The sequence below is a fragment of the Hypanus sabinus genome, chromosome 21 (genome assembly GCF_030144855.1).
Source record: "Hypanus sabinus isolate sHypSab1 chromosome 21, sHypSab1.hap1, whole genome shotgun sequence".
Lineage (NCBI taxonomy): Eukaryota > Metazoa > Chordata > Chondrichthyes > Myliobatiformes > Dasyatidae > Hypanus > Hypanus sabinus.
Genome location: NC_082726.1, coordinates 51855372 through 51999550, shown reverse-complemented (window position 1 = coordinate 51999550; position 144179 = coordinate 51855372). Strand labels below are relative to the sequence as shown.

Here is a 144179-nt window from a genome sequence, read left to right as displayed (position 1 = left end):
TCTTTTGTCACAGGTACATTGAAATATCAAAACAGATAGTGAAATACTTCATTGGAGTTGATTGCAAACCAGACAATAGTGATTAACATTCATTTTGGGGGTCTGGAGTGTGGGTGTGAAGAAGGACATGTGTGAAAACTGTATTTAATTGAAAGGAAGCATTGTAGATACATTGAAAATATAGAATTGTCCAGCCATTACCTTTGATCTTTAGTATATAAACATGTCATGTAATACTGGGTTGGGAGGACTCCAAGACGGTTTCAATATAATGCCTGCTGCTTGTTTTTGTTGAATAAAACACTTTGATATGTATTAGCTTCAGTGTCTCTCTGGTGACTTTGTTCACGTTCCAACATCAATCCGAGGATGTGCTGGGGGCAGCCCACAAGAGTTGCCATGCTTCTGATGCCAACGTAGTATTCCCATAACATAGCATGTTGCGGTAAAGAGAAAGTGTCTTAATCCAGAATGGTAAAAGTATTAAAAAAAACTTACCACAGTCTACTGATATAGGCTGGCTTCTTTGTTATTAATGCCATATTGGAAAAAATAATCCATTGGAACACATATGTACTACAAAATGACATTTTATTCGAAGTATGAAAAGCAATCTGATGAAAAGTGCAGTCACAATCTGATGATGTCATGCACATTGAGATGATTGGAAACAAGATTCTCAAATGGATTTTTTTGTATTAATCCACAATACAATTCCATCTCATAAAATCTGAATAACAGTACGTTTCTTCCCCTTGCCAAAACTTAAATAAAACTCTGCAGAGAAATCTTTAATAGTTGATTTCTTTATGAGTGATATTTGGCAAAATGTAATCAGGTCCAAGAAACAGTAACTTGCATTGTCTGAGAGCAGAGAGTGGAATGTGATGATATCATAATGTGCAAATTAAATCATATGATTTATTTCCTAACACATGAAAGCATTTGCCAAACATTTTTTAACCAGGAGGAAAATACCCCTTTTGCAATTATTTTTGGTCATTTCAAAATGTCAGCGGGCCAGTATTTGGGATTTTACATTGGGATTTGTAAGACATGCATGAAAGTTCCTGTTGTTACAAGATGTAATGGAATTAGCTTGGTGCTAAGAGGGCTCAAGTTTGTGCCAAGTTGTTACACATATAATTGAAACCACAAGACATCCTAACTTTGACTTAGTAACTAGCTGCTGAAATGAAGCTGAAAAAGAGAGTGAGTGTCAAAAATGTCACAGTTTGGAAGGCAGACAGAGAAATGGAGTGAAAACAGAAATGGTGGAAGAGCTCAGCCAGTCAAGCAGCATCTGCGGGAAGTGAAAATAGTTAACACTCTGAGTCATGGAGCTTTTGAGCAACACTGTGTTGTGAAACAACTGAGGAGGTAAATTGGGTAGCAGTCTCTACCAAAGGAGGTGTAAGGCACTCCTTCCCTCCACTAGCCTGAGGCCACCCTTGGACAAGGTGTAGCATCTGCTTAGACCCCCAGATCAAGGTCACATGAAACCATGGGAGCAGGTGGTGGATGGTCGTACGAGCAGCTGGTGCATATCATGAGCCCTGGTTATGCGACCACTGACACAGACTATCCCTGAAGAGTGTTGATAATGGCTGGGATCTCCTGCCTTGTAAAGTCACTGCCCAGAAGAAGGCAATGGCAAACACCTTCTGCAGAAACATTTGCCAAGAACAATCATGGCTACAGATAGAGAAAATAATAAGAACAACAGAGTGGAGGGGGTATTCCCCACAGACAACAAAAGCAGATGAAAGCCCATGACCATCCATGTTGTACGACGTGGCACATAATGATGATGATGACGATGAGCAAGTAAATCCTCCTCTGGAAAAGTGGGCACCAAAACGTCTCCCACTAAGCTACAAAGAACAGAAGATGGATGCTGTCCATTGATGCTATAGTATCAATGTCAATTTGGACAATATTATTCTCTCAAAATTTACACAATCTCTAAATATTTCAACAGTGGCTACTCAGCTGTCTTGCAATCAAGTGCAGCAATGTGAACATTCTTAACATATTTTGGCTATTAAGATCTCTACAATTAGATGATGTTGAAAGGTTTCTTTTGCAACCTTATTAATGATTGCAACTAGATTGAACATAACTTTTTATCTTTCTTTTAATTCATCCCCTGTATTAAATTGGTGCTCAATTTAAATACAAGTGAAATATTAACTATATATTGTCCATTTATATATTTATTTAGATAGATAGATACTTTATTCATCCCCAAGGGGAAATTCAACATTTTTCCAGTGTCCCATACACTTATTGTAGCAAAACTAATTACATGCAGTATTTTATTTATTTAGTGATACAGGCCATTCTGTCCCTTCGAGCCATGCCACTTCAGCAACTCCGCAATCCCCATTAATCCTAACCTAATCAGTGGACAACCTACAATGACCAATTGACCTGCCCACTACATCTTTAGATTGTGGGAGGAAACCTGAGGACCTGAGGAAAATGCATGCATTCCGTGGGGAGGACATATAGAGACGGCTTCAGGAACGGGACCAGAATTGAACTCCAAGCTCTGGAAGGCCTCAAGTTGTAACAGCGTTGCACTAACTGCAATGCTACACTCAATTTTGCAACTGAATTGGGATGTTAAGTCTTCTTAATACACTCTATAACTAATCATTTATTTCATAAAGAGACATAAAGGAGAGGCTAAACCTGAGGTGGGAGTGCCAGATCTCATCTCAAGATCTGCGGCGATGAAAAATTTGGAGCAAGAAGTACAAGAAATCACATTGTGAGTGATTTCCCAAGGAATAGGATTGGTAGTAAGTCACATTTTTAAAAATTCATGTTTGGCATCTGTATGTTGATGCAAAGGTCAGCACTTATAGCTCATACTTAAATACCCTTGAGAAGGTGGTGGTGAGATCTTTTATTGAACTGTTGCAGTCCCTCTGGTAAAGAGGCTCCCAATGCACTGTGGTTAGAGAGTTCGAGGATATAGATGCCACAACAACAAAGGGCTGGTGATACGTTTCCAAGGCAGAGTACTGTCACATCAGGGGGATGGTGTGGAAACTGAAAATGGTGAGCTTAGTAGGAGAGGCTGTAGATTTCGGACATACTGTCAGATGACTTAGAGAGTACATTTTGTAGGTTGTACACACTGATGTTCTATGTGATGGGGTGCTTAGTTGCAAGACCCTGTTGGACATTGGGTATATAAATATTGCAAGCCTGGTTCATTGGTTCATTGGAAAGACCGACAGTGGGGAGGCTGCCCACTTGGCTAATGCACGGACCATGTCCTAATGCCATGTCTTTGTCTATTACAGGCTCCTAAGGGAGAAGGCACTGGAGACAGTGTGGGAGACTACAGAGGCATGGCAAGTGTGCTGGAATCCATGCTAGGTTGGAGGCAATGTTCCCTCTAATTTGTAATGACCAGTGTGTCTAAAAGGCTTGTGCTGTATAATTTTTGTCTAGTGACAAAAATTTCCAGTGCACACTGTAAATTTTCTTCAATAAAAACAGCATAAATAAGGCTACTCTAAAATCTGCAGACAAGTCATCATATCTCCACATTGTCAAAACCAGAAAAGGAAATGTGATTGTGTACAATTGTGAAATATAATTAACATGCCAACAAGGTAGAGGGTGACAATCTATTGTGCACAGTTTAAATTCCTTTGTGCCTTAGTGGCAAAAGATGTATGCATGCACACAAGCACACCTTAGGAGGAACATGAGTTGAGGGTTGATCTCTTCCATTGGTGCTGCTCTCCAGTGTTCACACCCAGAAGACAAGCTGGATTGCCTGCTGCTGACCCAGTGCAGGACAAGCTGAGTTCCGCCTGCTGAACCAGCGCAAGATGAGGAACTGCTACGTACTTGTTCTTGCAGAAACATGGCTCCAGGACAATATCCCATGCACCATCAATCTTCAGGCCATATTACTCAGGGGCTTGTGCAAATATTATTTCTTGTGACGGTATGTGATCTCATCACCATATGTGTTGTGTATGACAATATGTACTGTGTTTTGCACCTTGGCCCGAGAGGAATGTTGTTTCATTTAGCTGTATAAGTGTATGCGTTTGAGTCAAAATTAAACTTGAACTTGATTTCAAACTTGTGCTTCTGGAAAAAGGAGTGAACAAGTTACAGGACAGAGAGCTACCAAAAGCAGGTAAAGTAATAAGACTGTAAGGAACCCACTTTGAAGTCTATACCTAGTATTGTGGCCTATATTTGGAAAAAATATATACATATATAACTATCCTTAGGATAAGTGAAATCTTCAAAGACCATGGATTTACTAAACATAGACACTGTTACTTCAGGCAAAAGTGCAGTAATTAAATATCTGACAAATATCTGTGAGTTACAATTTAATTAAATGTCTTGTGGTGTTGATTGAAGGGGTAAAGTCTAGACAACATACCTATTGACCTCACCAATAAATCTATAAGGATTCAGGTTTAATGGCCCAACTGAAGCCTTGATTGGGGAAAAGAAGAGATTAAACAGAGAGAACAGCCCTCTCCAGCTCTTCAATTAAAACAAATGATAATTGTTACTGGGATTTTGGTAAGTGGGTTGTAGTTGGCAGACTCCCCCTGCACTTGCCCATCCCCTGCTTACATTAATGTCAAATTTATCCATCCATGAGATAACTGGTAACATAACGGTTAGTGTAATACTATTACATCTTGGGGCATTCCAGACTCCAGAGTTTAATTCCCGTGCTGTTCTATAAGGAGTGTCTGTATGTTCCTCCCCGTGGAATGTATGGGTTTCTTCCAGGATCTCTGGTTTCCTCACACAGTCCAAAGATGTACCAGGTAGGTTAATTGGTCATTGTTTATTGTCCCCTGCATAGGTCAAGGTTAATGGGGTTTGTCAGGGGTCGCTGGGGTGGTGTAAGTTGAAGGGCCGGAAAAGCCCACTCCGTACTGTATCACTAAATAATAAATAAGTAAATAAATAATGAGGATGTCAATTAAGGTTTGTAACACCTGAAAAGATTTGTGATTTGGCAATTTTGTCATTTTCCTCTCTAAACATGTTCATGTTGAATTATTTCTCGGTTACTATGATCACGTCCACAACTGTTTGAAGGGTGGCCATGTAATCACTCACACATCCAATCCATCTATGATATTAATGATAAACAGAAGTAGAGGTCAAATGACAATTTCTGGATTCCACTCACATCACAGCATCATTTTTGACATTTCTGTAGGTCAGTTCCAGTAAGATTTATTGTTCATTTTCCACCAGCTTTTACAAAAAGGCTTGGCATTTTGATCTGTAAATATATTGTCCAATTGATTTAACAGAAGAATATTGGGGCTAGTTTTCTTCAGCTTTGCTCTCTCTTCCACTCTCCCTTTCTTTAACCCTGACCTCCAGTGCTGTCTGTGTGGACTTTGCATATTCTCCCTGCATCTCGCTCAGATGCTCTGCTTTTCTCCCACATCCCAAAGTTAGTGCAGATGATTGTCTGATAGACAGCTCAGACTTGATGACTAAAGGACCTGTTTCTGTGCCGAATGCCCCTAAGACTCATGGAGAACTTCCTGCTGGTGGCTGTCAGTTGTAAAAGAAGTTGGGCCACATTTGCATATGGGCACATGGGATCCCATTCTCAACTATAGATTCTTCCTGAACAAAAAGGATTAGAACCAATGGACCAACACCTTTCTGAACATCAGAGCTTTATCTAAGTGAGAGTCCAACCTTAGGACACCTACGGTATCAGTGGAAGGAATGCAAAGACTTATGTTATTGAGATACAGACAGACAGACATACTTTATTGATCCCGAGGGAAATTGGGTTTTGTTACAGCCGCACCAACCAAGTATAGTGTAGAAATATAGCAATATAGAACCATAAATAATTAAATAATAATAGGTTAATCATGCCAAGTGGAAATAAGTCCAGGACCAACCTATTGGCTCAGGGTGTCTGACACTCTGAGGAAGGAGTTGTAAAATTTGATGGCCATAGGCAGGAATGACTTCCTATGACACTTAGTGTTACATCTCGGTGGAATGAGTCTCTGGCTGAATGTACTCCTGTGCCTAACCAGAATACTATGGAGTGGATGAGAGTCATTGTCCAAGATGGCATGCAACTTGGCCTTACATCGCTGGCCTTACGAATGAGTTTGTTGATTCTGTTGGTATCTGCTACCCTCAGCCCCAGCACACAACAGCAAACATGATAGCACTGGCCACCACAGCCTCATAGAACTTGTTAAAAAGATGGATTTGTTTTCACTTATCTGTGAAGCTATTTAACAAAGGTAATAAGAATGTTATTTTCATGCATTTTTGTTAATTAAGGAGTGTGAAAGAACAGGTGTTGGCATGGAGAAACATCTTTACCAAAGGAGGTATAAGGTGCCCCTTCCCTCCGCTAGCCTATAGGTCACCCTTGGGCAAGGTGTAGTACCTGCTTAGCCCTCACCAATCAGGGTCACATAAAGCCATGAGAGCAGGTAGTGGATGGATATATGAGCAGCTGGTGCACACCACAAGTCCTGGCTATGCGACCACTAACACCAGGCAGAATATCTCTGAGATTGATAATGGTTGGAGGGACCCATCTTGTAGCGGCACTGCCCAAAAGAAGGCAATGACAAACCACTTCTGGAGAAAAATTTGCCAAGAACAATCATGGACAAGGATAGGAAAGATCTCCTACATCATACAACATGGCACATAATATGATGATGAAATACAATATGAATTTGAGGAAAATTTGTATGCAGCTGTTGGTGTAGGGGTGGGACAGTTGAGTAGTGACTAGTATGGTGAGAGCAGGCAGCATCACCATGGGCCAAATGGTCTCCTTCTGTGCCATAAGATTTTATAGTATGTCATAACAACACAACTTTCACTCAGTCCCACAAGCCTTCCAATTTTGGATCACACTTTCTTCTGACATGGAAGTGAGTATGATCACTGTACTAAATAGGCTTAAAATACAACATTAATTTCTACAAGTAAATGGAAACATGATAAGAAAACTTGTCATGGATTACGCTCCCCATCCAGGACTGAAGGAAAAGCGTAGACAAGTGACCACTGAGACAAATAAAAGGTAAATATTGTAGGTAGAGTACTAAGAAATAAAGGTTATAATTTTGATTCAAGAATTTCCTCTGTAGAGGATAAACAAGAGCCACCCTAGGGTGCAAAGAGAAATCCTTTGTCTTTTTCTTTCAAAATAGGGTTGAAATATATTTACCAAGCCGTTTTCATTTAATCATCATTCCAGGGGTTGTGGACACAAGATAGAAAGCAGAACAGTAAAAAAAATCATTGTTTCTTTTGAAGCAGCTAGTAAGAAGGCTGTTTTGTAGCTAAACAGAGGTCCCTCATCTGTCACAGCTGGACAAGGCCCATAATTCATTCATTATTGACTATGAAAGGTAATCTTACAAGTTTGAAGTCTATCCTGAATGAGAAAACACTTTTCTTAAAATGTCGTGCGCGGAACTGACTGCATGGAGTTCACATGATTAATGACTTGCGAACTCATTGTGTGGAGCACCACTAATTAGCTGCAGACTGATTAAAGACATTGCATACAAACTTCTGCTGATAAGCTGAACTTTTTCCCTACAAGAAGTGAAGCATGTGGAAACATTTATAGTCTAATTTTTAAGTTGAAATGGTTCGAGTATGAAGCCTGTAATTTCAAACACATATACAGAAATATTTCAAAGCTATGCTCTGAGGATTATAAAAATTACCCATATCCATTTGAGCAATTAGAAAAGGTTTGAATATTTATATTCTTTGCAATGAATTATGTAGGGTATTGAATGTCTACTACATTAATCAATTTTACATTGGGCATCTTTATAAGCTTCCATTTTGTGTCTACCCATGACAACATGATGATAACCTAATTTGCCGTTATGTGCATTCATTCAACGAAGTCCTATTGGAGCAGTGAAGATACTTAAAATTTAGTTATGGATAGACACCCCATCCACAACTGTTCACTCAATTCCTCGGAGTTTGGCTGTAGCAGTCGGTACTACCAAAAGGACACACTGCATCAACCCACCAAAACAACCCCTTCCAAAAGGTCAACCAGCCAGAGGGACTAGGGTAGAAAAAAAGCAAAGGAACACCCCCAGCTGGATGTTGGTCTCCATGCCACCCACCATCCAGCACTGTCAACACCTCCGCCCACTAACACACACCACCACCACTATTTTATCATTTCCTGTCAGAGTCACCTTACGTACAGACACTCCTGTACCTAGTGGCACTTTATGTACGTACAATCAATGTAAGTATGTAAGTCTTTTGGTACTTATATTTATTGTATTCTTTAAAAATTATAGTGTTCTTTATCTTGGTATATGTTTTAATGCTGCATTGGATCCAGAGTAATAATTAGTTAGTTTTTCTTTACACAAATGTACTGGAAATTATGTTAAATAATCTTGAATCTGTTCTTTCACCATCAAAATCATAGAACTTTCTTCCTAATGTGATTGTGCACACACACACACATATATATGTTTGTGTGTGTGTGTGTATATATATATATATATATATATATATATATATATATATATATATATATACTTGGATACAATAGGGTCTTTTAACATAGGTACATGGAGCTTAGAAAAATAGAGGGCTATGGGTAACCCTAGGTAATTTCTAAAGTACAAGGGTAAGTACATGTTGGACACAGCATTGTGGGCCAAAGGGCCTGTATTGTGCTGTAGGTTTTCTATGTTTCTATATACCCACATCTGAAGGACTGTAACAGTTCATCACCTCTTTCTCCAGGGCAATTAAACACTGGCTCAGCCTAAGAAGCTCACACCGCTTGGCTGGATATTTAACAAAAATGCATATATGATCTTAGACTCATGGATTACAACATGGGAGAAGGCCATGTGGTCCTTGAGTGTATACTGGCTCTGTGTCAAAGCAAAACCCAGTCTCGCCCCATAGCCCTGCACATTCTTTCCTTTTAGACACTTATTCAGCTCCCTTCTGAACGTGACACTCCATGACTACCCCTGGTGATGCATTCCAGACGCGATCCATATATTGCATATAAAAAAAGTATTCTTCCTATAAACCTTTCGTTCCTTTGCCAACAGCCTTCATTTGACACCCTCCGGTTCTTCACCCCACCAACAGGACTAATTTCTCTCTTTCTGTTCTCTGTATCCATTCACAATTTTAAATACCTGTGTTGGATCCTGTCACAAACACCTCAACTCTGGAGGGAACCACCCGGATTCCTCCAGACCATCCACATATCTAAAGTCCTGCATCACTGAAATCGTTTTGGTTAAGCCCTGTGCACGTTCTCCTAAAAACTTGCAACTGTCCTGATCTTTCCATATGGGGCTTAGTCAGTGCCTCATGTATTCATCATAACTTATTTATTTGCGTAGTACACACCCTAAAGCCCAGAATCTCAAATGTTTTTTTAATCAAGTTTCAATTTTCCCTTTCAACCAGTTGTGTGCAGTTATTCCCCAGTCATTCTTTGCTCTATTCCTTCAACATTTGGGCATTCTCACAGACATTTGTTTTCCTTGTTCTTCATACCAAAAAATAACATTTACCATTTCTCAGCAACAACTTTATCTGCTCATCATACCAGCTGCCCTACATACACTCAGTGGTCACTTTATTAGGTACACCCGTACACCTGCTCATTAATGCAAATATCTAATTAGCCAATCATATGGCAGCAACCCAATGCATAAAAGCTTGTTGACATGGTCAAGAAATCCAGTTTTTATTCAGACCAAACATCAGAATTGGGAAGAAAAGTGATCTAAGTGTTTGTTGGTGCCAGATGGGGTGGTTTGTGTACCTCAGAAAATGTTTTCTGGAATTTTTATGCACAATGGTCTCTAGAGTTTACAGAGAACAGTGCAAAAAACAAAGAAAGCACCAGAGAGTGGTAGTTCTGTGAGTTAAAATGCCATGTTAATGAGAGAGGTCAAAGGAGAATGACCAGACTGGTTCATGCTGGCAGGAAGGCGACAGTAACTCAAATAACTGCATGTTACAATAGCAGTGTGCAGAAAAATATCTCTGAATGCAGAACATGTTAAAACATGAAGTGGACAGGATTCAATAGCAAAAGACAACACACAAGCTCTCAGTGAGCATTTTATTCAATTCAGGAGATTCAGGAGATACCTGATAAAGTGGCCATTGAGTGAATAGCTGAATAAAATATGGCTAGAAACATTCAGTGATTCAAGCAGCATCTGTGGAAAGAGGAATAGTTAGCTTTTCAGGTCTGAGTTCCATTGTCAATAATGTCTTCACTGAAAAAGTTAAAGTGCTGTCTCTTTCACAAATACTGCCTTTTCCAGCATTTTTCTGCTCTTATTTCATATTCCAACACCTGCAGTTTAGTTTTGATTTTCATATCTTCATGAAGTCTCTCATTCTATTCACACTTTGGTATTCTTTCAAATCTAAAAGTTGATAAAATCTATTATGTGTGAAAGTTCGAGGTATTAATATGAATTAAGAAAATCAAAGGTTCTACTGCCAGCCCTTACGAATCTCCCCTATACACTTCTCCCCAGCCTGAGAAACTATCCCCACATTTAGTTTCCTGTCCCTTAGTTAACCATCTATCCATTCATCTGCAGTTCCATTTATTTAATGGTGATTACCTTGGATGACAAGCTGATTATGTGACCCCTTATTGAAAGTCTTTTGGAAGCCCTTATATACTACATCAACTACACCATCCTCATCAACCCTCTCTATCACATAATGGAACTTTTCTACCATTAACTAGAATCATACCAACTGGAGGACCACAATTTTGTTGTGCTTTAGTGTCTTGCGTGCCTCACTGACCTGGAGAGCTATGTTCGCTGGAGTAAAGGCTTTATGCTTTGGTTCTTGGTAGGGTTACCCATGCCAAACAGGTCAAAGGGTAGAGGCCAGACTAAGAGTGGTCCACCAGTCCTCCAGGTTCAGGGGTTCAGCTCAGGGCTGACAACCCTGACTGGTAAGACAAAATTGTTATGGATGCAGCAATGAAGAATTCTTCTCCATTCCTGAATCTCGAGCAGCAACTTTCATGACTGACAGTAATGAAATCCACAAGGAAGCTACTGACACAATGAAAGAAGCTCTGAACACCACCAGGGATGAAGGTCCTTCAGTGCTACCCTAAACACCAGTGGAGCAACAGTTAGTAAGTAAGCTAGAATCATAGAATGGTTCCAGGACACATGAGGGACAAAGGGAGTGTAAACAGTCATAGGGAAAGGGCCCATCTAAAACAAGAGAGCACCAGTTTAAGGTGAAAGGGGAAAGGAGACTTGAGGAGCAAGTTTGTCCACACATTGTGGAAGACAAGCTGCCAGAGGACGTGGAAGAGTAAGGTACGATTACAATATTTCAAAGGCATTTGGACAGATACATGGGTAGGAAAGGTTTAGAGGGATCTGGGTCGTTGTCGGGGAAAGAATAGGGAGTGTTAATAACTAGTAAATGTGGATATGAATTATGCTAATATGGTAACAGGGAACCACAAAGCCTAGAAGTAGAAATGTGGAATGTAGCAGTGACAATATCCAAGTTTTAGGAACTTCATTAATTATGCTATAGCGTGCACTGGTTGTTGTAATAGAAAATTGGATTTACTGTTAGACCCGTGGATAATCATTTTATTCTGTAATTAGGTCCAAGTATGTTACTTAATTAAGTTTTATTCCAGCTGGTATTCTGTTATCAAAATGTAGTTTTACCAGCACTCTCTTCAACTGAGATTGTAAGAAGCTGTACCGATTCAAGTTCAGGTAGATCAGCTTTGGTCTCCTGATGTGCACAGGTTTTTAATAAATTGCCCGATATTTTGAACAACAACTCTGTGTGATCTTCAAGTTGCTCCGACACTGTGAGTCAAATGTGGGCAAACAGGATTAGCTTAGACGGTCTTTTTGGATGAGTTGGACAGAGAGCCTCTTTCTGTGCTCTATAATCTGTGAATGTGAATGGAGACCATGCCATCCATTGGCACCATATGTTGGAGCAGTACAGGTGATCCCAGTCCACTGCTCACTTCCCACAGCCCTGCACATTCTTACTTTTTACATATTTATTCAGCTACAATTGAATCTGACTTCTTTACAACCCCACAATGTACTCTTGATCCCAAACATCTACTGTGTAAAAAAAATTTTCCTTCTATCACTTGCATTTTTGCCCACAACTTCATGCTATATCCTCAAGAGGCAAGTCAAGTCAAATCAAGTTTATTGTCATTTAACTATATACATGTATATTGGCAAACGAGACAACATTTCTCTGGACCAGGGTGCAAAGCACAGTAGTACACATAACACGCATATAGCACACAATAACTTAGGATAGTTTAAGAATTAAATCTACAACTGAATTAAACATAGATAAACAAAATGAAGTGCATAAATTAAACATTAGAAACATAGAAAACCTACAGTGCAATACAGGCCCTTCGGCCCACAAAGTTGTGCTAAACATGTCCCCTCCTTAGAAATTACTAGGCTTACCTATAGCCCTCTATTTTACTAAGCTCCATGTACCTATCTAAAAGTCTCTTAAAAGACCCTATTGTATCCGTTTCCACCACCATTGCCGGCATCCCATTCCACACACATTCTCTGAGTAAAAAACTTACCCCTGACATCTCCTCTGTACCTACTCCCCAGCACCTTAAACCTGTGTCCTCTTGTGGCAACCATTTCAGCCCTGGGAAAAAGCCTCTGACTATCCACACAATCAAAGTCTCTCATCACCTTATACTCCTCTATCAGGTCACCTCTCATCCTCCTCCGCTCCAAGGAGAAAAGGCTGAGTTCACTCAACCTATTCTCATAAGGCATGCTCCCCAATCCAGGCAACATCCTTGTAAATTGTAAGGTACAGTGCAAGTTATCCAGTGCACATCAAATACAGTGTGGCAGGGAGTTCAGAAGCCTAATGGCCTGAGCTGAGAAACTGGTTCCCATCCTGATCATTCTTGTCTTTTTGCATCTGAGTCTCCTACCGAATGGTACTCTGTCAAAGAGAATGCTGGATAGAAGGGTGGGATCCTTGATAATACAAAAACCTCTATAGTTGTACTGTGGAGAGCATTCCGACAGGCTGCACTACTGTCTGGTATGGAGGGGCACAGGACTGAAAGAAGCTGAAAAAGGTTATAAATCTAGTTAGCTCCATCTTGGGTACTAGCCTACAAAGTACCCAGGACATCTTCAGGGAGCGGTGTCTCAGAAAGACACCGTCCATTATTAAAGAAGCCTGAAGGCACATACTCAGCGATTCAGGAACAGCTTCTTCCCCTCTGCCATCTGAATGGACATTGAATCTTTGGACACTACCTCACTTTTTATTAATATACAGTATTTCTGTTTTTGCACTTTTTAAAATCTATTCAATATATGGAACTTTCTTGTTTATATATTATTATTATCATTGTATTTATTATTATATTTACTTATTATTATTATTATTATTATTTTATTTATTATTATTGTTGTTATTTTTTTTCTCCGCTAGATTATGTATTGCATTGAACTGTTGCTGCTAAATTAACACATTTCACATCACATGCCAATGATAATAAACCTGATTCTGATTTGGATTCTGACTAAGGCCCTGCATACGCAGCTCTCCTGATAAATGTCCTTGATGAATGGTAGGGAGTCTGCTATGATCCTCTCGGCAGTTCTCACAGTCCTTTGTAGGGACCCATTCCAATACCCGACTGCTCCAATATCAGATGTAGATGCAGTTTGTCAGGACACTCTCAATGGCGCTCCTGTAAAATTCAGTTAAGATGGGGGGGGAGTGGGAGCCTTGCTTGCCTCAATCTCCTCAAGGCACTGCTTTACCTTCTTAGTCAGGGAAGTGATATTGAGGAACCAGATGATATTGCGTTAAATTATCGCCACAGTGAAGAGGGAAGTGATGGTGAGGCGAGTTTGGGGAAACGAGCTGAGATGGTGTGTTGCGGAATTATAGCAGATGGATTTCCGACACCCCAGGAGTAAGGTTGGATCACTCTGGCCATGGAAAGGAGGAGTCGGGGCACAGGCAGAGAAGTTCCAATGCTCATTCAACTGGCCCAGGTGCGAGGTTGGATTGCTTTGGGTGCAAGCTGATTTAAAGAGCCTGAGAGCAGTTTCGGGTTGGGCGACAGAACCTGGGCCCGGAGTAAGTCACTGGGTGGCTCAGAGCCTTTCGCAGTAGCTGGGTCCTAGTATAAGGTACCTTACGCTGTGTAGACAATTTAAACACTGGCCCAGATGGGTGTTGAGAGCTGATTTCCCTCGCTCTATGCGATAATCACTCCTCTCTGCAGGGCGCAGAGCCTTTCTCTGTTCTGTTGTTGAGTTAGTTTAAACGCTGGCCCAGATGGACTGAAAAGACAAGGTGCCAGTCGGGATGAGAGCGGACTTTGCTTGCCCTTCGCAATGGACATATTCTTGTCTCTAAAGCTATGAAGACTGCCCCTGCTGCTGTGCTCTGTTGCCACTACTATGATGAACTGATAAGTGTGGCTTTGGGCCTACTCTGGGCTGCTCTATGGTTCGGATCTGAGGACTCATTTTTGGCTCGGAATGCCATTGTTCAAATATTTGCATGATCTTTATTTACTTTTCTTGCGCATCAAATGTTAGTTGTTTATTTTTATTCCCTTTTTTCTTTAACTGAGTTCTTTCAGGTTTCTTGCTTCGTGGCTACCGGTGAGCAAGCAAATCTCAGGGCTGTATGATTTATACATATTTTCATAATAAATGAATCTTGAATCTTGAGGTGAGGTTATCCGTGACATGAATTCCCAGGAAAATGGTGCACCCAAATCTGTCTATGGAGTAGGAGCCATTTAATTGCAGAGGGAGACCATTCATCTGCACCTTCCTAAAGTCTACAAACATTTTCTTGGTGTACTTCACATTCCGACTTTACTTATTGCTCTCTCACCAGTCCACCAGCTACTCCACTTCCTCCCTGTACTCCAACTCATCGTCGCCATTGATGAGGCCAGCCACTGTGGTGTCATCCGCAAACTTGGATATACATTTTGAGCTGAGTTCTGCGATAGTCATTCATCAGCTGTCTGAATAGCAGCGAGCTCACAGAGTCACAGAGTGTGGAAACCAGGCCATTTGGCCCAACTGGTCCATGCCAACCAAGATTCCCATCTAAGCTTGTCCCATTTACCTGCATTTGTCCTTGTCCCTTTAAACCTTTCCTGTCCATGTATTAGTCCAAGTGCTTTCTGAATGCTATTAATGTACCTGTCTCAACCATCTCCTCTAGCAGCTCATCCTGTATATGGACTATCTCCTGCATGAAAAAGTTGCACCTTAGGTTTCTATTAAATCTCTCCTCTCCCTCCTTAAATCTATACCTTCTAACTCTTGATACCCCAACCTGGAAAAAAAAAGACTGCACACTCATCCTGTCAATTACACTCATGATTTTATACACCTCAGTGAGTTTAGCCCTAGTTATTGACCCCTTCCACCAATGCAACCAATTTATTTCACACTTCTCTGTGCCACCTCATGATTTGAAATACTCTATTAGATCCCTTTGCAGTCTCTTCTTTTCCAAGAAGAGCATCTCCAGCCTCTCTGGTCTTTCCTGAAAACCAAAGTCTATTATGTATTCTGGATTTAATTAGCAAATTTATTTTAAATCCTCCAAAGCCAGTTCTCAAGAAATAGAATCAATACTCCTCCTTTCCCTTCCACTGGCTCTCGTTCCTACCTCCCGCCCTTTCTCCCATGCTCCATCACCGTATCCAATCAAATTCCAACATCTTCAGCCCTTAGTCACTTCTGCCAATCATCTCCCAGATTCTGACTGCGTTCTCACTCTCCCTGCTCCCTCACCACCAACCTTTCAGACCCTCACTTGGACACACTGATCATCTACCAGCTCCTGCTTCACCCTCACTCTCGACCTGTTTCGACTAGACATTTGCCCTCTTACTTTCCAATCAAGATGAAGGGTCTTGACCAGAAACGTCGATTGTCTATTTCCCTCCATAGATGCTGCTCGACACCCGGAGTTCCTCCAGCTCCTTTGTGCGTTGTTTAGAGCTACGGCTCAGAATAGCTCCTACAAACCCAATGAGCTGCATCGACCAGAAGCAAAACTATTTAACCCTCACCTAATCAGAGGACAATTTACAATGACCAATTAACCTACTAACCAGTACATTTTTGGATTGCAGGAGGACCCTGGGACACCTGGAGGAAATCCTCATCTTTCATGTGGCAAATGTAGAAACTAGTTACAAATGGCGCTGAAATTGAACTCTGAATTCCAGAAGCCTCGAGCTGTATTAATGTCACGCCAACCACTATGCTACTGTGGCACTTTATAACCACCTGCTACTCTCGCTCTCTCCTGCTGCTTTGTTCTGCTGTGTCTCATGTGCACTAGCCTCCTCACCATCGAGGACAACTTCCAACGGCAGTGTCTGAAGAAGGTAGCATCCACCATTAAGGACCGTGACCATCCGCTTCATGCTTTGTTCTCATTACTACTGTCAGGGAGGTCATACAGGAGACCGATGACTCACACTCAACATCTTAGGAACAGCTTCTTCCCCTCTGTTGTAAGATTTATGAATGGTCCATAAATCCATGAACATTATATAGTGATTCCTCGTTTGTGCTATTTATTTATTTATTTATTTGTTTGTTTATTTTATTGTACTTTTGAGCCATAGAACACTACAACACAGAAGCAGGCCCTTCAGCCCATCTAGTCCATGCTGAACTATGAATCTTCCAGACCCATAAAACTGCACCTGGAGTATAGCCTTCCATACCCCTCCCCACCATGTACTTACTCAACATTTGCTTAAATCTTGCAATTGACCTTGCAACCACCACTCCTGCTGGCTGCTCATTCCACACTGTCACCACCTTGTGTAATTTGTTATGTACTGCTGTCTCAAAACAGCAAGATTCATGACTTATGTCAGTGAAAGTAAACCTGATTCTGATTCTGATTCTGATTTTGTGTGACCCTTTTAGAAATCTGCCCTCTGGTTTTCATTTGATTATTTGTCTTTTGCAATCCATTCTAACTTTCTCTAATCAATATAATACAAATTTTATACTTCAAATTAGCCATAGTTTTCTGAGTTTCACATCCTTGTTCGTGTGCACTGACACTTAATGGAACACACCAGGTTACTTGTGTCTATTTAATTCTTACATCTGTGGCACAGTTTGCAGATGTCAGAAAATAAACCAAAAGGGGTGGACAATACTATCCATTATCTCTTAAAGCAACATGATTTGTTTAATTGATAAACAATGTGACCTCATGCGTTTAAAGTGTTAGGAACTGTACTAGTTAGTTAGAGGCAATCACCACAATGCAGCACAGTTCCAGGTATTGTATTGGCTTATTATTTTCACATGTACCAAGATACAGTGAGGCATTTGCCTTGGATATTGTCATACAAATTAAATCATTGCACAGAGCACTGAAGGAGAACAACTAAGACACTTTTTAAGTGTAAAAACCACCAAGAAAGTGCAGTGTAGGTAAACAATTATGTGCAAGATCATAGGTAGATATTGAGGCTGAGCCGATCTTATTGTACCAAAGGTCTGCCAAAGAGTCTGAAAACAGTGGGACAGAAACTGTTTTTGCAGATGTCTTTTGTTTGATTTTATGGTATAAGTCAACCTATGACCAGGAAAGTGATTACCCTACCCCCACCCCCCCCCCCCCCCCGTTAGACCATTTGAGGTAACTTACTTTTTACTCTTTCTTACTTCTCTTCTAATATTTGTGTATCGGTGCACTTATAATGCTACTGTGACACTGTAATTTCCTTTGGGATCAGTAAAATATCTATCTATATCTCCACAGTATTATAATAAATGGCATCACAAACTCATAAGTCTGGTAAACACAATAGTAGCACGAAAGAGATGGTTACATAGACATATGAACAGGTAGGGATTGAAGGGATATAGACCATTGCAGGCAGGTAGGCAGTTTAAAAAGGCGCAATTCTCAGCTCAGACTTTGTGGGTCAAAGGACTATTCCTGTGCTGTACCATAAAGGCTTATCATATGAGGGGCGTTTGATGGCCCTGGGCCACTACTCACTAGGATTAAGAAATATAAGGTGTAAAATGTGACATCTGTAAATGGGTGCTCATTTGACAGCATAGGCTTGTGTAGGCAGAAGAGCCTGTTTCTGGGTTTTATTACTCATAACTGGTAATTGATTTAGTATTGTCAAAGTGAAATGAAAAGCTTTGCTTTTCAAGTCATCCATCCAGATCATTTTATCAAATCAGTACATCAAGGCAGTATGAGGGAAAGCAGTAGAATATAACCATATGGTGGCAGAAAACATACAGGCACAAGGGCCATGACAAGATAGACTGTGAGGTCAAAAGTCCTTCTTAATGTGCAAGAGGTCTTTTCTATGGACTTACAGCCATGCGATAAAGGGTTAAAAGTTGTCCTTCAGCAAAGCGGCACATGCTTTCAACCTTTTGCATCTTCTGTTCATTGGGGGAGAAGGGAGAATGTCCTGGGTGGTTGGGGTCTTTGATAACGCTGGCTGTTTTACTGAGGCATTGAGAAGTGCAGAGTCTATGGAGGGGGTGGGATGTGCCCTGTTTCCATAATGTGCTGAGCTGTGTCCACAACCCTCTGCAGTTCAATCAAGGTTTTTAATCTGAGACCAAAGCAAAGCAGGGAAATTCCAATGTTTTAGAAGTAATGTTATTTGACAGGATAAAAAATAACATTTAAAAAGAATGTATTGATTTGATAGTAAATGATGAACTCCAACCAGGAGCTCATAAGCAGTGGAAGCACTCAGAAGTATTGAGACACAGATGTAGCTATGGACAAAGGACAGACAGACAGGATGAATTGTCTGCTTTGATGATCTGCTGTCTGGAACATGTCCAAGAGCTGACCCACAAAGTGCCCCTTTAATGTACTCCAGTCTCAGCCCTCTGGAGAAGTTTCCAACTGAAGCATCCAGAAATTATGAAGGACTCATTTCAAATAAGATATCATATCCACATGCAACTTCTCAACCTGCATATAGACCTGAATCCGAGTCTCAGAAGCACACAAGAGGCCATGAATCACCACTACCCTGTAGACTGTGTGTTTGTGCCCGGTCCAGCTACAGTAATTACCCCTCTAGTATCAGGCTCTTGAACTTGGGGAACAGCTTCACTCAACTTCACTTGATCCAACATTGAACAGTTCCCGTAGAACTGGACTCACTTTCAAAGTCTCTTCATCTCATGTTCTTGATTTTTATTGCTTATTTATTTTTTTTCTCATTCTTTTTGTTTTGCTCAGTTTGTCATGTTTTTTTTTGCACATTGGTTGTTGTCCACTGTGTTAGGTGCAGTCTTTCATTGACTCTATTGTTTTTCTTGTATTTACTGTGATTACCTGCAAGAAAATGAATCTCAGGGGTTGTATATGGTGAGATATATATGTATACACTTCGATAATAAATTTACTTTTAACTTAAAACTTTGAACTTTGGTGGAAACTTTCTTCCGGCAGAAAGCCTGCAACTCCTACATTAGCCTCATCAACCACCTCAGAACCCACAACAAAGCAGAACAGATTCAATTCGACCTCAGCTCTGAGAGAATGCCCAAGGAGACATATGATCTCATCCAAATCACTTACCCATACAGTATACTGGCAATTTCTGAAGTTGTATATTGGTGAGAAAAAAAATATTGTACAGTGGATTCTGGTTAATTGGGCCATTGGATAATTAGGGTAACTGCTAAGTTGGGACAATTCTTAAAGAGAAGTCGGGATAGAGGAGTTCCAATGCCCAACCAACTGGCCCAAGTGCAAGTTTGTATTGCGATGGGTGCTGAGCCAACTCAAAGAAATTAAGAGCAATTTCGGGCTTGGAGGCAAAAACTGGTCCCATCGCTGGGTGACGTGTTCTAAGCCCGGAGCCTTTCACTGCAGCAGAGTCCGGGTCCGAGTGCAAGGTACGATAAGCTGTTTGGACAATTCAAACAATATGTTGGAATGACAGGGCATTGGGATCGGAGGTGAGAGCCGATGTCACTTGCTCTCCCGTGGCGTTCACCCCTCTCTCATGGTGCTGAGCTAATAAGGTCTGCCCCTGGCTGCTGTGCTCCATGCCCACTAATATGATGGACCGATGGTCCTACTCTGGGCTGCTCATTTTGGTTCAGAATGGTGTTGCACTCTTCTACTGTTTACACGATTTGTGTTTTTATCCCCTTTCTTTGCGAATCGGGTGTTGGTTTTTTTTTGGGGGGTTCTTTCTGGTTTCTTGCTTTCTGGCTGCTTGTAAGCAAATCTCAAGGTTGTATAATTTATACATTCTTTGATAATAAATATACTTTGAATTTTGAGCAAAAACTAATTGAGAAAATTGCCAGGATTCCCCTTGTTTACTTAGGACACTATACTGCTTAATAGGGGCAAGAGGCTATTGCCGAACTGGTTCAAAATGGAGTCAGTATCGCACATATGTGGTCATTACACGATACATCATGCATAGAGCAAACAGTTTTTAATAGCATCAGTTCCATGTGCCTTATCTTATATTGCAAACACAAGGAAATCTGCAGATGCTGGAAATTCAAGCAACACACACAAAATGCTGGTGGAACACAGCAGGCCAGGCAGCATCTATAGGAAGAAGTGCTGTTGATGTTTCAGGCCGAGACCCTTCGTCAGGATATTATCCGTTTTGGCCAATGGACGCTGATGAATCTGTGGAATTCATTGTCACAAATGGCTGTGAAGGCCAAGTCAGTGGGTATACATAAAGTAAAAGTTGACAGGTTCTTGATTAATAAGGGTGTTCAAGATTACAGGAAGAAAGCAGGAGAATGGGTTGAGAGGGATAATAAATCAGCTATGCTGGAATGGTGGAGCAGACTCGATGGGCCAAATGGCCTAATTTTTGCTCCTATGTCTTCTAATCTTGTGGTCTAATACTGTTCCTTATTTGATCACTCTTCCAATTGGGCATTAGCTCTATAATCAGCTATTAAATGATGAAATCTAAATTATTGACTTTTGACTCATCACAAAATAATTAAGAAATAAATTAATTATCTTTTAAGATTAAATTTCAAAGAAATCTGAACACCTGTAACATCTGGGATGGGAAATTCTGCAGTTGTGAAGGAATTTATGTTTAACAACAAGATTTTAAGAAATCCTTTGATGTCAAGCTCAGACATCAGTTGAGTGAACATCTGTTCAAAACGTCCATCACTGCAGTCTCAAATGTAAGAGGAATTATCCTGTCATTTTGGGCTGCAAGCAAGATAAGTAGTTTCCCTGAGAAGTAGCTCCTTGAGTATGTTGATTTGTCAATTTAAGTAAGCGAATGAGAAAAAAAAGAACTTGTATATGTGTGTTGTCCATGACTTCTCAATCACTTTACGGAGAGTGAGAGTGAAGAGCTTTCAGTTTCTATTGGAAAAGTAGGAAAAACAGAGGTAGAATACTTTTATATGCACATAAATAACCAGGGAAGAGGAGGACAGCTTAAAGAGAAATAAGGAAAGTAAATTTAAATGCTTGAAACATAAGCAAGTACTTCAGCCCACAGTAGGAGCAAATTGACAGAAAAAAATTAACAACCAAGAAAAGGAGATTTTGGTCAACGGTTAAAAAAAAAGGCCTTTTAAATTACTTAATTGGAAATAATAGTATCCAAATGCTTAAAATGTTGGCCTGAAACCCCTCTTGCTATTTTTGCTGGGGATTTCACCCACTTTCAATAATTTGATAACCCAGCACAATTTTGGTTCTGGGGTTCCTTTGTATTTTAAACAAGTCTTTAAGGAAACAAATCAAAATTATGAATACCATGAAGTCCTGTAGTTTTCTTTGCAGTAAAACATGTAAATTACGTACTCTATCTTTGTCAATGAACATGAGCGGCAGAAAGACTACTACACTTACATAAGCCAGCATCAATACAAATAAAACATCAGTATGAAAGGAATGGATACAGCACATTCCATCATGGATAAAGCCCTCCCCAGCAATGAGCAGATCTACATTTAGTGCTCTTGCAGAAAAGCACCATCCATCATCAAGGACCCCACCATCCAGGCCATCCTCTCTTCTAATTGCTGTCATCAGGAAGAGGGTAAAGGAGCCTTAGGTCCCACACCATGAGGTTCAGCAATAGTTATTACCCCTCAAGCAACAGGCTCTTGAACCAGAGGTGATAACTTCACTCACCCCAACACTGAACTGATTCCACAACCTTTGGACTGGCTTTCAATGACTCTTCGTCTCATGTTCTTGATAATTATTGTTTGTTTATTTTTTTTTAATCTCTTTTTGTATTTGCTCATTAGTTGCTTGTCGGCCTATGTTTCTTTGTAATTACTATGAACGCACACAAGAAAATGAATCTCAGAATTGTATATGGTGATATATAGGTACTTTGATGATAAATTTACTTTGAATTTTGAACTTTGATTTCTCAAGCACCAACAAACTTGAGATGCCTTTAATGGCATGAGAAATATTGAAAAGGGGACTTTAACCAAAACAGTGAGAGTTACACTTCTTTGCTTTTTTATATATTGGGCAATAATTTACTTGTCATTTTTATTATCCTCTTGTCATTTCAATTTTGTATATTTTACATTAAAAGCCGAGCATAACATGAAATAATTTTTTGTGGTCATGTTATGAAATGAAATATCAGCAGTTGGATTACATAGAGTGTATGCCTGCCACAATGTAAAAATTGCACTCCATCTATCTTCATTTCTCATACTTTATTAAAACTTCAACCGTTCCATATCTAGCTTTCCTTCAACATGATTTCTTTTCTACACCACAGGCTCAAATAGGACCCAGACATGCTGAAGAAAAACATTACTAGTTCCTTCTAATTGTCAGTAATGTTACTCCATATTTTTCCAACCACACAATGTGTGAAAATATGGAGAGTGCTTGGCAGGTCAGGCAGCATCTGATGAGAAAGAACAGAATTAATCGTTCATGTCAAGGACCATCCTTCCAAATGCTTCAGTGTACACAGTGATGGGATCAAAGTTGATATAAGGATTTGTTTGTTCAAACGCACTGACTTTATGGAACACAGACAAAATGCTGGAGGAACTCAGCAGGCCAGGCAGCATCTAAGGAAAAACAACACAGTCAACATTTTGGGCCGGAACCCTTCGGCAGGGCTGAAGAAAGCAAGCTGAGGAGTAGATTTAAAAGGTGAGGTGGGTGGGAGGGAGAACCACCAGGTGACAGGTGAAACCTGGAGGTGGAGAGATGAAGTAAAGAGCTGGGAATTTGATTGGTGAAAGAGACAGAAGGCCATGGAAGGATGCAAAAGGGGGAAGGAGCACCAGAGAGAGGTGATGAGCGGGCAAGGAAATGAGGTGAGACAGGGAAAAGGGGATGGGAAATGGAGGGGACGGGGTGTTAGGATTTCTCCCATATTGAAGGTTAGTTGCTATGCGCAGTAAGGTGCAAGCTAAATTCATGATTCTATGAGTGGATGGCTTATATAGAGTGGTGTCTCTCACAGAAACATTTTTCAGATGGCCAAAAGGCCAAGGAGCTGTATTCTGGTTGTAGGGTCTACTGGAGGTGTGGGTTTGAATCCTATTCCTGACAGTTAAGTATTTAGGGTGGCATGCTTGCGTAGTAATTAATTAAAATGCTTTACAGTTTCAGAGATCATCAATCAGGGTTTGATTCCCTCCATTGTCTGTAAGGAGTTTGCGTGTTTTCCCTACAGCTGCATGGGTTTCCCCCTGCTGTTCTGGTTTGCTCCCAAAGACATATGGTTAGGTTAGTGAGTCGTGGGCATGCTATGTTGGTGTTGGAAGTGTGACAACACTTGAGGGCTGGCACCACCACAATCCATGGACTGAATTGGTCGTTGTTGTAAAATGTTGTGTTTTACTCTATGTCTCAACGTTTCAATGTATATGTGACAACTAGCGCAAAACTTTGTCTTTTAGAACAATCAGTAATCCTACTGGAAATTGGTGAGGTACATATAAAATCAATTATATGTAGACTGTCACATAGACTGTCAGGATAAGAGAATCCACAGTGTTTTTGTACCTGGAGAGCAGGAATCTTCTCTAGGGCCCACCAAGAAATCTGGGAGTCTACTCTTTCGAATATCTTTCAACTCACGTGCAAAAAACTCCCCAAGCAAATGACCACCATCTTTCAAGTAACTGAGGTATTCTTTGTGGGCCCTAGGCAGCTCGAGTTCCCAGTGAACCTACTTAAGAGCTGATGGGATTCTTCTGAAACCAACCTCCCCTTGCGCTGAATGGGCTGACAAGAATCAAATTTACTCTGATATCTGACAAGTCTTATTCTGCTCTCAACATTGGTTTCTTTGACAGCGCTAAATTCAAAAATCGGTCTTACCAATTTGTCAGGTATATTGCTCCTGTAGTTCTTTTCGCACACCCCCCCCCCCACCAAAAAAAATAAGCATGTCTTGAAAATTAACCTTGACTGTGGCAACAATTTGTTCATCATAAAATTGTGAATTTAAACTACCTGCAGCTATAATTTGGTTCCAACCGACTGTGTTGGAACCGAAACATACTGTACATCCATAACTGTCAAGATAAGAAAAACCTCAATTGACTATAATCTACATAAATTAGAACCATTTTGCCGCAGTTGTACTTTCCCCTTCCAAATATCCTCAATCAATTGACTGTCAGGTTAAAATAAAGCCTATCACATTGCTCTTAAAGAGCTATACATTTGATGTACTAAGGGATGGATTGCATTAATTTAAAATTAGTTACATACTCAGATGGACTTCTGATTGCCAACATTATATTACTTTGTCACAGAAACCCCTATATCTAACACACAACAGCATGGTTTGTAACCAGTTCTCTTGAAGAAACTAGTGTAAGTACAGCTATAAGCAGATTTGAATGTGTTATCGATGTGTATTGCAGATTAGCTTGCTTTTAAATTGGCCAGATTTTATTTGCAAGCATGCACATCAAAGCAAATAAAGATCAGGCATCTCCTTAAAGAGGCAATTGGCCTGCAATGCCTATTTCACATGAATAGTATCATCTGCCAGTTTTATGTTTTGTTATGTTGAGATCAGACAAATATTTCACATCAGATGCAGATGGTTATGTACTAACGTCAATTTCCATTGGACAACAAATGGTCAGATACATTTAAATTAGATAATGCTAATAAATCAACACATTCATACTTTATTAATGTGTAGAACAAGCCTATCATTAAACAGACACAGCATTGGTAGGCGATGTGCATCTAATATGCAGTGGGCACTTATTAGGTTCACATGAACACCTGCCCGTTAATGCTAATATCTAATCAGCCAATCATGTGGCAGCAACTAAATGCATAAAAGCATGCTGACATGGTCAAGAGGTTTAGTTGTTATTCAGACTAAACATCAGCATGGGGAAGAAATGTGGTCTAAGTGACTTTGACCGTGGAATGATTTTTGGTGCCCAATGAGGTGGTTTGAGTTTCTCAGAAACTGCTGGTCTCCTAGGATTTTCACACACAACAGTCACAGGGAGAATGTTGTGAAGACCAAAAGAACATGCAGTGACTGGCAATTCCATGGGTAAAAATGCCTTGTTAATGAGAGAGGTCAGGGGAGAATGGCCTTATTGGTTCAAACTGACAGGAAGGCAACAGTGACTCAAATAACCACACATTACAACAGTGGTGTGCAGAAGAGTATCTCTGAATGCACAACATGTCGGACCTTGAAGTGGATGGGCTACAGCAGCAGAAGGCCACAAACACACACTCAGTGGCCACTTTATTAGATATGGGAGGTACCTAATATAGTTGCCACCAAGAGCACGTAATAGGCAATACAATAAAGACAATGTAAGATTAGACAATGGGTTGGAGTTCAACCTTGGTAGAATTTCACATTCATAGTAAATTCATTTGTGAGCTTGAAGAGTGTTTGTCCCCTCTGACTGTAGCAGATATTCAAAGAATCAACGTACATTTATTATTACAGTATGGATACAGCATACACCCTTGAGATTTGTCTTCCCACAGGCACCCACTGAACAAAGGAACAACATGGAACCTGCTCAAAGAAAACATCAAACATCCAACACACAAAAAAAAAGTACAATCATGCAAATACCAAAAAAAATTGAGCGAATAACACACAGAATCGTCCAAGATGACCACAAACTCCTCATGGCTTGGAGGCGTGCGTGCCTCAGTGACCTAGGTGCTATTTTGGCTGGAGTCAGGGCTTCATGCTTTGGCTCTTGGTCAGGTCTCCCGTACCAAACAGGTCAAAGGGTAGAGGCCAGACTAAGAGTGGTCTACTGGTCCTCCAGATTCAGGGATTCAGCTCCAGGGCTAACAATCCCGACTGGTCAAAAAAATTCCAGAGTTCAGAGTCCCCACCTAGGAAACTGAGAGGAGGTTACTGATACCTTGAAGGAAGCCATGAACACTGCAAAAAGTGGTGTAATAGGAAAAAGTAGAACATACAGAATATTAAACTTTAAATCACAGAGTCCTTGAAACAGTTTAGGAATGCTCAGTGTAGTTCAGTTCATTTCAATTTAGTGCTGTGTTATTCGTTGGGCCAATCCGCAAATCAAAATCGGGCAAAATAGCAATAGAAAAAGTAATTAGAAACCAGAAACACATATAACATGAACTGTAGAGTCCTCTGATCTATCATTCCTCACCTCCCTCTACTACTCCATCAGTAAACTGCACTGCAAACACTTTAAACCACTTTTTATTATGCTGCTTATGTTGTAAATAAATGATAGTATTTATGTATTTATGCACATCTTATTCCATATCCATAGTTTAATCTATAACTTTTTAAATAGAATTTCTTCATTCTTATAATTGTTGAATGTTGTTTTCTCCCCTTTGCATGTCACGCACTGACCAGCATGCCACAGCAAATTCCTAATACGTGTAAATGTATATGGCGAATAACTTTGCTCCTTGATCCTCATTTCTCCAATGCAGTCAGGAATGCTGCTTGCTCCAAACAATTACAGCAGTCTACTCGTGGGATGCTCACCAAGACTTGCTCATCAAAGTGCCAAACTCTATACCAGCAAACCTGCCAAGAAGGACACATAGTGTTAGAAAATATCAGGTGCCAGTTTATGCATCAAAATGGTCTGAGCTGCGCTGAAGCAGATGTACCCTTCCCCCCCCCACCCCATCTCTCACCCTCAGAAAGGATCAGGTCATTCCTGATCAGTGAAATAGTGTGATTCCTCTGGGAAAAAAAGAGGAAAAGGGAACAAGAAAATGGAGAACATTGGTGCAACAGGATATTGACACTCTATTCTGACTGATGTGTACCCGCAATGTTGTTGGGATTAAGGAGTCCTTTCAGAAATGACTTGGAAGGAATTTTTTTAAATAATCTATGGGTTGAATACTATTTGTTCCTGCTTGGGTTGTTTTTGCAATTCTAGCAGCCCTGGTTCTATTCTTCCACTGCATGTAAGGAGTTTGTTCGTTCTCCTTGTGACCACATGGGTTTTCTCCAGGTGCTCGGCTTCTTCCCACAGTGCAAAGACAAATGGGTTAATAGGTTAATTAGACACATGGAAGTGCAATTGGACGGCATGGGCTCATTGGGCCAGAAGGATCTGTTATCTCTAAATAAAAATAAGTAAATAAATAAAAATACATGTTTCCTTCAAATATTTTAAGGTGGTTTATAAAGTTTCTGCTCAAATTAACATTTCTACACCTGTAATAGAGCATTTTTGTTGCTTCAGTGCACTGCTTTAAGGAACAGGATTGAGTTCACATCACAATTGTACCTTCAGGGAGAGCTGAAGAACGTAGGCTAATTGTTCCTCTCAGTGAAAAGGGGAAAAAAATTAGCTGATAGGTAGTGTGGGTTGTTCCTACATGCCTTTTAGGAGTCAGATCAACAAGGTTAGCTGAGTGGAATAGCCAGGTTAAGTATCATAGCATTACACTGCACAAGCTTATAACAGAGATAGTCATATAAAGAACTAAAGCAGCTTTTTCCTCTCTGCTGTCAGGTTCCTGAACTAACCTGAAAAGCGTCAACACTACCTCAGATTGTATCTGTTTATTTTCTCTCAACCTGCACAGATGTTATGTTTATCTTGCTTATTTTTGTTGTGAAATTTCGTATAACTTATTGTACTTACCTACTGTCCATTACGCTGCTGGCTTTTAGGACAGCAATGAAGGTCTTATTTCTCTGGCCATCCTTGGCCATCTATACCATTGCACTCAGATATAGAAGGATTCTTCATTGATGTTAAATGTATTTAATTGCTTGAATTTTAAAGCTTCGGGAACTGGGATGCAATTGAAACCCATTATCTGCATGGTCTTTATTGCAGGGGCTCCAGAATAATGATCAAGTAACATAATGAATATGTCAGAAAATTAACTGTAAGTTAGAAAAAAATGCAGATGAAGGCTTTGTGAAAGAACACACACATAAAATCCTGAAAATACTCAGCATGTCAGGCAGCATCTATGGAGAACAGGACAGAGATAACGGTAAAGATTACCAGAATTCTTAAGGTTCAGATAAACATCATTGGTCTGTTGTCTCTTTTGCTCTTTCCACAGATGTTTCTCATCCTGCTGAGTGTTTCTAGTATTTTAGACCATAAGACATAGGAACAGAATTGGGCCATTCAGCCCATTGAGTCTGCTCCGCTATTCAGTCATAGCCGATTTATTATCCTCCTCAACCCCATACTCCTGACTTCTCCCCATAACTTTTGATGCCCTTACTAACCAAGAACTTATCAACCTTTGTTTTAAATATACCCAGTGATTTGGCCTTCACAGCTGTGTGTGGCAGTGAATTGCACAGATTCACTACCAGCTGGTTAAATAAATTCCTACTCATTACTGTCCTAAAAGGACATCCTATTCTGCGGGCATGCCCTCTGATCCTAGACTCCCGCACTACAGGAAACATCCTTTCCACTTTTTCTAGGACCTTCAATAGTTGATAGGTTTCAATGAGATCCCTCTCTCATTCTTCTAAACTCCAGTGAGTACAGGCTCAAAGTCATCTTGGTTCTGATGTAAATGTTATATCTTGATAGAAAATTAACAGGGATTCCCTCTCAGAAGGTCAAGGTTTGGCTGCTGATAAAGAGGACACATTGCATGTCAGATCACAAGTTGATAGAGTCATAAAGAACACTTTCAGAACATTGCCCTTCATAAGTCAAATTTTTGAATACAGGAGATCAGATGTTATGTTGAAGTTGTATAAGATGTTGGTGAGGCCTAATCTGAAGTATTGTGTTCAGTTTTGGTCACCTACCTACAGGAAAAATGTAAATAAGGTTGAAAGAATACAGAGAAAATTTATAAGGATGTTGCTGGGATGGGAGGACCTGAGTTATATGGAAAGATTGACCAGGTTAGGGCTTTATTTCTTGGAATATAGAAGATTGAAAGGAGATTTGAGAGAGGTATACAAAATTATGAGGAGTATAGATAGGGTAAATGCGAGCAGGCTTTTTCCACTGAGCTTGTGTGGGACTACAAGTAGAGGTCATGGGTTAAGGGTGAAAGGGGAAAAGCTTAAGGGGAACAAGAGAAGAAACTTCTTCACTCAGAGGGTTATCAGAGCATTTGGAAGGTACTGCCAGCACAAGTGGTTCATGCGAGTTCGATTACAACATTTAGGAGAGGTTTGGATAGGTGGGGTATGGAGAGCTATGGTCCCGGTGTAGGTCAATGGAAGTAGGTAGTTTAGATGGTACATCATGGACTAGATGGGCTGAAGGGCCTGCTTATATAGCAGTACTTTTCTATAACTCTATAACATTGCAGAGGAAGAGTATTGACCATGTCAGCTGAGACTATACAGTTAGGCTCACAAATAAGGAGAGGCTCAGATGTGGCACTGTATTGTGGAAATACCCATTAGTTAAGAGACAATGCCTTCAACATATGTTGCAAATTTGCGGATAAAAACATCTCAGTGTAAAAACTTATACAAGTGACAACATAAAATCAATATAATTAGTGGACCAGTCCACCCAATTGCATTTTCTGCAGGAGACATGTTATTCCAAGTAGTTGTGAGTGCTGTTTTCTCTCACAGGGCATCATTAGTCACAGTTAGTCCAAAGACATGTCACATTTTCAGTGTCAGGGGCTCTCTGGTTCTGATTGTTCTGATAAGATTTCAAAGCATGTCAGCGAAGTAACGGAAGGATATGTACAGATAAAGAAAGACCTGTATTTAAATAAACCTTTCATGATCTCAGGAGATGCCAAAGTGTCTTTCAACCAATCGAATGCATAGCTGTTGGTTTCATGTGGTGAATGCAGCAACCAATTTACCCACAATAAGCTCTCACTAAAGGCAAACTGACAATGATCAGATAACTAGTTTCAGTCATGCTTATTAAGGGACAGATTGCTGAGCTCCCTGTGGATGTCAGGGGCAAGTTTTTTACGCAGAGAGTGGTGAATACATGGAACAGGCTGCCGGCAACGGTGGTGGAGGCGGATACAATAGGGTGCTTTAAGAGACTCCTGGATAGGTACATGGAGCTTAGAAAAATACAGGGTTATGGGTAACCCTAGGTAATTTCTAAAATAAGTACATAATCGGCACAGCATCGTGGGCCGAAGGGCCTGTATTGTGCTGTAGGTTTTTAATGTTTCGATTATTCCTTCCTGGCAATCATGGCTTGAAATCCACAGAATGCTCGGTTTAACGGGTCATCCAAAGGACATGTTGCATTCTCTCTACACGGTGCGGGATTTAGATCTTCCTCTCTCTTAAGCAGAGTTTAACCCCCAAACATTCAAGAAAGTTATCAAACTAACAATTAGAATAGTGAGAACATCTTAGACAAAAGATTCAATCATATTTAAATACAGTCGACTGGAAAATCATTGCCGTTCAATCATGGCAGATAAGTAGGAGTTTAAAAGAATGAGGAGGATCTCGTGGAATCGTATCGAACACTGAAAGTTCTAACCAGAGTGGATGTGGAGAGGATGCTTCTTCTAGTGCTGGAGTCTCGAGCCGGAGGGCATAGCCTCAAAATTGAAGGATGCCCCTTTAGAACAGGATTGAGGAGGAATTTCTTTTTAGCCAGAGGTGAATCTATGAAATTCATTGCTACAGATGGCAGTGAAGGTCAAGTTATTGTATTTATTTAAAGCGTACATTGATTAGTTCTTGATTAGTAAGGGTGTCATAGGTTGCGGGGAGAAGATAGGAGAATAAGACTGAGAGGAATCATAAATCAGTCATGATAGAATGGCTGAGCAGACTCGATGGGATGAATGGCCTAATTCTGCTTCTATAGCATATTGTCATATGGTTATATAAGAGCACAATGTATTCTACTTCCTTCATTCAGTCTTCGGAAGTCAAAGGATTTGACAATAGCTCACCAGAGTCCTCTGCAGTGGGTCAGTCCTTCAACCTTTCCTCAGGTATAGCCCATCTTCTTGGTATATCCCTCCTCTCCCAAGGGTGAGGTCTTCGGGGCTTCTGTTGGCATTTTTGTAGCACTGGGATTTTATGGGATTCGTCAGCTAGCCACATGCTCAACCCTCCTTCTCTTGCATAGCCAGGCTTGAGATGGTCCATGGCAGAATTTATGGATTTATCGGGGTGTTTTTTTGTCTTTCAGATGAGATATCAGAAAACACACCTCTCCTGTGTTGGATAAGATAGGCATGAACATCCACTGCCTTCGGTCGAGCTGCATCTCAGCAGGAAATGTTTGTCACAGATGCAAGTATGTAGCTAGATTTGTTCTCAATCTGGCCACCTTCCATCATCATCCAGACAATGAAAAATTAATACTGTCTACAAACAAAATGAACAACAAAAATCACAAAGAAGATGTAGAAAGAAGACCAAATATATATTTTATATCCTTCATGCCAAAGGTGGGCTTTAATTCTTTGAGGCTTTAAGTTAAATACAATGTTTTGCAGTATAAAACCAGTGTAAGACTTGCATTTCTCCTTTCTAACATTATCTATCTAACTTAAGAGAAAATGCTCTACCATGTCAATACAATTCATTTCTATTTAACACATAAGAAATCTTGACTGAGGGAGCAGCCATTTTAGTGTCAATAGCCATTTCCCTCCAAAGATCAACTAAACTCTAAGTATGGGTCCATGTTGTCCAGACTCATTCACATAAAAATCCTTCCAGTTGGCCAAGGAAGCAAACATAATCCCTTTATTATAATCTTTTGGAAAGTAGGTCCAAGATGCAGAAGGACGCTGTTGGAAAAGAAATTACAATATTCAGTGCTCCAGGGTACTTTTTCTTAAATGTCCATAAACTTAAATAGCTGCCTTTCTTTTATCTTGAGCAGAATCAAATCTTCTACAATCAATCTCAACCACTGCAATGCACATTTATTAAAAAGTACAAGGAGGATATGATTTTATTGTTTTTATCTTAGTCGTTTCCACTGAAGTTGCTTAACCACATCACCATTTTAAAATACTCAATAAAGAGCATATCATGAAAATCCTGTGTATTTGGTAACTAAAACTATGAGCAATCAAAATTTACTGCGATCCACTTTACCATCATCGTGAAAGCTGTTCCCTATGCAAAACCCACTGCACTGGGGAAAGAACTAAGAGACTAATAAAGTGACTTAAGCTTGCTGAGTTCCCACAATGCTTCAAAGGGAGGCTGGGGTGTGCATGTTTATAACTGAGCCATAAGTGGTCACAGCTGCACCAACGAGAGGACCTAGGGGAATGACATTAGATGAGGACCCGCAAGTTTTACAACACTTTTAACAAGAGTGGGACTCTCTTAAGACAGGCAGCTTTCAAAGCATTCGTTGAAGGGAATAATGAGTGGCAGGAAAGCGCTCATAAAATAAGGTAGCATTATCCTTTACATAAACACAGGAGACTCTGCGGATACTGGAAATCCAGAGCAACATACACAAAATGTGGAGGAACTCAGCGCATCAGGCAGCATCTATGAAAATGAATAAACGTTTTGGGCCGAGACCCCATAGTCCTGATGAAGGGTCTCATCTTGCACCCTGCGGTCCTGATGAAGCCTCGGCCTGAAACGACAACTGTTTATTCATTTCCACAGATGCTGCCTGACCTGCTGAGTTCCTCCGGCATTTTGTGTGTGTAGCTTTGTCCTTTTTGCACTTCTCTGCACCAAAATATCAGGGTCCACGAAAATCAATTGAATTAACATTTGTTACAGAGCTGGCTTATACCCAGTCATGTTGACTGCGAAGTTAATCAAGTTACTACCGTGTTCTTGTTCTGATGGCCCGGGGTGACTGTTTTAGTTGCAGAGTTATAGCCATGACCTACGTGGGAAAATTGAAACTATATGCAAGTTTTACTTTTCCTCTGTGTGAAGAAAAGATTTAGGAAACATTGACAATGATGGAAAACAGTGGGAAATAAAAAGGTCTACATTAGTATAATACATGAAAAATGCATCAAAGATGTGAATGGTACAACATGTGTTATGCTAGCTGGCAGTCCATTAGGCTTGATAGACATTTCACTTACCTAAGTCAAATGTAACAGTATAATATTCATTAATATAAGAAGGGGCTGTGGAATCAAGCCTACCATCTGGTTACAGCGACATTATAATCTACAACCCATGATTAGGTCTGAGGAGTGGAATTTCACTTTAATCTTTTCAGTACTCGAAATTTCCATCTGCGCGTACAACACATCATTCCTCTTCAAGATAAATGTGGTGTTTTTTATGTTCCAAAATTAGATCTGAAGAAAACGATTAATCATGTCAGTGGTTGGGAAAGGAAACAAAGCCCTTATATTTTGTCACAAGTGCTCACACAGTCTTGCTTCTCTCTCGCTCTCTCTCTCTCTCTCTCTCTCTCTCTCACACACACACACACAAACACTCGTCTCACTCTTTTAAACATTACTTCAAAAATGAGATTTAACCAGGGGTGTTAAATATGAAACGAATATGTGACTCCAATTAGCATATCCATTTTTCTTGTGTACTGTGCCTATGGCAGCAAATAACAGATGGTGACCTGGCACCGTAACTGAAACTAAACTCAAGGAAACAGTCACTGGGCTGAAAATTAGTGAGACCACACAACTGTCAGGTGGCGGTCTCCTCTGGCAGTTGTAGGCCATTATGGGAACATTGATGTTTTCACAGTGTGACAAAAAGGAATTCTTTTTACAGAAGACCTGTCTGTCAGATGGGTCTCAAGTCATAACAAATCACTCACACTCAGCTGAGGTTGAACATTCAGAGAGTCAGGAGGATGATAAATGACCTGCAGGACTTTGAAGTGCTTTCCAGTTCAGATGGGTCTGCTATGCTGACAGGGAAATATACACAACAGCGTAACCAATAATGAGAACATTAAACATTCCTGCCTAGTGACAGGCTGACAGGAAAACCAGTCGAACATCAATCATTTTCTGAGATGTAACCTTGACAATTAGCCCCTTTCTGATACTTAAAGTAGCCTCTTTCCGCTTTTTTTCAACCAGCATGATTTTGTTTTTAGTGCATCCCGCAGAAATGAACACCGACAAATTATTTTGGGGGGTTTTCTTTAAACCTTTGTAGCCTTGCTGTAAACCTGAAAAAACAACAGGTGGACCACTTTAAGGTAGTCCCATGCCATTGAATTCAGTGAATTGCCAACACAACCTTTTCTGTTTGTGGGCAAGGCCTTAAAATTGCTAAAGTTAATCAGCAGAGACAAAATGACCCCCAAAATGTTCGAGCTCTCAGGTTTCAAGCTTTTGCTCTCTACCAGCTGAATGTTTAGTTATAGAATGAAAAATGAGTTCTATGGAATGAAGACATTTCCCCCTTGACTAACACATTTGCAAAAGGTATGTCAAGGATGTATTGCAGGGGTATGGGCAACCTTTCAAGAAAGTATTTTTGCTTGCTTATTGGAAGAGCAATAAATATCTTGCAGACAGGCCTTCTCAGAGTTACAAAGCCTACCTGTAACTGAGCTGGATAATTAGCAGCTTTGAAGATGATATATGACTTTCATTACCCCTTGGGACTAAAGACTAAATGAGGACAGAGCTAATTGCCGTGCAAAGCAGTTTGGCATGAATCAGAAAAATGCAGGCACTGTCTCCAGCCAAAAAAGGCCCTGTTGCCGCTGTGATCTCATTGCTGGCTTGCCGCAGGAGTTCACTTGGTGTCCATAAATCACAGACTGCTTACAGCTGAAACTGCACTGAGTCATCAACTTGCAATAAGCTGAGTGACAGATTCCATCCTGTCTGCGTTAGAACTTCAAGCATAAGGTTTTTTTTTAAACACAGCATGTATTAACAGAAAATTAAACACAGACCATCCAGAATTCACTACAACGAAACACAAGTCTCGTTCACATGACAGTCAGTTCTGGGATTAACTTAGCGGATGGGTCCCACAAGAATTGGTTTGAGGCCTGTTAACCTCCACACAACATTGCTTAACAAAAATCAGTTGGAAATCATTTAAAATCAAATTGGTTTTGGCTTTCACGTTCAGTCACATCTGAGCTTTCCATTTACCAATACTTATGGGTAATATCCTCAGTCTACAACAGTTTGAAATTGGTTCAAAATCAGTTCACTTGTTCACATGGTTAGTGGAATTTTCTCATTTCCATTTCATTCAGGGGCAATAAAACTCAGATTAGCTTTCTCAGGAATGTTTCCCAGGCAAATTTCCTGTGCACGTTAACAAAGAAATTGTTTTTTTTTAATCATGTTGCAGGCAGTTTCAAAATACATGGTTGTTTTTTATGAAGTCTGTGAAGCTTAATGACCATTCTCACCTACATCAAAGGGACTGTAACCCAGTCACATCCGCCTATTCAAGGGTTTGCAGCGTTTCACAGTTTTGTCTAATACAGGGCTTGACAACGTTTCTGGAAAGAAAACAGAAGTCAGACATGCTGCCACGCAATAGAGTTGTTCAGATAAAATTGGAGCCTAAAATACAAAAACTTTAGAACAAAACGCCATGGAACTTAAATATAAAAATACTCTAGTTATCCAACTCTAGAGTATAAATTCTAAGAAGGAAGATTTACAAGCTGAAGCAAAGCAGAGGTATTTCCTAAACCCTGTAGCTCGTGCCATTGCAGTGCAGGGGAGGGAGTGCAGTCTGGGGTGGACTTCCGACTATATCGTATATTGGGCTGAAAAGCTTCGAATGGCACCAATTCATGTTGGCTGCTTTAACAGCACAACTGGGAATACAGAGCTTTTTTTTTTCTTTATAAGGGAGCTGCTACCTTTGTGAAGAAGAATACAGTGTTCTCATTCAAGGACAGACTACTGAAACAAGTCGATTTAAAATACATACTTTCGTATCTATTCAAAGAGGAATTATCATCGCCAACTCTTAGATATGGCTTCCTTCTTCTGGACGGGTTGCTCAGTGTCATCCCTGTAAAAACAAAATGTCCTTTTGATATTAACTTGACGTAGTCCTAAAAGCCATTGATCACTTCTTTAACCATGTGCTAAAAGTGAGCCTAAGGAAATGGTATATACCATCTCCTTCACCTGGTAGATAAATAAACAAGAAATGAAGGAGAGGAGGAAGATTATCTTTAGTTATCACATGTACATCGAAACATACAGTAACATGCATGGCTTTCCGGTGCCAACATAGCACAACCTCAAAAAACTAACCCTAACTGGACATCTTTAGAATGTGGGAGGAAACCAGAGAACAGAAGGAAATCCAAGTGGTCATGGGGAGAACCTATAGACTCCTTACAGACAGCAGCAGGAATTGAATGTGAATCTTACAGCAGAGGCTCTAAAGCAATTGCATTAATACTCTGTTACCATGCTAAGTCTACAGCTTAACTTTGATGGTGCAAACTAGTGTTATATTATTTTCTTTTTACAATATGAGTTAACACTTTATCCAAGTTTTCTTTGCCTGCTGTACTTTCTCTTTACAAACATTGCTGTGATCTGTAAGAAAAATTACAGTTCTATTATTATATACACAAGAGATTCTGCAGATGCTGGAAATCCAGAGCAACACACAAGATGCTGGAGGAACTCAGTCAGTCAAGAAGCATCAATGGAAATGAGTGAACAGTTGATGTTACAGGGGAAGGTGCCAGTATGAAAAGTGGGGGGAAGGGGAAGGGGATGGAGGGGAAACTAGAAGGTGATAGGTGAAGCCAGGCAGACAGGGATGGGCTACAACGTGAGAAGCTGGGAGGTGAAAAGGCCTTCCCAGTCCCGATGAAGAATCTCGGCTTGAAACGTCCACTGTTTAGTCATTTCCATCACTGCTGCCTGACCTGCTGAGTTCCTCCAGCATTTTGTGTCTATTATTATATGTCCAGTTTCTTATTGAATGGTGATTTGGTTAAATAGAGAAACTGCTTATAAGCCATGCCGTTCAGATCAGTATGAACAGTGGCATAGAGGCACTGACTACCGGAAGAATAATAGTGCCCAAGAACGAATAAAGCTTTGATTCCTTTTCTATTCATAACATGCCCAAGCTGTGGTGAGGACGGGAGGGTGGAACTCACTTAATAACTTTGGGACTTCTTTGTAGTGGAAAAGTCAGGCAGAAGAATCATTACTGGGCAGTGGGTAGCACCCTACAGAGCGGAAAGCATAATATATGGGAGGCAACAGTGGTGTTCTGGACCAGACCAGGAACCTCACCACATAAAGATGACATCCAAACCAGATGAATTTTAAGCATCAGCAAAGGCTTAAACTAACATTGGCAGAATGGAAGGGGAAAATTTAGTTTGAAGATGAGAATAGAAAACAGCATTAATAAAGTACTAAATTCACTGTTAGAAAATAACTTCATAGAGCTGTACAGCCTTCCTTTAGCCCGACTTGTCTGATCATGTTGTTTGCCTGTGGTTAGCCCTTATCCCCCTAAAACTTGCCTATCCACGTACCTGTTTAAATATTGTGTTTGAACAATCTTCTCTGGTGGCTCTTCAACATGCCCATCATACTCTGTATGAAACAACTGCCCCGGGTCATCTGCCCCTCTCACCTCTCACCTGATTTTTAGTTTTAGACTCCCCTGCTCTGCTGGGAAGACTAGGACCATCCACCTCATCTATGGCCCTCATGATATTATAGATCTCTATAAGGGTCACCTCTCAGCCTCCTGCATCCCAGGGAGAACAGCCCCAGCTTATATAGTCTTTCCTTCAAAATCAAGCCATCCGTCCTGGTAAAATCCTTATGAATCTTTTTCCATCAGAGGGAAAGGACCAGAGAAATACCAGAACTTAGGATGTTACACTTATCCCATGAAACAGCAACTTCACATGGTTGTACAAAGCAATTCCACTTTGGAAGAAGTCATGCAGTCAACATTCAATATGAAACAAATACAACCTGGCGGATTCACCGTCCCAGAGGCATGATAGGTTTCCCCCATGTTCTCACCATCCAGCCTTCTAGCCTCTGCATTCAAGAGGATATCCGACACCATGCTTCACACCTTCAGAGTAATACCATCACCAAATGCACCACTGAATCTTCAATGCTCTTTTCCATCTCCCATCGAATTCCTAACAAAACATGCGATGGATCTGGCTTGGCCTCCATTCAAGGAATAAGCAGAACCCCCCCGGACCATCTTAGTGAGGGATGAGCGTCCAGAGGGGCTGGACACCCACAATGAGAAATAGGACAGTTAAGATCAGGAAAATGAAGACCGGTGATGTAGTGGAGTCAGTAGAAGATCACAGATGTAGGTGGGATGAAACAGATCAAGGAGAAGGCAAGTAGTCATTAGGAAACAATGAAGTCTGTGGGATACGAATAAGCTGAAGAATGTTCCACCTGGAAAGTGATTAGGAGCTGAACCCACATGGTGGGAGACTGAGATTGGAAACCACAGAGTGGAAGTCTCTTGAGGAGGAGAAAGCGGTAGAAGCCCAGGTTTCCAATTTTCCCTCTGCATGTGCATACTCCAATCTACTTCATCATCGACTGGAGTACAGAAAGCTTGTGCTGTGTGTGGCTCCTCAGTATGTGGGAGCAGTGAAAACTGTTAGCTCCACAAAGTGTGTTCCCTACTCAACCATGATGTGAACAAAAGTGGGGAGAGGAAGACAGAATTCCCCCTTTGAGGAAAGAAACAATTCAAGAGTCAGTCTCCTCGTCTTTGCTTGCTTCAAAGCAATCAGTACCATTAATTAAATTCTTAGAATAATGGAGTCATTGAGAGATAAAGAAATGTAGTTCAGAAACAGACCCTTTAGTCCACTAAGTCCATGCTAAGTAGTAAGTTGAGTTTGAGTTGAGACTATAGCAATGGAAGAGGTGGTCCAGACTGTTCCATTGCCGGGGTAGGGTTAGGGTTGTGTAGGTTGGTTCAAGAACCTGATTGCTGAATCTGGTGGTGTAGAGTTTTAGGCTTCCATATCTACTGACTGATGGTGGGGATCTTTGATGATAGATGCTGCCTTCTTGAGGCAGTATCTCCTGTAGGAATGAACAATAGTGGAATGGGCTATGCCTGGAATAGACAGCCCAACCATCAAAGAACAATGAATCCCACAAACCAGTGATTTCCCAGCAGGGCAGTTAGGAGAAATAGAAGTCGTCAGGGTGGGGAGGGAGCGAGCAGTAAGTGGCACTCTAACTTAAGGCACGAGACCTAACCAACCATGTCAACTCACTGCCATCATCAACATTCAATAGGCATCCCCAGTTTGTGTTAATCTTTTGCATTTTAATTTAGCCCTGTTAATGATGGATAAATACATATAGTGCCACCTTTATGAACCTGAGGGTGGTGAAGCCTTCAATTCTAATCATGTTCCAAAACAGAAACTACAAAAAATGTGACAATACAATGCTACATACCTGCAGAATGGTTTTATTCCATTCCCATCAGATCAGTGACAGCCCATATGTCTTAATGTAACACCGTACTGTCTAATGCAGCCATGAAACTATCAAGATTGCAGGAACATTTCTGAAAAAGAGACCCTGAAAAGGCTACTTATGGTATTACTCAGTTCCAGAAGATGAAAGAAGCATTTGAAAAGCACTGCAGACTCGAGCCATTTGCCAAGAAAACTAAAAATGACCTTGATAGTGGTCTCATTGCTTCCAGTAACATTTCCAAAATGATAGTAAAATGTGGAAAATCTCATGGAATTGGTGAAAGGTTAATAATGCCTGCTGTATCATTAATGTTCACCACTGTTCACAAAATGGATGCCAGGATTTGAAAATCAATTCCTCTGAGCAATAACTCAATAGCTTGTTGTATTGACGAAATGAGTGAAGACATTGAGTATCAACGAAGCACAGAGCTACAAAAAGTAGAATTTGAGATACAATTGGATGAGTCAACTGTGTGAGACAATGAGGCATTGCTAATGGCATATGTAGTTTATCAAAAATGGAAAAGTTTATGAAGAGATTCTGTCTTGTAAAAAGTTAAAAACAAGTATCAATGGAGAATCAATCTATGATGAGCTCAAAGTGTATATTGAGGATAAAAGTATTCCGATTAGAGAAATGATTTTTCTGCACCAGATGGAGCACAGGTCGCCATGCTGGTTTTGTGGCATTTGTGAAAAAGAAATTCCAAGTCTGTTTGCAGTCCATTGTGTAATTCATCATCAACAGCTCACAGCCAAAAACCTCAGCCAATAACTTTTTTCAAGCTTATCAACTATCAACAAAATTAAAACTCGTCCATTAAATAGCAAAGTATTTTGCCAGTTATGCTAATATAACGATGAAGAGTTGAATGCTTGCTTCTTCCCACTGAAGTGCGTTGGCTGTCAAAAGGCTGCTGTTTAAAACGTTTCTTTGATCTTTTTGACACTGTGGTTTATTTTTGCTCAAAATCGGCAAGACCTTGGGAAACAACGTGGAGATGTGGCATACATAGCTAAACTGTATGACAAAATGACCATTCTAAATATGAAACTGCAGGTTAAGAATTTCAACTTAATCCAGGCAAAAAGTGCAGTGTCCACTTTTAATGGAAAATTGGAATTATATAATCAAATCAATGGGAGAAGAATGTTTTCACACTTTCCCTGCATGGAAAGTATGGCACTCTCTTTCACAGATGTTGATTTGCAAGAGTACTGCTTACACTTACAGTCACTGAAGAAGGATTTTCACAATCAATTCGTTGATTTGAACGATCTGGAAATTCCATTCTGGGTTATCAACATATTTCTTTGCAAGATGGAAGAACAGAAAGAGAGCTTGCAAGAAGAAATCATCAAATTTCAGAATGATGAAGAAACAAAAATGCTTTTCACAATTGTCAGCCTTTGTGGTATGTGTCATATGAAGTTTCATGCTCTTTGGAGAAGAGCCAAACTGGTCTTCTTTGCACTTCCATGCCCCTACCTTGTTGAAAAAGGTTTCAGTGCACAAAAAACAGAAACTGTTTCGACATTGTTACGCATTGGAACTTAACTTTGCCAGGATTAAAGGCAAAGTTAGCAGGCATAGGGAACCTTGGTTTTCAAGGGATATTGGTGATCTGGTTAAGAAAAAGAGAGAGGTGTATAGCAGGTATAGGCAACAAGGAACAAATGAGGTAGTTGAAGAGTATAAAAAATGTAAGAAAATACTAAAGAAAGAAATCAGGAAAGCAAAAAGAAGACATGAGGTTGCTTTGGCAAATAATGTGAAGGTAAACCTGAAGGGTTTCTATAAGTACATTATAAGTAAAAGAATAGTAAGGGACAAAATTGGTCCCCTAGAAGATCAGAGTGGTCGTCTATGTGTGGAGCCTCATGAGATGGGGGAGATCATAAACAGTTTTTTTGCATCTGTATTTACTCAGGAAACTGGCATAGCATATATGGAAGGAAAGCAAACAAGCAGCAGTGTCATGGAACATGTAGAGATTAAAGAGGAGGAGGTGCTTACTGCCTTACAGCAAATAAAGGTAGATAAATCCCTTGGCCTGACATGATATTTCCTTGGACCTTGAGAGAAACTAGTGTAGAAATTGTAGGGGCCCTGGCAGAAATACTTAAAATGTCCTTAGCCATGGGTGCGGTGCCAGAGGATTGGAGGGTAGCTCATGTTGTTCCCTTGTTTAAAAAAGGCTCCAAAAGTGAACCAGGTAATTACAGGCCAGTGAGCCTGACATCAGTAGTAGGTAAATTATTGGAAGGTGTTCTGAGAGATTGGATATACTAGTATTTGGACAGCCAAGGGCTGGTTAAGGATAGTCAGCATGGCTTTGTGCATGGTAAATAGTGTTTAACAAATCTCATAGAGTTTTTTGAGGAGGTTACCAAGAAATTAAATGAAGGAAAGGCTGTGGATGTTGTCTACATGGACTTTAGTAAGGCCTTTGACAAGGTCCCACATGGGAGGTTAGTTCAGAAGGTTCAGACACTAGGTATCCATGGAGAGGTTGTAAACTGGATTCAAAATTGGCTGTGTGGGAGAAGACAGAGAGTGGTAGTGGATGATTGCTTCTCAGACTGGAACCCTGTGACTAGTGGTGTGCCTCAGGGATCTGTGCTGGAATTTGTTGTCTATATAAATGATCTAGATGATAATGTGGTAAACTGGATCAGCAGGTTTCCTGATGACACTAAGATTGGAGGCATTGTGGACAGCGAGAAAAGCTTTCAAAGCTTGCAGAGGGATCTGGACCAACTGGAAAAATAGGCCAGAAAATGGTAGATGGAATTTAATGTAGACAAGTGTGAGGTGTTGCATTTTGGAAGGACTAATCAAGGTAGGACATACACAGTAAATGGTAGGGCACTGAGGAGTGCGGAAGAACAAAAGGATCTGGGAGTTCAGATATATAATTTCCTGAAAGTGGCGTCACAGGTAGATAGAGTTGTAACGAAGGCTTTTGGCATCCTGGCATTCATAAATCAAAGTATTCAGTATAGGAGTTGGGATGTTATGATGAGGTTGTATAAGACATTGGTGAGGCTATATTTGGAGTATTGTGTGCATTTCTGGTCACCTAACTATAGGAGGGATATCAGTAAGATTGAAAAAATGCAGAGAAGATTTACTAGGATGTTGCCGGGTCTTCAGGAGTTAAGCTACAGGGAAAGATTGAACAAGATAGGACTTTATCCCTTGGAGCGTAGAAGAATGAGGGGGGATTTGATAGAGGTTTACAAAATTATGAGGGATACGGACAGAGTAAATGCAAGTAGGCTCTTTACACTTAGAAAATGAGAGGACATGGACATGGCTTTAGGGTGAAAGGGGAAAGGTTTAGGGGGAACTTCTTCACTCAGAGAGTGGTGGGAGTGTGCAACGAGCTGCCATCTGACGTAATAAATGCGGGTTCACTCTTAAGTTTTAAGAGTAAATTGGATAGATACGTGGATGGGAGAGGTCTGGAGGGTTATGGACTGGGTGCAGGTGAATGGGACTAGCAGAATAAAGTTTTGGCACAGACTGGAAGGGCTAAATGGCCTGTTTTCTGTGCTGTAGTGTTCTATGGTTCTTTTGCTGTCACAACTTGAACCTGATATTTCAACTCTTGTTAAAAACAATCAAGCTCAAGGATCATATTGATATCAAAATTGGTTTACAGCTCACAGGTACTGTGTAAGCTATGTTTAAAAGCAAATAAAAATTCAGAGCAGAATTATTTTTCTCATGTTAGCATATGGTGGACATGGTTTTTACACTATAGGTCACTGGAAAATATATTGTGCATAAAAGGGCCATTGGCAAATATGAAAGTGCTTTAGGGTGACATTGAGCTAAAAAGGGTTGGGAAACAACTTTTGTGTTGATGAATGATGATTGTGGGATGCTCTTCAAAATGTGTGGGAAGATATGATAAGGACTACCTCTCGAACAAGTTGAATTCCCTTTCAAATTTGATCAAAACATTAACCTACACTGGTACTCTGATCGTTCACAAATGGCTGCCTTGGTTCCACTTGACCCTACAATTCATTCAAATTGCTCTCAACTCATCTAATTTTCTCCACTTCCCAATTTTCTTGTAGAATGTGATTTGATGTCCTGTGAATTCCTGAAGAAAATTAGCCCATGCAATGAAGATTGTTTTATTGCTGTGCTGAATATGGTTTGCAGTTTATGAATCTGGCATAGAAATAATTCCTGTTTTGATTACTCACTTTCTTCAAGGGTGTTCCTTACTGTTTAGTAGACATTCTAAAGTTAAACAACAAATCCACTTGATTGCAACATCTAATTTTAAACAGTGGTGCTGTGAATGTTCAACAAAAAAAATGTTGCTTCACAGAATCATCATTACCAGGATCCCACATCTCCTGCCAGTGTCCATCTGCCATCAGTTTCAGGAACCCTTACTACCCTTCAACCATTACATTCCTGAACCAGTCTGGATAACTTCACAAACCACAGATCAGTGAACACAACCTGTGGATACACTTTCAAGGACTGTACAGCTCACGTTCTTGGTATTATTTAATTAATCAATTAATCAATCGATCAATTATTTATTTATTTATTTATTTTTTATTATTATTATTATTATTATTATTATTATTATTAGGTGTTTTGATATTGCACGGTTTGTCTTATTTTGCACATTAGTTGCTTGTCAGTCTTTGTGTAGTCTTTCACTGATTTGTATTCCTCGTTCCATTGTGAATGCCTGCAAGAAAATAAATCTCAGGGTAGTATATATACTTTGATAATAGTTTTACTTTGAACCTTGAACTTTAATCTATAGAAGGTAAATCCAGTGAGAGTTCGACTGAAAGTATTGCCTTGGTAGTTGTTCGGTTAGTTCTCCTGAGCTGGTGGGAAAGAGTTTGAAATGGGCTGCTGGGTGCAGTAGATGAAGATGGATGGAAACTGCCAAAAATAATGTTGGCAACAAAACATTTCAAATTTATGTGGGAAAACCCATGAGGATGCTTGCTTTCTGATTTTCCGTCCCTTGTGAGGTGTAGACTTACATCCTGTCACTTACTCTTAAATACTTGACCAGCATGCAAACCATACATCATTGGTGTGTGTGTGTGTGTGTGTGTGTGTGTGTGTGTGTGTACATGCTTCCATGCTTCTGGCAGGTCAATGTGGTACTCTTCTCATATCAAGAAATATCGAAGACCAAATTTCATAAAAGCCCTGCAGAAAAGTTTCACTGAGAGGTGTTCTTGACTGCAAGAAGATTAGTAGCCTGAAGACCCCTTTTGAGTGGAAAGCTGTTTCTGAAGGATAGGGTCTGTTTCACTCTATTGGAAATGGATTGTAAATATAGATGAGTTTTCAGATGATGGAATGAAGATACTAATCATGGGGCAGTCCTGCTGGCAATCAGGGATGGAAGGCCAGAAAGAGAGAGAATGGGTCCTGAACCCATGGTCCCAGCAGAACTATCCCAGTGCTCCCAGCACGGATCTCCCTCTGGGTTCAGCAAAAGTGTAGAAGGATTTCCAGATGAGGATAGGAGATCCTAAACAGGGGGCAGCCCTGTTGGCTTTATGAATGGAAGGGCAAAGAGGCGGGATGGATCCAGATTATAGATAGAATGGAATAGAAAGTGAGGTGATGATGTTGCCTACAGTAAAGACATTGGGTTGACAAGAATATTTGATGATGGTCAGGAACCCAGTCCAGTTGAGTATAGCAGAGAGATGGAGGTGAGTGATGGGTTTGACTAATTACTCACTTGGACCTGAAAGGAACTCTTTTGACTCACAAGCAACATCTCATGGTCCTTTCCTCAGGGATTTAGCGCTTCTCATCTCCTTCTGGACATCTGTGATGAAAAATAGTTTGGGTATTACAATGTAGCTTCAATACTTCATTGGAAATATTTAAATGGCCCAGCATTTCCTACAAATAGATTTGATCCTTCACTTGATCAATTAAAACCAGAAGTGGGCAACCATGGAGTCATAGAGAACTACAGCACAGAAACAGGCCCTTCAGCCCATCTAGTCCATGCCAAACTGGATTGTGTTTAGTTCCTGTTCCAAAATTATAACAAATTTGGGTATGATCCCAACCCTCATGTTTTGGGAGTTAAAATTCAGCACTTTCTTTCTAATCAAGTGTGTAACCTTGATTAAAAATGACAAAAAAGTCAAATTTTATTATTATTATATTCCTGTTCGTTTACCTATTCCCAATGGAGCCAACTTTGCAGATGCCTTACCTTGATAATGTAATGCACTGATGGGCCATCTCATTATTGCTTTTGTGAACAGTAGTTTTAAAGACAGAAATCAATAGTCTCAAAAATCATCCAATTCAGAAGATGAGCAATTAGGCCATGATGTTGCTATATAGTGGAGAACACTAAGGATAGAATGTTAATTACTACCCAGATGTAAAATACTGACATGTTGCCAGTATTAATTTCTGAGAGTACATTCTAAAAAGTAATCTGCACAGCAATTGGAAGAATTTTAAATCCCATTTAATTACCGAAGGCCAAAATTTCTCAAAAGAACCATAACTATTTTATTTGTTACTTCAGATCTTTAAGTGAGATGTTGAGTCCTGCCTTCCCTCTCAAGGAAACATAAAACTTCTGAAAGTAGAACAGAAGAGTTACTAGTAATTGGTTTATGATTGTCACATGTACCGTGATACCGTGATAATCTTGTGTTTGTGTGTAATCCAGACAAATGTTTCCATACAGAAGAACATTGATGTAGTGCAAAAGGAGAAACAAAAACAGAATGCAGACTATAGAACAACACACACAAAATGCCGAAGGGCTTCTCCAGGTTAGCCTGCATCTATGGAAGTAAATAGATAGTTAACGTTTCAGACCAAGACCATTCTTCAGCACTGAGAAATTACAATTACAATTCAGAGGAAGTGTAGTACAGGCAGATAAGTAAAGTGCAAGGGCCTTGATGGGGTAGATTGAGAAGTCAAGAGTTCATCTTCATCGGATGAGGGCCTTTCAAGACTCTTGTAACAGTGAGGTAGATCTTGTCCTTGAGCCAAGTGGTTTGTTTTATTAAGCTTTTGAATGTCCTGCTTGATAGAAGTGCAGGATAGAGCAAATGAGAGGGAAGGGTCTTGAATTATTTTGACCACTTTCCCAAGGCACTGGAAAGTGTGAACAGAGAGAAGTGGAGGGGGGACTAATTACTAATGATGGACTGGGCTATGTTCACTTCTCTCTGATCTTGTGATCTTGGGCAGAGCATTTGTCACACCACGTTGGGATCCATTATCCATGGTTTCATGACCAACTTACTCTCAATCACCAGTGTATTAGGTACTCCTGTACCTAATAAGGTCGTCACTAAATGTATATTCATGGTGTTTTGCTGCTGTATCCCAGGCACTTCAAGGTTCAACGAGTTGTGCATTCAAAGATGCTCTTCTGCACACCACTGTTGTAACGTGTGCTTATCTGAGTTACTGTCACCTACAGTCAACTTGAATCAGTCTGGCCATTCTCCTCTAACCTCTCATTAACAAGGTGCTTTTTTCCCCATAGAACTGCGGCTCACTGGACGTTTTTTGCTTTTTTTTGGTACCATTCTCTGTAAATTCTACAGACTGTTGTGCATGAAAATCCCAGGAGATCAGCAGTTTCTGTGATCCACAAGCCACCCCGTCTAGCACCAGCAATCATTCCATGGTCCAAGTCACTCAGATTACATTTCTTCCCCATTCTGACGTTTTGTCTGAACAACAACTGGACCTCTTGACCATGTCTGCATGCTCTTAAGCATTGAGTTCTACCACATGACTGGTTGATAAGATATTTGCAGGTGCAGAGGTGTACCTAATAAAGCCGTCACCGAATGTATATCAGTCTATCAAAAATTTACAGAAAAAACTAACCATATTGATTGCTATTTTGGAATCTTGCTGTGTGGAATTTAGCTATCATGCTTCCAACAGTACAACCATCATCACACTTTAAAACTGTTCAATTGACAGCAAATCAATCTGGGATCTAGAGGGGCTATATGAATTTACTATGCCCCATCAAACCATATTTTAGCAATAGTATTGGACAATAACAGAATTAAAAAATATATGGCAAATATTTGGACCATCTGCTCTCCCTCCTCAGTCACAAACCCAGTCTTTTTATGTTTCCATTTCATTGACTTCCAAGATGTCCTTTGTCTGTTTATGTCACGATGACCCAATATATCATACAAAACTCTCTCATTATGGCCGGAGAGTGGCTAGATTTAGTACAATGTTAGTTAACTCTCCCACAGTCAATCATCCCTGTGAACTTTTGACTTGACTGAAAAATCGCCATGCCAGCAACATTCAAAGCATGTTGTCTTCTAACAGCAGGTAAACTGTAACAATGCAGTGCTTTTCATCACCTGTTGGGCCCTTAATTGGAAAACATCTGCTTTGCTGTGTAATTCCATCACAGTACCTGCCCAAATTAAATTTTCAGATCTTAAACTACAAGCAGAGAATTATTAATTACAATCAGAAGCTAATAATGTCTGAGTGACTCAAGTCAATCTTATTTTTAAAGGAAGGCAAACAGAAATCCCATGACTGTACACCTGATAAATGATTATTTGCTTTTGAACTAAACTATTATCAGCTGCCTTGAACTGACCTGTGAGTGTACAAAACCATATAACCAATTATTTCTGAACTGATTTCACCATGACACAAATAGCACAAATTCAAGGCAGTTTCAACGTCCAGCAAGGACTTAATGAATGACAGTAAAACTTTTCTTTCCCCCTGTTCATCTAACACCGTGTAGGCGAGAACAGGTTTGAAAGAGAAGATGGCATAGTTCAGTGAAACATTTTCTATTGAAAGCAATGCTTTATTTACTGCCATTGATATAACTGATGAAAACTGCTAATAATATAAATATTACCAGACAGATGACTTGGAGACTGATTTAAAAACAGCAACTTATTTCCCATACATGCCAGGCAGCTCACCAATGCAATTCGGCATGAAGACATATTAGATTCAGCATCTTAACTTTTTTGCAGGGAAAAGAATTCTGCTTATACATTCTTGAACCAGGCAACACTTTTGAGATTCAGTCCTTAATTCTTCCCAAAATACTTAGATGACACATCTTGCTCTTCCAAAACATAAACTAAACTAATGACGTTTGAAGATGAAATAGCATAGTGAGGTTTCAGAGCTGAAGCTGAAGTCTCCAATTAAATATAAAGGTACCCGTCAATCAAGATGGTATCAAACCCCACACTTTATGTCCCCTGAAGCATGTTTTCTTATGAACTAGTAAACACTGCAAGAACCGAGGCTCTGATATAACAATAATTGACAGTTCTGTCTCTGTGTGAGCACTCTGGAAAACACTGTAGCAGCATTTTTTTTTTTTTTGGATTTAATTTACAATTTTTTTAACTTTGGGTTTCAGATCACATTGGAATCAAAGTTCTTCCCATGTTAGGCTCCAGCCAGGGCTAAGCAAAACCAAAATGCCACCCATATAGAAGAAAAGAGGATGGCAAAGTTAGAACTTCACTCAGATCTCTAACAATTGGTTATATTTTTTAAGTTAATTGAGTAACAAAGATCTCAAAGGTCCATTTCAGTTTGGCTGGAACTTTCATTCAATTCCTGGCAGAGTGCTCAGAGGATGTGCATGCCAGCTGGCAGATGTTCTCACTTACATCTTCAACATCTCACTGAGCAGCGCCATCATTCCAATGTGCTTCAAGGCCAATACCATCATCCCCGTGCCGAAGAAGTCTTCAGTGTCCTGTCTCAACAGACGATGCCATCGTCACGACCCTCCACCCGGCCCTCACCCACCTGGACAAAAAAGACACATACGTTCGGATGCTGTTCATAGACTTCAGTTCAGCATTCAACACTATCATTCCTCAGCTCCTGACTGGAAAGCTGAAACTGCTGGACCTGAACACCCCCCTCTGCAACTGGATCCTAGACTTCCTGACTGGGAGACCTCAGTCAGTCCAGATTGGGAGCAGCATCTCCAACACCATCACACTGAGCACGGGGGCCTCCCAGGGCTGTGTGCTCATTCCACTGCTGTTCACTCTGCTGACCCACGACTGTGCAGCAATACACAGATCAAATCACATCATCAAGCTCGCCAATGACACAACCATGTTGAGTCTCATCAGCAAGAATGACAAGTCAGCATACAGAGAGGAGGTGCAGCGGCTAACAGACTGGTGCAGAGCCAACAACCTGTCTCTGAATGTGAGCAAAACAAAAGAGATGGTTGTTGACTTCAGGAGAGCATGGAGCAAACACTCTCTGCTAAATATTGATGGCTTCCCCATTAAGATCGTTAAGAGCACTAAATTTCTTGCTGTTCACCTGGCAGAGAATCTCAACTGGTCCCTCAATACCAGCTCCATAGCCAAGAAAGCCCAGCAGCATCTCTACTTTCTGCGAAGGCTGAGAAAAGTCTATCTCCCACCCCCCCCCCCCCACCTTCACCACATTCTACAGAGGATGTATCAAGAGCATCCTGAGCAGCTGCATCACTGCCTGGTTCAGGAATTGCACCGTCTCAGATCGCAAGACCTTACAGTGGATAGTGAAGTCAGCTGAGAAGATCATCTTCCTGCCATTACAGACATTGACACCACCAGACAATGCCAAAGCATTCGGGCTCTCACGACCAGACTGTGCAACAGTTTCTTCCCCCAAGCCATCAGACTCCTCAATACTCAGAGTCTAGACTGACATCTACATCATTTATTATTATATTGTAATTTGTTCTCTACTGTGCCTATTGTCTTGTTTATTAATTATTGTACTGTCCTGCACTGTTTTGTGTACTTTATGTAGTCCTGTGCAGGTCTGTAGTCTAGTGCAGTTCAAATGTTTTACGTAGTCCAGTGTGGCCTTGTGCTGTCTCACATAGTCTAGTGTAGTTTAGTGTTTCATGTAGCACCAGGGTCCTGGAGGAATGTTGTTTCATTTTTACTGCGTACTGTACCAGCAGTTTATGGTTGAAATGACAATAAATTTGACTTGACTTGAATACGTCTATTTCCAATGTCAAAAGAAGTTTAAGGAAACATTGTTATTTCTGAGAGCAGGTCGGATGTAACAATTCCTGAGATTACGTTATTGGATGACTGAAGTTAACGGTTACCTTAAGATGCCAAAGTTACTTTCTGATCTAACATTACAAAATGAGAATCTCAGGAAGGAGGTAACGCTATCCTTGCGCCTTTTGGAAGGCAAAGCAACTGTATTGTTTGTATTTCATTGATCTCACCAGAGACCTTGTAATCTTATAACAATGCTTCATATTTGGAAGTTCTTGCTCTATAGAGCAATTTTCATGACTTCTATAAAGCAACTGATATAAGTTATAGCACTTCCCTTACCTTGCCTATTAATTTTCACATTCTATCCATAGCTGTTTTGTTGTAGAATTAATCCTCCCATTTAAGACCGAGTACTTTTCTGTCAAACATATTTTTACTCCATAATGCCACAGCAATTTAGATTCATAGACACCAACTCAGTAAGCAGAAGTCCTGATAAGGCTGAATATCTTGGATATATGTTATACTTGTCTGTTGCCTGCAGGCTCCTGTGAAAATCACTACTTCAAGTGCACCATTTTATATTCTCCCTTTTCTCAATTTTCTATGAAAAGCTCTGGATGGTTGATTTTCCAGTAATCTAGTGACATTTGACCAGTTTGGATTCCACATTATTGGAATTTTTGGGGGAAAAAATTAAAAAAGCCTAATACCTTTGAAGAAAAAGAGCTGAACAAAATTTCGTGGAAGCTAAAACTGAATGAAAAACACTACGAGTAGCATTTTTTCTATCTTCTGCTGTCTTTTTGGATGCTATTGCTCTCCAGGGGAAGTCTTGATTTGCCCAAAGAAAAAACCAAGAATAAAGAATTCAATCAAGAGAAACAAGCATTAGTGCCTCCTTCTGGAGATTATTCATATGTAACTGTTGGTGCTTTACTATGTCAGAAATATATCTATGACATGTTACAAGGATTAAATTTAAATAATAAGTAAATATTTAATTCTCAGAATTGAGACATCACTGACAAAGCCAAAATTTATTTCCCATGCTTAATTGCTCTTGGGAAAGTAGTGTTGAACCACCTTAGACCAGAAGACTGCGAAATATAGGAGCAAAATTAGGTCAATTGGCCCACTCCATATTCAATCATGGCTTCTTTTTTGGTTTTCTTGTTCAGTCCCGTTCTACCACCTTCTCTCCATAAGCCTAACCTTTACCAACTGACAATGCATCAATCTCTGGCTTAAATACACCTCATGACTTGGCTCTACAGCACTCCATGGCAATACATTCCACAGATTCACTGCCTTTTCCACCCTTTGTCCTTATCATCTCGGTTTTAAAGGGGCATCCCTCAGTTCTGAGGCTGTGCGCTCAGATTCTAGACTCCTCTAGCTATCCAGGTCTTTCAGTATCCAAAATATTTCAATGAGCTCACCCCTTATTCTTCTGAACTTGTCCAAGTAGCAGAGATCAAATGTTCCTTATATGTTAATCCTTTCTTTCCCAGGATCATACGGGTGAACCTCCTCTGGACTTTATCCAGGGCCAGCATATCTTTTCTTTGATAACAGGGCCAAAATTGCTCACAATATTCCTGATGTTGTCTGACCAATGCCTTGTAAAGCCTCAGCAATATGCCCTTCCTTTTATGTTCCAGTTCTCTGAAAATGAATGCTGGAATAGCATTACCTCCTTCAATCATTGCATTTTTTGTGATAGAGATGTACACTCAGTGGCAATAAGGTAATGCCAGTATATTTTTGAAGTGGAGATGGAGTGTGATGGGAGTGGATCTTGGTCGTGTTTTCTTGTATGTGATGTCTTTGTGTTTCTTAGTAACAAAGACTATAAATTGAGAGGTGCTATCAGAGGAGCTTAGTAGAGTTACTGCATTGCATCTTGCAGGTAAGACATTCTGCAGGTACTGGGCAGTGGACAAAGAAATGTTTATGTCATTAGATGGGGAAGTAATCAAGCAGATTCTCTTAGCTTTCATGGTATCAAGCTTTTTCAGTATGGTTGGCAAGTGGTGAGTATTCCATAACGCCATTGGGGTGTCTTGAAGATGGTAGGATGAGTTTGAGTTCATTCCCTTGCCAAAGAATCTCATGTTGCTGATGGTGGGATATTGAACAATTAAAATGCTAATTCAAGATGAAGAGGGAACAGTTTAATGGCTCTGCTATTATTTGATATTTTCCATTCTCATCTTAAATTATGCTTCTTATTTTTGATTAACTTTTCCTGAGCAAAAAAAATTATACAGTTTTACTATTGATGCACCTCACAATATTATACACCTCGAGTTCTGGCGGGGATGTCTGAAGATGGTTGAGCCGAGGCCTCTGCTTTGAAGAACTCTGTCAGTGCTATCCTGGCTCTGAGAAGAATGGGCTTCAGTAAGTATGTCTTTGAGTGCAAGGTATCCCTCCAACCACTGGAGTGATTTCACCCTAATCTCCACTGACTTTTATCCATTGTCAATCAAACACTGCCATTATGCCAAGGCTAATCACTGTCCTTTCATCTCTAGAATGTATCATTTTGTCAAATGCATCTTTTGACCATTTTCTTGTCATCTCTAGAATGTATCATTTTGTCCATGTTTTGCCCATTTTCTTGTTCTGAATGTTGCTAATGGAAGCCAATATGGGCACCATTTAACAAACTGTTGATAAGAAAATAGGACTGTCAACAACAGTTTCTGTCAGTTTTTTTATTCATTGATAATGGACTGAATTGATGGTATTAGCTGGGTTGGATTAGGTTATTATTCTCTGTTAATTATGCTGTGAATGCAACTTGTCTACAAAATTCAGAGTCTGGGTAATATCCAACATTGTTGGGTAGATGCCAGGATTGTAACTACTCTGGAACAGTTTGGCAAGAGGTACAGCTCTTCCTGGAGAACACCTCCAGCACCCAAGTGTGAATTTGACAAGACACGCTAACTTTCCTCCACCTAGTGCACCATGTTAATGCTTTGGAGGCATTTCCTGTTGGCTCTCTCAACATCTGACAAGCCCAGTCTGGGTCATCAATAGTTCAGTCAGTTGTGGTGCAGATTTGTTGATGGACATTGATGACTACACCTTGATTATGTTCTGAGTCTTTGCTCTACACAACTGGCATTTATCGGTCTGTTGCTTGCAAGTCAATGGATCTTCTATGAACTTGGTTTGAAACTCAAGAGTAAAATAACACTTCTCCAAACCAAAGCAAACTTGAGACCCATTTTCAATTTGATTGGGCATGCCACCCAAAATAGCCACTCTTGGTTGTCATGTTTAACTCAATTGTTTGTCAATACTTACTCGCATCCTTGAAAATGTCCCTACTTGCTGAATACACAGGATTTACCTTTGTACAATAACCAGTGTATTTTTCTCAGAGCATTCACGAACTGTGTAATTTTAATGGATCAGAGCACATGGCACCAATACGGCAGCATAATCTTTTGTTAAACATGAACTTGCAACGTGTCGCTTTAGACATCTGTCACTATGTCAAACTAGTGTTATCCATCCTTCTAATTTTGTTATACGAGGCCACAATTTCCTGGAAAATCCCACCTGCTGACACAGCTGTGGGCAAATCATGTTCCAATTTCCTCATGGTATTTCCTTGTTTCCTTCCATTCTCAATTCATGATTACTTTTTCTGGTCTGCTGCTATATTTTGTTGATTTTTCACCAGCTACCAACTACCTACTAGTTGGTTTATTGTACCTCAGTCAAAGATTTTCTTTTATCTGTTTGGCATTCAATTATTTCAATTTCTGCATCAAGTAACAGTTTAGGAATGATTGAGAGACCCAATAATTCACTGTCTCAAATGCCAGTTCTGTATTCGGGATTGTACACACAATAATTAGATGGTTAAAAACCATTATTACAGTCAGACTTTTATACAAAATGAATTGGGATGGTGTGAGGTAAATCCAGCCAAAGAATGAACAATTCATAAAATCAAGATAGAATGATTTGGGTGGTGGAAAGTGAAAGATATTACCTGAAAGGGTACACTAATTCTTCCAAATGTCATTTCAAAATGGTATTATTTTCAGCTTTGTAAATCTTTGCTTGGCCCCACTGTGATAACAATGTGCTCGCTTTATGGACAACAGATTTTTAACAAGAATAAATGGCTCTTAAAAAGGAAAATGTCAGATTGGCAAAAGTGAAGATTTAGTCAGTGAGTTATACAGCAGAGAAAATAGGCCCTTCGGCCCAAATTGCCCATTCTGACCAAGTTGCCTAACACAGCTACTTCCATTGGCCTGTGCTTGCCCCATTTTCTTCTTAACCCTCTTATCCATGTACCTGTTTGTAAGCGCATCTGCCCCTATCACTTTTTCAGGAAGCTTATTTCACATAAGCACCACTCACTGTGTGAAGAAGTTGCCCCACAGGTTCCTTTTAATCTTTCCCTTTCCTTTTAAAACTATGCCCTCAAGTTTTGGGCTTTCAAACCCTGGTGAAACGATTGCTGCTATTCACTTTATCTATGCTATTCCAGATGTAATATACCTCCCTAGGTCACCTTTCAGCCTCCTAATTACTTAAGTTCATCACCCCAACTGGGGTATAGATGGCCGACAAAAACTCGCTAGAGTCCTCGGTCCTGGGCCAGTCTTTCAAGTTCTCCCAGGTGCAGCCTATCCTTGAAGACGCTTCCTCCCCAGCCAGGTGGTCTCTGGAACTTCTGTTGGCGTTTCTGTAGCTCTGGTTCTTACATGGTAGGGTTTTTAACCACCTGCCCAACCCTCCTCCTTTCACAGCCAGACTTGGGAACATCCACGGCACAGTTCAGCATCCTATCCCGCAGAGAAATTCCTTCACAAGTGTTAAGGGGTTTCTTATTTTGGTAAATTGGCTCATGAGTGTCTGATGAACTGAGACACAATGGAAAACTTTGTTTTGCATGCCAGCTACACAGGTCATTTCATCACATTGAGATTGTACAAGGGAAAATACAATAACAAAAAGAAAACCAAAGTATTACAGTTAATGAGAAAAGTGCAGTGCAGGTAGACAATAAGGGGCAAGGCCATGAGGGAGATTATGGGGTCAAGCATCCATCTTAACTTATATGGTGACTCTTAATCTCTTTGCATCGGGCCCTGAGCCATCATCAAATATTTGACAACCCTATATCAGTAGCAAATTTTTGAATCCTATTACATTGGCCATAAAGAATTAAAACAGATTAAGATTCAAAAATGAAAAAAGCTCTTGCTTTCCTCAATATTTTTCCTTTCCAATTTCACTTCTTTTCTCCAGAATGAAGATTCTTATTAGGTGATAGCTCTAAGGATATTGATGCTTTAGACACCCTATCAAGCAATTGATAGGTTTGGAGCCTGGATAATTCAATAGAATGATCAAAATCAAACCAGAAAGCTTGATACCTGACATCTACACACTTGCAATGGGCAGGAATCGGATACTGGAAGTCTGAAATAAAAACAGAAAATGCTCAGCCAATCAGGAAAAAAGAAAAGAGGATCTTTTAACATTTCATGTTCTGGAGTTTTCATCAGAACTAGGAAAGCAAGAAAAACAAGTCTATTCCAGCAGTAGACAAGATGGAGAAAGGATGGGTGGACATAGGGAATATCAATGATATGGCAAAACCAAATGGTCTACTGAGTACGGTTACATTAAGCTTCTTTGTCTGTGCAGTTGTGAAGTTTTGGGACATGCTTCGTAGGTCTGACTACATGAATAAAAAAGAAAGGGCCAGATCAAAATAATACCAGGTGGAAATGGCCAGTTCTGATTCAGACAGAAAGAAATAGGAAGTAACTAAATTTCGAGAATTTGATATGAAGTCTAGATATAGGCTTCAGCATTTTTGGAGGAATTCGAAGATCAACACTTTCACTGAAACTCACTGGAATTCTAGGACCCAGTTATGCCCAGATAGAGTGGATGTGGAAAAGATGTATCCAATAACGAGGGAGTCTAGTACCAAAGCAAAGAGCCTCAGAGTACAAGTACATCACGTTAGAACAGAGATGAGGAGGAATTTCTTTAGCCAGAGGAATCTGTAGAATTCATCTCTACAGACTGCTGTGGAGGCCAAACCATTGGGTATATTTAAAGTAAAAGTTTATAGGTTTGTGATTAGGAAGGGCATCAAAGGTTACAGGGAGAAGGCAGGAGAATGGGATTGAGACGGAAAATAAATCAGCCAGAGCTGACAAGGTGAGACAGATGGCCTAATTCTGCTGCTATATCTTATGTTCAAAGATTGCTGGTATTGTGAATAGTGTAGAATACCAGCAAAAGATACAGCAGGATATAAATCAGTTGAAGATATGAGCAAGGAAACAGCAAATGGAATTTAACCCACCCATATATAGAGGGATAGAGTTTAAGAGTCGCGAGGTAATGATGCAGTTCTATAAAACTCTGGTTAGGCCACTCTTGGGGTACTGTGTCCAGTTCTGGTTGCCTCACTATAGGAAGGCTGTGGAAGCATTGGAAAGGGTACAGAGGAGATTTACCAGGATGCTGCCTGGTTTAGAGAGTATGCATTATGATCAGAGATTAAGGGAGCTAGGGCTTTACTCTCCGGAGAGAAGGAGGATGAGAGGAGACATGATAGAGGTATACAAGATATTATGTGGAATATAGAGTGGACAGCCAGTGCCTCTTCCCCAGGGCACCACTGCTCAATATAAGAGGACATGGCTTTAAGTTAAGGGGTGGGAAGTTCAAGGGGGATATTAGAAGAAGGTTTTTCACCCAGAGAGTGGTTGGTGCATGGAATGCATTGCCTGAGTCAGTGGTGGAGGCAAATACATTAGTGAAATTTAAGAGACTATTAGACAGGTATATGGAGGGATTTAAGGTGGGGGGTTATATGGAAGGCAGGGTTTAAGGGTCGGCACAACATTGTGGGCTGAGGGCCTGTTACTGTGCTGTACTGTTCTATATATGAAGTGTTGAACTCAGCAAGCTCAAATGTAAAGGGACTATTAATAACAAGACCCTAAACAGTGTTGATGTGCAGAAAGATCTTGGAGATTAAGTCCATAGCTCCTTGAAATAGGCTACACGAGTAAATAAGCTGGTAAAGAAGGCATGTAAAGAAAATGCTTGCATTTATTAGTCAAGAAACTGAGTTCAAGAGTCCAGAAGTTAAGCCATGTCTGGAATATTGAATTCAATTCTGGTTGACCCATTATATGAAGGATGTGAAGGCTATGGAGAGGGTGCGGAAGGGATTTTCCAGGATGATGCCTGGATTAGAGAGCTTGTGCTTTCGGGAGAGTTTGGACAAACTTTTGTTGTTTTATGTTGAATGGCAGAGGATGAGGAGAGATCTGATGGAGGGTTTTTAAGATTATGAGAGGCACAGATAGAGAGCTGGTATCCTTTTCCCTGGGTGAAATATCTAATATCAGAGGGAATGATTAAAGACGAGATGGAGTGATTTCAAAGGAGACAACTTGTTTTACACAGGGAATGCTGGGATCCTGGAATGAGCTACCTGGGGTGGTAGCGGAGGCAAAAATGACAGTGTTTTAGAAAGGAACATGAAAATTCAGGAAATGGGAGGATTACACAAGAACATTAAATACGCAGAAGGGATTAGTTTAATTGGGCATTTGATTACTAGTTTAATTAGTTTGACACAACATTATGGGCTGAGGAACCTGTTACTATGCTATACTGTTCTATGTATTTTTAACCTGTGCTGTATAACTCTATAAATCTAACATCCACACTAGACAAGATAAGTCCCTAACCGAAGCTTTTTCTCTTTGTTTTGACCCTCCATCCACACTGAAATGGCGTTTTCCTCCCCCAAAAATGGAGCTTTTCAAAAATGCCCTCCAGGGTGTGTAAATTTGAAAATGCTGATTGGCCAGAGCAGTGTGGACAGGGTAACTGGAGATTTCTAGAAACGTTGTCATGACGTGCCGGAACAACCTAACAACTTCAGAACAGACGGCAAAGAGACTAAAGCCAGAAGAGTTACAAATGTTCTCACCAAATACTTTCATATAACTAACTGAATAAGTAAATAAACATAGAAACATAGAAAATAGGTGCAGGAGTAGGCCATTCGGCCCTTCGAGTCTGCACCACCATTCAGTATGATCATGGCTGATCATCAAAATCAAAACCCTGTACCTGCTTTCTCTCCATACCCCCTGATCCTTTAGCCACAAGGGCCATATCTAACATCCTCTTAAATATAGCCAATGAACCGGCCTCAACTGTTTCCTGTGGTAGAGAATTCCACAGATTCACCACTCTCTGTGTGAAGAAGTTTTTCCTCAACTCGGTCCTAAAAGGCTTCCCCTTTATCCTTAAACTGTGACCCCTCGTTCTGGACTTCCCCAACATCGGAAACAATCTTCCTGCATCTAGCCTGTCCAATCCCTTTAACATTTTATACCTTTCAATAAGATCCCTCCTCGATCTCCTAAATTCCAGTGAGTACAAGCCTAGTCGATCCAGTCTTTCTTCATATTAAAGTCCTGCCATCCCAGGAATCAATCTGGTGAACCTTCTTTGTACTCTCTCTATGGCAAGAATGTCTTTCCTCAGATTAGGGGACCAAAACTGCGCACAATACTCTAGGTGCAGTCTCACCAAGGCCTTGTACAACTGCAGTAAAACCTCCCTGCTCCTGTACTCAAATCCTTTTGCTATGAATGCCAACATACCATTTGCCTTTTTCACCGCCTGCTGTACCTGCATGTCCACCTTCAATGACTGGTGTACAATGACACCCTGTTCTCGTCGCACCTCCCCTTTTCCTAATCGGCCACCATTCAAATAATAATCCGTTTTCCTGTTCTTGCAACCAAAGTGGATAACCTCACATTTATCCACATTAAATTGCATCTGCCATGAATTTGCCCACTCACCTAACCTATCCAAGTCACCCTGCAATCTCTTAGCATCCCCCTCACAGCTAACACTGCCGCCCAGCTTCGTGTCATCCGCAAACTTGGAGATGCTGCATTTAATTCCATTGTCTAAATCATTAATACATATTGTAAACAACTGGGGTCCCAGCACTGAGCCTTGCGGTACCCCACTAGTCACTGCCTGCCGTTCTGAGAAGGTCCCATTTACTCCCACTCTTTGCTTCCTGTCTGCCAACCAATTCTCTATCCACATCAATACCATACCCCCAATACCGTGTGCTTTAAGTTTGCACACTAATCTCCTGTGTGGGACCTTGTCAAAAGCCTTTTGAAAATCTAAATATACCACATCCACTGGCTCTCCCTTATCCACTCTACTAGTTACATCTTCAAAAAATTCTATAAGATTCGTCAGACATGATTTTCCTTTCACAAATCCATGCTGACTTTGTCCGATGATTTCACCTCTTTCTAAATGTGCTGTTATCACATCTTTGATAACCGACTTTAGCATTTTCCCCACCACCGCTGTCAGACTAACCAGTCTATAAATTCTCTGGTTTCTCTCTCCCTCCTTTTTTACAAAGTGGGGTTACATTAGTCCCCCTCCAACCCTCAGGAGCTAATCCAGAATCTAAGGAGTTTTGAAAAATTATCACTAATGCATCCATTATTTCTTGGGCTACTTCATTAAGCACTCTGGGATGCAGACCATCTGGTGCTGGGGATTTATCTGCCTTTAATCTCTTCAATTTACCTAACACCACTTCCCTACTAACATGTATTTCCCTCAGTTCCTCCATCTCACTAGACCCTCGGACCCTTACTATTTCCAGAAGATTATTTATGTCCTCCTTAGTGAAGACAGAACCAAAGTAGTTATTCAATTGGTCTGCCATGTCTTTGTTCCCTATGATCAATTTATCTATTTCTGACTGTAAAGGACCTACATTTGTCTTGACCAATCTTTTTCTTTTCACGTATCTATAAAAGCTTTTACCGTCAGTTTTTATGTTCACTGCCAGCTTTCTCTCATAATCTTTTTTCCCTTTCCTAATTAAGCCCTTTGTCCTCCTCTGCTGGTCTCTGAATTTCTCCGTCCCCAGGTGTGCCGCTTTTTTTTGCTAATTTATATGTCTCTTCTTTGGACTTGATACTATCCCTAATTTCCCTTGTCAGCCACGGGTGCACTACCTTTCCTGGTTTATTCTTTTGCCAAACTGGGATGAACAATTGTTGTAGTTCATCCATGTGATCTTTAAATGCTTGCCATTGCATATCCACCGTCAACCCTTTAAGTATCATTTGCCAGTCTATCTTAGCTAATTCACGTCTCATACCTTCAAAGTTACCCTTCTTTAAGTTCAGAACCTTTGTTTCTGAATTAACTATGTCACTCTCCATCTTAATGAAGAATTCCACCATATTATGTTCACTCTTACCCAAGGGGCCTCGCACAACAAGATTGCTAACTAACCCTTCCTCATTGCTCAATACCCAATCTAGAATGGCCAGGTCTCTAGTTGCTTCCTCGACATGTTGGTTCAGAAAATCATCCCGCATACATTCCAAGAAATCCTCTTCCTCAGCACCCTTACCAATTTGGTTTACCCAATCTATATGTAGATTGAAGTCACCCATTATAATTACATTTCCTTTTTTGCATGCATTTCTAATTTCCATATTTAATGCCATCCCCAACCTCACTACTACTGTTAGGTGGCCTGTACACAACTCCCACCAGCGTTTTCTGCCCCTTAGTGTTATGCAGCTCTACCCATATCGATTCCACATGCTCCAGGCTAATGTCCTTCCTTTCTATTGCGTTAATCTCCTCTCTAACCAGCAATGCTACCCCACCTCCTTTTCTTTCCTGTTTATCCCTCCTGAATATTGAATATCCCTGGATGTTGAGCTCCCATCCTTGGTCACTGTGGAGCCATGTCTCTGTGATCCCAACTATATCATATTCATTAATAACTATCTGCACATTCAATTCATCCACCTTGTTATAAATGCTCCTCGCATTGACACACAAAGCCTTCAGGCTTGTTCTTACAACATTCTTAGCCTTATACAATTATGTTGAAAAGTGGCCCTTTTTGCTTTTTGCCCTGGATTTGCCTGCCTGCCACTTTTACTTTTCACCTTACTACTTTTTGCTTCTACCCTCATTTTACACCCCTCTGTCACTCTGCACTTGTTCCCATCCCCCTGCCACATTAGTTTAAAGCCTCCTGAACAGCAGTAGCAAACACTCCCCCTAGGACATTGGTTCCAGTCCAGCCCAGGTGCAGACCGTCCTGTTTATACCAGTCCCACCTCCCCAGAATTGGTTCCAATGCCCCAGAAATTTGAATCTTTCCCCTTTGCACCATTTTTCAAGCCGCATATTCATCTGAAATATCCTCCTATTTCTACTCTGACTAGCACGTGGCACTGGTAATAATCCAGAGATTATTACGTTTGTGGTCCTACTTTTTAGTTTATCTGCTAACTCCCTAAATTCACCTTATAGGACCTCGTCCCATTTTTTACCTATATCATTGGTACCTATGTGCACCACGACCACTGGCTGTTCACCCTCCCATTCCAGAATGTCCTGCAGCCGCTCAGAGACATCCTTGACCCTTGCACCAGGGAGGCAACATACTATCCTGGAGTTTCGTTTGCGGCCGCAGAAACGCCTATCTATTCCCCTTACAATCGAATCCCCTATCACTATAGCTCTCCCACTCCTTTTCCTTCCCTCCTGTGCCGCAGAGCCACCCATGGTGCAATGAACTCGGCTGCTGCTGCCTTCCCCGATGAGACATCTCCCCCAACAGTATCCAAAACAGTACATCTGTTTAGGAGGGAGATGACCTCAGGGGACTCATGCACTACCTGCCTACTGCTACGCTGTCTAGTGGCCACCCCTTCCCTTTCTGCCTGTGTAGCCTTTACCTGCGGTGTGGCCAACTCACTGAACGTGCTATTCACAACTTTCTCAGCATCGCGGATGCTCCAGTATGAATCCAGTCACAGCTCCAGACGCTCAATGCGGTCTGCCAGAAGCTGCAGTTGGACACACTTCCTGCACACATAGTCATCAGGGACACTGGAAGTATCCCTGATTTCCCACATGCTACAGGATGAACAAACCATGGGGCTGATCTCAGCTGCCATGACCTACCCAATACTTGCCTCAACTTTTGAAACTTTCTCCTTTGAAAGGAACTTACCCGGCCTTACCTCACTTGGAGTGAAGCTCATCCTCAGCCTCTCGAGTCAGAGCCTCAAATCTCCACTCCTTCACTGGCCCACTTACTCACTGGCCACTTTCCATAGTAACTCACTTTACCCTGTTTTCTGTCTTTGCTCGTATGAAGGTGGTTTACCTATTTATGCAAGTACTTCTACGACAATAGATGTGGTACAACCTAATGTAACATTGTATGGAAATACAAGATAACACTGATGCAGACATGTTTTATACATTTAACAAGGTGCTTTATTAATACAACGGAGTTGGTCAGTTCTTCAATGTTCGTTGTCAGCTGGGTCATACTGTCTGTGAATTCCCTGTCAGTTGCCTCCATACATTCCAGTATTTGTGTTTTTTTTAGTTTTAAGTCCTCCTGCATGAGAGCCTACAGCTGTCTGTCATTTGGCAATCCCTTTTAAGTTTTTCCAGTCTGTAACTGCACAAATGCACACTTTCACAGCGAGATTTGACACCAAACACCTCGCTTGTTTTCTGTAGATGCGTCCTGTGCATGCCCAGTAGGAGGAGATTTGCCCAAATACCCATTTTAATGTGGATGGAGGTATTTTCAAAAACACTTGGTGTAGATGCCTATCATTTTTACGTGAAACCAGCGTTTTCAAAATTATCCAGACTAGTGTGGACGTAGCCTAAGAATAAAAGGAGGTCTGACAAGCTGGAGTGAGATTTTACACTAACTCCATTGTTTTCAAGAGGGAAAGTTCAAAGGAGATGTGGACGGCTAGTTTTTAATTAATACAGAACGGAGAGCACCTAGAAAGCACTGCCGGGCTGGTATTGGAGGCAAATTTGACAGAGGCATTTAAGAGATAGGCATCTGAGATAGGCACACAAATGTGCAGAGAATGAAGGGACAATGTAAGCAAAAGGAATTAGTTAAGTTAGGCTTTTGATGACTAGATTAATCAGTTTGGCATTATGTGGTGGACTGAAGGTCCTGTTCCTGTGCTGTACTCTTCTACATTCTACATTTCTGGCCTTGGGACATGGCCAGGTGATTCAAATATAAACAGGATTTCTTTTCGGAATCAAAAATTCCAACTTTGATGGAAAAGGAAAAAAAAACCACGATTACACTTGCTGCTAACAGCAGAGGATTTTAGAAATGAGTCCATTATTAAGGAAGAAATAGTGGCATATCTTGATGGCAGAAATAGGATTAGGCCGAGCCAGCATGGATTTACCAAGGGCAAATCATGTTTGACTAATCTGTTGGAGTTTTTTGAGGGTGTAACAAGGATGTTAGACGAGGGTAAGCCAGTGGATGTTGTGTACCTAGATTTTCAGAAGGCATTCGATAAGGTGCCACATAGAAGATTGGTGAGTAAAATCAGAGCTCATGGCATTGGGGGCAGGGTTTCAACATGGATAGAAAACTGGTTGGCAGATAGAAAGCAAAGGGTAGCAGTGAATGGGTGTTTCTCGGACTGGCTGGAGGTGACTAGTGGGGTACCACAGGGCTCTGTATTGGGACCACAGCTCTTTACGATTTATGTCAACGATTTAGATGAGGGCATTGAAAACTATATCAGCAAGTTTGCTGACGATACTAAACTGGGTGGCAGTGTGACATGCGAAGACGACGTTAGGAGAATACAGGGAGACTTGGATAGGCTGGGTGAGTGGGCAGATACTTGGCAGATGTCATTCAATGTGAATAAATGTGAAGTTGTCCACTTTGGAAGCAGGAACAATAGGGCAGAGTATTGTCTGAACGGTGTAGAGTTAGGTAAGGGAGAAATGCAAAGAGACCTAGGAGTCCTAGTTCACCAGTCAATGAAGGTGAATGAGCAAGTGCAACAGGCAGTGAAGAGGGCAAATGGAATGTTGGCCTTTGTTACAAGGGGAATTGAGTACAAGAGCAAGGATGTCCTTTTGCATTTGTACAGGGCCCTGGTGAGACCACACCTGGAATATTGTGTACAGTTTTGGTCTCCAGGTTTAAGGAAGGACATTCTGGCAATTGAGGAAGTGCAGCGTAGATTCACTAGGTTGATTCCTGGGATGGCAGGGCTGTCTTACGCAGAGAGATTGGAGAGATTGGGCTTGTACACGCTGGAATTGAGGAGATTGAGAGGGGATCTGATTGAAACGTTTAAGATAATTAAAGGATTTGATAGGATTGAGGCAGGAATTATGTTCCAGATGTTGGGAGAGTCCAGTACCAGAGGGCATGGATTGAGAATAAGAGGTCAGTTATTTAAAACAGAGTTGAGGAAGAGCTTCTTCTCCCAGAGAGTTGTGGAGGTGTGGAATGCACTGCCTCGGAAGACGGTGGAGGCCAATTCTCTGGATGCTTTCAAGAAGGAGCTAGATAGATATCTGATGGATAGGGGAATCAAGGGATATGGGGACAAGGCAGGGACTGGGTATTGATAGTGAATGATCAGCCATGATCTCAGAATGGCGGTGCAGACTCGAGGGGCCAAATGGTCTACTTCTGCACCTATTGTCTATTGTCTAAATGCTCAGCAGTTCACAATCATATTCCTCCACAGATGCTGCCTGACTCGCTGATGATTTCCACACCCTCTGTTCCAACAATAGCAGCAGTACCAGAGATTTGGCACATGGTTCCTTGATCAACAAAATGGAAAATGAGAGGATGCTAAACTCTGACTGCCTCTAGAAGCTGCTATTAATTTCAGTAAACATCCTTCAACTGTAGTTAAATTAATAACACCTCCTGGAATCAACATGGAACTGAATGCTATACTTGCATCCAAAATAATATTGCATTAATGTTGAAAGTTATGCTGCAAAGTTTAACGTACTTATGTGCAAATTGATATATTTATGGGAGGTGCATAAAACTCCATGGGAACTTCATAGAACATAGAAAAACACAGAACAGTACAGGCCATTTGGCCCATGATATTATGCCAACCCATTAAACTACTCCAAGATCAATCTAACTCTTTCCTCCCACATAGCCCTCCATTTTTCTTTCATCCATATGCCTACCTAAGAGCCTCTTAAATGTCCCTAATGTACCATCACCCCTGGTAGAGCTTCCCTAGCATGTACCACTATCTGTGTAAAAAAAACTACCTGGGACCACCACTCCCATACTTTCCTCCCTCTAATTTAAAGATATGCCCACTTGTATTAGTCATTTTCACCCTGGGAAGAAGTCTTTAACTGTGCACTCTGTCTATTCCTCAAATAATTTCTTTAGATGAAACATGAAGCTGAATTTTATTTTTTAATATTCATTAATTGAGAATAGTTGAACAGGAAAGCAAACCATGATCCATGCAAAACAACTAAAATATTTTCCTGAGACACATCCTTAAAGAGCAAGTTAATCTGTACTGTTCCTGCAAATCTTCCACAAAGTACTGATGATTTCTTCAGTGAGGTGTAAAAAGAAAATGCAGTGAATTCCAGTTAATTGGGGCATCAGTTAATCAGGCCAGCCCTTATTTGGCACGGCTCATAAAAAAGAAAACAAATCGGAGATTTCATTCATTTATTTAGGATTCTCTGCTGCTTAACTGAGGCAGGAGACTGTTGCTGAACATTTTCTAACTATCCTCAGTCGTGTGCACTTCGTGAGGCCGTTAGACGCTACACTGTGCTTACAGCAAACAGTTCTTCAATAGCGTCACTTGCATGTATGTGCTCAAAAAGCACTGATTTTTGTCACTGATAGTCACTGAAGTAATAAAAAGAAAAAAAATTCAGAACTCCACATAACAAGTAACACAGGCTCATCCACATCCAATTACAAGTAACACAGGCTCATCCACATCCAATTACAAGTAACACAGGCTCATCCACTTCCAATTACAGGTAACACAGGCTCATCCATATCCAATTACAAGAAACACAGGCTCATCCATATCCGATTACAAGTAACATAGGCTCATCCACTTCCAATTACAGGTAACACAGGCTCATCCACATCCAATTACAAGTAACACAGGCTCATCCACTTCCAATTACAGGTAACACAGGCTCATCCATATCCAATTACAAGAAACACAGGCTCATCCATATCCGATTACAAGTAACATAGGCTCATCCACTTCCAATTACAGGTAACACAGGCTCATCCATATCCAATTACAAGTAACACAGGCTCATCCACATCCAATTGCGAGTAACACAGGCTCATCCACTTCCAATTACAAGTAACATAGGCTCATCCATGTCCAATTGCAAGTAACACAGGCTCATCCACTTCCAATTACAAGTAACACAGGCTCATCCACATCCAATTGAGAGTAACACAGGCTCATCCACTTCCAATTGAGAGTAACATAGGCTCATCCACTTCCAATTGAGAGTAACATAGGCTCATCCACATCCAATTACAAGTAACACAGGCTCATCCACTTCCAACTACAAGTAACACAGGCTCATCCACATCCAATGACAAGTAACACAGGCTCATCCACATCCAGTTGCGAGTAACACAGGCTCATCCACATCCAATTACAAGTAACACAGGCTCATCCACATCCAATTACAAATAACACAGGCTCATCCACATCCAGTTGCGAGTAACACAGGCTCATCCCCATCCAATTACAAGTAACACAGGCTCATCCACATCCAATTACAAGTAACATAGGCTCATCCACATCCAGTTGCGAGTAACACAGGCTCATCCCCATCCAATTACAAGTAACACAGGCTCATCCCCATCCAATTACAAGTAACACAGGCTCATCCACATCCAATTACAAGTAACACAGGCTCATCCCCATCCAATTACAAGTAACATAGGCTCATCCATATCCAATTACAAGTAACACAGGCTCATCCACATCCAATTACAAGTAACACAGGCTCATCCACTTCCAATTACAAGTAACACAGGATCATCCACATCCAATTACAAGTAACACAGGCTCATCCATATCCAATTACAAGTAATACAGGCTCATCCATGTCCAATTGCGAGTAACACAGGCTCATCCACATCCAATTACAAGTAACACAGGCTCATCCATATCCAATTACAAGTAACACAGGCTCGTCCATTTCCAATTACAAGTAACACAGGCTCATCCACATCCAATTTCCTGCTGCTGAATTGTGAACTGTTAAGACAAACTTTGATGAATAACAACCAGGTTTTTATTTTGTATTCATTAATTTAATGAGGCAGTGTTACTGTAGTGTGATTGTGCAGAGGTTACTTGCACAGTTTTTCTCACCGCAATTTCAAGCTATCACGCGTAGAGATGCCTGAAACAGCCAGGAGAGGAAATGAAACAATTTCACTACTTCAACAAGTTAGGAACTGCAGAGAATTTGAAGGTATTGATGATCATCTTGAAAGTTACAATGAAAATGAAGATTTGGAGGATGCAATTGTCAATAGCGTTGCATGAAGGCAGTTAACTATTTGCACTGGATGGCTGTGCTAATTTTGTTCATTTACAGTCATTCAAAAGATTGCACCAGCGTACAGTGGATGAATTCCTTCGTTGATAACTATTAAGACTAACACATCATTTTATAAAACGGTAATAGTATTAGTAGTGTTCTAATCTGCTCTGTATTTCATTTAAATACATAATTTGTTACTCAGTCAGATAGTAGTTTGTCTTTTTTATATATTTTTAAGTATTTCCATGAAACTTTGGCTAATTGGGGCAGCCACTTATTGGGCTAAAAAGTACTGGTCCCAAAGTGTCCCAATTAACTGGAATCTGCTGTATGTTGTTTTTTCCAGTTGATAGTTACACATTAAATGAATTTGCTGTCAGAAGTATTTCAAAGAAATGATTCACTATCAAAGGAACAGCTGAAAATATATTAGCATGTTATATGTGAATTGAGCAATTCAGCCTTTGCAACCCAATACACAGAGGACTGACTTTATACTGGATACAGCTGATGGGGAAATGAGCAATTTATTTCCAGTAGATGGATTCTCATCATTTGAAGGGTTTGAGTGCCAAGCATTTTTTGTGAAAATGTACAATAGTGTTTGTCAATTCACCTTTCCTCCACCTTGAATCTGGAGCTGTGCCATCATGCAAGATTTGACATCCTGAACATTAGAATGTTGGTCCTAGTCCTAGTCTCAGTCCTGGCAGAAACTCAGTGGGCCAAATGGCCTTTTATGCCATAAGAAAATACTGGAAACCTATAAAAATCTGGAGAAGGCAGATTAAATATATGAAGGATATTTCAGATGGCCAAAGAGCCTGAATCCATAGTTCACTACATCAGGATATGGGGCATTTCATTTGGAACTGAGATCAGGAGAGATTTCTTTATTTAGAGCATGCTTAACCTGTGAAATATTCTACTATAAAAAAAAAGAACGGAGGCTAAGTCAGTAAATATATTAAGGGAGTTTATGTTTAATGTCAGGGCACTGAAGTGGATGATTGACCCTAATCATATTGAATAATGGAGCAGACCTGAAACTTGAGTGACTTAATCCTTTTCTGCCTTTTCTGTGTTTTCCTGAATGACCTCCTCTGCATCTTTCTGTGATTGGGTATATTTAAAATGGAGGTTTTTAGCTTCTCAGTTAATAAGGGCATCAAATGTTACGGGGAGACATTAGGACGACAGGATTGAGTGGGGAAATAAATCAGCCAAGATTGAATGGCAGAGCAGACTCGATGGGCCAAATGGCCTAATTCTGCTCCTATGTCTTAAGGTCTTACGGTCTCACGTTACCAAGCTGTCCCATGCCAGGAATTCCTCGTCAATCCCTACTCGGACCACCTTCAACAGAAAATCTCTCAAAGGCCCAGTTAATTTGCATGCTGTTTTGTTTTACATACTCAGCGAACAGAGCAAGTTAATATATCATTATAATATCTAAAAAAGGGAAGGGGAGGAAAAGCAATATCTAAAACTCCAGTCATCCGTTATGATTTAATACCACATCTGCGTTACAAGTTGGAATATGTCATTGTCCATTCAGATTATACCAGTTGATATGTTACGATGTTTATCATTGTGTCACAGCAGATAATTTAACATTTGAAGTTTGATAGTTAAACTATGACAAAGCCCAATTCTGTTGCTTAAAGGAAGTGCATATTATATCTAACCCTGCATCTTTATACTTCCTCAAGAGAGCTTTTATTAAGGTTCACAGGTTAATTATTGCCAACAAGAAGGGTTAATTTTAACTAAGATAAATAAATCAGAACTACAATGAATTTTGTATATTATTATCAAATATCACATTAGGCAATTAATGATTTAGTGATCATAAAATATCACAAGTACAGATCAGTAGATCATTAATTTGATGGCCATGTAAAATAAACAGATACAATTTTCATGTAGCTAATAAATTATAAAATCTCAAAGAAACGTCCGTCTGCTTTGAATAATTTTTAATTTCCTATTCTGTCTCGTTTCCATTACTGTATTCCACTGAGATATTTGGTAAATTCTTTAATTCACATCCTCCCATCTGTATTTCATTATGTCTTTCTATATAAATTAAGCTTGTATTCTTGCTCAGTAAGGCACAGAATGTGCCAAACTTTGACCACCTGTAATTATGAGTAACTGCGGCTTGGGTTTTATTATCTGTTAGCTTTCCAAAAGTCTTTGTTGCAACTTGCTCACTGGTACTTGAAAGATCAGAGCAAAATCCACTTTAGACATATTTTGGCTCCACTCAAAGAAACACCTGCTTGACTTACAGCTAATCTACCAACTTTGTAAATACCTCAACAGATGTTTTACAATCAGCCAAGGATCAGGCTCTGGGCTGTCTGCATGTATAAAGTACAGAAGCATGGAGATCAGAACAGCATACAGACACTAGTGAGGCTAACCACGTCCTCTCAGTGACCCCTCTCAATTTCTTCATGTTTGCTTTCAGATGAAGACATCCACTTTACATTCAAGTATAAACTTTCACATTTTTCGTTCCAAGACTGAAAATGTTTCAACAGTATAAATACTTATCAGTAACTGAAACGGTTAATACTTCAGGGAGATTTGCATTTCATTTCCATATGGATAACTCGGAGGACAGGCAATGAATGACACAACCATTGTCTGAATTTTGGAGAATAACCATCTTTTGCTTTTCTATTATTCAATTAAACTCAGTGGCTTCTTTATTATCTACATCCTGTACTTAATAACGTGGTCACTGAATGCATGTTCATGCTCTTCTGCTGTTGTAACCCGTCCACTTCACAGTTCGATGTGTTGTGTGTTCAGAGATGCTCTTCTACACCAATGTTGTAGCAGGCGGTTATTTGATTTACTGTCACCTTCCTCTCACCGTGAACCAGTCTGGCCATTCCCCTCTGACCTCTGCCATGAACAAGGTATTTCCATCCATAGAACTGCTGCTTACTGGGTGTTTCTCATTCTCTGTAAATGCCAGACTCTTGTGTGTGAAAATCTCAGGAATCAGGAGCTGTTGCTACATGACTGGCTGATTAGATAGTTGCATTGACAAGTAAACATACCAAAAGAATTGGCTACTGAGTGTACTTTCCATGTAGACTCTCAGTATTATTTCTTCTGCTCAGGACAACGCCACTTGTAATCCAAAGCTGTGAGGAAAGACCAAGACTATCAAAGGTATGATAGGGCAAATAACCTTGTTCTTTGAATCAGAAATGACTTAATTACCTGTAAATGGTAACCGTAATCTAAGGAGCAAACATGAGAAAATCTGCAGATGCTGGAAATTCAAACAACAACACACACAAAATGCTGGTAGAACACAGCAGGCCAGGCAGCATCTATAGGGAGAAGCGCCGTCGACTTTTTGGGCCGAGACCCTTTCCCTTCTCCAGCTCTGTATCACTTTCGCCAATCACCTTTCCAGCTCTTAGCTTCACCCTACCTATCTTCTCGGTCTTCTCCTATCATTTCACATTTCCCCCTCCCCCCACTAATTTCAAATCTCTTACTATCTTTCCTTTCGGTTAGTCCTGACAAAGGGTCTCGGGCCCGAAACGTCCACAGTAAGCTAAGTTTCAGTTTAGTCGAAACTGGTTCAGCTTCACTAAGCCAAGTCCTACTTACTGGAGACAGTAGCTCTGATTGAAAACACCATCTTCGAACTGGTGGACATACATCATGTCTTGAGTTTCCATGATGGTGGTGGGCGGAGACACGCGGTCAAGTCCAGAGTGGCTGAGGTTCCTCAGACTTGCACTCAACATCTTTCGTTCTGTAAGATCCAAAGAATTAAACTCGGAGACTAAAGGAAACGTTTGTAAATTTTGTTTTTATTCTTTCGGTTGAGTTTAGTTTCTAACATTGCTATTTGCTTATGTGTTCCTAATTTTAAAAAGTTGAACTAATATAAAAAAATTACTTCGTTTTTTGACTGGTTCTTAAATTTCTCTGTAGTCAGACAAATTTGGCAGGCATCAAAGATCTGACGTTACCCCAGCACCACATCTACCACCTGCCCCACCCAATGGCAATGTCTGCTGAAATGTCTGAGGCATTCTAGAACTCTTCCCACTCTATGACCTGAGCCCTGCCAACCAATTTATTTAGATACAGCGTAAAATATGCCCTTCCAGCCCTTCGAGATGTGCCACCCAGCCTGATCTAATCCCAGCCTAATCACGGGACAATCTGCAATGACTAATTAACTTACCAGCCGGTATGCAACGGACCTTGGGAGAAAACCAGAGCACCCAAAGGAAACCGTTGCAGTCACGGGGAGAACGTACAAACACCTTACAGACAGCAGCGAGAATTGGACCCAGGTCTCCTGCACTGTAAAGCATTGTGCTAACCACTACACCACCGTGCTGCCCCAGTTTGATAACGTAAAGTGTTAACAAAAACAGTCCTCCGTACCCAACGCTGATGAATGTGTGTGGGAGCAGTAGGGTAGAAATTCCAATGGAGTTGGATCCGAAACATTTTATCAGTGAATTAGTGGATTTAATACGATTGTCATTCTGCTATCATCAATACAGATTGAAAGGTTCTGCACTGCAATAATTGCAAACTGGATGATAATTTGTAGTGCTCTCAATTGTCACTCATTTTGCTTCCGAATTTATATGCCATTGATTAATGGAGATTAAGACTGCCAGTGCCAGAATATTCCAGAATGGTTCTTGGTCTACAGTTTAATATCTAATTCTGCTCTGATGTCTTATGGTCTTATATTTAAAGCAGATGTTGATAGGTTCTTGGTTAGTCAGGGCATCAAAGGTTACAGGCAAAAGGCAGGAGAACAGCATTGAGAGGACTATAAATCAGGCACAATGGTGGATTAGACTCGATGGGACAAGTGGTCTAACTCTGCTCCAATGTTTTATTTTCCTTCGACTTGTCCATGCTTAGTTTACCACAGTGGTATCCAACACCATTTTAGTGACCCAGATTTTACTAAATGGTTCCATCATCCAAATCTTCAGTTGCTCTACATCTGGAAAGAAGAACTAGTTGAGAAAAAGCACCTGGATTCAACTATTCAGGAACTGCACGTATCAGGTCCACACGCATTGTGATTAGTCAGGCAGGAATAAATTCCGGCCACAAAGTTACTAAGAAGTCCCTGGACAAACAATTGGGTCCCACTACCAGATTTGTTCTTTGTCAGAACAATCAACTTTTTTCTTCTGATGCTTTGGAATGCCCTTAAAAATTAAATCTTATTTCAAATGAAATAATTAATGTCGACAAATAAAATCAACTGAAAACATTAAAATCATTGCAAGCACCGCTGCAAACACAAAAAATGGAGAAAAATGTATTGCTTCTGCCTCCATGCATTTTGATGATCTTAGTAATAAAGTAGACTAGTATTTTAATGAATACTAAATTATGCAGTAAAGCATTAAATTATACAAATTTCAAAGCATATGGGAAAAATAATTATGAGCACATGTTGCAGAAAGGCTCCGTTCAGGTTCACGGGTTTGCTTTGCCTCTAACCTGGAACGCAGTCTAGCAGTCAGTTTCCAGGAAAGTGCCGATATCTTCCAGCTGGTCATGCTTTGCAGTGAACAAGCCATGCAAACTGGCACAAGAGTGGGAGACAATCCAGCGGATTGGGAGACCAGCAGTAGATTGTCAACCAAGGCCCAGAATTAGAGACAAAGAGCAATAGAATAATACAGCAGGGAAAGAGGCCCCTTGTCACCCAAGATTTGCTAATGGGGTAATAATGAAGCAGGCTCCTTTATCCTACATAATATCAAATTTCTACAGTATGCTTGGCCTCATCTTGGCAAGTAGAGAGTATTCCATCATGTTTCTGAGGTGTCTTGTAGATGTCAAACAATTTTAAGCTGAACCTCTTGCCAAAGGAATTCCAGATTCTAACATGCAATGGTGTTGTTAATGATAGGATGGAAAAGGAATGGTTCATCAGACCAATCGTCAACTAAAACATATGATGTGAATGCATTTTGACTGTTGAAAGAAGTCAGAATTTACTCATTTTGCTGAAAATGGGCAAAAAGAACACAGACCACAGCGCAGTACTGAATAGGTCCTTCAGCCCACAATGTTGTGCCAAACTTTTAACCTCCCCTAAGATCAATCTAACCCTTTCCTCCTGCACAGCCCGCCATTTTTCTATCATCCCTGTATCTATCTAAAAATTTCTTAAATGTCCCTAATGTATCTGTTTCTACCACCACACCTGGAAGGGTGTTCCACCGACCCACAAATCTCTGCATAAAAAACATATCTCGGATGTCCCCCTATACTTCCCTCCTATGGAATAGAACACCATTGCTGAATACCTAAATGTCTGACCTTAAAAGAGACATAAAGGATTTGAACATGGAAACAGGCCATTCAGCCCAAACTCAACCATGCTGACCAAGTTGCCCATCTACGATTGTCCCATTTGCCAACATTTGGCTTATACAGTCGGCCCACCTTATCCACGGAGGACTGGTTCTGGGACCCCCGGCGGATACCAAAAGATGCAGGTGTTCAAGTCCCTTATTTAACCTGCCCAGTGCGCTGGTCTTTAGGACCTAGCGGTACCCCGGACTTTATTTAACATGTTTCAGTGTGGTGGACATTAGGACCTGGCGGCGCGGCTCTGAATGCTCAGCGTTTCTGTTCACAATAATAATCACGATCACGATTGAAAATCTTGTGGAAGTAATAAAGTGATCGGAAAGAGGTGAAACGCCATCGGTCATTGGAAAAGCGTTAGGCTATGTCGGTCAATGATCGGAAAAATTTTAATGGAGCATGTGAAAGGCCCTGTCCCGATGAAAGCTACGATTATTACTAAGCAACACAGTGGTTTAATTATTGAAATACTTATGTTTCTTGTGTTTTATATGTATAGAAAAGTGAAATATCTACTATATACTAAGAAAAACATTTGACTAACTAAATAATACCGGCTGTACCTGTTCTGACATCAAATCCAACTCAAAGACGGACTCAGGAATGGAACTCATTCATAACGTGGGGACTGCCTGTACTTTTAAGTCATTTCTAGATTACTTACAATACCTAATACAATGTAAATGCTATGTACATATTTGATATACAGTATTGTTTAGGGAATAATGACATGAAAAAATAGTCTGTACATGCTATGTACATGTGGTGGATAATTGTTTATCGGGATGGAGGCCGGTGACTGGCGGGGTGCCTCAGGGATCTGTTTTGGGCCCAATGTTGTTTGTAATATACATAAATGATCTGGATGATGGGGTGGTAAATTGGATTAGTAAGTAAGCCGATGATACTAAGGTAGGAGGTGTTGTGGATAATGAGGTGGATTTTCAAAGCTTGCAGGGAGATTTATGCCGGTTAGAAGAATGGGCTGAACGTTGGCAGATGGAGTTTAATGCTGAGAAGTGTGAGGTTCTACATTTTGGCAGGAATAATCCAAATAGAACATACAGAGTAAATGGTAGGGCATTGAGGAATGCAGAGGAACAGAGAGATCTAGGAATAACTGTGCATAGTTCCCTGAAAGTGGAGTCTCATGTAGATAGGGTGGTGAAGAAGGCTTTTGGAACGCTGGCCTTTATAAATCAAAGCATTGAGTACAGAAGTTGGGATGTAATGCTAAAGTTGTACAAGGCATTGGTAAGGCCAAATTTGGAATATTGTGTGCAGTTCTGGTCACCGAATTATAGGAAAGATATCAATAAATTAGAGAGAGTGCAGAGACGATTTACGAGGATGTTACCTGGGTTTCAGCACTTAAGTTACAGAGAAAGGTTGAACAAGTTAGGTCTCTATTCATTGGAGCGTAGAAGGTTGAGGGGGGATTTGATCGAGGTATTTAAAATTTTGAGAGGGATAGATAGAGTTGACGTGAACAGGCTGTTTCCATTGAGAGTAGGGGAGATTCAAACTAGAGGACATGATTTGAGAGTTAGGGGGCAGAAGTTTAAGGGAAACACGAGGGGGTATTTCTTTACTCAAAGAGTGATAGCTGTGTGGAATGAGCTTCCTGTAGAAGTAGTAGAGGCCAGTTCAGTTGTGTCATTTAAGGTAAAATTGGATAGGTATATGGACAGGAAAGGAGTGGAGGGTTATGGGCTGAGTGGGGGTAGGTGGGACTAGGTGAGATTAAGGGTTCAGCACGGACTAGGAGGGCCAAGATGGCCTGTTTCCGTGCTGTGATTGTTATATGGTTATATGGTTATATGCTCAAACAACGAGTGCTGGAGAGAGAACTGGGTTTTCCTGATCCGCGGTTGGTTGAATCCGCGCCTGCAGAATCCGCGGATAAGGAGGGCCAATTGTATCTTCTAAAACCTTCCTATCCATGTATGTGTCTGGTGGGCCCTGGTCACTAACATCAGCCTTTATTGGGCTGATTGGGTTTTCCAACACTTTGAAATAGAAATCTCATTTTTTGAAACTGCCCTGTTACCTTTCAAGTGCTTAAGGCTGGGAACAGAGAAGGTAGTGGGGACAAACTCTCACTAACTGCTCCCAATGTCACATGTCTCAAGTAGCCTCTGACAACCCAGTGCAGCTCCTGGCCTTCACGTGTGGCTTGGCTACTACACCCAGCAAATCAGTTTCTACTGACAGGAGAAAGGGAAAAGGTGGGTTACTGGCACCTTAAAACCAGTCGCTTCAGGCAGATGGGGTTCGTCAGCTGTGGTTGGCAGCCCATCTAGGAGAAGGAAATCTCTGATCTCATACCTCTGTTGCCTTGTGGCTATACAAACTCATGGGGAAGGCTTTGGGAGTAAATCCTGAAGCTGGAGACCCTAAGGCAGTCCTACGTTGAGTTCAATGCTGACTGACAACTTCTGCAATGCCGCTGGTCTCAAATTGTATTGGTCTCTGCTGTTCCTTTAGATTCATCAGCTGCATGGCGAGAGGGAGCCTACTGCATTGGCAACAACTTACTCTCCATATCGTACTGCACTGGCTTGCTTATTATGCAGAGAGCTGGCGTGCAACATCCACGGTCGACTGATTTCCTTCCAGCAGGAGTTTTATTTACTCATTTAACAAACACAGGGAGGATGCTCTGCCCAGTTGAATTGGTTAAACCTGAGGGACAAATAGGGCAAATTACATTCACACCAGAATTAAGGCTGGACTCAGCTCAGCCATACAGAAGAGGGTCCTGCAGAAGGGCCTTGGCCCAAAATGTCGACTGTTTACTTTTCTCAATAGATGCTGCCTGACCTGCTGAGTTCCCCCACCATTTTGAGTGTGTTGCTTTGGACTTCCAGCATCTGCAGATTTTCTCATGTCAACCATAATGGGTCTGATGCTGAAAATTAATAAATAAATTGCAGGTGGTAGAACTCTAAAATAACTTGAAAATGCTAAAAATACTCAAAGTCAGATGTCGTCCATGGGAAGAAGAACTACTAAAGTTTCAGGTCAAAGACCCTTGTTCAGGAATATCTCCAACCTGAAACATCAACTCTGTTTCACTTCCCACAGATGCAGACAGACCTACCGAGTATTTCTGGCATTTTCTTTTTCTCAATCTGTTGCTTCTGTAAATTGTGTCCTTCAGATCTGATTTAATAATCTATTGCAACAAACAACCCATTGTAATGAAGCAAAGAATAACGCAGTGCAAAGTTAGCAGTTCAAAGCTTCTTCATATTTGCTTTTGTCAACTATATTTGATTTCTTTTTACTTCTAGACGGCTCAATTTCTTCCTGCTGCTAAATACTATTGACATCAAAAGTATCTACAAAGGAGCTATGAAATTTTATTTTCCCTCCAACCACTTAGTACTTTGCTGTAAATGAAATCTTGAGCTTAGGTTAATGCCGCAGGGATCCACTAGCAGCATTGCCAAAGACTAATAATCTTTTCCCATTCTAGGCTTGACTACACAATATTGTGCTAACGTTCTCAATGAAACTCCATCATTGAGAATAATGGCCAAAAGATACTACCCCAACGGCAGTACTCAACAGTTTTACCCCAAGACATTCTCTATTGAGCAAATCAGAAAGATACATAACATTTTCACTTTAATTTACAATGACTAGAGTTTCTGTTGGAGCAGAATACAGCACAGTCCCCCGGTGATACATAAATCCCTCTTCTGATTCCAGCAGCCTCTTCAATGACACCTGAATAGCCATTTTAAAAATGATAGTGTCAGATGCACCTTAATTGTCACCTCTCTCTATCGATGATCGCATTACCTGTAATTGATGTTAGAAGACGCATGTTAACAAAAGCTAATTAGCTGGAGTTAATTTACAGTACCTCAATAAATCAATGCGACTTGAAATTTTATGTATATGTTTAGATGAGAATTATATAGTATGTAATAAATAGAAATGCTATTGCCAGCACTAATATCACTAAGTCATTCAATGTTACATCTGTAGTATAGTGCTTATTAAATGAAACATGGGGAACAGGCAAAATAAAATCTATTGAGTGCTTGAGGTATGTAACCGGAATCTGGCTGGGTTCTAGAAATTAACTCTCAACACAAAAGCAGACCAGACCACAATGGGAGGGGATTGGGAGAAAGAACAAACGACTATCTGTCAATCAAGTGCAACAGTTCCTATTATATTCATTACGTGGGAAATAGCAGGTTGTTGGTGAAGATCCAAAGGTCCAATAGCAATATAATAATGATGAGAACAAAGTCTCCAAAAAAAATGAGTTGGTCTGTCACCAAATACTCTTGCAAAATTCTACGGAAGTACTGTGGAGAGCTTCCTAATTGAGCTGCATCACTGTCTTGTATGGGAGGAGGGGGCTACAGCACAAGACTGCAGTAAGTTGCAGGAGGTTGTAAAATTAGTCAACTCTGTCGTGGGTACTAGCATCCATAGTAACTAGGCTTCAAGGAATGGTGCCTCAGAAAGTTAGTGTCCATCATTAAGGACCCCCCACCACCACCACCTAGGATATGCCCTCTTCTCATTGCTACCATCAGGAAGGAGATACAGGAACCTGAAGGCACACACTGAATGATTCAGGAACAGCATTTGATATCTGAATGGACATATGGACATTAAACCCATGAACAGCACCGTACTATTTTTTTATTTCCCAAGATTTTGCATTTCTTATTTTATATATATATATATATACACACAAACACACTTACTGTAATTCAGTTTTCCTTTTTCTCTCTATTATCATGTATTATCACGTATTGCATTGTACTGCTACACAAAGTTAACTCATTTCATAACATATGCCAATGACATTAAACCTGTTTCTGATTCTTATTCTGATTACAAAGAGCATCAGATGCAACGTATTTACATTATAAATACAAACTTAAAAATTTGCAACAGTCTCAAGAGTCTACTTCCTTCTCAAATGAAAAATAATCCTTTAAACATAAATGGGATGGTACAGGATTCTATCATTCCCTATGTAAAATGTCCCTGCAATTATATAAACTGAGTTTCTTCTTCATGGTCTGTGGATCATAAAACTTAGAGGCTAGGTTTTTCTCTCAAAATAAATGAGGCCTGTGATGCAGAGGCAACAATTGGAGACAAATTGAAACTCTCCAGGTTAGAATTGCTCAAATGATACCACATTGACCAACTCACTGCTCGGAGGTAGGAGAGAGTCAGCAACTTTAAACTCCTCGAAGTTATCATTTCTGAGGACCTGTCCTGGGTCCAGCGTGTAAGTGGCATTACAGAAAAAGTATGGCAGTACTTCTACTTCCTTAGAAGTTTGTGATGATTCAGCATGACGGCTAATATGTTAACAAACTTCTATAGATGTGTGGTGGAGAGTATTTTGACTAATTACATCATGGCCAGGTATAGAAACACCAATACCCCTGAACAGAAACCCTGCAAAAAGTAGTCGATACAGCCCATTCCTTCACAGGTAAAGCCCTCTCCACCACTGAGAATATCTACAAAGTGCTGTCATAAGAAAGCAGCATACATCATCAAGGACCCCCACCATCCAGTCCATCAGGAAGAAGATACAGGAGCCTAAAACCCATACCACCAAGTTCAGGAACAATTATTAACCCTCAACCATCAGGATCTTGAAGCAGAGAAGATAAGTTCACTCACCCCATCACTCAACTGTTCCCACAATTATAATTATATTATTATTATTATTATTATTATTATTATTATTATTATTCTTTCTTTCTAAATCTTTTTATTAAATTATTATTATTATTATTATTTCCTTTTGTATTTTCATAGTTTGCTGACTTTTGCATACTTTTTGTTTGTCCATCCTATTGAGCACAGTCTTTCATTGATTCAATTGTGTCTCTTGGATTTACTGAGCATGCTCTAAAAAAATTAATCTCAGGATAGTATATGGTGACATATATGACCTTTCATAACAAACTTACTTTGAACTTTGAATTATCCAATTCACCAGTGAACCTCACAAACCTTCAGCCTGTTGTATTTTCTTTTCACGCCGCAGGAAGCCAATCAGCCATCATAGTTTTGCCATCTCCCAGCGAAGTTGTCTCGTGAATCAATTCTCCTCACTTCTCCTCTGCAGCTCTGCAACTTATTCTCTTTCACGTGATCAACAAATCTTTGATTCCTTTTTCTCTTAGTTCCCTTTGGCCACTCACTAGCACTAAAGGATAACTGACAGTAACCAGTTAACTTGGAACGAGGAAGGACACAATTACTTACCTATTTCATTTGGATGTTAGATTCCTGTCTTCCTCACTCCAATGTTATCAGTACATGATAAATCTCCTTTGCAATGGAAACATGTATGGGGAACGACAGGCACTATTTGATGCCTTGCTCTGCCAAAGAGGTGGCATGTTTCTTGAAGCTATGTTCCCCATGGAATTCTTTAAGAATATGAATCACATATTTCCCCTGTTAACAGGATAGTTCTTACCTCATGATACACTGCTAGAGTATTGATGTGTCCTCAGAAAGCATTTTGGGGTGATATACCATATTCAGGAAACTTTGTTATAACTTGAGCCTTTGAGGAGTGGAATCGGCCACCAAAGTTGTAAGGGTTGCTCTTCCACTCTTCTCTGTTGTGCACTTGTTGATTCTAAGCAAAGAACTGGAAAGCTCATGCAAGCTTTTGTCTTCCTGTTGGAATCCATAAGAAGCCTGGAAGAGGGGCAGTTGCAGTGCTGAGTAGGAGATGCGGCAGAAACCAATAATTCCATTGGGGTTTTCAGGTAAGCCCCAGCACTGGCTTCGGCTTCAGGGCAGAAGGCCTACCCCAAAGGTATTATACACTGATTGAAACTGTGTAAGTTTCCAAATCCTCACTGTAATCTTCAGTGAATAAGATCTGAAAACTGATTTTGATGCAGATTGCTTAAATTTTATTGATAGAACACTAAACACTGATTATATATTGAAAGGGCTAATTTAAATTTGATATTGAAATAACATTACTCATTTAAAATGGATCATAATCTTAATGCACAAGTAAAATTGATCTCTACCCTCATTGCCAACCATCCACAATTCCTAATAAAATAGAACTCATCTGTGACAAAAGAGCTTCCACAGTGAACATTTTCTTCCTTATTAATGGGCTAGAAATTATGATAACGTTACAATATGGTTATTGATCACTGACATTAGTCAATGATTTTTCTATAATTTGATGACTGTTATTGATCTTGATGCAGACATTGGACAAAATTTGATCTTCTCTAGAGTTGAAGGTCAACACAATGTGTACCGTGCTCCAGAATTTTAGCTGTTATGGAGATTGAGTGGGTCAGCTATTTCTCTCGTTGGAAGGATATGTGGGGAGTGAGTCACCACACCAGTCTCTTTGAGTAATAATGAGAGCAATTAGTTCCTATCTACCAATGATAGTCTCAACCCAACCAGGCATCTGTAGCACTATTGGCTCTTCAGCAGTATAATCGAAAGGATGCCTCAATAGCAAGTCCCCTTAACTCTTCCACTCAGCTCGCAACTTCATCTCCACATCCACCCAATGATACCCTGACTCCCAGATCCCATAGGGTCATACAGTTCTGAAGGAGGCCCTTAGGCCCAATTTGGCCATGCTGACCAAGATGCCACCTAAGCTTGTCCATGTTTGGCCCACATCCTCTTAAACCTTTTCTATCCATGGAAATATAACTAAACAATTATAAGCTTTATTTGTCACATGTACATTGAAGTGAAATGCAGCATTTGCATCAAGGATGTGCTGGGTGGTCCATAATTGTAACATAGCATGATAACAATTTTTTACTAACCCTAACTCACATGGCTTTGGAATTTGGGAGGAAACCCATGTGGTCACAGGGGAAAAGGTACAAACTCCTTGCAGGCGATGACAAGAATTGAACCGTGATCTTAGAGCTGGTTCTGAAAAGCATTGTGCTGACTGCTACGCTACCATATTGCCCCATTCACTTGCCTCAATTGCTTCCTCTGGCAGCTTGTTCTATGTACCTAACACCGTCTGTATTAAAATGCTGCCTCTCAGTTTTCTATTATTTTTTCCCTATCACCTTAAACCTATACCCTTTAATTTTTGATTCCACATGCTTTTTAAGCACCATTCCCTATAAGATCACCCTAAGCACGCAATGCCCCAAGGAATAAAGTCCTAGCCTGCCCATCCCCTGCCCATGAGCTGATTTCTTGAGTACTGGCAACCTCCTCATAAAACTTTTTAGCAAACTTTCTAGTTTTAATGGCATATCATAATATGACAAAAACTCAACATGATACTCCAAATGCAATCACTCCAAAATCGTCTACAACTGTAACATATCATCCCAACTCTACACTCACTGTTCTGACTGGTGAATAAAGCCTCTGACTACCTTGTCTAGCTATGATGCCAATTACATTCAGTGGTAATCTTATTAGGTACACCCATGCACTTGCATGTTAATGGAAATATTTAATCAATCACTTAGCAGCAACTCAATGCACGGGAGAATGGTCATACTGGTTCAAGCTGACAGGAAGGTGAAAGTAACTCGCATAACCATGCATAAACAACAGTGTGTGCAGAAGAGCATCTCTGAACACACAGCAAGTCAAACCTTGAAGTGGATGGGCTACGGCAGCAGAAGTAGGCAAGCATACACTTAGTGTCCACTTTATTAGGTACAGGAGGCTTAGGTGCCCTATGACAAGTAACACACTCAATGGCTAATCACAACCTCCCAACTCAGTCCTAACACCAATCCTTGCCAACCAACACCACAACAAATAATTGATGCTGTAGACTCACTGCTCACTTCCAGTTGATCTTTAGTCCAATCCTTCTAATCCATGTTTCTGAGCTCCTCACCAATACACTGGACTTCGATCCAGCTTTGGATGTGCTCATTTTCCATTGTGAGCTCTGCACTGCCACAGCAATTGAAGGAAAGACCTCTCCCTTCGGCTCTGCATTTTCAAACAACCTGAACTCCGGCTAGCTTTAACTGATTATCATGTCCCTCTGTCCCCGACCGCAGAAGCACGGTTCCAGCATGCAGCTTCCTGCTTTCCAGCCAAATGCCAGACGTCCCTGCTTGACTGAGTTGTTGTTCTGGTGTCCGCTATACTCAGTGTAATAAGTGCTCCAGAGGGCGAACCCACCTCAATTGCCCTGGCTTTGATTGTTTCAATAGGAAGCAGCTGGCATCTGTGGCTGAGCTGCGTTGCACATTCATGCAACATATTTGTTGCATAACTTATTTTCCCACCACCTGCTGATGTGTTTATTCCATCGATTTCTGTCTAATAGGTTGCACCATAGACATGAGCACAAAGCAGGAAACCATCACATGTCAAATCTAAATGGAACAGCTTTAAGTTGACATTAATGTGAAATCATTTACACAAGCAGATTGTTTTCAAGCATATTTTAAAGCCACATTTTTTAGGTTTATTGTCAGGTATTCTGTCTTTAGCAGTTTATAAAGACATACTCAACAGTTCACTGGAGAAAGACAGAGACAATTTGATAAATAAATTTTCAGTTGTGCTCTGTGTAGTCGCTGGCTTTTGGAAAGGTTGGGTACAGGCAAAACAAGCAGGATAGACAAAGGAGAATCAGTCGTTGTCGTGTCTTTGCATTTTCAGAAGGCCGTTGACAAAGTGCAGCACACGAAACTGCTTCAAAATCAAATTCAGAATCAGAATCTTAGCAAGATAAGAGCCCATAGTATTACAGGAAAGATACTAATAAGGATAGAGCATTAAGTGATTGGCAGGAGGAAAAGAGTGAGAATAAAGGAAGCCTTTTCTGATGGGCTGGCAGTGACTAGTGGCATTTGCAGGGGTCAGTGTTGGGACCACTACTTTTTACATTGTACAGTATGTTAATGATCTGGATGACAGAATTGATGGCTTTGTGGCCAATTTTGTGGATGATACAAAGATTGGTGGGGGGGTCGCAGGTGGTGTTGAGGAGGTAAGGAGGCTCCAGAAAGACTTTCTCAGATGAGGAGAATGAGCGAAGACGAGGCAAATGGAGTACCATGTCGGGAAGTGTATGGTCATGCACTTAGGTAGAAGGAATAAAAGTGTAGACTATTTTCTAAACAGGGAGAAAGTTCAAAAATACAAGGTACCAAGAGACTTGGAAGTCCTTGTGCAGGATTCCCTAAGGGTTGACTTGTGGGATGAGTCAGTTGTGAGGAAGGCAAATATAATATTGGCATTCATTTTGAGAGATCTGGAATATGAAAAAACAAGGAGATAATGCAGAGGCTTTATGTCACTGGTGAGGCATCACTTAGAGGTGCAGTTTTGGATCCTTATCTAATAAAGGATATGTTGACATTGGAGAGAGTTCAAAGGAGGTTCACAAAAATGATTCTTAGAATGAAAGGCTTATCATATTAAGAGCGTTTGATGGCTTTGAGCCTGTACTCACTGGAATTTAGAAGAATGGGAGTGATCTCATTGAAACCTATCAAATGTTGAAAGGCCTAGATTGGGTGGATGTGGAGAGGTTCCTATACTGGGGGAGTCTAGGACACCCTCAGAATGGAGGGAGATCCATTTATAACAGAGCTCTTTAGCCAGAGGGTGGTGTATCAATGGAATTTGTTGCCACAGGTGTTTGTGGAGACCAGGTCATTGGCTGTATTAAGATAGATTCTTGTTAAGTCAGGACATGAAAGTTTATGGGGAGAAGGCAGGAGAATGGGGTTAAGGGGGAAATGGATCAGCCATGGTCAAATAGCAGAGCAGACTCAATGGGGCAAATGGCTTAATTCTGCTCCTTTGTCTTATGGGTATGATCCCTGACTGTTTGGTGTGGGGTATTGGATGCATTGACAGAGATGAACTACCGTCTGACACATGGCTGCCTCCTGGACTCCAATGAGATGATGCACTTATATTCTCTCTTAGTGTTTTCCTCCATGAGAGTGAATGGACCTCAAAAAGTAATTCATTAATTAGAAATTAGCAGAAAACTTTGCAAACTACAATGCAATACACACAAAATGCTGGACGAATTCAGTTGGTCGGGCAGCATCTATGGAAATGAATAAACAGTTGACATTTTCGGCCAAGGCCCTTCATCAAGTCCTGATGAAGAGTCTCAGCCCAAAACATCAATTCTTTATTTATTTCCATAGATGCTGCCTGACCTGCTGAGTTCCTCCAGCATTTTGTGTGAGTTGCTCCGAAATTGCAGCATCTGCAGAGTCTCTTGTGGTTATGATTTACAAAGTGCAAAGTTATGTAAATGGTGCTTGGCACTATTGTACACAGATTAACTGGGAACCAAATGCTGAACGTACATCACTTGTAGACAGATGGGTCAGGTTATGGAAAAGAAGGGGAAAGGAGCCAGAATGAGAAGGTGGGTGAGGGGAAGGAGTACAAGATGCCAAATGATAGGTGAAGCCAGGTGAGGGGGGAAGGTGGATGGGTGGGGGAATGAGAGTTGAAGAGAGAAGCTGGGATGTTATACACAGGTTCAAAGGACCATTTTAATATCAGAGAATGTATATGGTATACAACCTGAAATTCTTACTCTTCACAGACATCCATGAAACAAAAACCCCATGGAATGAACAACAGAAACATTGAAGCCCCCAAAGCCCCCCCTTTGCACAAGCAACAGCAAAAGCATCAGCACCCTACCCCTCCACTTGCGCCAGCAGAAGCACCAACACCTCCCTCACACGGTGCCAGCAACAGCAGAACCTCCCCCCCCCCCCTCAAGGACACCCCAATCCAGAGACCATCAAAACTACAGCCAATAACCCAGCACATCCGTGGAAAAGGTAAAGGGCTGAAGAAGAAGGAATCTGATTGGAGAGGAGAATGTACAGGAGAGAAAGGAAAGGGGGCACCAGAGGGAGATGATAAGCAGGTTAAGAGAAGGGGGTAAGAGGAGAGTCAAAAAGAGGAATGGAAAAAGAGAGTGGGGGAGAGGGGAGAAATTACCTGAAATTAGAGAAATCGAGACGTTTTGGTGTACAACGTTGACCCTTTATTCCTCTAGATAGATGCTGCTTGACCTGCTGAGCTTCTCCAGGATTTTGTGTGTATCACTTCTTTGCAGACCTGTGATGAAACCATATGTATTAATGGATACAGTTAAAATAAAGATTACATTCACAATCAGTAATATCTGCACTTCCTTAAGGATCTGCTATTCATTTAAATGCATCTCACTCAACAAAAAATAAAATTATCACTCTCATAAGAGAAATATTTCAATGCAATCGCCACATATAACTAAAGCAATACAACCTCTTTATTTAGAACAGTTATTGAGGACTTATGATGCCAAAATTTCCCTAATCACTTGCAACCTTGACAGATTTCTTGTTATTGTACACAGAGCTCAATGGTTTATGACACATCTGAGCTTCACTCTGCATGCATCAAGAGCTTTGTGCAAACATCAATGTAAAGATTTTCATCACAGAAATATTTTAGCCACTTGGCATGCACTGAGGGGAGACCCATGACTTTTATTTGGCAGTTGGCAACGTTAATGTACACAAAGTAACAGCACTCCACTCTTCAACATGCTGTTCCTACAGTTAACATAGTGGTTAGCACAATGTTTTACAGTACCAACGACCCGGGTTCAATTCCCGACACTGTCTGTAAGGAGCTTGTACATCCTCCCTTGACCGCGTGGGTCATAGCCCAAAGACGTACTGGTTGGTAGGTTAATTGGTCATTGTAAATTGTCCTGTCATTAGGACAGTGTTAGATTGGGGTTTACTGGGCACTGTGGCTCGATGGGCCTGTTCTGTGCTCTATCTCAATAAATAAAATAATGTGGATGTTATTGTGAGCGAGTTTGTTAGCATTGTAAGCAGTTTTGGGAAAAGATATGCTGGCATTGGAAAGCGTCCAAAAAAGGTTCAGGATAATTATCCTGTGAAAGTAAGGGCTGACTTATGAGGAGCATCTGATGGCTCTGGGCCTGTGCTCACTCGAGTTTAGAAGTATGAGGGAGAATTCTCAGTGAAACCTATCGAATGTCAAAAGGCCGAGAGGATGTGGAGAGGATGTTTTCTCTAGTAGGGGGGTCTAGGACCAGAGAGCACAGCCTCAGAATAGAAGCTGCTCAGGACAGAGATGAGGAGGAATTTCTTTAGCCAGAGGGTGGTGACTCTGTGGAGTTCATGGCACAGAAGGCTGTGGAGGCCAAGTCACGAGTAAAATTTAAAACAGAAGTTGATAGTTTCTGGATTAGTTACGGCATCAAAGATTACTGGGAGAAGGCAGGAAAATGGGGTTGAGAGGGATCATAATAAATCAATCTAAGATGGAATAGCAGAGCGGACTCGATAGGCCAAATAGCCTAATTCTGCTCCTATATCTTATATTATACACCACTTTCCCATATCAATGGTGCTAATCATTTGTCTGAAATACATCAAGTAATAAAATACTCTGGGGAATAAAATACTCTGGGGAAAGAACAAGTTTGGGAAGCAGAAGTAGAAATATCTGGAAGTCACAAAGAAAGCAACCACCTAAAGAACCTAAAGAGGGGAAGATCTTTAGAGCAGCAAACAATCTGCTAGAGGAACTCAGCGTATCATCAGCATCAAGATTCTGCATCAGTTCTGAAAATGCAGAGGAAACGCGGTGTCGGATTGGGGTGTAGAATTGTTCGTTTTCTTGTTGTTTAATTTTTCATGCTTGCTTCTATTTGTGTATTAACAGCTGTATACATGTGATTGTACAGTAGTTTTTCAAGTTCAAATTCAGCCATACATGAATACAGATAAATGAAACAGCATTACTCCAGGGTCAAGGTGCAAACACAGTACCAAAAGTCATACACAGCACAAGGTACATATAAGATAGCAGTAAAATACAGGCACAAAATAAAATGGTATATTTGCTACTGTATATTTCTAGAAACTTAGTTTTCAGTAGCAAATGTCACACCACTTGAATTTGGCTATATTATAGGTTAACTGGTATCAATGGAATTTGTGTTATCTCTAGACTGGTATAAGATGACCATGACTGTTTTTTTTTCTGTTATTTTCTTTGTTCTCTCATCCCTTCTTCTTCTTCTTCTTCTACTGCGCTCTACTGTGCTGCCATAGATGGATGCATCAGCAAGGGAGATGAGGCAGAGTACAGGGCTACAGTGGGAAACTTTGTCACATGGTGTGAGAAGAATCATCTGCAGCTTAATGTGAAAAAGACTAAGGAGCTGGTGGTGGACCTGAGGAGGGCTAAGGCACCGGTGACCCCTGTTTCCAACCAAGTGGTCAGTGTGGACATGGTGGAGGATTACAAATACCTGGGGAAACAAATTGACAATAAACTGGACTGGTCAAAGAACACTGAGGCTGTCTACAAGAAGGGTCAGAGCCGTCTCTACTTCCTGAGGAGACTGAGGTCCTTTAACATCTGCCAGACGAGGCTGAGGATGTTCTACAAGTCTGTGGTGGCCAGTGCTATCATGTTTGCTGTTATGTGCTGGGGCAGCAGACACCAACAGAATCAACAAACTCATTCGTAAGGCCAGTGATGTTGTCGGGGTGGAACTGGACTCTCTGCCGGTGGTGTCTGAAAAGAGGATGCTGTCCAAGTTGCATGCCATCTTGGACAATGTCTCCCATCCACTCCATAATGTACCGGTTAGGCACAGGAGTACATTCAGCCAGAGACTCATTCCACCAAGATGCAACACTGAGCGTCATAGGAAGTCATTCCTGCCTGTGGCCATCAAACTTTACAACTCCTCCCTTGGAGTGTCAGACACCCTGAGCCAATAGGCTGGTCCTGGACTTATTTCCACTTGGAATAATTTACTTGTTATTATTTAATTATTTGTGGTTTTATATTGCTATATTTCTACACTATTCTTGGTTGGTGCGACTGTAACGAAACCCATTTTCTCTCAGGATGAATAAAGTATGTGTGTCTGTCTGTCTGTCTGTCTCTCATAACAGATAATAGACAGCCATAAGCAACAACCTTTATGCCACATTCTTGACTTCTGAGGAACCCTTGGATCACAAAAGTATCATGATCTAACAGTAGCCAGTGTAAAGAGAAGAGGCAGAAGAGTAAGACTGATGTTGATAGGTGATAGATGGATTGAGGAGAAGTGAGGGAAGATAGGTGGATGGAACGAGGTGGGGGAGGAGAGGTGAAGACAGAGACAGAGGTTATTGGGTTGGATGATGAATGGGGACACAAAAGCTACAAGTTCTGGAATCTGATAAGTAAGGAAGGTAATATTGGGAAATGGTAGCACTGGTTTTTGTGTCCTATTGCTTTTCCATTCCAAGCAGGAGTGAGGGATGATGAGCAAGTGGGGAGGTGAAGTGAGGACAGACAGAGGCTACTGGGTTGGATGATGAAAGGGTAAATAAATGGACATCGCACCTCCTTGGTCCAACATTTCTCTTATCCTGCTCTCCGCTCTCTTTTTTCTCTTCATTCCTCCATTTTCTCTGCAGCTTAAAACATGTTTACATTCTAAGTTTTTCTAGGTGTGCCTTAAAATATCAACTCTCTTTCTCTCTCCACAGATGCTGCTTGATCCGCTGAGTATCTGCCACATATTCCTTTCTTTGGTTACGTGTGGATCTGATCCTGTTCCAACATCCACAAGTGAAAAGGATCTTGATCAGGATGAAGTCAAAGTAGAGCAGGCCTATGTGCTGGACAATGTGGAGATTAAGTAAGAAGAAGTGCTGGATCTTCTTAAAAACATTAAGATTGATAAATCCCCTGGTCTGGATATGATACACCACAGGTTTTTATGGGAATTGAGAGAAGAGATCACAGGAGCATTAGCCATGATCCTTGAATCCTCTTTGGCTGCAGGGGAAGTGCCGGAGAACTGGAGAATGGCAAATGTAGTTCCCTTGTTTAAAAAAGGTAATAGGGAGAAACTTGGGAACTATATCCCGGTGAGTCTTACGTTGGTGGTCTGCAAACTACTAGAAGAGATTCTTAAGGATAGGATCTATGAGCATTTGGAGAAGTACAGTCTACTCATGGATAGTCAACATGGCTTTGGGAAGGGAAGATCGTGCCTCACGAGCCTGATTGAGTTTTTTGAAGAGGTAACAAAAGAAATTGATGAGGGTAGGGCAGTGGACTACATGGACTTTAGCAAAGCATTTGACAAGGTCCCTCATGAGAGACTCATCCAGAAAGTCATGAGGCATGGGATAAGTGGAACCTTGGCTGTTTGGATAAAAAATTGGCTAAAAGGAAGAAAGCACAGGGTGGTTGTGGAAGGAAAGTATTCTGCCTGGAGGTCGGTGACTAGTGGAGTCCTGCAGGGATCTGTCCTAGGACCCCTGCTATTTGTGATTTTTATAAATGACCTGGATGTAGAGGCAGAAGGATGGGTGAGTAAGTTTGCGGATGACACAAAGATTGGAGGAGTTGTGGATGGAGCTGTAGGTTGTCGAAGGTTACAAGAGGATACAGACAGGCTGCAGAGTTGGGCAGAAAAATGGCAGATGGAGTTCAATCCAGACAAGTGTGAGGTGATGCATTTTGGAAGGACAAACCAGAAGACTGAGTACAGGATTAATGGTCGGTTACTTAAGAGTGTGGACAAACAAAGGGACCTTGGGGTTCAAATCCATACATCCCTCAAGGTCGCTGCACAGGTTGATAGGATAGTTAAGAAGGCCTGTGGGATGCTATGCTTCATTAACAGGGGGATTGAGTTCAAGAGTAGAGAGGTCATGTTGCAACTCTACAAATTTCTGTTGAGACTGCACTTAGAGTATTGTGTTCAATTCTGGTCACCTCATTATAGGAAGGATGTGGAAGCTATGGAGAGGGTGCAGAGGAGATTTACCAGGATGTTGCCTGGATTGGAGAACAAGTCATATGAAGCAAGGTTAGCAGAGCTGGGACTTCTCTCTTTGGAGCGTAGAAAAATGAGAGGGGATTTGATAGAGGTCTACAAGATTATGTGGGGCATAGATAGGGTGGATAGTCAGTACCTGTTTCCCAGGGCACCAATAGCAAACACCAGAGGGCATAGGTACAAAATTAAGGGAGGGAAGTTTAGGGGAGGCATCAGGGGTAAATTTTTTACACAGAGGGTTGTGAGTGCCTGGAATGACTTGCCAGGGATGGTGGTGGAGGCTAAAACATTAGGGGTATTTAACAGCCTCGTGGACAGGCACATGGATGAAAGAAAAATGGAGGGTTATGGGGTAGTGTGGGTTTAGTACTGTTTTTAAGGATTATATGGGTCAACACAACATGGAGGGCTGAAGGGCCTGTACTGTGCTGTAGTTTTCTATGGTTCTGTAATTCCTTGAAAGTGGTATCACAGGTAGATAGAGAGCATTTGGCACAATGGCCTTCATGATCAGAACATGGAATCCAGGAGTGGGGACGTTATGCTGAAGTTCTACAAGACTTTGGTGAAGCCAGACTTGGAGTGTTATGTGCAGTTTTGGCCACCTACTTGTAGAAGAGGTATTAATAAGTTTGAAAGACTGCTGAAAAAAATTACAAGGATGCTGCCAGCATTTGAGGACCTGAGTTATAGGGAAAGGTTAGGATTTTATTCGCTGGAGCATAGGAAAATGAGGGGAGATCTTACAGAGGTATGCAAAATGATGAGGAGTATATTTAGGATGCATGTAGGCTTTTAAACCTGAGGATGGGTGAGAACTCGAACTAGATGCCATAAATTTAGGGTGAAAGGTGAAATATTTAATGGGATCCTAAAGGGAAACTTCTTCACTCAGAGGGTAGTGAGGATGTGGAATGAGCTGCCAGGGAAAGTGATGAATGTGTGTTCAATTGCAACATTTAAGAAAAGTTTGGATAAGTACATGAATGGGAGGGATATGGAGGGCTCTAGTCTGGGTTTAGGTAAATGGGACGAGGTAGAAAAATGGGTCAGCACACACTGAATGGTCCGAGGAAACTCCTTCACAGGCGAACATAGAGGCAACAGGAAGCAATAGTGAATAAGAGAGAAGCACTTTGTTTATAGCAAACTGAAGGGCTATGCCTCTCTCCCTTCCTCCTTTATGTTTATCACACTGTTTCTGTCTGAATATTTGGGCAACTGGATACGTTATGTTGTCACTTTGAGATGTGCATGACAAAAAGAGGGATAGTTGCTCAGTATTGTGTTTTCTAATGGAGAAGTAACTGATCTTCACCCATGGCAAGAACAGTGAGCGCAAAGGGATCTAGCTTACCTCATATAAATTGGATTTAGTTTCATAGTTATCACCTGTACCATGAAAATCTTTTGCTTGTGTGCCAATTGAGTGCCACCTTCTTGAGGCACCATCTCATGAAGATACCCTCAGTGATGGACTTCATTCACAACTCTAAGCAATCCATTGCAGATTTGGGTAAAGTAGTTGCCATATCAAGGAAGAAGTTAAAGTTTAAAATAAGGCAGCTTTGTGGACAGCAAGTTAACCAAAAGGGTGAAAATAGTAACCCAAGGAATAAATTTAAAACCTTAAAGAAGCTTGTAATCCACTTCTATACACTCAGGTACCTAATAAAGTGGCCACTGAGTGTATGTTTGTGGTCTTCTGCGGCTGTAACCCATCCTCTTCAAGATTCAATACGTTGTACGTTCAGAGATGCCCTTCTGCACAACACATGGTAGTTTGAGTTACTGTAGGCTGCCTGTCACTTGAACCAGTCTGGCCATTCTCCTCTGACCTCCCTCATTAACAAGGCATTTTTGTCCATAGAACCATAGAACATTACAGCACAGAAATAGCCCTTTTGGCCTTCCTTGGCTGTGCTGAACTATTTTTCTGCCTAGTCCCACTGACTTGCACCTGGGCCATATCCCTCCAAACCTCTCTAATCCATGTACCTGTCCAAGTTTTTCTTAAATGTCAAAAGTGAGCCCACATTCACCACTTCATATGGCAGCTCATTCCACACTCCCACCACTCTCTGTGTGAAGAAGCCCCCCCCCCCAATGTTCCCTTTAAACTTTTCCCCTTCACCCTTAACCCATGTCCTCTGTTTTTTTTCTCCCCTGGCCTCAGTGGAAAAAGCCTGCTTGCATTCACTCTATCTATACCCATCATAATTTTATATACCTCTATCAAATCTCCCCTCATTCTCCTACGCTCCAGGGAATAAAGTCCTAACCCATTCAACCTTTCTCTGTAACTCAGTTTCTCAAGTCCTGGCAACATCCTTGTAAACCTTCTCTTCACTCTTTCAACCTTATTAATATCCTTCCTGTAAGTAGGTGACCAAAACTGCACACAATACTCCAATTTCAGTCTCACCAATCTTTTATACAACCTCACAATTACATTCCAACTCTTATACTCAATACTTTGATTTATAAAGGCCAATATACAAAAAGTTCTCTTTACGACCCTATCTCCTTGTGAAGCAACTTTTAGGGAATTATTCACCTATATTCCCAGATCCCTCTCTTTTACTGCACTCCTCAGTGTCCTACCATTTACCTTGTATGTTCTACCTTGGTTTGACCTTCTGAAGTGCAATACCTCACATTTGTCCACATTAAACTCCATCTGCCATTTTTCAGCCCATTCATCTAACTGGTCCAATCCCTTTGCAAGCTTTGAAAACCTTCCTCACTGTCCACTACACCTCCAATCTTCGTATCATCAGCAAATTTACTGATCCAATTTGCCACATTATCATCCAGATCATTGCTATAGATGACAAATAACAGTGGACCCAGCACTGATCCCTGTGGCACACCACTAGTCACAGGCCTCCACTCAGAGAAGCAATCCTCCACTACCACTCTCTGGCTTCTTCCGTTTAGCCAATGTCTAATCTAATTTACTATCTCTCCATGTATACCAAGCGACTGAATCTTCCTAACTAACCTCCCATGCGGGACCTTGTCAAAGGCCTTACTGAAGTCCATGTATACAACATCCACTGCCTTCCTTTCATCCACTTTCCTGGTAACTTCCTCGAAAAACTCTAATAGTTTGGTTAAACATGACCTATCACGCACAAAGCCATGCTGACTTTTTCTAATAAGTCCCTGTCTATCCAAATACTTGTAGATCCTATCTCTTAGTATTCCATCCAATAATTTACCTACTACCGATGTCAAACTTACCGGCCTATAATTTCCCAGCTTACTTTTTGAGCCTTTTTTAAACAACGGAACTACATGAGCTATCCTCCAATCCTCCAGCACCTGACCCATAGATATCGACATTTTAAATATTTCTGCCAGGGCCCCTGTAATTTCAACACTAGTCTCCTTCAAGGTCCGAGGGAATACCCTGTCAGGTCCTGGGGATTTATTTACTCTGATTTGCCTCAAGACAGCAAGCACCTCCTCCTCTTCAATCTGTATAAGTTCCATGCCCCCCCCCCACTTGTTTACCTTGTTTCCATAGACTCCATTCTAGTTTCCTTAATAAATACAGATGCAAAAAACCCATTTAGTATCTTTCCCATTTCTTTTGGTTCCATACATAGCCGACCACTCTGATCTTCAAGAGGACCAATTTTATCCCTTACTATCCTCTTGCTCTTAACATACCTGTAGAAGCTCTTAGGATTATCCTTCACCCTGACTGCCAAAGCAATCTCCTGTCTTCTTTTAGCCCTCCTTATTTCTTTCTTAAGTATTTTCTTACTCTTTTTGTACTCCTCAAGCATCTTATTACCTCCCTGTTGCCTGTACATGTTATACATCTCTTTCTTCTTCTTTATCAGAGTTCCAATATCCCTCGAGAACCAAGGTTCCTTATTCTTATTCATTTTGCCTTTAACCCTGACAGGAACATACAGACTCTGCACTCTCAAAATTTCTCCTTTGAATGCCTCCCACTTACCAATCACATCCTTGCCAGAGAACAACCTGGCCCAATCTACACTTTTTAGATCCTTTCTAATTTCTTCAAATTTGGCCTTTTTCCAGTTTAGAACTTCAACCCAAGGACCAGATCTATCTTTATCCATGATCAAGTTGAAACTAATGATGTTATGATTACTAGAACCAAAGTGTTCCCCTACACACACTTCCATCACCTGCCCTAACTCATTTCCTAATAGGAGATCTAATATTGCATCCTCCCTAGTTGGTACATCTATATATTAATTTAGAAAACTTTCCTGAACACATTTCACAAACTCTAACCCATCTAGACCTTTAACAGTATGGGAGTCCCAATCAATGTGTGGAAAATTAAAATCCCCTACAATCACAACTTTCTGTCTCCTGCAGTTGTCTGTTATCTCTCTGCAGATTTGCTCCTCCAATTCTCACTGACTGTTGGGTGGTCTATAATACAACCTTATTAATGTAGTCATACCTTTCCTGTTTCTCAGCTCCACCCATATGGCCTCGGCAGACAAGCCCTCTAATCTGTCCTGTCGAAGCACTGCTGTAATATTTTCCCTAACTAGCAAAGCCACCCTCACCCTTCATCCCTCTGCCTCTATCACATCTGAAACATCTGAACCCTGGAACATTGAGCTGCCAGTCCTGCCCCTCCTGTAGCCAAGTTTCAGTAATGGCTATGATGTCATAACTCCATCTGTCAATCCAGGCCCTCAGATCTTCTGCCTTTCCCACAGAACTCCTCGCATTGAAATATACACACCATCCACAGAACTACTGCGCCCTAGATGTTTTTTTAAAATTTTCACACCATTCTCTGTAAGCTCTAGAGACTGTTGTGCATAAAAATCACAAGAGATCAGCAGTTTCTGAGATACTCAAACCCTGCCTAGCACCAACAATCATTCCACACTCAACGTCAATGAGATCCTATTCTTCCCCATTCTGACATTTAGCTTGAATTTCTTTAACCATGCCTGCATGCTTTTAAGCATTGAATTGCTGTAGGATAGAAACATAGAAACATAGAAAATAGATGCAGGAGTAGGCCATTCGGTCCTTCGAGCCTGCACCGCCATTCAGTATGATCACGGCTGATCATCCAACTCAGAACCCTGTACCTGCTTTCTCTCCATACCCCCAATCCCTTTAGCCACAAGGGCTATATCTAACTTCCTCTTAAATATAGCCAATGAACCGGCCTCAACTGTTTCCTGAGGCAGAGAATTTCACAGATTCATCACTCTCTGTGTGAAGAAGTTTTTCCTCATATTGGTCCTAAAAGGCTTCCCCTTTATCCTTAAACTGTGACCCCTTGTTCTGGACTTCCCCAACATCAGAAACAATCTTCCTGCATCTAGCCTGTACAATCCCTTTAGAATTTTATACGTTTCAATAAGATCCCCCCTCAATCTTCTAAATTCCAGCGAGTTTAAGCCTAGTCGATCTAGTCTTTCTTCATATGAAAGTCCTGCCATCCCAGGAATCAATCTGGTGAACCTTCTTTGTACTCCCTCTATGGCAAGAATGTCTTTCCTCAGATTAGGGGACCAAAACTGCACACAATACTCTAGGTGCGTTCTCACCAAGGCCTTGTACAACTGCAGTAGAACCTCCCTGCTCCTGTACTCAAATCCTTTTGCTATGAATGCCAACATACCATTTGCTTTTTTCACTGCCCGCTGTACCTGCATGCCCACCTTCAATGACACCCTGTTCTCGTCGCACCTCCCCTTTTCCTAATCGGCCACCGTTCAAATAATAATCTGTTTTCCTGTTCTTGCAACCAAAGTGGATAACCTCACATTTATCCACATTAAATTGCATCTGCCATGAATTTGCCCACTCACCTAACCTATCCAAGTCACCCTGCATCCTCTTAGCATCCCCCTCACAGCTAACACCGCCGCCCAGCTTCGTGTCATCCGCAAACTTGGAGATGCTGCATTTAATTCCATTGTCTAAATCATTAATACATATTGTAAACAACTGGGGTCACAGCACTGAGCCTTGCGGTACCCCACTAGTCACTGCCTGCCGTTCTGAGAAGGTCCCATTTACTCCCACTCTTTGCTTCCTGTCTGCCAACCAATTCTCTATCCACATCAATACCATACCCCCAATACCGTGTGCTTTAAGTTTGCACACTAATCTCCTGTGTGGGACCTTATTAAAAGCCTTTTGAAAATCTAAATATACCACAGCCACTGGCTCTCTCCTATCCACTCAACTAGTTACATCCTCAAAAAATTCTATAAGATTCGTCAGACATGATTTTCCTTTCACAAATCCATGCTGACTTTGTCCGATGATCTCACCTCTTTCCAAATGTGCTGTTATCGCATCTTTGATAACCAACTCTAGCATTTTCCCCACCACTGACGTCAGACTAGCCAGTCTATAATTCCCCTGTTTCTCTCTCGCTCCTTTTTTAAAAAGTGGGGTTACATTAGCCACCCTCCAATCCGCAGGATCCGCAGGATCTAAGGAGTTTTGAAAAATTATCACTAATGCATCCACTATTTCTTGGGCTACTTCCTTAAGCACTCTGGGATGCAGACCATCTGGCCCTAGGGATTTATCTGCCTTTAATCCCTTCAATTTACCTAACACCACTTCCCTACTAACATGTATTTCTCTCAGTTCCTCCATCTCACTAGACCCTCGGTCCCTTACTATTTCCGGAAGATTATTTATGTCCTCCTTAGTGAAGACAGAACCAAAGTAGTTATTCAATTGGTCTGCCATGTCTTTGTTCCCTATGATCAATTTATCTATTTCTGACTGTAAAGGACCTACATTTGTCTTGACCAATCTTTTTCTTTTCACGTATCTATAAAAGCTTTTACCGTCAGTTTTTATGTTCACTGCCAGCTTTCTCTCATAATCTTTTTTCCCTTTCCTAATTAAGCCCTTTGTCCTCCTCTGCTGGTCTCTGAATTTCTCCCAGTCCTCAGGTGTGCCACTTTTTTTTGCTAATTTATATGTTTCTTCTTTGGACTTGATACTATCCCTAATTTCCCTTGTCAGCCACGGGTGCACTACCTTTCCTGGTTTATTCTTTTGCCAAACTGGGATGAACAATTGTTGTAGTTCATCCATGCGATCTTTAAATGCTTGCCATTGCATGTCCACCGTCAACCCTTTAAGTATCATTTGCCAGTCTATCTTAGCTAACTCACGTCTCATACCTTCAAAGTTACCCTTCTTTAAGTTCAGAACCTTTGTTTCTGAATTAACTATGTCACTCTCCATCTAAATGAAAAATTCCACCATTTTATGTTCACTCTTACCCAAGGGGCCTCGCACAACAAGATTGCTAACTAACCCTTCCTCATTGCTCAATACCCAATCTAGAATGGCCTGGTCTCTAGTTGCTTCCTCGACATGTTGGTTCAGAAAATCATCCCGCATACATTCCAAGAAATCCTCTTCCTCAGCACCCTTACCAATTTGGTTTACCCAATCTATATGTAGATTGAAGTCACCCATTATAACTACTGTTTCTTTATTGCACGCATTTCTAATTTCCTGTTTAATGCCATCCCCAACTTCACTACTACTGTTTGGTGGCTGGTATACAACTCCCACCAGTGTTTTCTGCCCCTTAGTGTATGCAGCTCTACCCATATCGATTCCACATGCTCCAGGCTAATGTCCTTCCTTTCTATTGCGTTAATCTCCTCTCTAACCAGCAATGCTACCCCACCTCCTTTTCTTTCCTGTTTATCCCTCCTGAATATTGAATATCCCTGGATGTTGAGTTCCCATCCTTGGTCACTGTGGAGCCATATCTCTGTGATCCCAACTATATCATATTCATTAATAACTATCTGCACATTCAATTCATCCACCTTGTTATAAATGCTCCTCACATTGACACACAAAGCCTTCAGGCTTGTTCTTACAACATTCTTAGCCTTATACAATTATGTTGAAAAGTGGCCCTTTTTGCTTTTTGCCCTGGATTTGCCTGCCTGCCACTTTTACTTTTCACCTTACTACTTTTTGCTTCTACCCTCATTTTACACCCCTCTGTCACTCTGCACTTGTTCCCATCCTCCTGCCACATTAGTTTAAATCCTCCTGAACAGCAGTAGCAAAAGCTCCCCCAAGGACATTGGTTCCAGTCCAGCCCAGGTGCAGACCTTCCTGTTTATACTGGTCCCACCTCCCCCAGAACTGATTCCAATGCCCCAGAAATTTGAATCCCTCCCCCTTGCACCATTTTTCAAGCCACATATTCATCTGAAATATCCTTCTATTTCTACTCTGACTAGCGCATGGCACTGGTAGTAATCCAGAGATTATTACCTTTGTGGTCCTACCTTTTTGTTTATCTCCTGACTCCCTAAGTTCACCTTGTAGGACCTCATCCCGTTCTTTACCTATATCGTTGGTACCTATGTGCACCACAACCACTGGCTATTCACCCTCTCATTCCAGAATGTCCTGCAGCTGCTCAGAGACATCCTTGACCCTTGCACCAGGGAGGCAACATACCATCCTGGAGTCTCGTTTGCGGCTGCAGAAACGCCTATCTATTCCCCTTACAATCGAATCCCATATCTCCCACTCCTTTTCCTTCCCTCCTGTGCCGCAGTGCCACCCATGGTGCAATGAACTCGGCTGTTGCTGCCTTCCCCTGTTGAGACATCTCCCCCAACAGTATCCAAAACAGTAAATCTGTTTAGGAGGGAGTTGACCTCGGGGGACTCCTGCACTACCTGCCTACTGCTATGCTGTCTAGTGTCCACCCCTTCACTTTCTGCCTGTGTAGCCTTTACCTGCGGTGTGGCCAACTCACTGAACGTGCTATTCACGACTTTCTCAGCATTGCGGATGCTCCAGTCACAGCTCCAGACGCTCAATGCGGTCTGCCAGAAGCTGCAGTTGGACACACTTCTTGCACACATAGTCGTCAGGGACACTGGAAGTATCCCTAATTTCCCACATGCTGCAGGATGAACAAACCACGGGGCCGAACTCAGCTGCCATGACCTACCCAATACTTGCCTCAACTTTTGAAACTTTCTCCTTTGAAAGGAACTTACCCGGCCTTACCTCACTGGGAGCAAGCTCGTCCTCAGCCTCTGCTTGCCAAAGCCTCTCAAGACAAAGCCTTCCTACTCTGTCTCCCTCTACTCCATCGCCCACTCCATCTAATGTTCTCTTTAAATACTTCCCCTGCTTCACAGTCCGACTTACACGCACTTGCGCAGCCGTGCCCCCGTTAAACTGATGATTGGCTGATTCGATATTTGCATTTTCGAGCAGGAGTACAGGTGTGCCTAATAAAATGGTCACTAAGTGTAATTGTTCTTTGATCAAATTTGGTGTCTTTGTCTTTATAGATTACATTGATATATCACACATTCATTTACAGATGAGTCTAAATGTTCAGCCTTCCAACCGCTTTGAGGTATATGGAGGGTTTGTTATAAAAGAATGACAATAAAGTCGTACACAATTTAGAATTTGGTGAAGAAGATCTATAAAAGAAAGAAATTATGCTGCAGGACCAGAGTGTAATGGATGCTACATATCATTCTGCGCAAATCAGCAGGCTGCCCAAGATAAGGAGTGAAAATCTCAGTACTGCTCGTGTAACCAAAAAAGGTTAATAAGACAAAAAAAAAGTACCACATATATCTTCACTTAACCGAGAAAATATGTCATTGATTAATGGGCATGGCTCAGAAAATATTAACAATGTCAGATTGCATGGCCAAGAAACAGCTGCAAGATTTGTGATAATCTTGACGGCACCATCTATATGGATTCAAGACAGAAGACTCATCCTTTGAGATAAGGGAATTAATACTAGGTATGTCATGCTGAGAATGAGGAAAGGAGAGAAGGTTAATGATGTCTCTTTTTACCTTCTACAGAAGAATCCCGCAAGGTAACTCAGCAAAAAGAAGGATGACAATTGACCAATCAAATGTCTTTTTTTCCCTTTCTTTATCATAATGGGAATCAGTTGTAATGGCTTGAGATAAGGTGGTACACTTTATCATTCAATAGCCTGAAGCAATGCTGATGCAGCTAATAAACACCAACATAACCATGGTAAGGTAAGTAATCAGCATCTGATTGGAAAGATTTTCAACTTTTTTTATAATCTTATAAAAATATAAAAAGTTTGGCTGTCGAAGAGTGCCCTATAAATAAATTTAGTTTTGAAGGCAAAAGGATTATGTGAATGTCAAAGATGCAAAGAGAGATTTAATCCAGTTCAGAATCTGGGCTTAAGTTGCCTTATGAAGTGCATGCAAGAACAGTTGGGCAAATCAAGAGAGACACAAGAAACTACAGATGCTGGAATCTGGAGCAGCACACTGCAATCTGCTGGAGGAACTCAATGGGTTGAGCAGCATCTGTGGCTGGAAAGGAATTTTCAACATTTCAGTCAAAACCCTGTCTCAGGAGTCACAATCTCAATCAGCACAGGTGCAACTCAAGGCTATGCACTTAGCCCTCTGCTCTACCTGATTTATGTTAATGACTGTGAGACTAAGCACAGCTCCAATCTATATTTCAGTTTGCTGACAACACCACTGTCATTGGTCGAATCAAAGGTAGTGCTGAATCACCATAAAAGAGGGAGACTGAAAACCTGGCTGAGTGGTGCCACAACAGCAACTTTTCACTCAGTGTCAGCAAGACCAAGGAGCTGATTATTGGCTTCAGGACAATGAAACTAGAGGTCCATGAATCAGTCCTCAACAGAGGATCAGAGGTGGAGAAGGTCAGCAACTTTAAATTCCTCGGTGTTATTTTTTGGAGGAACTGTCCTGGACCCAGCACGTAAATGCAATTACGAAGAAAGCACAGAAAGTCTCTGCTTCCTTAGGAGTTTATGAAAATTCAGCATAACATCTAAATCTTAGACAAACTTTCATAGATGTGTAGTGGAATGTATATTGACTGGCTACATCACAGCCTGGAATGGAAACACCAATGCCCTTGAACAGAAAATCAACATAAAGCATTAGATGCAGTCCAGTCCATCACAGGTAAACACTTCACCACCATTGAGCACATCTGCTTGAAACACTATCACAGGAAAGCGGCATCCATCCCAGGGACCCTCACCACCTCGGACGTGCTCTCTTCTCACTGCTGGCATCAGGAAGGTAAGGTACAGGAGCCTCAGGACTCACACCACAGGTTCAAGAACAGTTATTACCCCTCAACCAATGCTCTTGAACCCAAGGGGATAACTTCACTCAGTTCACTTGTCCCATCATTGAAATATTCTCACTACCTGTGGACTCACTTTTAAGGACTCTTCCTCTCATGTTTTCAATATTCATAATTTATTTACTTATTATTATTATTTCTTTCTTTCTTTTTGTATATGCACAGTTTGTTGTCTTCTGCACACTGGCTGAATACCCAAGTTTGTGCAGTCGTTCATTGATTCTGTTATGGTTATATTCTGTAGATTTATTTATTGAGTATACCCACAAGGAAATGAATTTCAGACTGTATATGGTGGCACGTATGTACTTTGATGATGAATTTATTTTGAACTTTGAGTGGTTGCATCAAGGATTTCCATTGACAAATCAGAAAGAATTGAACTCAATGCTGAATTACAGAACTTCTCCTTCTGAAAGGAGGACTGTGAGGAGAATGTTATGAAAACATTTATGAAGTACAGTAGTCAGTAATAGTTTGAATTAAAATGTTTATAACTACAATCATCTGCTTTAAGCTGACTGTCACTGACAAACAGAAAATGAGAGAGAGTAGAAAACTGACAAAAGGCAAAACAAAAGAGAGATGAAAATTTGCCAAAAACTTATTGTTCTTGTGTGATAAAGCTAAAAATAAATAGTATTCACAAAGTAGAAAAGTCACCTCCTGGATTAAAACAGAAATTGCTGGAAATAGAGAGTTCTCTTGGCCTGAAACACTAACTTTGTTTCCCTTTCCCTTTGCCAGACCCTTTGATTATTTCCTCCATGCTGTTTTTACTTCAGGTTTCCACACCTGCAGGATTTTGCCACTGCTCCCCAAATTTCTGAGGGAAATAGTTGAAATTACTGGAGACTGCAGCCACAATATACCAATTAGCTATGAAGATAGTGCCATGGGAATGGAACACTGCAAATCTGACACTCATATAACTTGTAGCGGCTTTATGCACGCAATTGGAAATAGGTTGAGCAGAAAAAAATTAAGAGGAACAAGTGAAGAACATGATTTTGAGTCACTATAAATTGGCTTTAAAGAACATGTTAAATTATGTTTTAATAAGGCTCCTAAATACTTGTAGGTTTTAAAAAGTGACTGAATTTTTGTCTAAAAGCAGTTTAATGGAGCAGGCTTACAGTGAAACATATTTCCATCAGGTTCAAGAACAGCTACTTCCCTTCAACCATTCGGTTCTCGACCACCTGACAAAAAGCAACCTGTACAGTGACTAGCGGGCCGCTGACCTGTGTGGTGGAACAAAGGCACGTGGGAGTACAAATACATCACTTAACGAAAATGACCGCACAAAGAGACAAGGTGGTGAAGAGCGTGTTTATCATGTTGGCCTTCATCTTTCGGGACATTAGGGTTTAGGATTGTGCATTGTAGTCATACAAGTCGTAGGTGAAGTTGCACTTGGAGCATCGTGTACCGTTTTGGTCACGCTGTTACAGGAAAGACACTGTCAATCTGAAGAGGGTGCGGAAGAGTATTAGGAGAATGCTGCCTGGACTCGAGGGCCTGAATTATAGGGAGAGGCTGACTACACTGGATGTTTATTACCTGCAGCTCAGGAGAATGAGATGTGATGTCACAGAAGTTTATAAAATCTTGAGGGGTGTGGATAAGGTGGACAGTCATAGTCCTTGCTGCGTTGGGGAGTCTAAAGCTAGAGGGCACAGATAAAAGAGAGGAGAGATTTAAAAGAGACCCAAGAGGTCTTCACACAGAGGGTGGAGAATACCTGGAATGAGGTGTCAAAGGAAATAGCTGAGGTAAGTACAATTGCAACATTTAAGAGGTATTACAGACACTTACACTACACGCTGCATCCGCAAAGCAAACAGCATTATGAAGGACCCCACGCACCCCTCATACAAACTCCATCCTGCCATCTGGGAAAAGGCACCGAAGGAATAGGGCTGTCACGACCAGACTATGTAACAGTTTCTTCCCCCAAGCTAACAGATTCCTCAATACCCAGAGCCTGGACTGACACTTTACTGCCCTATTGTCTTGTTTATTATTTATTGTATTGCCTGCACCTTTTTGTGCACTTTATGCAGTCCTGGGTAGGTCTGTAGACCAGTGTAGTTTTTTCCTGTATTGTTTTTACGTAGATCAGTGTAGTTTTTGTACTGTTTCATGTAGCACCATGGTCCTGAAAAACGTTGTCTCGTTTTTACCGTGTACTGTACCAGCAGTTATGGTCGAAATCACAATAAAAAGTGACTTGACTTGACTTGATTTGGATAGGTACATGGAGGGAGGGTTTTGGTGGGGGGTGATGGGCTGAATGTGTGCAACTGGGAGCAGCAAAGTAGATGCTGTGATCAGCGTGGAACAGATGGGCTGATGGACCTACTTCTGTGCTGTATTAATCTACTATTACATGTTAGACCGTAGAGTTCCATTTTGAATATAAGGTACACCATAAGCTTGAGCGGGGTTCCCAAACTGGGATCAATGGACTCCTTGCATAATAGTATTGGTCTATAGCATTAAAAAGGTTGAGAACCCCCGAGCTAGAGGAACTACAGTATTCGACCCAGACTCTGCCTCCCCATTCAATCATGGCTTTGTTTTCCAACCCCATTCTCCACCCTTTCCCTGTAACCCTTAATCTCCTTAGCTATTTACACTAGAGGATATTTGAAATTTAATTGTGGCACACAGATCTTGCTCTTTTGAACCTAATAAGATTAATGTACATTCTGATAAGTACGCTAATTAGCTACCATAATGTGGTCCCTTGCTCAGTTACAAAAAAGGATAGCGACACTCCGAAAACCTCACAAGATGGATATAATGAGTCTGAGGAGGTCCTGGCTCCAGAACCCAGAATCTCTTGAAGTGTGGAATAAAAAAAATGAGCAGAAAAATCATCACATGTCCAGTCATTCATTCTCTTGCAGATCAATACTGCACTGTGCCAGCAGATGAATGGCAGCAGGAGACCACCCACCTGCCCAAGACTGAGGAATGGTGCACAATCACAGACCAAAAGCAAAGAGCAGAAAGAAAGGAGACAGGTAAAATTTGGTATGCAAATTAGGGAAGACAAAAGGTCACATTACCTCGACTGCAATTGTCAAATACCCTTCCCATCAATTGTTCTAAGTAGAAATAGTTTCAAGTAATTTAGTGATTGCTTGTTAAAGGTGATCCACTTAGTGCATAATTTTTTTCAGATAAACTCGTACATCAACTGAAATGACAGCCAAGGTGATGATGCAAGCAAGATAAATCACCTTTTTATTAAGAATTTATCTTAACACCATTTTGGAAGGATCTGGACAAACAAGGAAGCTAGACTAAAGATTTAAAGATCAAAGATTAGCTTTATTTGTCACGTGTACGTTGAAAGATACAGAGAAATTAGTCATTTGCATAAATGACCAACACAACCAGAGCATGCACTGGGGGCAGCCCACAAGTATCGCCATTCTTCCAGCACCAACATAGCACGTCCACAAATTAATAACCCTAACCCGTAGATGTTTGGAAAGTGGGAGGAAACCGGCGCTCCAGGAGGAAACCCTCACAGTCACAAGGAGAAAGTATAAAAGCCTTACAGACAGTGGCAGGAATCAAAGCCCTGTCTTCGAGCTGGCACTGTAATCATTCCATTAACTGCTACATTGCTATGCTCCCCTCAGTAAAACCCTGTTGTAGCAACAGAAACTGACCATATTCATTTTTGCCAATCGAAAGGTTAAACATTTTTGAGAATGGTAAAATGGATGGGAAGAGGCACAAGTTAAGCACCTGCTGTTTGATGTATCAATAGCATTTGAACTTCTTTATTGAAAATATTAATGCATGAAAACATTAAATAAATAAAAAGTATTTGAAAAGCCTTCTGATAATTTCAAAAGTTCAAAGTAAATGTATTGTCAAAGTACATATACATCACCATATGCAACCCTGACATTTGTTTTCTTGCAGTCATACTCAATAAGTCCATAATAAAGCAATAGCAATAATAGAATCAATGAAAGACAGCACCAACCAGTGGGCAAAAGGCAACTAACTTTGCAAATACAAAATAAAAAATGATAATAATAATAAATAAATAAGCAATAAACATCAAGAACATGAGATTAAGAATCCTTGAAAGTGAGTCCATAGGTTGTGGGAACAGTTCAGTGAAATTGGTGCAAGTGCCTGAAGGATGAGGGATAAGAATCGTTCCCAAACCTGATGGTGTGAGCACTAAGGCTCTTGCAACTTCTTCCTAATGCCAGCAGTGAGAAGAGAGCATGACCTGCATGGTGGGGGTCCCTGACGATGGATGCTGCTTTCCTACAACAAATCTTCATGTAGGTTTACCAGTGATGGACTGGGCCATACCCATTACTTTTTGTATGATTTTCTGTTCAAGGGCATTGGTTTCTCCATACCAGGCTGTAATGCAACTAGTCAATATACTTTCCACTCTACACCTATAGAAGTTTATCAAAGTTTTAGATTTCATCCTGAACCTTTGCAAACTCCAAGGGAAGTAGAGGCGTTACCGTACTCTCTTCATAACTGTACTTATGTGCTGGGCCCAGGAGACATCTGCCAAAATGATAACACCGAGGAATTTAAAGTTGCTGACCCTCTCCACCTCTGACCCTCCAATGAGGACTGGCTCATGGACCTCTGGTTTCCTCCTCCTGAAGTCAATAATTACTTCCTTGGTCTTGCTGACATTGAGTAAGAGGTTGCTGGAGTGGCACCACTCAGCAAGATTTTCAGTGTTGAGTTGCCACCACCTTTGATTCATCCTAAGTGAGTTGGAAATGATGCAGGGGCTCAACCCGAAACATCAACTGGCTCTTTTTGCCTCCATAACTGCCACTCAACCCACCCACAGGTTTCGTAGCATAGTTTGTTTCTTGCCTGAAGCAGGAGGTTCCAGAGACTCCTCTAAATTAATTGGTTCCAAATTTCCATGTAGGTACAGAAGCTATAAAAAAGTGATTTGTTTGTAAGTTGAAGGAATTAAAGAAATTTCACTTATGGGTGGCTGCTCACCAGATGGTGTAAAACACAAGTACATAATTTCATATATCATATTTACCAAATCCACCTGCACATACCAAGATATCTCTGCTCAAATCAAAATGTTAAGTAACATTCAAAGCAAGAAATTCTATTTCTGGCCTTTTTAGCCTGAGGAGGTAGGAACATTTTTCTGTTATCAGATTGGATTGGAAAAACCCAGAGAAAGCCGATAGTCCCAACCTGTCTGTAGAACCCACAGTTTATTTCATCTAAACTCATCTATCTGTAACACAGAGAGATTCTGCAAAGGCTGAGAATCTAAGCAACACACACAAAATGCTGGAGGAACTCGGCAAGTCAGGCAGCATCTATGGAGAGGAATCTTGGCCCAGAACATCAAATGGTTATTCCTCTCCATAGATGTTGCCTGCATGAGTCCTTCTGGCATTTTATATATGTTTCTGTTCTACCTATTATGTCTTTCTCCTCAAGCTCTATGACCTGTGAATACCTCTTTAGCATTGCTGCATTATGCTTTTCTTCCTTAACTGTCCACTGTTCTCAGCGGGTCCAATATCATAGCATTGGAGAGGGATAGGAACAGACAAGTTAGGGAAACGTTTAATTGGTGTAAGGGAAAATATGAGCCTATCAGGCAGGAACTTGGAAGCATAAATTGGAAACAGATGTTCGCAGGGAAACATACGGAAGAAATGTGGCAAATGTTCAAGGGATATTTGCGTGGGGTTCTGTATGGGTACCTTCCAATGAGACAGGGAAAGGATGGTAGGGTACAGGAACACTGGTGTACAAAGGCTGTTGTAAAGCTAGTCAAGAAGAAAAGAACAACTTATGAAAGGTTCAAAAAACTAGGTAATGATAGAGATCTAGAAGATAATAAGGCTAACAGGAAGGAGCTTAAGAATGAAATTAGGAGAGCCAGAAGGGGCCATGAGAAGGCCTTGGCGGACAGGATTAAGGGAAACCTCAAGACATTCTACAAGTATGTCAAGAGCAAGAGGATAAGACATGAAAGAATTGGATCAATCAAGTGTGACTGTGGAAAAGTGTGTGTGGAACCAGAGGAGATGGCAGAGGGATTTAATGAATACTTTGCTTTAGTATTCACTACAGAAAAGGATCTTGGCGATTGTAGGGTTGACTTACAGTGGACTGAAAAGCTTGAGCATGTAGATATTAAGGAGGAGGATGTGTTGGAGCTTTTGGAAAGCATCAAGTGGGATAAGCCAGTGGGACCAGACGGGATGTACCCCAGGCTACTGTGGGAAGCGAGCGAGGAGATTGCTGAGCCTCTGGCGATGATCTTTGCGTCATCAATGAGGATGGAAGAGGTTCTGGAGGATTGGAGAGTTGCAGGTGTTGTTCTTTTATTCAAGAAAGGGAGCAGAGATAGCCCAGGAAATCATAGACCAGTGTGTCTTACCTCATTGGTTGGTAAGTTGATGGAGAAGATCCTGAGAAGGATTTATGAACATTTGGAGAGGCATAATATGATTAGGAATAGTCAGCATGACTATTGTAAATTACTATGATTGCACATTGCTTTCTAAAAGCTCCAACACATCCTCTTCCTTAATATCTGCATGCTCAAGCTTTTCAGTTCACTACCTCACTATTTTGTTCTTTGTTCTTTTCTTGCACAGCTTTTTAAATTCTTATTTAAACTTACAGAAATTTCTATGTATTGCTCTGTACCGCAATAAGCCGCAAGAAAGCAATAAACTTCATGACATTGGTCAGAGATAATAAACCCAATTCTGATTTTGGTAAGAGAAATTTCCCAACCAAATGCCATTTAGCAAGCATTGGAAGCCACTCTTGATTGTGAGAAGCTGAAGAACAGGGTTTCAGGGATTTGAAGAGACAATGACAGCATTTTAACAGAAAATAAAGGCACGCTTTTTGTGCTATGCAGAACTACCAGATATTTATGAAATATGACTAAGTACCCCTATAAAGTATATAGAGTGGGCATATAGATAAGCATTCAGTGCAGTTTTCAGTCTGTTCCGAAGTGGTGTACGAGGTGATTATGATTATGATAAAGTAAAAATAAGGATAAAAACTGGGCTCAAAAAATCTGAGGTAACATGTGAACTTTCCAAACATGAACCAGGACCAAAAACAAACCATAAGTACAAGAGATTCTGCAGATGTTGGAAATCTTGAAGAACAGACACAAAATGCTGAAGGAGCTAGCATTTTCACCCAGTGGTTGGTAAATCTGTGGAATTCATTGCCACAATGACTGTGGAATCGATGTTGCTAGGTTCTTTATTAGTAAGGGTGTCAAAGGTTACGGGGTGAAGGCAGGAAAATGGGGTTGAAAGGATAATAAATCATCCATGATGGAATGATGGAACAGACTCATGGGCCAAATGGTCTATTTCTAGGCTGATGTCTTATGCTCTAATTCAGTAGGTCAGGAGCACCTATGGAGGGGAATGAACAGTCAAAGTTTCAGGCTGACACCCTTCACCAAGTCTTGTCGAAGGGTTCCAGCCCAAAACATCGACTGTTTATTCCCCTCCATAGATGGTGCCTGACTTGCTGGCTTCCTTCAGCATTCTGTGTGTGTTACCGAAAACAATATTTATATTGGAGCAACCTCGATGGAAAGATCTTGAAGAGGATATCAAGCTGACTGATCTACTCGAGTCTTCATTGAACAGAATGGTTGAGTTAGAAATACCACAGGATGTTATTGCAGATAGGATCAGCAAAGATTAAGTTCTGCCCTTGTATAAAATGACTGTGGTAACGGCAATTCTTAGGAAAAATAGTAAGCTTATCTGAAGCAAAGAAATGTTTGTCATTTGAAAATCTCAATGATTTCATGAAAGATTATCCTTCCAATAACCCAATGTGTCAGTACTCAACAAGCTATTTAAGAAGTATTGAAGCCAATTCAGAGATCAACAACAACAATCCAGAATGCTCACTTCTTATATGCAGTGGCCACTTTGTTAGGTACACTTGTACACCTGCTCATTAATGCAAACTTTAATCAGTCAATCATATGGTAGCAACTCAATGCATAAAAGCATACAGACACAGTCAGGAAGTTCAGTTGTTGTTCAGACCAAACATCAGAATGGGGAAGGAATATGATCTAAGTGACTTCCACTGTGCAGTGATCGTTGGTGCCAGACAGGATGGTTTGCGTATCTCTAAAATTGCTGATCTCCTGGGATTTTCATGTACTCTAGAGTTTATAGAGAATGGTACGAAAAACTAATGAAAACATCCAGTGAGCGGCGGTTCTGTGGGTGAAAATGCCTTGTTAATGAGAGAGGTCAAAGGAGAATGGTCAGACTGGTTCAAGCTGATGGAAAGGTGACAGTAACTCAAATAAATACAGTCACAACAATGGTGTGCAGAAGGGCATCTCTGAATGCACAACACATCGAACCTTGAAGTAGCTGAGCTACAGCAGCAGAAGGTCATGTACATAGATCCAGTGGCCACTTTTTTAGGTACCAGAGGCACCTAATAAAATGGCCACTGCATGGATCTGTCATACTCATCAGAACATTCAACTGAGAGCTGGAAGTGAGAACGCACAACTCAGTGTGTTGGTTCACATAGACGTGCCTGTCAAAGTGATACATGAACAAACTTCAACAATCTTTGCTGTCACCCTAATGTAACTCAGTGAGGAAATGCCAGGATATTTCCTTACAATACTACTACATCTCTGACAGCTCTGAGAACATTTTCATTGCAAATGACATTCAAATCCTAGATTGTTAACATGACATCCTATATAATCGCAGGTGACTGCAATATGAGTTGTGACACAGAATCAGCGCTTTGCTTCGTAGAGATCATATTCGCAGCACTTGAAATTGTTACAGAAAGGTCACAGGACACCGTACGGTGCACAAGCACGAATATAACGCTCAACACAACGACTCTGTGAAATTAAAGCTGCAATAAAGCAAAGTGTCCCTTCCTGTGGGTAACAACGTTCCAGACACAAAAATAGAAACAGGTCATAGAAAGTGCACCCTCTAGTGACATCACACCTAATCTGCAAGATCCGCACAAATCTTGAAATTAATTTACTATTTCACCTACCCCAGATCTTGTGTTAAGTAAATAATCACATTGTAACCCTCCAATTGCAAACAGAATTCATTATACACATTGCTCATAAAGGCTGTCAAAGATTGTGAGAACCAAGCAAATGCCAAGGGAGAAAATGTACTTCCCAGGAATAGATCATTTGGTTTAATAGAAAAAATTACTAACTTTCCGGGTGTCAATGCTAAATCTGTAAGAATTGTTATAAATGTCAGAGTGACCCACAGGACAAGAGTCAGTTTTGCCAATCTGCGGTGCAGTAATAAGTGAGGATCACTAGTCAGTCCTACTTCCATAAAAGCTATCATTCCAAAGGTTGACGTTGTCATGGCAATGTTTGGTGCACTGAAATGTCACAAGATCACACCAAGGCAATGGCGAAGTAGAGAGATTTATGTGATCATTAATGAATTGTGTCCACATAGCTCATGTTAAAGGGAAACCATGGAAGTGAGAACGTTAAACTCCAGATCACTCATGGGGGAGAGAGACAAGTGCTTTTCCTGCTAATCTCATTTTAGTACATTTCCTTTTAAAGAACATGGTGTGTATATCCTCTTTAAAACTGTTTTGTTCTAAGCTTACACAGTCTTTGTAAACTCTGTTTACAAACAGAGTTTGGTAATAAGGAAAGCAACTATTTCTTCTACATGATGGAGCAAGGAACTTGTTTAATGAATCACGCAGATCAAAGACTTAATGGTCACAATTTACAACTTCCTTACTGAGGAAGGCCAGGCGCTGGCTGGTATGGCTCTGCACAGTGCTGGGCGGTCCTGAAAGAGCTCGCATCACATGATAGGGATTGGTCAGTTATCAAGCACAAAACAATAAATAACTTTGAATGTTAGCCATTGTCTCTGACATCCGGGAAAATTCAACAATACTAAAAGCTATTCAGAGCTAACCACAACACAAAAAAGTTTTAAAATATATTCTTAAGAATATTTAAAGACACTCAGATGGGATGGTGGTGAATATTGATGGCTCGGGCTGAGGCGTTTGATGTTGCGGTATTTGCCGAGCTTGGCAATTCGCTTGCAGACATTTCGTCACCAGTCGAGGTGACATCCTCAGTTTGCATTTGTTGGTGTTTCTCTCTGGGAGCGCTCACATTTACTTGGGCCCCCATTTGCTTGCCTCAGTCCTGATTGGCTATCCCTTCAATTGGCATTTGAGTTCTCTTGGCTCACATTTCTTTGGCTCTTCAGGACTCGTAGATAGTGTCTATTTCAATATGTTCATTCAGAGAGTTATCAAAAGAAAACAATGTTTCTAAAAATTCTTGTGCATGGTTCGAACAGGAACCAATATAAACCCGAGCATTCCTAGACAGAAACTCCGACAACTGTGCGCTGAGCGTGTCATCTCAACTGGTGACGAAAAGGTAATTGCCAAGCTTAGCAAACACCACAAATCATACTCTTACACAAAATGCTGGTGGAACGCAGCAGGCCAGGCAGCACCTATAGGGAGAAGCATTGTCAACGCTTCGGGCTGAGACCCTTCGTCAGGACTAATGGAAAAAAGAGATAGTATGAGATTTGATAGTGGGAGGGGGAGGGGGAGAACCAAAATGATAGGAGAAGACAGGAGGGGGAGGGATGAAGCTAAGAGCTGGGAAGTCGATTGCCAAAAGGGATACAAGGCTGGAGAAGGGGGAGTATCATAGGATAGAAGGCCTAGGAAGAAAGAAAGGGGGAGGGGAGCACCAGAGGAAGGTGGAGAACAGGCAAGGATTTATTGTGAGAGGGAAAGAGAGAGAGAAAAATAGGGATGGGGTAAGAAGGTGAGGAGAGGCATTAACAGAAGTTAGAGCAATCAACGATCATGCCATCAGATTGGAGGCTACCCAGACAGAATATAAGGTGTTGTTCCTCTAACTTGAGTGTGGCTTCATCCCAACAGTAGAGAAGGCCATGGACTGACATATCGGAATGGGAATGGGACGTGGATTTAAAATGTGTGGCCACTGGGAGATCCTGCTTCCTCTGGCGGATAGAGCATAGGCGTTCAGCGAAACGATCTCCCAGTCTGCGCCAGGCCTCACCAATATATAGAAGGCAACACCAGGAGCGCCGGACACAGTATATCACACCAGCACTCTCACAGGTGAAGTATTGCCTCACCTGGAAGGACTGTCTGAGGCCCTGAATGGTGGTGAGGGAGGAAGTGTAAGGGCAGGTGTAGCACTTGTTCCACTTACAAGGATAAGTGCTGGGAGGGAGATCGGTGGGAAGAGATGGGGGTACAAATGGACAAAGGAGTCATATAGGGAGTGATCCCTGCAGAAAGCAGAAGGGGGGGAGGGAAAGATGTGATTGGTGGTGGGATTTCATTGGAGATGGCAGAAGTTACGGAGAATTATATGTTGGACACGGAGGCTGGTGGAGTGGTAGGTGAGGACAAGAGGAACCCTATCCCTAGTGGGATGGCGGGAGGATGGGGTGAGAGGAGATGTGCGTGAAATGGGAGAGATGCGTTTGAGGGCAGAGTTGATGGTGGAGGAAGGGGAGCCCCTTTCTTTAAAAAAGCAGGACATCTCCTTTGTCCTGGGATGAAAAGCCTTATTCTAAGAACAGATGCGGCAGAGATGGAGGAATTGAGAGAAGGGGATGGAATTTTTACAAGTAACAGGGTGGGAAGAGGAATAGCCCAGGTAGCTGTAAGAGTCTGTGGGCAGATTTACTCATGTTTGCATTTTTAAAAAACCATATTCTTAGGTATTTTTAAGCAAACTCAAATTAATCGAAGAGAAATGAAAGTTACCTCATACTTAACTTTGTCTCTGGCAGCCATTTTTCTTCATTGAAATGAATGGAATTTGCCTTCTGTCTCTAGATCTGACCCACTGAACAGATTCTCCTGATAGAAGGTTCTTCACTCCATGTGGAGTGTGATTGGCAGACTCCCAGCAAGTATCTAACAGGATGTCCAGAGGCTGCCAAAGATGTCCCCAGCTTCCTGCCAGATGGAAGAGCCAACTTTACCTGAGGAAAGCAAACCCAATGATTCCCACAAGGAATTTCTTTAACCAGAGAATGGGGAATCAGTGGAATTCTTTGCCACACACACCTATGGAGGCCAAGCCTATGTGTATATTTAAGACAGAGGTTGATAGATTCTTAACTGATCAGGCATGAAGGAATATGGGGAGAAGGCAGGAGATTGGGGATGAGAGGAAAATTGGATCAGCCATGATGGAATGGTGGAGCAGGCTCAATGGGCCAAATTGTCTAATTCTGCTCCTGTATCTTATGATCTTGTGGTCTTATGGAACGGAGATGAGGCAGATAGCCCGTCAGGGTAAATGTGCAACTCAATAGCTGTGAAAGATTTTTCAACAATAAGTGTGTACTTAAAGCATAGTGAAGGAATTTCTACTGAAAACTCCCTAATGCATTCAGCATTACAACAAAGTAAATCAAATTGCTGTGAATTATGACCTGTCTCCCTCTATGTATAATCTTGCAGCTGAGGGGAGCAAGATCTCTGAGCCAGTAATAAAGTTCACCTTGCTTTTCACCTTGCTCCTATGCTAAAGGATATTTTTCAAAGCAAAAGCGTCAGAAATTCTTGTTAAATACTTTGGGCCAATTTGTGCCTATTTATTCCTCCACAGATAGAGAGAATTATTGATAATGTACAAGGAATGGATGAATAAGAAAAGTGGTTATTTTAGTGTGATAAAAAATTACTACATGATTCAACCTGGAGACGATAGACGATGTTTTTAATCTGAGACATTTTATAATACTGTCCTCTGAGGGAGCAAGTAGTGATTAGCGCATCGCTTTACAGTGCCAGCTGTAAGTTTGGGGTTTGATTCCTGCCGCTGTCTGTAAGGAAATTGTACATTCTCCCTGTGGCTACGTGGGTTTCCTCCAGCTGTTCCAGGTTCCTCCCACAACCCAAAAACGTAAAACGTACAACTAGGGTTATGGGCATATCTATGTAAGCATCAAAAGTGTGCTGACACTTATGGGCTGCTTCAGCTTTGGCTAATTTGATTTGATGCATTTCTTAGGCACCTTGGATATTTTTAATATAAATTTTGTTTTGCATGTTTATTTTTTTGTCTTCTGCATTAGTGTGTCAGTAGGAAAGAGAAAAGTTTAATTTTCCAAATATTCATTTTCCAAAAAATTAGATGTTACAAAGAAATGTTTGTATTTCATTGACAAAAGTAACATATTAAAAGAATAGACTACATTTCAAATAAAATCTTGAATACTTTGTAGATATATAACACAGTGCATGATTAAACAAAAAAAACAAAGCTAATGCTCAATGACATAACAAGTTGAATGAACTAAACTGATTAACTGAAACAGAAACGGATGTAGAAATAATCAAACTGGGTGATAGCCAAATTAAAATGTGAGGGTGTGGCGGATGTGACAGTTTAATCTTCAAATCATCAATTCTTACACCATGGCAAAAAGTGACCATAGCAACAAGACACAAGGTGGTCATCCTGCATCAGGGAGGTCTCCCCCAAACAGAAATTTCATGGCTGAAAGGAGTTTCAAGATGTGCTCACTGGCTACTTTATCATGGATGGTAAAAGGAACCAGAAATTTCCAAAACTTATGTGTGGCATTTCCATTTAACACTATTTTACCATAGGTATGTTTGCCATCCTTCAGGGAATGTGGCATGCAAATGGTGGATGGATCTGCAGTCAAGTCTCCACAATACTGGTCCTTCTGTTTATACCACATTCAGGGTCAATATGGCTTGTTGGTTGTTGTATTTCACCGTTACAGCTGTCATTCCCACAGGAGTTATCTTTTCACCTGTATAAGTTCTTAGTTGGATATCTGCAGATTTCAGTTCAATATCTTTGAAATGCCATTCAAACTCATTTTGTAGAATGCCTGAAATAGCTTAGCCAATGTCTAATTCCATTGTAATTAATTTGCTGTTCACTTCTGGTGTAAGCCATGTTGCTTGTGTATTGTTAGCTTTCACATTTTAAATCTCAAGGCTACACAGTCCTTCTGTCAATCTCATCATTATCAGATTTTACATCAACAGCATGCAAATTAGTGCTTTTTTGAAACTACAACTTGACATTTTAGCTTTTTCTATTCCCCTTGCATTTTTTGTCTACCCAACATATTTGTATCTATTCTACTTTGTTGTATTTTCTGCCTTTAAACCTGCATTAGTCTTGTGTATATGCGCCCCTGACACAATGGTAACACAATTTGTTCAGCCAGTAGGTTTCTGTTTAGACATTGCAATTTTGTTTATGTTCTCTTTCATTTCTGACTGCAAATCAGTTGTGCCTCTGAGTGCAGTTCCATTGATACAGCAATTTCAACTGCTCTATTAAATGTGAGTTGTGCTTCAGTTAAAAGCCATTTTTGAGTGATTTGTTGTGAGATTCCACAAACTAAATGATCTCTCAGAGCATCATTAAGCCCATTACTGCCCAATGCTCAGACAATCCCTCCATTTCAGCCACATAAGCTGGAATGTATTGCATTCAGTAACACATACTTCTTTTTCATTGGCTAATTTTATGTGCTTATAAATACTGCTCAATTCATTCAGTATATATCATCCAGTTATCTGTTCTGCAATCAAATCTGTCTATCTTTCTGATGTAGCTATCTATTTCTGCTTATTTTATGTTATATTTTATTATTACCACCCAGTGCTCATTGTTTATGAACCAGTGAATTTTATCCACTTTCTGTGTTTCTTATAACTCAAATGAGAAGAAACATGTGCAGTGCTTTTTATTTAATTTGAATGTCTTTCCCCTTGCAACAAAAAATGTACTAGTCTTCTCAAGTTCATTTTAAAACTACCTTGTTGCCACTGTTATATTCTGTAACTTCAGAAACTAATCAAAGGATATCCAGAATATCATGCCTACTTAATTTTAGTTTCCTTTTCTTTAGTGAGGCATGCACATATAGGATGGTGGCATAAGGACATATGCCATTCACGTGCTTCTTGCATATAACCCGTAATGAATTATGTAATACAAAAATGCTTAGTTAAATAATATATTTACTATAGTACCCAAATATTACTGAAATACTAAATACACTACACCACTTATTGTTTTTCTTTTGTTTACCATACCATTCTCGTTTTGCTATTTAAGTTACTGGCATCTTCCTGTTGGCTTGAACCAGTCTGGCCATCTTTCTCTGACCTCTGCCACTCACAAGGTGTCTTTGCCCACTGAACTGCTGCTCACTGGATTTCTCTTTTTCTCTTTTTCGTTCCATTCTCTGTAAACTCTAGAGACTGTTGTGCATGAAAATCCAAGGAGACCACTCTTTTAGAAGGGAGCGAGACAAAAAAGAGGAATTTATAGGCCAGTTAACCTCAGTGGCTGGGAAAGTGTTGGAGTCCATTATTAAAGATGAGGTTTCAGGGTACTTGGAGACTAATGATAAAATAAGTCAATGTCAGCATGGTTTCCATGAAGGGAAATCTTGTCTGACAAATCTGTTAGAATTCTTCAAGGAAGTAACAAGCAGGGCGGACAAAGGAGAGGCAGTGGATGTCATTTACCTGGATTTTCAGAAAGCATTTGATAAGGTGCCTCACATGAAGCTGCTTAACAAGATAAAATCCTATGGCATTACAGGAAAGGTACTGGCATGGATAGTGGAATGGTTGACAGGCAGGAGGCAGTGAGTGGGAATAAAAAATGCCTTTTCTGTTTGGCTGCCGGTGACAAGTGATGTTCCTCAGGGATCAGCATTGGGACCGCTACTTCTCATATTGTTTGTCAATGATTTCGACAGTGGAATTGATGACTTTGTGGCAAAGTTTGCAGATGATACAAAGATAGATGGAGGGGTAGACAGTGCTGAGGAAGCAATGCGATTGCAGCAGGACTTAAACAAATTAGGAGAATGGGCAAAAAAGGTGGCAGATGGAATGCAGTGTTGGGAAATGCATTTTGGTAAAAGAAACAATAGTGCAGACTATTATCTAAATGGGGAGGAAATTCAAACATCAGAGGTGCAGAGGGACATAGGGGTCCTTGTGCAAGACTCCCAGAAGGTTAATTCACAGGTTGAGCCTGTGGTAAAGAAGGCAAATGCAATGTTGGCATTTATTTCAAGGGGAATAGAATATAAAAACAAGGAGATAATGTTGAAGTTTTATAAGACATTATTTAGGCCACATTTGGAGGATTATCAATAGTTTTGGGCTCCATATTTCAGAAAGGGTATATTGTCATTGCGGAGAGTCCAGAGGAGGGTCACAAGAGTGATTCTGGGAATGAAGGGGTTAACATATGAGGAGCATCTGGAAATTCTGGGTCTATACTCACTGGAATTTAGAAGAAAGCATGGATATCTCAATGAAACCTGCTGTATGTTGAAAGGACATAATAAGGTGGATGTGGAGAGGATGTTTCCTCTGGTTGGGGTATCTAGGACTAGAGAGCACAGCCTCAAAATTGAGGGACAACTTTTAGAACAGAAGAAAGGAGGAATTTCTTTAGTCAAAGAGTGGTGAATCTATGGAATGCTGCCAAAAACTGCAGTGGAGGTCAAGTCCCTGGGTATATTTAATGTGGAAGTTGATAGATTCTTGATTGGTCGGGGCATCAAGGCATATGGTGAGAGGGGTGGTGTATGGGGTTGAATGGGATCTGGGATCAACCATGATGACATGGCAGAGTGGACTCGGGAGCTGAATGGCTTAATTCTGTTCCTGTATTTTATGGTCTTATGGTCTTATCAGCAGTTTCTGAAATACTCAAACCATCCCATTTGATACGAATAACTATTCCACGGTCAAAGTCACTTCAATCACATTTCATCTCCATTTTGCTATTTGGTCTGGACAACAAAAGAACCTCTTGACCATGTCTGCATGCTTTTATGCTGCCATGTGATTGGCTGATTAGATATTTGCATGAACAAACAGGTGGATCTAATAAAGTGGTCACTGAGTGTATTCTTATATTCCTTGATGTATATGCATGAAACCAAATGCTTGTAAATATTTTCTTTAGTCCAGATTTTTCTGCAGAAATAATAATAGTAATGTCATGTTCATCACCATTACACTATGAAAGTGATTGAGCTTTTTTGATAGGTGCTATAAAATGCAGAAATCCCAGAGACATTTTTGTAGATTCCTGTACAAACTTCACTGTTCTACAACATGTTCCAGTCAGCATAAGGAAAACTCATTATCCAATATTATCCTATTATAAAATACCCTGAAGACATTATAATTTGTTGCATCAATTGCGAATGAGATTTTAAGCATATCCTGAGTCACTACTAATGCTAAGGAAATTCTTTCATGAAAACAACTAATTTATTTATGGACACTGGAATCTACCCTCTCTCGCCTTTTTTGTAATATATTGTCAGGATGGTAATCCTGCCTCTGAAATTCATTCTATTGACTGTACTAGAAAGAATTTCAGAGGTCTTCTACAGGACAAGAGAGCTGGTACTGTGCATTGGAACATGGATCTATCCAAAACTACTCAAATTTGGGGTGGCATGGTAGTGTAGCTCTTGCTGTAAGATCAGGGTTCAATCCCCACTGCTGTCTGTAAGGAGCTTGTACATTCTCCCCAGGACCTCATGGGTTTCTTCCAGGGGATCTGGTTTCCATCCACATTCCAAAGATGTACAGGTTAGGGTTAATAATTTGTGGGCACGCTATGCTGGCGCCAGAAGCATGGCCACCCTTGCGGGCACCCTCTAGTATGTCTTTGGACTGTTGGTCATTGGTGTAACCAATGCATATCAAGGTATGTTTCGATGAGCAGGTGACAAGTAAAGCCAATCTTTACTCCATTTGCTCGGAAATGGTGTTCTTTTTCATTTCTAATAGTTCAGCAATTACATTAAACTTATATTAATGTGCCAACCTTCATTTCATTCCCTGTCAAAGTCTTAATTATAATTTGTGCTTTTCACTTCCTGATATACCGAACAGTGTGTGAGAAATTTTCAATGTGATTGTCCACTCAGTTGTTTTGATAACATCAGTGATACTGGATGCCAGAAGACCTTTTGGAACTTCAGGAAATGAATACTGGTAAACAGGTTGTCCAGGCAACAGATGTTTGAGGCTACTATCCTTAAGGTCGGCAATAATGAGCAAATACTGTATATACTACCCGGTGCTCTGTAATTAACTAATGCATTGCCATCACCAAATATCTGGTCCCTTTATTGGAGAGAGATCCCTGCCCTGCATTTAACTTCACTTGCCCTATCATTGGAATGTTTCCACAACCAATGAACTCACTTTCAAGGACTCCTCATCTTGTGTTCTCATTATTTAATCCCATTTATTTATATTTGCATTTGCCTTCGGTACTGTGGTTGATCTTTCATTGATCCTGCTATATTTACAATGCTATAGATTTGTTGAGTATGTCCATAAGAAAATGAATCTCAGGATTCTATATGGTGACATACATGTACTGTGATAATAAGATTTACTTTTGAACTTTAACCATGTGTGTAAGAGAATTACAGTCCCAGAACTGTTGCCTGCATTGCAATAAAACTTCCACTCACAGCAACTCTCACCAGGGTGATGGTTCAAGTCAGTTGATCCTTTTAGAAACATAGAAACAAAGAAAGTAGGTGCAGAAGTAGGCCATTCGGCCCTTCGAGCCTGCACCACCATTCAGTATGATCATGGCTGATCATCCAACTCAGAACCCTGTACCTGCTTTCTCTCCATACTCCCTGATCCCTTTAGCCACAAGGGCCATATCTAACTTCCTCTTAAATATAGCCAATGAACCGGCCTCAACTGTTTCCTGTGGCAGAGAGTTTCACAGATTCACCACTCTCTGTGTGAAGAAGTTTTTCCTCATCTCGGTCCTAAAAGGATACTCCTTTATCCTTAAACTGCGACCCCTCATTCTGGACTTCCCCAACATTAGAAACAATCTTCCTGCACCTAGCCTGTCCAATCCCTTTAGAATTTTATACATTTCAATAAGATCCCCCCTCAATCTTCTAAATTCCAGTGAGTATTTCAGTGGATCTAGTGGATCCAGTCTTTCCTCATATGAAAGTTCTGCCATCCCAGGAATCAATCTGGTGAACCTTCTCTGTACTCCCTCTATGGCAAGAATGTCTTTCCTCAGATTAGGGGACCAAAACTGCACACAATATTCTAGGTGCGGTCTCACCAAGGCCTTGTACAACTGCAGTAGAACCTCCCTGCTCCTGTATTCAAATCTTTTTGCTATGAATGCCAACATACCATTTGCCTTTTTCACTGCCTGCTGTACCTGCATGCCCACCTTCAATGACTGGTGTACAATGACACCCAGGTCTCGTTGTATCTCCCCTTTGCCTAATCGGCCACCGTTCAGATAATAATATGTTTTCCTGTTCTTGCAACCAAAGTGGATAACCTCACATTTATCCACATTAAATTGCATCTGCCATGAATTTGCCCACTCACCTAACCTATCCATGTCACCCTGCATCCTCTTAGCATCCTCCTCACAGCTAACACCGCCGCCCAGCTTCGTGTCATCCGCAAACTTGGAGATGCTGCATTTAATTCCCTTTTCTCCTGTGGTTCTTCTTTTTGATGCAACATAGCATCGGGGCAAGAACTGGTGCAAAATAAACTCGCCCTGTCATTTCAATCATTTGCATTGCTGCAGTTTCAGTACAGGTTGCTTCTTGCTTTCCTTACGCTACTCTCTTAGATAATGGACTTAATAGTAATTATGTAGCATCTTACCAAACGACTCCAATGCTCTCTTTGGAGCAGAGAATTCCAAAGACTTGTAAGAAGAAATTCTTCTGCATTGCTGCCTTAAATGTTTGACAATTTATTATGAAATTGAGCTCTGCAGGTCTGGATTCTCCCATTGGGGAAGCTTCCTCCTGTCAGTCACCACAAGTTTAATATCATCTCTTCTGCACTTACTGTGCACCTGTACATCTGCTTGTTAATGTATATATCTGATTCGCCAATCATGTGACAGCAACTCAACCCATAAAAACATGTAGACATGATCAAGAGGTTTTGTTGTTCCTCAGATCAAAATCAGAATGGTGAAGAAATGTGATTGAAGTAACGTTGACCACGGAATGATTGTTGGTGCCATATGGAGTTGTTTGAGTATCTCAGAAACGACTGTATTCCTGGGACAACTGTTTCTAGAGTTTATGGAGAATGGTGCTTAAAACAAAAAAAAGAAAAATCTGGTGTGTGACAGCTTGTGGACAAAGATGCCTTGTTAATGAGAGAGATCTGAAGAGACTGGTCAGACTGTCCCGGAAGATGGTAGTATCTCAAATAGCCACACATTACAACAGTGGTTTACAGAGGAGCACACCTGAATGCACAACACATCGAACCTTGAAGTGGATGGGCTACAACAGCAGAGAACTACAAATGTACACTCAGTGGGCAGTTATAAGGTGCCTCCTGTGCATAATAAAGTGGACGCTGAATGTATATTTACAGCTGCAATAGATGGATTCATGGACTGCATGGAATCAAGATATGCAGAGAATAGACTGGAAAGTGAAAAGAGTAGATCAAATCACCATTGGTCTGACTGAATGGCAAAGGAGACGCAAAGGACCATATGGCCTCCTCCTGCTCCTTTCTCTTCTGTTCTTCTACCAACCTTCAGACATTGAGTTTAGATTAGTTCACAATTCCCGTCCCATTTATCCAAAAAGAAAAACAAAATTTGCCAGTATTTTAATCCAAAGTGACTTCAGCTTTAAGCAGGTACGAGTCCATTTTGGCCTGAATCCAACCATACACATTCTTCACCCTCAACATTTTTCTGAGCTGCGTTTACAGGAAGTTCTTTCCCTGTCACATTTGTTATAATGTTGTCTTCATCAGAATCAGCTGAACTAACCACTTACTCAACCACAGATGAAGGATGGTGATCATCTGTCTCTGGAATATCAATACATCTGAGCATAGAGTCAATACTGTTTATTAACATAAAGCACATTCTGTTCTGAAGGGAAAAAATGTTGAAGTATCACAAGACAAACACTAAAAAAAATCCGATAATTAACTTCCATAATTTTCAAGATTTGTTGAGTTTATTCTGGGTTTTAAAATTAAACGCTTCAGACAAATAGAGGCAGTAATCCTCAAATACATCACCAGAGTGGGAAAAAAAAATACTAAATTCTGTGCAAAAAATACTGAATGCCACTTTTCATAAAAAGATTCTTAACTTCATTATACTTATTTTTTAAACTGGCATCGGGAGTGTATCTTTGAACACTACACCAAAAAAAAAGAAATGCTTCAATTTGGCATTCCAATTATCATATTTTCAAATTCCTTCAATATTCAAGAATAAACCAATTCTAATGCTTGCAGTTTTTTGGATTGTCAGTAACATCCACATTTGTCTAACTTATTGCCGAGCCCAGTTTGTTTTCTGTATATGGGCATCAAATGGATTTCAGCAGGATTATAACAATTGCTTATTTAGTCTAGAAAATGTAGTTTCACAAAAAATCAATTTCTTTGTTTGACAGCCCTGCTATAATCAGCTACTCTTCACCAGTCTGGCTCCAGGTAGCCTGAACTTAGAAATATTCACCAACAATTTTTTTTAAAAACACACTCTTCACGCTGGCATTAGGTTGTAAATGAGCCAGATAAAGATATCTCCTGTTGACCACTTCTTGTGTTGGGGCAAAATATCGAATCAGCTTCAAGGTTAAAAGATAAGCAGAGATATAGAAAATTGTTTCAGCTGTCTCTGTTTACTTATCCATGAAGATTAATGCCTGGAAGTTGGTTTGCAGAGAACATAGAACAATATAGCAGAGGAACAGGCCCTTCAGCCCACAATGAAGAGGCAAACATGATGACAAACTAAGCCAATCGATTCTGCCTGCAAATGATCCTCTCTGCAAGTTTTCATCTAAACTTCATTTGAATGTCTCTTGTGTTTGTTTCACCACCACCCCTGCCGGCAAGTTTCAGGAACTTAACGTTCTCTGTGTAAAGAATTTGCCCTGCACATCCCCTTCAACTTCCCCCTCTCACCTTAGAGCTATGCCTTCTAGTATTCAACATTTCTACCCATGGTGGGCTTTCTACACTATTTATGCCTCACACACAGTAATTATATAAATTTCTATCCGGTCCCTCAGCTTCTGATACTCTAGAGGAAAACAACCCAAGTTTGCTCACCCTCTCTATTCCAGACAGCATCCTAGTAAACCTCCTCTACATCTTTTCAAAGCCTCCGTATCCTCCCTGTAATGGGACTACCAGACCTACACTAAGCAAAGTTTTATGCAACTGTGTAATGTCTTTCTGATTCTTATACTCTATTCAATGAAGGTAACATGCTGTATGCTTTTCAACCACCCTATCCACTTCCGCTTCCCTTTCAGGGAGATATGAACATGGAACCCACGATCCATCTGCACAGCATGCCATTATATTATTCTATCCTGCGCAAGATAAACATTAATGAAATTCAAGGCCTTACCAAGTGCAATGTGAGGTCTGTAACTTTCCATATTTGCTGAACAATCCAATAAACTGACATTCCCAAATGTATGCAAAAGATGCCATCCCTAAACGTATCTCACACCTGTTCTGTGACTCGAACTCTCCACAGTCTCTCCACAGACTACTAATACTACTTGCATCAACCTGATTTAAGAGGGGCATCAGGAACTTGACACTATAAAGCAAAAGAAACTGCAGATACTGAAAACCTGAAAATTTAAAAAAGGGAGCTTGAATAAACTTGCCAGGGTAAACCCACTCAAAGCTGCAGGGCTGGAAAATATACCTGGTCAGGTAACAGATGGACCCACAACACCTCCTCACTAGGCAAGAAGGCACAGCAGCATTTATACTTTCTGAGTAGATTGAGGCATGCAAGTCTCCCTGCCCCCATTCTAACAACTTTCTACAGGAGCACAATTCAGAGTGTCCTGTCTGGCTGCATCATTGTGTGGGATGGAAGCTGCAAGGCATCGGACCACAAGATCCTCCAGAGGACAGGAAAAATGGTGAAAGGATCACCGAGGTCACCCTCCGCCCTACTTGTGACGTTTACCGGGAGCATTGCAAACGAAGGACCCGAAGCGTTGTTGAGGATCCCTACCACCCATCCCTCAATCTCTTTGACCCACTACTATCAGGGAGGAGGCACAGGAGCATCAGGATTAGGACTGCCGGACTGGGTAACAGTTTCTACCCTCAGGATGTGAGATTAACAAATACTCTGCCACCACACAGGTCTCGTCACTAGGACAGCGAGTTGTTCACTGTGTGCCTGTGCTGTGCTTCGCTGCATGCATTTGAATTATGTTTTATTAACCTTTTTATAGTATAATATTTTGGTTTGTGGACTGTTTGTGGGTGAACCACGCTCTGAAGGAATATTGGTTTGTTTGGTTATTCAGTGAGATAACAATTACCTTGAACTTGAGCCTCAGCTGCGCTACGTGACAGCGACCACCACTGCGCCGTAGAAAACAGGCAGTAGTTGCGAAAGGAGAGAGTGAACGACCTAAAGACCCAAACACGAACCACAGCAACACACACAAAATGCTGGAAGAACTCGGCAGGTCAGGCAACATCTATGGAAATGAATAAACAGTTGACGTTTCGGGCTGAGGCCCTTCTTCATGACTGGAAAGCAAGGGGGTAGACTACCAGAATAACAAGGTGGGGGGAAGGGAAGGAGGCCAGCTGGAGGTGGTAGGTGAAACCAGGTTTGGGGGGGGGGGGGGGGGAGGCAAAGGGCTGGAGAAGAAGGAATCTAAAAGGAGAGGAGAGTGGACCATAGAAGAAAGGGAAGGGGAAGGTGGCGCAGGGGGAACTAAGAGGCAGGTGAGAAAAGGTAAAAGGCCTGAGTGGTAAGTAAAGGGGGGGTTTTGTACCGGAAGGAGATATCAATATTCCTGCCATCGGGTTGGAGGCTGCCCAGGTGGAATGATAGGTGTTGCTCCTCCACCCTGAGGGTGGCCTCATCGTGGCACAAGAGGAGGCCATCGACTGACATGTTGAAGTGGGAAGAGGAATTTGAATTAAAATGTTTGGTCTCTGAGAAGTTTCGCTTGTAGTGGATGAATGGGAGGTGCTCGATGAAGCAATAACCCAATTTATGACGGATATAGAGGAGGCCACTTCGTGAGCTCCGGACACAATAGGCAACCCCCCCCTCCCCCACCAAACCAGCAGATTTGCAGGTGAAGTGTTGCCTCACCCTTAAGGACTATTTGGGGCCCTGAAAGAAGGTGAGGGAGGGGATGTGCAATCAGGTGTAGCACTTATGCTGCTTGTAGGGATAAGTGCCGGGAGGGTGATTAGTGGAGAGGGACAAATGAACCAGGAAATTGCAGAGGGAGTGATCCTTGTGGAAAGCAGTGGGGGGGAGGTAAGGAGGGATAGGTAAAAATATTGTGACGCTCTGGGAAGGGCATAGTCGACAGCCTGCCCCAGCATTTCTAATGACCTCGCATTAGGGTTAGGGTCCTTATGTTAAAAATGCCTTTGTGGGATTATGGTGAGAAGTTCCAGTTCATTTATTGTTATATTTTAGCTTGGCTTATACAGTTATTTGCTTGTGTATTTGTGGGTCACCTTAACTGTAACCGGGGTGTGTGGTGGTCCCTTCCCCCTTCGGTCTGAGACTGGTTGTGTTCAGTCTCCAGTTCATGGTGCCCAGTCTGTTTTGTGTTTATCACAAAAAAATGGTTGTTGAGTTAATGAGCTTCCCCATCTGTAATAATGGACCAAATGCTCACCACAATATGTTTAGTGGTGGGAGCCCCTTGGAGATGGCGTAAGTTGCAGAGGATGATGTGTTGGATGTGGTTGCTCATGGGGTGGTAGGTGAGGACAAGAACACTGTTAAGGTGGAGGGAAGATAGGGTGAGTGTAGATATTCGGGAAATCAAGGAGAAGAAGATGAGGGCAGCATTAATAGTGGAGGGAGGGAAACCCCATTTTTTTAAGAAGGAGAACATCTCTGGTGACCTGGAATGGAAAGCCAAGGCCTAGGAACAGATGCAATGGAGGCAAAGGAACTGAAGAAAAGGGAATAGAATTTTTACAGGGCATAGGGTGGGAAGAGGTATGGTCAAGATAACAGATAAGGAATCAGTAACTTTATAAAAGATCTCGGCCGACAGTTTATTTCCAAAGGTGGAGACAGAGAGATCAAGAATGGGGAGGGAGGTGCCAGAGATGAACTAAGTGAAGTTAAGGGCAGGGTGGAAGTTAAAGGCAAAGTTATTGAAATTAATGAGCTCAGCGTGGGTGCATGAAGCAGCTCCAATGCCATGTAGCGAGGGAAGAATTTGCAAGTATTACTGGGAGAGGCTTACCACATCTACCATTTCCTTGTGTTGACACTGAACCAGATCATGTGGATTGCAGATCCTCCTCAACAACCACCTGAGGACCAACCAATAGACAACCCCTTAGGAGAATATCATACTCAATTTGAGTGATCGCACTACTGCATGTAACGCGTGTAACAAGAGCAAATCCCTCTTCCATTTCCTCATTAAAATTACTCCTGTTTCTGCTTGTAAGGCTAATCTTGTCCTTTCCACAGATCAAAGAAGATTTTAAAACCATTTGCTAACTTTGTTTCATACTCTAGTTATTGTCAATGAACTTCTGTATAACACCATCATATTAATCTGCCTGGTCCACGTGGACAATCCAATGGGATTAACGTAAACAGGTGAGGTGCAGTAAAATGTGCAGCTAGTTCCCTGCTATCTGAGGCTGCTTCTGCGGATTCCTGCCGGAAATAATTTCAAAAATAAAGACAGGATAATTGATAGGTTGTGATCTTATTATGCATTTTCTAAGATACATTTCTATTGAACATCAGAGATTTATTGGCAGTATTACATCTCTGAAGCTCAATGTTCAGACCACTAGATGAGGGATTAATATTTAAGTTGCTGTTTTGAGTAATGCACATTTGCAACTGTCAAGGCAAAAGCATGAAAGAATTACTCTGTAAATTAACTTTAGCCAGGGGCCCAACTTCACTGTGGCATAGCAATGCTGTTGCAATCCCACTTACCACCCTATGAGGGCAGCACTGATAATAGCCTGGTATCCAGTCTTAAAATGGGATTGTGTGAGAGGATAATGGGGTACAGTTGAGATGAGGAAAAGTCTCTACACTATTGAGGATCTGTAGTCACTGAGGAAAATTAATAATCTAACCTTAATCTCTTTTTAAAAAGTCAGCATGGACAAACCAACTCCTCTAAGTCTCTTAAACATTTCACTGTCTGACATGTTTCTTTTACCATTAAATATTCATTTCCCCTCTTAAAATATAAAAATAATTTTATTTACAAGTATGAATCAGAGAATTTGGGCTTTGGGATTTCAGCTTCAGCTTTTAGAGGGTTATCCTGAATGGAAACAGGTGTAACGATAAATGTTTCCACTGAAATTGGTGTTACAGGAGAAAATGGAGTGTTGCACAAATGTTTCCCTTGAGAAGGAAGCACTGTCAAGCTTGGTTTATTTAGCAGCGCTACTACCCAAGTCTCAGAACTAGGGGCTTGTATTCCTGATGTACAAAGCACTTGAATGTCACTCCAATGTCGCACTGAGGGAGCGCTGCACTACTTTTCAGGGGAAACTTTAAACCAGGGCCTTGAGGAGGTGTACAATAACATGAGGGGTACAGAAAGGGCATCTGTTTTCTCAAGATTTGAGTTATCAAGAATGAGAAGACATGGGTTTAAGATGAAAGGGGAAAGATTGTGATCATAGTGGGTTTAGAACAAGAAGTTCTAAATTCAAATGAAGATCTTAAGCCCTATCCAATATAGATACCTACAGATATGCTCACTGAAGGGAGGTTATACTAAAACTACCTACTTTCAGACCACTTCCCTGCTTATACTCCACTGTGAGATTAGCTGCCAATACCCACTATTTGGTTTCCCCCTTCCTACCAAGGAGGAAATACTTCCAGCTAAAAAAATACTTTAAACACAGTTCATTTATCTTTTGTGTTATGTTTAAATCCAGACAAAATTCTTAAACCACATTTAAAACTCACAGAGGTTTTCTATCTAATAAAAGCTTTCCAAAATTACAAATGATTTCTGAAACACAAAGGATTTCCAAAGCACAGGTACAATTCCTATAAGCTGATGACACCACAATTGTAGGCCGTATCTTGGGTCCTGAGTCTGAGTACAGAGAGGAAATTAAGAACCTGGGTGGCATGGTGCAAAGACAATAACCTATCCCTCAATGTCAGCAAGATGAAGGAACTGGTTGTTGACTTCAGAAGGAGTAGTGGACCGCACGACCCCATCTACATCGGTGGTGCGCAGGTGGAACAGGTCAAAAGCTTTAAGTTCCTCGGGATGAATATCACAAGTGAGACCACTGCCAAGAAGGCCCACCAGTGCCTTTACTTCCTGAGAAAGCTGAAGAAATTCGGCCTGTCCCCTAAAACCCTCACTAATTTTTATAGGTGCTCCGTAGAAAGCATTCTTCTAGGGTGCATCACAACCTGGTACGGAAGTTGTCCTGTCCAAGACCGGAAGAAGCTGCAGAAGATTGTGAACACAGCCCAGCACATCACACAAACCAATCTTCCATCCTCGGACTCACTTTAAACCACACACTGTCGGAGCAATGCTGCCAGGATAACCAGGATAACATGACCCACCCAGCCAACACACTTCTTGTCCCACTTCCCTCCGGGAGAAGGTTCAGGAGCATGAAGACTCGTACGGCCATATTTGGGAACAGCTTCTTTCCAACTGTGATAAGACTACTGACCTGGATCAGGGCCATGCCTTCCAAATATCTGGACCTGACTTGCACTACCTTACTTTCCCTTTTTTATTTTCTAATTATGATTTATAATTTAAATGTTTATTGTTACGAATGTGCCACAACTCTGAGGGGCCGAAGGGTACAAAGTAGCCCCCTCCTTTTTGAGAATCTCAAGATCGCTATTAATTCGGGTCTGGGACCTAGGAAATAAGAGAGAGATGTCCAGAGTACACAGGGTTTGGAATGTGTCCTGGCCTCAGCAAGACGGAACCATTGATAATGGCTATTGTCTCTTGGAGACGGAATTGTGTATTGAGTACTGTACTATTCATTGAAACCCTCGGGGACGACCAGAGTGGGCTGGTTGAGGGATTGCATCATCTCGACCTGATTGACATCTGAGACCCCGTGAGTAAGAATAAAAGAGGGTCTGGGGAACAACCCCTTCAGACGCACCAGGAGAAACACTAGAAATCCAGTGACAGCGTTTAATAGCGACAGCTGGCGGGGCTCGCGTGCGTTCTTTCCCTTTGCCTGGGATTGGCGGCCTTACCACGGAAGAACGGCTTAGCTAAAGGAGAGGCCGCAAGTGAACGGCCACACTAACGAGACTCTGATGGGTCGAAATCATAAAGGTTGGAAAAACCCGCAGCGGTAACTGTTCCCATTCTAATCCTATTTCTCTCTCTCTCCAACAAAGTGCAACACAGCGACAACCAAAAGGCTGCAGCCTGAATGAACTGAGTGACTTTAATATTTCCATCTGACAATACATTATCCCCTAGACAACGATAGAGCTATTTCTTATTGATTATTATTATACCCGCACTTTTAGATTTAGTATTGATGACATATATTATCTGTATGTTTGCATTGATATTATTTTTGTGTAGTTTTACTAATAAATACTGTTAAAAATAGTACCATTTGACTTCAACTGACCTCTCTGACTTTGCTGGTAAGTGACCCAGTTATGGGGTTCGTAACATTATTATATTTACTTTGATTTGTACTTCAGGGAACGCGAAGTGCAGAAACAAATATCACTGTGATGATTGTACGCTCTAGTATCAATTGTTTGGTGACAATAAAGTAAAGTAAAGTAAAAGGACATACTAATGAGTTGCAGACAAATGAGTCATTTGCCACAGAAATCAAATGAAGAATGGATTCTAGTTCACTTATTCTTTCTGTAATTTTTCTTCTTGTTCATTAACCATTCCTAACAAACCTGATTGCTCTATAACATTTATATTTTTTTTGTCGCTTGAGTGACTTCAGACACATATAATATTTTTTTCAGATACATTTTCATACAGTTTGTCTAAAAGCTTGTGGTGACAGAGATCCCAAATATCTGAAATTAATGCTGTGAATGCCAGCCTTTTGACTACATGTATCTTCCTGACTGTTGGTAGATCAGCTATTTAAGAGATAGTATCAATTTGGTCTTCAAAGTCATTGAACAGTATAAATTAGTCAGTGTTTCCTGGTTTGATACAGGCCAATTAGCACAACACTATTGTCTTATACTGTATTTATTAAGCAATTAATCTCATGCTGTTGGCCAGTATTCTGGGCACTATCGACAAAGCTGTTGATCTTCAAAGCTGTCCTTTTAACTTCAAACTGATTATTGCTTACTTTTAACATTAAGATCTGAAGACTGGCTTCCATTTATGACACCAGGTTGAATAAAGAACATTAGTTGGACATTTAACTTATTCAAAACATCTCAACAAGTGCAAGGTGCTAAGTTAGAAAGCTGAGCTTGGCAAAAAGGATGCACAGCCCTGGACAGTGAAAATCTATCACAGAATTTGAAAGGGATCCGAGGGGCAAACTCACCCTGCAGATAGGTGTGCATATGGAATGAGCTGCCCGAGGGAATGGTTGAGGTTGGTACACATCAAGGTTTAGAGGGACCTGAGCAAATGTGGGAAAGGCAGTATTGTTACAATTAGTGCAACGCTTTTGAAGTGCCAGGCACCCGGATTCAATTCTGCCACTGTCTGTAAGGAGTTTGTACACTCTCCCCGTGACTACGTTAGTTTTCTCTGGGTGCTCTGAATGCTGGTCACTGGTGTGCAAAATGCTGCGCTAACCACTGCACTACTGTGCTGCCCTTGTGTGCAGTTTGTTAGTGCTTTTTGCAAGGGATCGAACAGGAAAATGTCAACCTAAAGCCAGCTGATGGAAGTCACTTGTGGGGGTAGGAACTGGGTCAGAGATTGGAAGCAGAGTGCAATGTGTGGTGCTAAGGCCAAGGTCAGTTTGGGTCAGCATCCATGAGTGGAGTGATTGGAGATAAAAATAGAACAGGCCCCTCCAGCCCAACGAGCCATACCACCCTGCACCTATTTAACCCTAGTCTAATCACAGGACGATTTACAAAGACCAATTAACCTACTAACTGGTATGTCTTTGAACTATGGGAGGAGACCTGAGCATCTGGAGGAAACCCAAGCGGTCATGGGAAGGATGCACAAACTTCTTTCAGAAGTGAACTCCGAACTCCGACATCTCGAGCTGTAATAGTATCGCCACGCTACCTTGGTGCTACCGTAGGCATGTGGTATGGACTGTGAATGAGAGCTCGGTAAATAACCCACACAGAGGTGCACTGCCTGAACAAGCTAATACTTTGCATGCCAGGAGGCAGCTGTGGAGAGAAACAGGTAACATTCTGAGTCAAAGGTTTTTGATCAGAGCACAGAATTATGGTGAAAGAACATCAGCCTGAAATCTTGCTTCTGTTTATATTTCCACAAATGCTGCCCAACCTATTGAGTAATACAGCATACTGTTTTATTTTAGATTTCCACTAATTGTGTAATGGTTCCTGCAGTCTTTTCTCTCTCCCGTTTCCTCTTTCATCTCACTCTACTTTATAATATTCAACAATCAGCAGTGACTTATAAGAACCCATCAGCTTCTCTCAGCCAGCACCACCACCTCCTGTGTCACTCAGTCTCTTTACATAACCGATCCATCACAGACATCCCATCATTCTCTCTACTCCTCTCACTTTTCTGCAACTTTAAGCATGTTCCAGGTTCTGGGATTGGAGTTCTGTGCAGGTAGAAGGCTAAGACCCTTCATCAGGATTCTGCAGACCATGGAAGGTAATAAATAGGGAACATCGGCCTGAAACGTCGACAGTTTATTCCCCTCTATTGACGCTGCCTGACTAGCTGAGGTCTTTCAACATCTTGTGATGGATCACAAACCAGCCACTCTCCATGCCACAGAGCCTTCAGCACATAAAATGTGTTTTACAAGAAGTACTAGAGGATTAGTGGATGGAATGGTATTGTTTCTCAATTTAAATGCACCTTCTCATTGCAAAGGTGTTTCTTTCTAAGAAAACTATTTTGCAAATGTCTGCAACACAAATCCTTGACAAAGGTTAAAAAAATTTGTTGTTTTCTTCTGTATTCTGTGCTTATTTGGTCATTTTGCCCAAATTCAATAAGAGCAATTTTTTAGGGCATTTCTCAAGTTTTTGGATAGTGATTTGTGAATTTCCAAAGGATAAATTTGCAAGATCTGAATGGCTATAACACAGCAACAGACAATAGGGGTAATTATAATGGTGCAAAGGGCAAATTTTCCAAGGTGCACTGGGTAAACAAACTGAGAGACAGGTTAGTAGATGAACAGATATTCAAACAGCTGGTCTATAACACACAGCACAAGATCATTCCAATTCAAAATAGATTTCAATATGAAAGAGGAACAAGAAGTTAAAGGATAGTGTTAATTTGAAGAATACTGAAAACAAAATTGCAGACAAGACAGGGAAGTTTTTAGAATTCGGCAGCAGAGGAGTAAATAGATCATTAAAAGGAAGAAAATGAATTTTAGAGAAAACACCTGTGAAGTATATAAAATTTCCATGGATATATACAGTAATAGGAAAAGGGCGGGGAGAGGAAGCGGCCAATTAGATTGAAATAGTACAGAGAAATATTTACAAGGATGCTGCTGGGATTTAAGGGCCCAAGTCGTAGGAAAAGTTTGAAGAGTTTGGGACTTTATTCCCTGGGGTGCAGGAGAAGGAGTGGAGTTCTGATTGAGGCATACAAAATTATGAGGTGTATCAATGAGATTGGGCAGGTCTAGAACTAGTGATAGGCTAAGGTGAAATATTTAAGAGGAACTTCTTCACACAGAGGGTAGTGCAAAACTAGAGGTCATAGATTAAGGGTGAAAAACGGAATATTTAAAAGGAGACTGACAGGGAACTTCTTCACTCAGAGGGTGGTGTGAGTGTGGAATGAGCTGCCACGGGAAGTGGTGGATGTAGGTTCGATTACAGCATTTAAGAGAAGTTAGTTAAGTACATGATGGGAGGAGTGCAGAGGAATATGACCGAGGAACAGGTTGATGGGAGGCAGAAGAGCAGGTTGGCACAGTCGAGATGGACTGAAGGGCCTGCTTCAATGCTGTAGTGCCCTGTGACTCAATTAAGGTAAATGTGGGGCTTCAGGAGACTGAGGCAGGTGAATTAATAACAGCAAACAATGAAATGACAGGTCTGTTGAATAAATTTAGTGTAACTGTCTTCACTACCAAAGATATTGCTAATAACTCCAAGATCTCTTTTGACTTAGTTTCAAATAACATAGTAAAATTATTTTTAAAAAGAAGCTACGAGAGATAATTTTACTTTTATTCATTTAGTTGAGATTACACACAGAATAGGTCCTTCCGGCCCTTCAAACCAGCAACCCTCAGTTTTAATCCTAGCCTAATCACAGGGCAACTTAAAATGAACAATTAACTCTGTGTGGGGGGGGGGGGGGGCAGGGGGTACCACAGCACCCAGAGGGAACACACACTGTCACAGACAGAATGTACAAACACACTACAAGCAGTGGCAGGAATTGAACCGGGGTTGCATGTACTGTGAAGTGTTGTGTTAACCACTTTGCTATCATGCTAATAGCATGTAAAAACTCAGTAGGGGGACAAGTCCTCAAGTCATGGGAGATCATGCACTTCAGTAAAAGAAGTCAAATTGCAGTTTATAATCTAAGTAGGGAGAGACTGCAAAGGTGTGATGTACAGAGGGATCTAGGTGTTTCAGTCCACACTTAACAACAAGCCAGTAAACAGTCATTTTGAGCTCCATTACAGAGGGGTTGGAGTTTTAAACTAGGGGGCTTCTTTTGCAATTGTATAAGGTATTGGTAAGGCCTCTCCTGGAAGGCTGTTCAATTGTTCTGGTTCCCTTATCCAGAAAAAGGAGAAAGTAATATCGGAGAAAGTTCAAAGGAGATTCACCGTGCTGTTTCCTGGGATGAAAAAGTTGTCTGACAACACTTACAGTTTATGTCTATATTCCTTGGAGTTAGAAGAATGAGGGCTGACCTTATTCGAACACATTCATTCCTAAGGAGTGTGAAGAGGTAAATGTCAAGAAGTTTTCAAACAACTCATGTTAGTCCAACTTCTCACAATAGACAATAGACAGTAGGTGCAGGAGTAGGCCATTTGGCCCTTCTAGCCAGCACCGCTATTCACTGTGATCATGGCTGATCATACACAATCAGTACCCCGTTCCTGCCCTCTCCCCATATCCCTTGACCCCGCTATCTATAAGAGCTCTATCTAACTCTCTCTTGAACGCATCCAGAGACTTGGCTTCCACTGCCTTCTGGGGCAGAGCATTCCACATATCCACCACTCTCTGGGTGAAAAAGTTTTTCCGCATCTCTGTTCTAAATGGCCTGCCCCTTATTCTTAAACTGTGGCCTCTAGTTCTGGACTTATCCATTAGCGGGAACAAGCTTCCTGCCTCCAGTGTGTCCAATCCCTTAATAATCTTATATGTTTCAATCAGATCCCCTCTCATCCTTCTAAATTCCAGTGTATACAAGCCCAATCGCTCCAATCTTTCAACATATGACAGTCCCGCCATTCCGGGAATTAACCTTGTGAACCTACGCTGCACTCCCTCAATAGCAAGAATGTCCTTCCTCAAATTTGGAGACCAAAACTGCACACAATACTCCAGGTGGGATCTCACCAGGGCCCTGTACAGCTGCAGAAGGACCTCTTTACTCCTGTACTCAATTCCTCTTGTTATAAAAGCCAGCATGCCATTCTTCTTATAACGATGCCTTCTAATCCAGGCAGCATCCTGGTAAATCTTTCTGTGCCCTTTCCAAAGCTTTCACATCTTTCCTATGATGAATCAAAATCAGAATCAGGTTTATTATCACCGGCATGTGGTGTGAAATTTGTTAACTTAACAGCAGCAGTTCAATGCAATACATAATCCAGCAGAGAGAGAAAAAAATAATAAATAAACAAGTAAATCATTTATGTATATTTAATAGATTTTTTAAAATGTGCAAAAACAGAAATACTGTATATTAATAAAAAGTGCGGTAGTGTCCAAAGATTCAATGTCTATTTAGGAATTGGATGGCAGAGGGGAAGAAGCTGTTCCTGAATCGCTGAGTGTGTGCCTTCAAGCTTCAGTACCTTTTTCCTGATGGTAACAATGAGAAAAGGGCATGCCCTGGGTGTTGGGAGCCACCAGAATTGAAAGCAATACTCTTTAAATTATATCTCTTTGAATACACTCCCTTTTAAATTGTTTTCTTGCTTGGATCCCACAGTTATGAGCCCACTGTACGCCCAACCTGATCTAGAGTCAGCACCCATGGCAGGGTATTAATTTACAACCCCAAGTGCGACTCCCTCAAAGCACTACCCTGCTGAGGTGATTATTCCCACCCTGCTAATTACCAGAAGCTGACTCCCAACTCTTCAATCACAAACCCAATCCACTATCTTTTATCCCACTCTCTTCCTGATCCGCAGTGCTCAGTACCTGGGCCTGAACCAGTTTCCTTGCCACATACTGCATGCAGCACAGCACAGAGGAAATGCATTTTAGCCTGCAAGGGTGATGATACAATATTATGATGCCTTTAGAGCAGGGGCTCCCAATTTGGGGTCCATGGGCCCCTCGGTTAATGGTAGGGGCATGGCATTAAAAAGGTTGGGAACCCCTGATTTAGAGGCGATGGACAAGCTGCAATCTTATATTTTTATTTTAATAATATTCTTTCTCTTATTTTGTGCCCTATAAACACCAGTGTGCAGAAGCAGTTTATTTAAGAAATGAGACTAATCCCTCTGTTGGAAAGCACTGTTTTTAATAATACTTTTCATAGGATTTGTACTTTTTAACAAAGTCATGTATTTTTCACACACATTGGCAGAAAGCAGTATAGCAGTTCTTCTAATTCTAATTTTGACTTTTAATGGCGGTTGGCAGACCAACTTAAAGGTGCATTACCGCCACCAACTGGACTGGAGTGTGGTGTAGAAAACACAGAGAAAACAAACCCTTCCTACTACTATTGGTATAGCAGCTTATCATCTTTCTCATTTTTCATTGGCTTAGTATTAGCACATTACCCATGTGATGTAATTATTTTAATTATGTAGCCTGTTAATTACTATCACTATCACATCACTATCTACGTGATATCTTATCTGTAAAAGTGATAGATTTTGCCAATGCACCATTGTTTAATCCTTTGTTTTACACCCATTTCTCAGTTCTTTATTCAGTTTACTCAATATTTGTATATTTGTTTCTACTCTAAACTAAACTGAAATCTTGGAATTAAGACTGCTCATCGTTCTTGACTCCTGGAAGAACCCGAAGGATTAAAAATTAAATGGAGATCCAATGCCTCCTTCCTTCAAGCCTTCAAGTACAGGACAAACATGCACATACATATACACACACACACGAAATCAAATGTTACCCAAACTCAAAATTGAAAATTTGAAAATTCTCCCATTTGAAAATTCTCTGCTGCCATTGACTATAATTTATAAGTAATTTAAATTAGCTATAATTACAACCCTTTCTCTGATGTGCTTTTACTTGTTTAAGTAATTTCATATTAACTTCTTCATTTAGTCTTGATGTTCAGTTTCCATTCATATCAGTAGTCTCTATGATCTATCCCAGCATAAATTATGCTCTTAAACTTATAGCTTGTTCTTTATATCTCACTAAATTTGATATTGAATTGCTGCAGCTCATAAAAGAGATAGAAAGAGAACTGACACAGTTGTGGAGTTTAATTTTTAGATCCTCAGTAATTAACATCAATTAGCCCATGTGGACACATCACTTCAGGTGGCTATTAGCTAAATAATTGTTGCTTTAATTAAAGACTTCATTACATTTATTATATGGGAGGAGAGGTGAATTGGGCTTTGAATTTATAACATCACTGCTTCAACACCATTATTCATTAGCAGCAAATGTATTTATTATCAGATCAGAAGAGTTGTGAGCCAACAATTGTCAGTTTCTCCCTCGGTTGCCAAGTTATGATCTAACAAAATATGGTTTGATTTGTATGGAAGTCATAATGTGGACTGAAACCTATACAATCAATGGAATGAAATAATAACCATTTCTCCCTTGTTTCCTCTCAAAAGGAGTGTACTTGGAGAACTATTGGTGGTGCCTTAATTAGGATTGAGTGGAAGCAAAAGTATCACATGCAAGATGCTGGCTGAACTCAGCAGGCCAGGAAGCATCTATGGAAGAGATAAACAGTCGATGTTTTGGGTCGAGATCCTTCGTCAGCATCCGTAGATGCCGCCTGGCCTACTGAGTTCCTCTAGCATTTTGTGTGGGTTGCTTGGATTACCAGCATCTGTGGGTTTCCTCGTGTTTGTGAGGGATAAGTGTGGTCAACAGTTCAGTTTGAGACACCACATCAGGACTGAGAGTGCAAAAGGAAGACAGCCAGTGTAAAGAGGAGAGAAAGAGGGGTGAGATAGGGGCTAGTAGCTGATAGATGGAACCAAGTGATGTAGAGGGGGGCAAGGGGCAAGTTTCAAATGATGGGAGATGGTTGGAAACAAATCAGGAGCAAAAGAATATGGGCAGATGGAACCAGTTGAGAGGAGAGGAGGGGGAATATAGAGACAGATGCTAGAAGGCGATATGTGGAACCAGATGTGGGGGGGGGGGGAACTGGAGACAGTTACTGGAGGGAGATGCACTGTAACACAAAGGACTACCATTGCTGGACTCTGATTAGGAAAGGAGGTGATAATCGGAGCCATTAGGGAAGAAGTGCATGGCAGATGGAACCACAAGCAGATAGGGGAGGGGAAGAGTTATGAGGAGTTATGAGTTATGAAGTCTGCGGGTGAACCACATGCGGAATGGGTGGGTGGAACCAGGAGGGGGATAAAGATAGGAAATGGGAGTTTGGAGTAACGTGTAGGAAAGTGGAGAAAAAATGGAAAGACTGGAGGAAGATCAGAAGGTGAGTGAGAAGGTGGGGGGGAGGGAAATAAATCCTGACCAAAAGGGATAGCTTCCTAAAATTGGAACACTCAACCATCAACTTATTAGCTTGTAAATTGCCCAAGTGGAATATAAAGTGTTGATCCTCCAATTTGCTTTGAGCCTCACCCTGGCTTTAGAAAAGGCCCAAAGATGAGAATGGGAAAGGGAATTTGCATGCATCTGGGATCTCACCGTCTCCCTCTTCACACTCAATCCTGATGCAGGGCTTTAACCCCCAGTGTTGTCAATTCCTTTCCTCCCCCTCATATGTCTGGGCCCACTGATTTCCTTCAGGAGATTATTTATTGGTGTAAAGTCTCTTGGAATGTCTTGGAAAATACAACTTATGTATTTTAATTTATGAAGTAAATTAAAGTTGCAAGCAGCAGCTTTCGTGATCAAAAGCTTACTTAATCATTTATGTTATTTAGAGATACACCATTGTAGCAGGTCCTTCTGGCTCAATGAGCCCAACCACCTAATTGTACCCATGTGATCAATTAACCTTCTAACCTGTACCATCTTAGGAACTTAGTTCAAAGTAAATTTATTATCAAAGAATGCACGTATATGTCTCCATGTACTACCTTGAGATTCATTTTCTTGCGGGCGTTTGCAGGAAAATGAAGAACTTTATGAAAAACTTTACATAAATAAAGACCAACAAACAACCAATGTACAAAAGAAGACACATTATGCACATAAAAAATAAAGATGTAGGTAAATGATACCGAGAACATGAGTTGTAGAGTCCTTGAAAGTGAGTCCAAAGGTAGATTGTGGAATCATTTCAGTGTTAAGGTGAGTGAAGTTACCCATGCCAGTTCAGGACCTGATGGCTGTAGGGTAATAACTTCCTGAACTTGGTAGTGGAGGACTGAAGGCCTCTGTAACTCCTGCCTGATGCTAGTAGTCATAAGAGAGCATAGTCTGGATGACGTGTGTCCTTGGAGATGGATGCATCTTTCTTGTGGTGATGCTGCTTGTAAATAAGACCAAAAGACCATAAGATAGAGGAGCAGAATTAGGCCATTCGACCCTTCAAATCTCTCCTCCATAACATTATGCTGATTTATTACCCCTCGCAACCATATTTTCCAGCCTTCTCCCTGTGACCTTTGACACCCTGATTTGTCTATGAAGCTCCTCTTTAAGTACAGTATACTCAATGACTTTGCCTCCACAGCCATCCGTTGCAAAGAATTCCACAGATTCGTTACCATCTGGCTGAAGAAATTCCTCCTCATCTCTGTTCTAAATGGACATCTCTCTATTAGGAGGCTAGATGGACATCTCTATAGACTCACCTACTATAGGTAACATATTCTCCAAATCCATTCTATCGAGGTCTTTCATTGTTCTGGAGTTTTCAATGAAATCACCCCTCTTTCTTCTAAACTCCCACAATTATAGGCCCAGAGTGGTCAAACACTTCTCATATGTTAACACTTTTATTCCAGGAATCATTCTCATGAACCTATTCTAGACCCTCTCCAATGCCAGTACATCTTTTCTTAGCTAAGAGGCCTAATACTGCAAGTGTGGTCTTATCAGGCTCAGCATTACATCCATTTCCTTATATTCTAGTCTTCTCTCAATAAATACTACCATTGCATTTGCCTCCCTTGCCACCGACTCAGCTTGCAAGTTAATCTTTAGGGAATCTTGCACAAGAATTCTCAAGTTCCTTTGCACCTCTGATATTTTATTTTTTTCCTCCTTTAGAAAATAGTCTATGCCTTTATTCCTTCTACCAAAGTGCATGACCACACACTTCCCTTCACTATATTTCATCTGCAACTTCTTTACCCATTCTCCCAATTTGTCAGAGTTCTCCTACAGACTCCCTGACTTCCTCAGCACTACTTTCACTTCCACCTGTCTTTGTACCATCTGTAAACTTGGCCACATGTGGATAGCATGGAGGGCTGTCAGAGGTTACAATGGGACATTGATAGGATGCAAAACTGGGCAGAGAAGTGGCAGATGGAGTTCAACTCAGAAAAGTGTGAAGTGGTTTATTTTGGTAGGTCAAATATGATGACAGAATATAGTATTAATGGTAAGACTCTTGGCAGTGTGGACGATCAGAGGGTTCTTGGGGTCCAAGTTCATAGAACACTCAAAGGTGCTGTGCAGGTTGACTCTGTGGTTAAGAAGGCATACGGTGTATTGGCCTTCATCTTGAGTTTAGGAGCCAAGAGGTAATGCTGCAGCTATATAGAACCCTGGTCAGATCCCACTTGGAGTACTGTGCTCAGTTCTGATCGCTTCACTACAGGGAGGATGTGGAAGCCATAGAAAGGGTGCAGAAGGGATTTACAAGGATGTTGCCTGGATTGGGGAGCATGCCTTATGAGAACAGGTTGAGTGAACTCTGCCTTTTCTCCTTGGAGCGACGGAGGATGAGAGGTGACCTGATAGAGGTGTATAAGATGATGAGAGGCATTGATCATGTGGATAGTCAGAGGCTTTTTCCCAGGGCTGAAATGGTTGCCACAAGAGGACACAGGTTTAAGGTGCTTGGAAGTAGCTACAGAGGAGATGTCAGGGGTACATTTTTTACGCACAGTGGTGAGTGTGTGGAATAGGCTTTCGGCGACGGTGGTGGAGGCGGATACGATAGGGTCTTTTAAGAGCCTCCTGGATAGGTACATGGAGCTTAGAAAAATAGAGGGTTATGGGTAATCCTAGGTAATTTCTAAGGTAAGGACATGTACAGCACATGTCGTGGGCCGAAGGGCCTGTGTTGTGCAGTAGGTTTTCTATGTTTCTAAAGCCACCAAATCCACCATCCAAATCATTGACATACGTTGTGAAAAGAGGCGGTCGCAATACCAACCCCTGTGGAAAATCACTAGGGTCAGTGCTCAGCGGAGGGGATGGCATTTCCTGTGAGAGGATGGGCTTTATCCACTACTTCTCATAGGCATTTCCATTCTTGGGCATTGGTACTTCCATACGAGATCATAATGCAACCAGTCAGATTCTCCATGAACGTGCGGAGTTGACATGAGGATAAGACTGCAAAAAATCAGGCAAATCAAAAGCACTTCTGCACTATGGTGTCTCACAAACTGTAGAACAGCAACTATTTCTCTGCTCAAGAGACTAACTTGTTAATTCTGTAACCTTATGAGTTGTTCATATGATGGGGCGTACCCACCATTTTTCAGGCCAACTCATGACTGGGCCACTGAAGGCGCCATCATATCCCTTTAATTCTATATGGAGATGCGATATTCAACATTATGATGAAATTCAACAAATATTTTAGTTGATAAAATATGCTGTAAAGTGAATCTAATAAAACCTTAACAAATTTAAATAAAGGCAGTGAAGGTTTAGAATTAGTACTATTGCATCCTATACATCTTGCCAAAAAAGCCAATAAGAACGGGAAATATGGTCAACAAGCTACATTAATTGCGTGGGATGTATGCTGGCTGTTCTCTCGATACTGACAAATTTATTGTCACAGTAACTGCCAAATTTAAAATCATTAAGATTTAATGATTTAGATACAAAAGTAGCTTACCCCTTAACTCATTTCCAACACACTAAATCAATTTTTGTATAAAAGCAACATAAATTAAGTAGTTATTTATAATATGTTGCTATTGCCTTTCAATTGCTTGAGGTGTTGATATCTATACTTACAGCTGCGAGCTCTTTTCTTTCCTCTTTGGGACATGTGACGTTGTGAAGTTTAATAAATGAGTTGGGAGAAAAGTAATGACTCAAATGTTACATAAATTTTAATGACTGAGAACCCTATCTGGTTCAGTTTTTACCTAAAGGAATAACCAGGAATAAAGAAAAAATAAATTGATATACTCAGCAGAGAGGGGAAACTATTTTCATTATTTTGTTTAGCAAAGTAATTTTAAACAAATAGTCAAGCAGCCAAAAACCGAACAGGTGAGCTTAAACCATTCAGCAGAAAAATCAGCATTACTCA

The 144179-nt window shown here is 41.0% G+C and overlaps 2 long non-coding RNA genes across 2 annotated transcripts; one reads left to right on the top strand and one right to left on the bottom strand.

Moving 5' to 3' along the window:
- Positions 1-32220: 32220 nt before the first annotated feature.
- Positions 32221-112186, bottom strand: LOC132379247 (uncharacterized). Its single transcript, XR_009507343.1, has 7 exons — positions 112084-112186; positions 86922-87041; positions 45719-45808; positions 36428-36511; positions 35895-35987; positions 33682-33840; positions 32221-32337 (listed from the first exon to the last, which is right to left on the bottom strand). It is a non-coding gene; the product is annotated as an uncharacterized LOC132379247 (long non-coding RNA).
- Positions 112187-113068: 882 nt separating this feature from the next.
- Positions 113069-115737, top strand: LOC132379246 (uncharacterized). The gene is made up of 3 exons (XR_009507342.1): positions 113069-113476; positions 113998-114201; positions 114931-115737. It is a non-coding gene; the product is annotated as an uncharacterized LOC132379246 (long non-coding RNA).
- Positions 115738-144179: the final 28442 nt, after the last annotated feature.